This window comes from Eschrichtius robustus, chromosome 10, assembly GCF_028021215.1.
Source record: "Eschrichtius robustus isolate mEscRob2 chromosome 10, mEscRob2.pri, whole genome shotgun sequence".
Taxonomy (NCBI): Eukaryota; Metazoa; Chordata; class Mammalia; order Artiodactyla; family Eschrichtiidae; genus Eschrichtius; species Eschrichtius robustus.
The window spans coordinates 115,036,178-115,180,356 of record NC_090833.1 but is presented as its reverse complement, the minus strand read 5'-3'; the positions used below and the strand labels follow the sequence as shown (position 1 = coordinate 115,180,356).

Here is a 144,179-nt window from a genome sequence, read left to right as displayed (position 1 = left end):
ATTACATATCTTTCTAAGAGGAAACACCAGGCAGAATGTGAAGATAGGACAAACACCTGAATCTAGTTCAGGTTGTTTCAGAAAACCTTTACTTTTAAGATAGTAATTATAGAATATCTAGGATTTAAGAGATTTGGTGAGAGTGATGATAAGAGTTATAAGCCAGTCAGCGAGGTCTTCTATACGTGTGTTGGTATTATTAAAATGATAAAAGGCGTTGGAGTGCAAAGGAAGGTTGTAAGCCAGGAGCAAGGTGGTATAACCAGATGGCATAGCCTCACAGAATAGGGGGTTTGTAAGAGCGTGAAGGGCAATGGGGTGGACATGGCAATGAGAAACAGGGAAGACAACCCGCCCACTACAACATGAGAATTAAGACACAACAGCTTGTATCAGAAAGCCTACCCAGGGATGCTTTGTTCCCAAGAGGTAATCACATTTCAATTAAATGAGAAAGTGGAGGAGCTATTCCAAGAAGAAGTTGAGTATGTAGGATTGTTTGCTGGTCACCAACATGAGTATAGGTCTCTAGGAGAAAGGGGATCAAAGGCAGATTGGCTCAGATAGGATAGATAGAGCAGTGTGGGTGTAAAGGTTTCAGTAAAAGTAACCAGGGAATGTTGTACTACTATTTGAATCATGACAGGATTCATCCTGTTCGTTTTCTAAAGGGGCAGGAATTTGCTTCACTGTATTTGGGTACAAGAAATATAATATTTTATTTTTCTCTATTACATCGTACTTGGCTCTGAAAAAAAAAAAAAAAGTAAGCCAGGGGAATATCATGCATGAAGGTCTGGCGGTGAGAGAATGTAGAGTCAATGATGACTCCCTGTCCCAAGAGAACTCACATGACTGTCACTGCAGAAACTAAAATCAGTGAATGTGCCTCTCAGACATGGTCCAGAGGAGGAGGGTGAGAGTTGAGGTTCAAGAGGTGAGAAGGGCTCAGGTCATTAAAGGGATTTTAAGAACATTCGTTCATTCAGTAAATACTGTCTGCCTTTCATGTGCCCGATATTACACATGGTGGGGACACAGCAGCAAAAGCAATAGTTTAAAAGTAGTTGCCTTCATACAATGCACTCTGGTGTGTGAGGGAAAGAGACAGTAAAAAAAGTACAGTCAGTTCTACTGTGATACTTTTAAGAATGCATATTTGTTCTAAAGTCATATATATATAAGATGTATATACTATATATATATACACACACACATATGTGTATATACAAACACACACAGAGACACACAGGCACACGAGGCAATGATCTGAGCATGACACGTATTTCATGTTTGCTTGTGCACAAGTTCCTCCACAAGAGACACCAGGTGAAAGCGGAAAACTGTGCCTGGCTGAACCAAGTGACATAGACATAAATAGAAACATGCTTATGTGTATGCGCACACACACACACACACACACCCTCAGCATCTACCAGCTGCCCGTGCTTCACCGTCTGTGTTACCAGCCACACTCATCCTCGCCTGGTTTTACAGCTTGCAGTCAGATCGCAGGTAACCCTCTTTCCGCCACTTCACAAGGACTCATAGGCTGCACCTTGAAGTGTTGGCCCTCTGACAGCCCCTCCACAACCATATTCAGGTCTTTTTCAAGGTTCCATGCTGTATACATTGTAGAATTTATGTGTATCTTAAAGTTTTACAATACATAAAACTGTGCTACAGTTTTTATTAGGATCCAATCTTTTTTTTTAATATACTATTGACGAAGTTGTTTTTTTAATTATTAATTAATTAATTAATTAATTTTTGGCTGTGCTGGGTCTTCGTTTCTGTGCGAGGGCTTTCTCTAGTTGCGGCGAGCGGGGGCCACTCTTCATCGCGGTGCGCGGGCCTCTCATTATCGCGGCCTCTCTTGCTGCGGAGCACGGGCTCCAGACGCGCAGCCTCAGTAGTTGTGGCTCACGGCCCCAGTTGCTCCGCGCCATGTGGGATCCTCCCAGACCAGGGCTTGAACCCGTGTCCCCTGCATTGGCAGGCAAATTCTCAACCACTGCGCCACCAGGGAAGCCCTGACAAAGTTTTTGAATGTGTGTTCTAACCTAATTTTTTCACATGAGCCTTGTGATTATTACACAATTTTGAATAGCATGCAAAGATTTTTAGAAACATGTATGTCACGTTGTAGGATACATGGCTGTATTTGTCATGTTCAACTGTGTTAAATTCTTAGGAGAAAAAGTCAGTCAGGGAAGAGGGATAGGAGGTTTTGGGAAATGCTGAAATTTTGGGTATGTTGATCAGAGGTGGCCTCAGGGATAAAGGATACTTGAGCAATAAGACATACAGCTGTGTACCTGTGAGAAGGAAAGGCGTTCCAGGCTGAAGGAACAGGAGCTGCAGAGAGCAGCTTCTAACATATCCATTATTAAAATTTAGTTCTTCTGCAGTTTTTTGATAGTACAGTTGATGAGAAAGGACCTATAATGTGCTAAACTAGGAGAGTCTTTTAGTTGCCGTAAAGATTTTGAAAAGATCAAATATGATTACATGCAGGAGGACATGCCTTCAAACCCAGCCTATGCATTAAGTAACTGCCTTGGCCATGCGTGGAATGACTGAGTGTTTCAGTTTGCTGGGGATTGTTTCATTTCATGCCTTTTGTACCAGCATAATTATTAGTGCTTTGTTTTACCCTTAAAAATATCCTAACTTTGTACAAAAATTTTATGGCTGCACTAATCATTGCGGTTTCCTCGTATGAAATCATTCAAAACCTTTCAGAATATGGCTAATGATTTGTAAAGTTTGACCACTGAACAGTCTTTTATAACATAGAAGACAAACAGAACAAAAGAAGTAGAGAAGAAAAGTCCATAATTACTACAAGGATCATGTATACTATGTGTTGAATGACACCCCCCCCCCCATCTCCTACCCCCATCACTTCCCTAACTACCTTCTGCAGCCACTGGGAAAGCTGGACTTTACTTTGCAGCTTCAGGCAACAAGGGGAACATTTATGGTAGATATTTGAGGATGAATCACAGGTGGTTGAAATTATAATGAAGCTCTCCAGAGATTGAGCTTTGCTTTGATTTTTTTATCCAGTGTTCCTCCCATGAATTGATTATCACAAATAGCATAGATGAGGTGGTACGTTTGTGAACACTTGTTTACTTATGCTGGTTCACAAAAGTGGAAGGAAAAGGCACCAGTGTCCAAGTTAATCCATGTCCATGGTAATCACCAACACAAATTCACAAGACCCTGGGACATCCTTTGTAGGCACTGCTCATACATGTAAAAGCAATGTGAGCTCATTAATTGCCATCTTCTCAAAACACTCTGAAATTCTACTGCAATTTGTCTCTCAGAGCAGAGTCCACAACCACTTGTCTCTCTGGTCAAAATGGCATTTACTTTCTCACACTGGAATTGTATGGGGATGTGCTCCTCTAATTGGGAGAAGCAGATGTGATGCTAGGCAATGCTTTCTCGGCTGAGACATATTGCCCACCTGAATAGGGTTCTGTGTCCTTCGAAGGATTCACTGTGTAGCTGCAAGGGTTTAGTTTATTTACAACTTTCAACTTCATATCTGTCTTGTGTTCTGTATATCTTTGAGTGACTGCTTGGTTACATTTTGTCTCTACCAACGAAGACATTTGCAAGTATGTTTGATCATATGTGTTTATGTAACTTTACTGCAAATAATGAAATCTATTTCAGTGTAGTATAGTTCTCTTCTGATTAATTGCACTAGCAAAATAAAAATACAGGAAACTAGGTTTTAATAGTGTGTACGTTAGGAAATGCTCTTGTTCAATCTGAGTAAGCTCACTTTCTTTATGACTTTTGATAAGTGCATTGGAAAGATGGAAAAATAAAATGTGTCCTTCATACATTGTATGAGTCATTGCTAAATCCAGGTCTTCTAAAATGACATCTTCATCTGGTGAAGAAAGTGGGATTTTATTAAAATTATGAAAGTAGAACAATTTTAATATGTGTAAAATTCTTCATCCCAACACTACTTCTTGACATACATGCACTGAGATAATTTACATATATGCATAATTTATATGTCTGTGTATAAAAGCCTGTCCAGGTGGATTTGATTTTCTAAATTATAGAATACAATCATTAAGGTTTACCTTTAAGTCAGCTTCATCTAAGACCAAATGTTTGAAAGCTTATCAGTAACCTGGTGAGGCCAGTATTGCATGCATCAGAATATGAATCTTATTTTCCAGGTTCCTCTCTATTTTATTCAGCGGTATTCAAGTTTCAGGCATTTGCCTATTACTTTCAAAAACTTTTTTCATATACAATTTGAATGGGTACCACTAGTTTACTTAATGTTTTCATTTAAGGCATTCTTAAACCAAAACACTGTTTTTTTTTTCAATTTGTCCTAAACATTAGGATCAATTTATTGATAAGTCTTTTCAAGGACACATAAAATTATTATATAAGTATTCAAATAAATATACAGTTATTAAAATTAAATGGGTTCACCTATGTATTAGGTAAAATTACTTCATTGAACACAGAGAAAATATATGGGTTTTAGGAAATGTAATGGGTGATTATAAATTACTTTAGTTTTAGTACATGTTATATTAGAATAGACTCTTAGGAACACATCAAATGCTTACTTTTAACTGAAACACATTTAATATTTTAGTTAGTTCTGGGAAATACCCTAGGATATAAGACCACATCACTGTCTGACTCAGAAACCAAAGAAGCGTGTCCAATAAAGATGTTTTCCACATTAGAAAAGCAAACAGCATCAATGAGGTAGGAAGAGCACAAAAGAGCCAACCTCATAAAATCTACACACAATTTCAGATCCAACAAAGTTCACTCAGGCTCTGTATTTGAACATCCAAGGACATGGAGTGTCATTTGAAGGATTCTAAAGGTTTTTGTAAAGGGTTGTTTGCCAAGTTTAAAACAGCAATAATTAATTTCAAGAATTATAATGATAAAATTGATTTTATGTTTCATACTATATTTATAAATAAATTTATTCTAGCAGAAATAAAATTGAATTATAAAACCCTCTAAGGGAAAAAAATCATTTGAAATCACCAGTAATCAATATACAATATCTTCATGAAAGTCCAAAAGAATTTGGAATTTTTAAAAGATTACTGAAATAAAGCTTCAAGAGGTTTACAAATGTAAACTATTGACACATCATTCCAGTCTGTCCATTGCATTAATTTGTTTCAAATTAGAAATTGCCTTTTTATTTTAAGAAAGGTGAAGAAGGAATCAGAGATATTCACAAAAGCATTTAAAATTTTAAATTTGTGAAAAATTAGATTCATCTATGGAAGCAAAAATTTTAAATCTCTGAACCTATGCAATAAAAATTATTGTGGTAAACAGTGCATTAATTTCATTGAGGTCCACTCCATGCTGAACAATAGGGACCTGAGGGTGTTCAGACCAGGATTGTTTTGAGAATACAATTCCAAGTCTAATCATCTAGTCAGAGAGATAAATGTGATGCATGCACATTGCTCTTTTGAGTTGTCCAGATTTGAAATAAACGAAAACTCCTTAACAGAATGGTACAAGAAAGTATAAAGTTAAGAGTCTAGGGAATTCCCTGGCGGTCCAGTGGTCAGGACTTGGCGCTTTCACTGATGGGGTCCAGGTTCAATCCCTGGTCAGGGAACTAAGATCCTGCAAGCCATGTGGCATGGCCAAAAAAAAAAAAAAAAAAAAAGTCTAGATGCACACTGCCCCATGGTTTATAATTTTCAGCCACGTGGTCTCAAGACTCCAGAGTGACACAGTATTAAAAATTATCAATCATCTCAAGTCATCCCAGCTGCTCAAGTAAAGTCCAGTTATTTCTTCACTGTGTTTTGTATGCTAACGTCTAATATTAGAAAATACACTATAAAATTCCAGCCCATAATATCCTCTTCAAAGGGCATGGGAAGTGGGCAGGAAGAAGTAGGATATGGTGGTTTTTCTTAGCTCTTAATGGTAATAAAATTGTATTATGACAAACAAAGGCTAGTTATTATCCTCCTCAATAATTCACATAAATATATTTGCTTTTCTAGTAAATGTAGCAGAAATAGTCTTTATTTTAAAGAAATGCACTGGACATTCAATCTCACTATAAAATCTGCATACAAATTAAATTGAAATTTGGAGGAAACTATCATGAAGGGATTATTTACCTTATATATGAGATTGTCTACATCTTGTACATTACACAGATGAGACAAGTCAAAATTAATGATTAAAAGAGTAACAGGAAAAGTAAGAAACCTTCATTTTCGCATATATTTTAAAACTTTGACAAAATAACAATCTTACCTATATCTGCATGAATTTATATTGACTATGTTAATTGATAAAACTATTATAAACTCTCAAAGAATTTTGATATTAATTACAAAATAACAAGCAGTAAATCAGGAATTTATGTAAGAAAATACTTTTTAAAAACCAGTTATCAGGCAGAAGACTCAGAATTATAAACACGATATTAAAAAAGGACAAAGTCAGAGGAGTGACAGTACCCAATTTTAAGACTTACTATAAAGCTACAATAATCAAGACAGTATGGTATGGGTGAAAGAATAGACTAATGATTAATGGAACAGAATATGAGGTCTAGAAACAGACTCACATAAATATAGTCAATTTATTTTTGACAGAGGAGCAAGGGCAACACAATGGAACAAAAAGAGTCTTTCCAACAAATGGTGCTGGAATAGTTGGACATCCACATAGAAAAAAAAAAAGGAATCCACACACAGACCTTATATCCTTTACAAAAACTAACTCAAAATGGATCAAAGACCAAAATGTGAGACCCAAAACTCTCAAATTATAAAATACTTGGATGATAACATAGGAGAAATCCTAGAAGACCTTGGATAGAGTGATGAATTTTTCATACAGCACTAAAGGCATGATCCATGAAAGAAATAACTGATACACTGGACTTCATTAAAATTAAAAACTTCTGCTTTGTGAAAGACAGTGTCAAGAGAATTAGAAGACAAACCACAAAATGGGAGAAAATGTTTACAAAAGACACATCTGATAAAAACTGCTATCCAAAATATACAAGAAACTCTTAAAACTCAACATTGAAAAAAAAAACAAAACTGCCAGCATCACTCTAATATCAAAACTAGACAAAGATACTACAAACAAAGAAAATTTCAGGCCCATTTTCTTTTAGCCAAATGAACATATATGCAAACATCCTGAACAAAATATTAGCAAACCAAATCCAACAACACATTAAGAGGATCATACACCATGATCAAGTGGGACTTATCCTAGGGATGCAAGAATGCAAGATTCAATACCCACACATCAGTCAATGTGATACACTGCATCAAAAAAATGAAGATTAAAAATCATATGATCATCTCGATAGATGTTAAAAAAAGCTTTTGGAAAAATTCAACATCCATTTATTATAACATACCTCAACATGATAAAGGCCATATATGACAAAACTACAGCCAACATCATACTCAATGTTGAAAAGCTGAAAGGATTTCCCCTAAGCTCAGTAGCAACAAAAGGATACTCACGCTCTCCACTTTTATTTCACATAGTAGTGAAGTCCTAACCACAGCAATCAGACAAGAAAGAGAAATAAAAGGAACTCAAATTGGAAAGGAAGGAGTAAATATGTCACTGTTTGTGGATGACATTATTTTATATATATGTGTGTGTGTATATATATATCTATATAATCTTAAAGAAAACACCAAAAAATTATTAAAATTAATAAAGGTATTCAGTGAAGTTGCCAACACCAAATTAATATGCAGAAATTTGTTGTCTTCCTATACACCAATAACAAACTATCAGAAAGAGATATTAAGAAAACAATTCAATTTACAGTTGCATCAAAAATAATAAAATATATAAAAAACTAACTAAGGAGGTGAAAGACCTGTACTCAAAAAACTGTAAGATATTGATGAAATAAATTGAAGGATGAAACAAACAAACAGAAAGATATGCCATGCTCAGGTACTGGAAGAATTAACATTGTTAAAATGACCATACTAGCTGAGGCAATCTACAAAGTCAGTGTAATCCCTATCAAAATACTAATGTCATTTTTCACAGAACTAGAGGAAGTAATTTTAAAATAGTATGGAAACACACAAGACCAAGAATAGCCAAAACAACCTTGACAAAGAACAAAGTTGGAGGTACCACACTAGTCGATTTCAAAGTATATTACAAAGCCAAAGTAATCAAAAGAGTATGATAATGGCACAAAACCAGCAATTAAATGAATGGAACAGAATGAAGAACCCAGAAATAAGCTCACACTTATATGGTCAATTATTCTAGGACAATTAATACAAGAATATAAAATGAGGAAAAGACAGCCTCTTCAATTAATGGTGTTGTCATGGGGATGAATTATACAACATCAGAAGTATAGTCAATAAGTATGTAATATCTTTGTATGATGACAAATGGTAACTAGACTTAACGGGGTGATCATTTTGTAATATTGATATATTGAAGTACTGAAGCTATGTTATGCACCAAGAACTAGTATAGTGTTATAGGTCATTTATACTTAAACAAACAAACTTATAGAAAAAGCAGTGAGATTTGTGTTTACCAGAGGCAGGGGTGAGAGTAGGGGGAAATGGATGAAGATGGTCCAGAAGTACAAACTTTCAATTATAAAATAAGTACAAGGGATCTAATGCTCAACATGGTTAATATAATTATCACTGTTGTATGTTATAATTTGTATGATTCCTACTATATAACATTTTGGAAAAGGCAAAACTATGGAAACAGTAAAAAGATTAGTGGTTGTCAGCATTTGGAGGGTTGGGGAGATACGATTAGGGGGAGAACAGAGGATCTTTAGGACAGTAAATCTACTCTGTATGATACTATAAGGATGTATACCTGTCATTATACATTTAACCAAACCCATAGAATGTACCCACCAAGAATGAACTGTAATGTAAACTCTGGGCTTTGGTGATAATGATATTTCAATGTAGGTTCATTAATTGTAATAAAGGTACCACTCTGGCGGGGGATGTTGAGGATGTTATGCATGTATAGGGGAGACGTGTACAGAAAATTTGTTTCTGTAGCTTCCTCTTAATTTTGCTGTGAACCTAAAACTGCTCTAGGAAATAGATTATTTAATAACTAACTAAATAAATGAATTAAAATTTTTTTCCTTGCTTTCTCCATCTCGGCTTCAAGCGTTTATTTCCCACATACAATTGCTTAGCTAAAACATCAAGCGCTATTTGAATATAAAAGACAAACATAAAGTTAGATTCAAATGAGAAAGTTTCAATATTCCCTTTGAGTTTTCAATTAGTAATTTTCAAATCCAAAATAATCAAAGCAAATCTACACTTAATGCCTTTGCCCTATGATTTTAATCACCTCAGTATGATGGAAAATGGAATAATGTTTAACTTTATAATTAATTATGACAAGAGTATTTTCTTTTAAAATGCCTACTTTCAAATGTACTCATTCAAAATTATTCAAAATCTAATTTGAAATTAGCAGTGTAGATCAGTATCAAGACTTCTTAAAAGTTAATCTTTTATTTTTTCATCACCCAATCTATAATTTTTTTACAAAGGGAAAGAAAGATGATACTTTCTTTTTAATTATAGCCATCTTACTTGTAATAATGACATTGATTTTCTGCTTCAGAACTGAATTTACTGTCTTTATCACTAAGAAGTAATGAAAATTCCATTGTGTTTGTGATCACATAATTATAGGATTCCAAAGTGGGAAGAGAACTTCAGGATCATCCAGGACAATTCCTACCTTTTCTAGATGAAGAGTTCCAAACAAAATTTCTACGTGAGCTAATTTAGGTTATATTTAAACACCTTTCTGCTTTTGTTTTGGGCTTTTGCATATCTTCCACATGTTCTCCAATAGCTCAGTTATTCAGGAACTATTTAATCTTATTTCTGAAATGATTGTTATCTTGGGGAAATGAGCCTATAGGTTAATCTGCCTCTGTTCTAGGTCCTTTCTAAAGCCTTTTGCAATTATGAAGAAGTCTCTTCCTTCTTCTTAGCCTAAGGAAAACATCTTTTGAGATTATATATATATTATATATATATATAATTCTAAATATATATATATATATATATATTTAGAATTTCTGAGGGAGGAGCAAAAGGATTTTGAGAAGAAAGAGAAGAAGAAAGATAAGGAGAAGAAGAAGGAAAATAAGAAAAAAGTGGATGGAAGGGTAGAAGAGTCCATCACTGAAGTTTTTGTCTTTTCGCAAGAAAACATCATGGTTTGGATGCTTCTATACGAAACTGGAAGGCACCACTTATCCTAACAAGCAGAGCAATAAACAAACTGAGAAATCAAAAACCCTCCTTAGTTCTCCAAGGTGAGTGAGGTCACAAGGCAAGCTGCTGCCCCCCAAAATGGAAGAGATTGACAAGCAAATACAGAAAATCACAACTTAAGGGGGCAGAAATTCAGTAACTGAAACCTTGTAGGGAAACTTGGATTATAATTGACAGATTGCTGGAGGCTCCATGTGGGCAAGTCTGAGAGATCAAACTCCAGTGGGACCCAGTATTTGGAGGGCTGGGACCACACTTCTGTGAGTTTTACCTCCTGGAGTTTGCCAGGTTCCAACAGGAAATATCAGATAAAGATCCCCTCATGCTCCCATCACGGGCGGGAGAAAGAAACCATTATGAAATACTCTGGAGTACTCTGCTCTTAATAAGGTCTGCCCTCAGATGAAACTAGTTCAGCAGAGCCTAACCTGCTGGAGTTTTATCAGAGCCTAACTGACTTGGAAGATGGAAAATACCCAACTGCATCACCCTGTACCCTTCCACTTGAAGAGAAGGGGAATACCCAACTTCAACCCACACGAGCCACCCTCTCTCGCACAAGGGGGCTGTGATGATCAGTGCTATGGAAGTTCAAGTTGAGAGGCGCAAGGACACTGAGAAATCCAGATCTAATCATAAGAATATACAGCGCTCCCCTTCCCCTGAAACCCTACCAACAAATTACTAGAGGTTAATTTATACTAGTTCCCTTTCTAAATTACTTCATGCTCAGTTAATCACACAGTGTCTACCTTTTCAGGTTGGCTTTTTTCACTTAGTAACATGCATTTAAGGGTCCTCCATGTCTTTTCATAGATTGACAGCTCATTTTCTTTTAGTACTGAATAATGTTGCATTAGATGGATGAACCACAGTTTATTCATCTATTTTTAAGATCTTTTTGTTGTTGTTCTTAAGATATACATTGATCTATTAAAGGATATTTTAGTTGCTTCCAAATTTTGGAAATTATGAATAAATCTGCTGTAAACATCCATGTGCAGGTTTGTATGAACATACATTTCCAACTTCTTTGAGTGAATATCAAAAGCATGACTACTGGATTGTGTAGTAAGAGAATGTTTAGTTTTGTAAGAAACCACCAAACTGTTTTCCAAAGTGGCTGCACTATTTCACTTTCCTACGAGCACTGAGTGAGAGTTCCTGTTTCTCCACATCCTCTCCAGGATTTGATGTTGTCAGTGTTGTGGATTCTGGCCATTCTAATAGGAGTATAGTGGTGCCTCATTGCTGTTTTAATTTGCATTTCCCTAATGACATAGGATGTATGTCACCTTTTCATTGCTTATTTGCCATCTTCATATATATTTTTTGGCAAGGTGTCTGTTAATGTCTTTGGCCCACTTTTTAATCAGTTGTTTATTTTCTTATTTTTGAATTTTAAGAGTTTGTTGTATATTTTGGATAACGGTCCTTTATCAATTGTGACTTTTGCAAATATTTTCTCCCAGTCTGTGACTTGTCTTCTCGTTCTCTTGATATTATATTTCACAGAGCAGAAGATTTTTTTGTTTTAATTTTACTGAAGTCTAGTTTACCAGTTATTTCTCTCATGGATTGTCTTTTGTATTGTCTCTAATAAGGCATCACAATATCTAAGGTCATCTAGGGTTTCTTCTGTGTTATCTTTAGGAGCTTTATAATTTTCCATTTTACCAGATAAGTATTTGAAACTGTAAATGCCTGAGAATTTCTCAAATTAATGTCAGACACCAAACCACAGATCCAGGAGGCTTAGAGAACACAAAGCAGATAAATGTGAAAAGAACTGTACCGAAGCATATTATTTTTAAACTACAGAAAATCAAATATACAAATAAAATCCTGACAGTAGACCCAGCTTGCAAGAAATGTTAAAAGAAGTACTTTAGAGAGGATGAAAATAACATAGGTCAGAAATTCAGATGTCCATAAAGAAAGGAAGAGCATTAGAAAAGGGAAAAATGGTAACATAAAACTATTATTTTTTTATTCTTAATTGATGTAACAGATAACAGTTTGCTCAAAATAGTAATAGAAAAAATGTATTTGACTACGTAGGCTTATGTATATTTTTATGCTTAGGCATGTTTATGTATAAGTAAAATGAAAGACAGTAATGATACAAGGGACAGAAGGGAGGAATTAGAATAATTTTATTATAAGGTACTTGCACTCCTGTAAAGTAGTGTAGTGTTATTTGAAACTGGACAATAAGTTGTAAAAGAATATTGAAACCTCTAGGAAACTGCTGAAAAAAGGTTTAAAAGAAGTATAACTGATACATTAAGAAAGGGGAGAGAAAATAGAATCATATAAAATGTTCAATTAAAAACACAAAGGAGAGAAAAGTAGAAGACAAAAATAAAACTGAGGAACAGGTGCAACAGGTAGAAAACAGTAACAAAAGTGGTAGATACTAATCCACTACTTCAATAATTACTTTGAACATTAATGGTCTAAACACACCAATTAAAATACAGAGATCATCAGAGAAGATCAAAAAACAAAACAAAACAAAACAAAAACTCTAAGTTATCTACAAGAAAAATGCTTTCCTCATAAAGACAAGATAAACCTCAAACAACATGTTGAACCAGAAAGCAAAAATGTGCTCACAGCACCATGGGGAAATGTCAAAAGGAAATAGGAGTCAGTTTGAAAGAATTGGAGAAATCTGGGATAATTTGCATTTCAAAATAAAGGATAAGAATAATATATTTTAATTTCTGAATAGGATGGAAATCAATGAATCCATACTCATGGTTAATAAATAAATAAACTGAAAGTTTTGTGAGGAACAAATACTGGCACTGTTTCAAAAAGTAAATTCACAAATGAAAATTCTGGTGAACATCACCTTAATCAAGTGATCAAAGTTACCATTGCCAATAATAGGACAAATCAAAATCACGTATCACCTGGTAAGATGGAGAGAAAAGAATAGCACTTCTATGATATTTCTGATGATGATGAACAACTTGAATCTACTTATGAGGAAGTATAACACATCCAAATGATACATATTCTGCAAAATAACTGGCCTGTAATTTCTAAAACATCAAGGTCACAAAGGTCAAACAAAGAATAAGAAACTGTTCCAGAAGGAAAGTACCTAAAGCGACATGACTAACAAACTAACACATGATTGTGAACTGGACTTTTTTGTTATTAGAGGACATTATTGGGACATTTGATGAAATTTCAAAGGGGCTGAGAATTAGATGGTAGTAATTTATCAATGTTTAGTTTCCTGATTTTGATGGTTGCATTGTGGTTATTTAGAAGTCTTCATTTATAGGACATACACACTAAAGTATCTGAGGATAATGGAGCAGCAAGTCAGCGACAGACTCTGAAATGCTTTAAAAAAGTTATTTTTGGTACATGACTCTTTTTGAATTATGGTTTTCATTGCAGCTGTATTTACAATAGCCAGGACATGGAAGCAACCTAAGTGTCCATCAACAGATGAATGGATAAAGAAGATGTGGCACATATATACAATGGAACATTACTTACTCAGCCATAAAAAGAAATGAAATTGAGTTATTTGTAGTGAAGTGGAGGGACCTAGAGTCTGTCATACAGAGTGAAGTAAGTCAGAAAGAAAAACAAATACCGTATGCTAACACATATATATGGAATCTTAAAAAAAAAAATATGGTCACGAAGAACCTAGGGACAAGACGGGAATAAAGACACAGACCTACTAGAGAATGGACTTGAGGATACGGGGAGGGGGAAGGGTGAGCTGGGACAAAGTGAGAGAGTGGCATGGACATACATACACTACCAAACGTAAAACAGATAGCTAGTGGGAAGCAGCCGCATAGCACAGGGAGATCAGCTGGGTGCTTTGTGACCACCTAGAGGGGTGGGATAGGGAGGGTGGGAGGGAGGGAGACACAAGAGGGAAGAGATATGCGGACATATGTATATGTATAACTGATTCACTTTGTTATAAAGCAGAAACTGACACACCATTGTAAAGCAATTATACTCCAATAAAGATGTTTTTTAAAAAAAAGTTATTTTTAATTTACTTGCACTTTTTTCTGTAAATTTAAATTTATTTCTTAAATATAGATATACTTTAAGAGGAGGCAATTCAATAGAGAAAAGCTAGATAGAAAAAAGTGAAAAATATCTGCCCCCGCCAGCCTCTATTTTATTATTTTTTAAGTAATTTCTGCATCAGTCACACATTATCCAATACTTAGTGGAACACATACAATTATGGGTCATGACAACACAACATGTAACAAGGTATCTGCTGTCCCAGTAGATGATGTTATGTAAGTCACTGTAGCTCACTCCAGCACAGGTATTACATGTGGGCCACAAGTTTGGTGAACCCTCGTGTATATATTTATTAATCTTACTAACCTCAGTTTGTCATATGAGACACTAAAACCAAAATGTTAAAGGTAAAAAGGAAAATGGAAATGTAGTGTTCATATACATATGACAAAGATACATCCCGGCATGTGTGAAAGAAAACTGTCTACTAATGTTTCACTAGGAATGTTTAGTATTATATTGAATTTTAACCTAACTTTTAATATTTGGTCTCCTTGTTTGGGATTAACAGATACACACTACTGTATATAAAGTAGATAACCAAGACGGACCTACTGTGAAGCACAGGGAACTGTACTCAATATTTTGTAATAATCTATAAGGGAAGAGAATCTGAAAAAGAATATATGTGTGTATGTGTATGTGTATATATATATATATATATATATATATATATATATATATATATATATATATATATATATAAAATGAATATGATTTTATTTTTATTTGAAAATGGATGTCCAGTTTTTCCCAGTACAATTTATTACAAGTTCACTCTTTTTCTACTGACTTGCGATGTTGCTTTTATCATAACTGATAGTTTAATATACACTTGGATCTTCTTTATTTTCTATGTTGTTGTATTAGTCTAAGTATATATTCATGAACCAATGCCTCACTGTGTTTTAGTGATAAAGACTCTCAAATGATTTAATATTTTAGGACCTGGCCTCCCTAGTGTGTCCCTTTAGAGTCAAGTGGTCTATAGCGCTAGCAAACACTTGCTGGTGTTCTTACTGAAATACCGTTAGATTTGTAAGTTAACTTACAGAGTGTTGCCATCTTTATATTGTTGAGCCTTCATAGAGCCGAACATGGTCTTTCCATTTTTTTTTAAGTTCACTTTTGTGTCTTTTGAGAGTTTTAATTATTTCTTCATGTACATTTTAGAAATATCCCATTACCTGAAGGCTTGCGATCTTATAAATGAGGTTTCCCCTCCCATACATCTTATAACTAGTTACACTGTCCATGTCTGGAGGCCTTTAATGTTTGAGTATTACATTTGTATGTTTCTGTTAAATACCTTCTCTGTTTCAGCAGGGTCTTTTTTTTTTTTTTTTTTCTCTTTTTCTTGACCTTGTGTATTTTTACACAAATTATATCATTTATAAATAGATTGTGCTATTTTCACCTTTCAAACTCCTACACAATGACAAAGTCATTGCTTTCTCGTATCTAATTCTATGGACTAATGTTGGGAGATGCTGGTCCAAGGTTGTCTCTCGTGAGCTCCTACACATCTTCCTGGTTACATCACAAGCTCTGAGCCCTGACTGCTCCTTACTGGGCTTTGCCTCAGGGTTATTGCAGCAAGAAACTTTGACATTTGAGGTAATACTGTCTTTCTCCAGGACAGAGAGTAGGTTTCCTTCTCATTCACTAGAAAGCAGTAGGTGCCCTAAGTACACCCAGGATGTGTGCAGCATCCATATGGGCCACCTACACACCTGCCCCCCAGCCCGGGCAAGGGCATGGGTGCAAACATGATCTTATGCAGCTTGCGGTGCTACAGAAATGAAATCCTGTGTCTCTGATGCAGAAGTTGTGTCTTTTGCAGCGTATATGAAGTAACAAGCTGATTTATAAACTTGTACTTTACAGCCTTGTAAGCTTGTAAAATGAAATCTCAGACTCAATAGCTAATATTTTCCAAACAGTCTTAAATAATGAACGGTTGTAGCAGAGAACATTGTAGTTTACTATTTTTAGCAGGAATACCTTACTCAGTAAAATTTTAGGTCTTATATTGATACACACCCACAAGTTAATCACATGATGAAATTATCCATTATCCATTTTTTTGAGTGTTTTTGCTATGAGTGTGTACTGAATTATGCCAATTGCCTTTTCAGCATCTGTAGAATTAATAATAAATTTCATTAAAATGAAACAATTAATATAATAAATTACGTTGAAATATGTCCTAATATTGAAGCATTCTGGCACTTCTTAAATAAATTCCACTGGGTATGATGCATTATTTTTAAATGTGCTATTGTATTCTGTTTCCTAATTTATTTAATTTTATCTCAAAGATATTCATGAGTGAAATTGGTCTTTAGTTTTATTTTTGGCACAGTCTTATCAGGCTTCAGTATCATTGAACAGAGAAAAATCACTTCTTAAGATGCAAAAAAATATTTTATCTCCTTTACAGATTATAGTGACTAAAAGTACATACGACTTAGGGAGTAAATTATGGCTGAAAGAATAAAAAGAGTGTGAAATATGTTTATTATAACTGCATAATATTGGGTCACCTGCTCAGTAATTTTTATTAAAAAGGCAAGCCAGATCTCTCCTTGTGATGTTGGAGGAAAGTTCTTTTTAAAGTGACTTTTGGAGGTCACCTTAATATCTAGGATAATATAATTCGAAAGAATCGTCCCTGTGAGCTGAAAATATCAGTCTTGGAGGTAAGAATCCGTATCATTTAAAGTCAAGTTGTAAATGACCCCAGAGCATTTTGTCAGAGCAACAGTGAAATTTTGATAATCCTTCCTCAATCCTAGCCTTTGAGCTTCTTCCCGACCTCCTTTCCTTCACTCTCTTTTCCTTCTCCCTAACTTGCTAACTCTTTACCCCGCTTTCCCATTCACCTTAGCATCGTGTCATTCCCAAAACTACCCCCGACTCAAGTTTCAAGCAGCCTGCTCTGTCTTCCACTTGTATCTTCTGAGTACAACTCCAACTTGCTTCCATCTCTTAGATCCTACAGTAAAACCAATCCTACAGAATCCCTTTGTCTCTTTTTTTGTGCATGCCCTCATTTTCTTTTTTCCTGCAGTTTAGTTTCCACAGTCCATTTGCATCACCCCTTTGCTTATACACCCAACTCCCTTGCTTCCCTCACCCTTTTAAAGATTAGGTGACAAACACCCCACCTTGGGGAGATCCAGCTTTCTATCTACTCTGTAACTAACCTGAATTGCTGAATGTAGTGGAAGAAAAAAAACCATGAAACAGAGTGTCCTCATATCAACTTCATGATCACTTACCTTAATTGGGCTTTTAGTACTGCCCAGTGGCCCTACATCGTGCCCTTAGTTCCTTTCCTTCCCCACTTCCCTAGGTGGCTTTTCATGTCTTGTTCTTACTGGAGCACCCAACACCCCATCGCCCTCCCTCACTCTCATCTGATGATCTATTTTCTTGTTTTGTTGAGAAAAGAGAAGAGAACTTTGAAATACTCTGAGCAGTGCTTAGATAGACCCACCTGCTTCCATCTGAGCCTGTCTGCCTTGTATTTCTGTCTGTCATTGAATGCAGGACAGTCAGCAAGGAAACCAAGCTAGATCTAAGGCTTAGAGCTGCAAGGGTGAGAATTCTGCCAAAGGCAGCCTCCCTCTCCCCGTGAACTAGGTCCCATCCATTTCCATGGCCTCAGTTGCACTGCTTCCAGAGTTCTGAATTCTCTCCTGTCTTATCACTTTCTTCCTCTCTTCCTGATTGTTTTTACCGTAATTCACATATTTCATTTATTTTTTAAATCCCTTTACTCATTATTCCCCTCCAGCTCATCCTTAACAACCAATCCATTTAAAATAATTTTCTTATACTTGTCTCAAATTATTTTCTGTTTTATCTCATTAACATATTCAAAATGAGGCTGTGTCAGAGCCAACGCACCGGGACGAGCTCATCACCGGAATCCAATTTGCTAAATTCAATCTTCCTTGACCTCTCTGAAATATTTGACAGCCTCGATCAGTCCATTCTTCTGGAAACATCTTCTGGACTTGACGCTCCGTGCACCCCTGTGTCCTGGCTTTACTCTTCCCATACCGGCTCCTACTTCTCAGCTTTCTTTGCCATTTTCTTCTCACCTCAGTTAGTAACAAGTGGTAGAATGCCTGCCCTGGGCTCCGTACTTGGACTCTTCTGTACATACACTTCCACCCACGCTGATCTCATTCAACCTCTTTGCTTTAAATATCATCTATACCCTGATGACTGCTACCTGTCAGGGTTCCATCAGGGGTGGATCAAAGATACAGAACCTCAGGGAGTTTGAGGTAATGGATTTTTCCCACCTGCTGCTCCTGTGGTGTTCCCAGTCACACCTGACGACAGTTCAGTGTTTCCTTTGTTCAGATCATGTCGGAGCTTCACAGATTCTGCTCATTCTCCCATTCTCACCCTCCAGACAGGAACAGATGGTGTCAGCTCCACCCTGACTGTCTGTCTACTCAGAATGTAAGCATATCTCTTCACCTCCACTGCTACCAGCCTGGAACAAACCACTCTCATCCCTCGCCTGGATCACTGTGTAGTTTACTAACTACTCTCCCTTGTTGTCCTACCGTGAATTCTCAGCACTGATAGGATACTTTTAAAACATAAGTCAGATCATGCCATCCTGTGCTCAAAAAATTTTAACAAATTTCTGTTTCTCTTCTAAAATGTAAAGGCTTTGCCTTGGTGTGCAAGGCTAAGTTACATCATATTTCACTTACTACCTCTGAAATTTTCTTCTTTTTGTAAACTTATATTTTTAAGAATCATTAATATTGATTTGTAGAGTAACTCATATGTTTTTAACTGCTGTACTAAATATTTTGTGAATATTCTCCATTATATATATTCATGTTCACAGTGGGCATTTCTATGTTTCCAGTTTTTTCCCTGTCATAAACTGTCAATTTGTTAAAGACTCTCCATGTATTGAGGTATAATTATGGAGGTTTCTTTACAATTTCTGTAAATTTCAATTGCTCTCAATTGTCATAGATCAAACTCTCTGTTTTCCAGTCCTTCGTGAATTGTTCAGCAGATTCCATAATCTTCTGTTGACTTTAAACACATCTGGCCAATTTTTTAAAAATTAATTTTTATTGGTGTATAGTTGATTTACAATGTTAGTTTCAGATGTACAGCAAAGTGAGTCAGTTATACATATACAGATATCCACTCTTTTTTAGATTCTTTTCCCATATAGATCATTACAGAGTATTGAGTAGAGTTCCCTGTGCTATACATTAGGTCCTTATTAGTTATCTATTTTATATGTAGTAGTGTGTATATATCAATACCAATCTCCCAATTTATCCCCCCCTCTTCCCCCCTTGGCTATCTGGCCAATTTAAAGCTGTATTCCCTTTTCCAATTCAAAGCTGGAAGTGTATATGTTTAGTATTGGTGCCATATGAAATAAACATAAACTCGGTGGCTTTAAACAACACATATTTAGTATCTTACAGTTTTGTAGGTCAGAGTTTGGGTGAGATCTGCTGATTCTTCCATTCTGGGTCTTACAAGGCCAAAATCAAGGTGTTGGCTGGCATGGGTTCTTACACAGAGGTTCTGGGGGAGAATCCACTTCTAAGCCCATTCATTCCATTGGCAGAATTCGCACCCTTGCAGCTCTAGGCCTCAGATCTAGCTTGGTTTCCTTGCTGACTGTCCTGCATTCCTCACCACATTGCCCCCTCCATCTTCAAACCAGCAACGCCTCTTCACAACCTTCTCACACTTCACATCTCTCTGACCTCCACTCATGGTGCATATCTTCTTCTCTAACTGCAGAAAATGCTGTGCTTTTAAGGACTCACCTGATCAGCTTTGGTCTACTCATACAGTCCAGGATGATATCCCTATATAACCTCTGTGCCCTTAATTATATATGCAGAATCCTTTTGCCATATAAAGTAATGTACTCATAGATTCCAGAGTTTAAGGTGTGGACATCTTTGGGAGGCCCAGAGATTCATGAACCTTCTGAACACAAAGTACATTGACTCTATTCCAAGGTCCCCAGAGGTCTCATCCCATTATAAAATCAATTCAAAGTCCAAAATCTCATTTAAAATCACCGGTTCAAAAGGCTGAAATCTCACCACCTAAATCATCTAAATCAGTGGGGGATGAGGGTCTGGATGTCATCCATTCTGGAGCCCAATTCCTCTCCATCTGTGGGCCTGGGATACTAAAGAAACAAGATTTCTGTTCCCAAAATACAATCCCATGATCTGATTTATATTTTAAAAGTATAACTGGAACAGTATGGAGGTTCCTTAAAAAACTAAAAATAGAACTACCATACGACCCAGCAATCCCACTACTGGGCATATACCCTGAGAAAACCATAATTCAAAAAGAGTCATGTACCACAGTGTTCACTGCAGCTCTATTTACAATAGCCAGGACATGGAAGCAACCTAAGTGTCCATCGACAGATGAATGGATAAAGAAGATGTGGCACATATATACAATGGAATATTACTCAGCTATAAAAAGAAACGAAATTGAGTTATTTGTAGTGAGGTGGATGGACCTAGAGTCTGTCATACAGAGTGAAGTAAGTCAGAAAGAGAAAAACAAATACCATATGTAACACATATATATGGAATCTAAAAAAAAAAAAAAAAAAATGGTCATGAAGAACCTAGGGGCAGGACGGGAATAAAGACACAGACCTACTAGAGAATGGACTTAAGGACACGGGGAGGGGCAAGGGTAAGCTGGGACAAAGTGAGAGAGTGGCATGGACATATATATACTACCAAATGTAAAATAGATAGCTGGTGGGAAGCAGCCGCATAGCACAGGGAGATCAGCTGGGTGCTTTGTGACCACCTAGAGGGGTGGGATGGGGAGGGTGGGAGGCAGGGAGACACAAGAGGGAGAAGATATGGGGATAGATGTATATGTATAGCTGATTCACTTTGTTATAAAGCAGAAACTGACACACCATTGTAAAGCAATTATACTCCAGTAAAGATGTTGAAAAAAAAAAAAGTATAACTGACAGGTGCAACAAAGATCAGATCCTTAAGATCATAATGATGCAGGAGGTATTCTGGCAGTTTGACAGAATTTTTAAAAATTAAATTAAATTTTAAAAGTGTGTTGGGAAACTAATGTCTTTATTCCAGACTGCCTTTTCAAGGATGTGTGCATAGTAAACAGGCTTGGAAGGTAGGGATAGTGTCTTTTGCTGAGCGGAGGGCAGGTCTGTCATCCAGTGTAATAACTACAATGCCTCCAAGCAGTGGGCAGTTTTCTGTGCCGCCCCCTTACAGAAGAGCAGGGCGTCCTGAGCGTGGGGCTCCTCACTGTGATGCCCCCTCACTGCGTGCAGCAACCCCTGGAATGTCTTATGTCTCATCCTCCTGGGACTTGAGGACAAGGGGGACCAACGTGAACATGAAGCTCCTGCTGCATCTATGTCACGGGTAATAAAGTCCCTTCTCGCTGACCCAGGAACCTTGCATGTTCAGCCAGCAGCCTCATGGAACAGGTTGTGAACAAAGTACAGTCTCACACCCATATAGTTCTTGACAGACTTTGGAAACAAGGATGGGCTGCTGTTTGACACAAGCTTTTGGGAAGAGATGGACAAAGGCCACTTGTGGGCTGGGTTAGGGGATATGAGAAGGTTCCCCAGGATCCTCTAGCAAATCCTTACCCAAGTGATGGATAGGGGATAGGAGGAGAGGAACCTCACTGTGCTACGTGTCAAAGGGTGTGTAGAGGCCAAGAGGCAAGAGGTTGGATTAAAACAATCTGTGGGAATAATTTATTGTTCTGTGTGTGTGTGTGTCTGTGTATATACATATTTTTTTCATATATTTCATTCATTGGGTTTTCAATCTACTCTCTTCCCTCCATACTATTTTTCTAGGATGATCACATCCATATGAATATTTGCCTATCATCAATATGCTTATGCTTATAGTCTATCTATCTATCTGTCTATCTGTCTGTTAAGAGATAAATATATCTTTTATGAGAGAAACAAAACCCTTTTGTCTGTAATAATATAATCTAGATGGTAATGATGTTCTGGAGTTTTGAAGAGAGAGTTATTAATATAGTCATTCATTTGGGGCATTGATTTTTTTTTTTAATTAATTTATTTATGGCTGTGTTGGGTCTTCGTTTCTGCGCGAGGGCTTTCTCTAGTTGTGGCAAGCGGGGGCCACTCTTCATCGCGGTGCGCGGGCCTCTCACCATCGTGGCCTCTCTTGTTGCGGAGCACAGGCTCCAGACGCGCAGGCTCAGTAATTGTGGCTCACGGGCCCAACTGCTCTGCGGCATGTGGGATCTTCCCGGACCAGGGCTCGAACCTGTGTCCCCTGCATTGGCAGGCAGATTCTCAACCACTGCGCCACCAGGGAAGCCCCACATTGATATTTTTTGTCTTTTTTCTTCTTGCACACGTAGAATACCATTTATGTGTCAAAAGTATCTACAAAACAATATCATATATGGTCAGTTATGCTATCAAGCTTGTTTTATATACAATTTGTTACAGCACAACTGATACCTTAGGAAACAATTTGAGCATTAATATGAATTTCATGATCGCTTACATGCAGTTTTATCCATGAGAAACTAGGTGAAAACAGGAACCCAGCCACATGGAAATCCCACACATAGACACAAACCTCAAAATCCACCAGCTGCCCTTTTGTCTGTAGTAATGGAAACTAGAAGGTAATGAAATTCTGGCATCTTGCGGAGAGGGATGTTAATATAGGGAAGAAATAATCAATATTATTCCAGCTCAGGGTAACTTAGCCATATTGCTTTCCTCAGTATTATGCTGCATTAATTCACCTTGAAAAGAGATATTCTGGCCATTTTAGAGCTTCTAGGGTTTAATGTTTTTGCTTATGTCTAATGCCTCTCCCTATTCATGGAATGCATTGTTATTGAAATACACAAGATATGAAGTAGATTTTACTTCATCAAAATGCATTATCCTTACTTTCAAAGGAAAAAAAAAAATGTTAGAGCTCTATGTCTTTACCCCAGAAAGAAAAAGTGTTAAAAATGACCTTTGGGTATGCACAGTGGCATTTAGATTATTATATTACAATGAAAAGGAACTCTAATTTCAGTTCTTTTCAGTTTACTCTGGGACCCTGACCTTTTTTTAATATTGGTAGTATAATACTTTCAGAAAGGAAAAATATTAGCTGTCTTGAGCTTGTTAGTGACTATCAAATATAAGATGTCAGTTGCTGGCTCATTCTCTTTCCACCTGGGAGTACAGCTTGTAACAGAGTTTTTATTGATCTTATGGAAAGAATAGGTGTAAGTACATGAAATAGCTATGTTCAATTCCACATATCTTATGAAACTGGAATAAAGGCATATATATTGTACAGTGGTGCATCTAACACCTAGAACACTACCTGCTACATAGAATGCATCAGCTTTTATTAAATCAATTAGTTAAGACATATTTGTCCAAGCACAGTCGTAGAGAATCAATAGGTTCCTGCTTGAACAGTTTGCTGCAGCTAAACAGGATTCTGTGTATGGCATCCAGGAAACCAATAGCTGTTTGCTTTAAGAAAACAGTGGGAATGATGTCACCAAGATGGTGATATAAGTTGTTCCTGACTTCCTTCCCCCTGACTAAAAGAACAACTAACAACTATGCCTGACAAGACAGCGCTGAGAGAACCTAGAACACAGGTGTGAGGCTGAAGCACCCCCTGAACCACAGAAATCAAGACAGACTGTGTTATAAAGGTAAGATGAGTGGCTCCACGCTGACCGCATTGCCACTCCCCCCAGGCCAGGGCAGCACCAGGCGGACAGGTCTCCCCGAGCCTTGGGCTCCTCCAGTGGGAAAAGAGAGCCCAGGGGGAACAACCAGCCCCCCAGCACTGTGTTTCTCTTTGATGGAGCCCCTACTCTGGCCTCACTCCATGGGGACTGCAGGGGAATCTGTGGGGCTCAACCACTGGGAATCTGACTGATGGAGGAAGGGGAGGGGCTTGCAGCAACCAGCACAGGGGTCTTGGCAGATCAGCACCCCAGTGAGTTCCATCGTCAAAGTGTGCCACCAACGTTCTGCAGATGAGCAAAGCCACTGATTAGGGTCACTACTTGGGGACTACAATTATGAACTCATTCTGCCTTGAACATACATATACACTGAGAGTGAAGGGATGGAAAAAGACATTTCAAGCAAATGGTAATGAAAAAAAAAAAGCAGGGGTAACTATGCTCATAACAAACAAAATAAAAAACAAAATATACTTTAAACTAAAAATGGTAAAAAGAGATAAAGAGGGTCATTATATAATGGTAAAGGGGTCTATCCATCAAGAAGATATAACAATTGTAAATACTGATTTCACCAACATTAGAGCACATAAATATATAAAGCAAAAGCTAACAGAGCTAAAAAGGAGAAATAAACTGTATTACAGTAATAGTTGGAGACTTTAAGACCTCACTCTCAACAATGGGTAAACTATCCAGGTAGAGAATCTATAAGGAAGCAGCAGCTTTGAACGCTGTAAACCTCATGAACCTAACAGACATATACAGAATATTCTATCCAACAACAGCAGAACACACCTTCTCAAATGCCCATAAAACATTTTCTAGGATAGAGCATATGTCAGACCACAAAACAAGTCTTAGAAAACAGAAAGACTGAAATTATACCAAGTATCTTATCTGACAACAATGGTAGGAAACTAGAAGTCAATAACAAGAGGAACACTGGAAAACTCACAAATACATGAAAATTAAACAACATTCTCCTGAACAACCAATGTATCAAAGAAGAAATTAAAGGAGAAATTTAAGAATTTTATTGAGGCAAATGAAAGTGAAAACCAGAATTTATGGTATGCAACAAAAGCAGTTTTTAGAGGGACAACATAGCAATGGATACCTACAAAAAGATCCTAAATAAGCAACCTAACTCTATGCCTTAAGGAACTAGAGAAAGAAGAACAAGATGAGCTCAAAGTTAGTAGAAGGAAGGAAATAATAAAAATTAGAGCAGAAATAAATGAAATAGAGAACGGAAAAGCAATAGAAAGTGTTAACCAAACTAAGCATTGTTTCTGTGAAAAGATAAGAAAACATGGACAAATCGTTAGCTAGCCAAACCAAGGAATAAAGAGAAAGAACTCAGATCAACAAAGTTGTAAGTGAAAAAGGAGATATAACTGATATCACAGAAATACAAGGGATCATAAGAGGCTACCATGAACAACTTTATATCAACAAACTGGACAACCTAGAAGAAATGGAAAATTATTAGAAACATACAATTTACCAAGACTGAATCAGAATGAAATAAAAAATCTGAATAGACCAATGACTAGAAAGGAGATTGAATCTGTAATCAAAAATCTCCCAAAAAAGAAAAGCCTAGAACCAGATGACCTCACTGGTGAATTTTACCAAATATTTAAAGAAGAATTAACACCAATCTTTCTCAGATTCTTCCAGAAAATCAAAGAGAAGGAAACACTCCAAACTTTTACAAGGCCAGCATTACCCTAATACCAAAGCCAGATAAGGACACTACTAGAAAAGAGGGATTCAATATCCCTCACAAATATAGATGCAAAAATTCTCAACAAAATATTAACAGACTGAATTTGGTACAAGTATCTGTCAGGCAGGTGTTTTTAAATCTCCTCTGCCATATTCCTCACCAGAAGTCATTCATTCAGTAAATGCCCAGATCCCTCATAATGCGGAACTCAAATATCTTCTTAATAATAAGTAGAATCTCACTGCTCGGGGTTTACATCTGATTGATTTTGGTGTGCAGGAGGGAAGGCATTCTGAGAATCATTCTGTTGTATGAACAGTCCACAAATATTCCTAAATATTTTTAAAAAGTTATCAGACCCTTCAGGAAATTTCTCTTTCCAAATTATAACCCCCTCCTTCTAGCATTACTCTTAAGAAAGAAGTTTATATTTTTAGGAATACAATTTTTAGCAAAACAATTGGTTTCTGCAAGTCTTTCAGTTTATTTAGAGGTACCTTAGGACATGGCACAGAACTTCATAATGTATAAGTCAAGTCAGTCTACCCATCCATCCATCCAGCTTTCCATGTATCCACTCATCCACCCATCAACCTATTTTTTCTATTTCTTGCACTGTTCAACAAAGATCCTCAGGTCTGATCAATAAATCAAACAGAGAACAGAGCAGGAGTTTCAACTCCTTTGAGTTTTACATATTCTAAATTCCTAGGATGGCACCTCAATTATCTGTTCACCGAAAAATATATACAGAGGTTGGGTGTTAAGTGCATTGTTCACTGCCACATTTATTTAATAATCCAGATCTCACTGTTAAACTTGTTACAGATATAGAAGGAAAACAAATTACACACATATACACATACCTATCCACATATATCCCCTAAAATCCTAAGACTCATATTGTAGTATATCTCATTCAATGATTTTTGCTGGAGATGTGCTTTTATAAATTTTATCCTATGACTTGTGTAATATTACACTGACTTCATTATATTCACTATTATTTTTACATATACTCATTATTAAAGCTAATATTTACCGCAGACTTATAGTTTACAAGATTTATTCCTAAAAAGTTGTGACCTTTTGTCTCTCAGTCCCCATGTGGCCTCTGTGAGGCAGGTCACGACAACTGATGTCAGAGGCAGGGCAGCATTGAGGCCAAGAGCCTGAGATCTGGAGCCAGGCTCCACTGTGTACCAGCTGTGTGCGCTTGGGCAAGGTCTCCAAATCTCTGTGCCTCAGTTCCTTCATAGGTAAATAGAAAAATACTTCAAATGGTTGTTATGAAGGTTAAATTAATATTTCTAAATATAGCTAAAGCTGGACATATAGCTAGCTTCATTAAATGTCCATTAAATAAAATAAATGCTTTTAAGATCACACAGCTAAGAAGTAAGGGAGCTAGAATTCAATTAAGATTAACTTATTTATAAGGTGTCAAAAACATAAATAAATGCAGATAACTATGATGAAGGATTTTTAAATCAAATGAAATTATAGTAACCAGAATAATTAGATTTAGCAGTATGATGACGTTTATTGTGTTTTAATTTACAAATACATACACTTTTAAAAATCTACTTTCCTTTGAAATCTTAGTCTTTTGCCAAATTTATTTGTAAACGTGCATGGTTTTATTTTCCTATATTCATTCTCGGTTGAGGGTAGATGTATCATGTCAGTTCTTACCAACTCAGTTTTCCCACCTCTCAGCTTAGAGGCTGATATAATTACCTCTCAGGTTTTCATCTCAAATACCGGTAGAAATTCCCAGCTCCTAGCCAAGTCCAGTGAAACAAACAGTCTATCATCTAGTTTAATCCATAGTCCTGAAATAGGATCATCTTAACCATTGTTCTTTCTTTTACTCAGCATAGATGTACATGAAAATCTCTAATCCATATCCTGCACGGCAAGCAGGACTTGTATTATTTCAGTACTACCCTGGTCAGGTTATATGTAGTTGCTACATGCTCCCAAATGCATTGCAAAAAGGCTTTTCCTCCTGAACATAATTTATCCCCGTAGTGTCTAGCGCTTAGAAGGCAATCATTTGTCAAGTGATGAACAAGAGTTTAATTTTCAAAATGGTTAGAGAAACATTTTTTAAATCACCAATTGGGATAGGCCAGGGGCAGTGGGTGGAGGGTGGCATCCTGCCTTGCCCTGAGTCTCTTGCTGATTCACCTGGACCTTCCTTCTCACTTTCAGGAAGCCGGGCTTATCATGTTCCAGGAATGGCCAGGGCATGGCAGCTTCCAGATTGTCCTTCCTAATTCTAGTTCATCCACTTTAAATTAATGAAAGTTCCTCGCGATTTTGGTACTAGTGTTTTTTTCCTAAATCTTAGTTTTGTATATCATTGTGAAGTTTGAACACGTGACGTCTGTAGAGGTATGTTAGTGGGTGGGTCTGGAGAAGCTGCGAAGAACACGACATTTTTCAACGTGCACAACTCGAATTTAACATTGAACTCTTTTGATTTGGGCCAAAATAACATATTCTGTTAGATGAATACCCATGCCAGCTTATTTTGATGGATAAATGTATTATGCATGCAAAGGCAGTTTTGGTCTTTAATAGTAATATGTTAGATATTTTATTCATATGTTGGGGGAAATTTCCTTAAGATATAGAAAAAACCAGAGTCCACCAGTTTGAGGGATAATAATGATAGAGGTTCTGGTGGTAGAACATGGCAACCAGCATTTTTTGAATTACTCTAAAATGTTTAAAGTCGCACTTGAGAAAATAAAATCAAAACAAAACCAAAATACTTTAGCACGGAAATTATAAAACACATGGATTAAAATGAAAGCCCTCTCTCACAGGCTTGGTGGGAGGTTACAGTTCCCCCAGGGGAAATTCCTGCTTCTCAAAATAGCAAGCGTGCCTTGGGTGAGAGGCTGTCATGACAGCACAGAGGGCAGAGGCACTTAATTGTTCTCTTTGCAAAATTCCACAGGGCTGCTCACGTCTTACTTAAAAGCTACTGGCTAGGCCTCGGCCTTGCACAAGGGCTAATTCTTTGTTCAGTTGCATTAGCGCAGTACATCTGGAGAGTGGATGATCAGCCACCTGGATCCACAGACGCAGTCAGACTGAATCCCAGCACCCTCTGCAGAGCTCAGCCTTAAACTGCGGGGGAAGTAACCGAAATTGACACTTGGCAATCTCAATGAAAATGTCCTTGGAATGTTTTCCTCACAATATTCAGATATCCACAAACACAGGGAAGTTTCATTTGAAGCCTAGGAAAAAGTATGCAGTATTTTTATCTGAAAAAATCTACATAGACATTTCAAATGATTTGCCGTTTAAGCTTATGTTTATGTAGATTAATGTAAACATACTTGAAGCTGAACACGTACTTCCTCTTCCTACTCTTTACCATGGAGTATAATTTCTCTCGGCCCTTATTATTTTAATTTTTTATAAGAGAAAAGGCTAGTATTTAAGTTTTCAGTGTTCTTGAGGGATGATTGACAAGTAAAAATTGTATAATTTAAGTGTATGACATGATGAATTGATATACGTATACATCGTGAAATGATCACCACAATCAAGTTAATTAACATATCCATCCCATCACCTCACATAATAACCTGTGTATGTGTAAGAACACTTGAGACTTACTCTCTTAGCAAATTTCAGGTATATAATACTTTATTATTACCTATAGTCACCATGCTGGACATTTGGTCTCCAGAACTTATCATATAACTGAAAGTTTGTACACTCTGATCGATACCTCCCTTTTTCCCCACTTCAAAGCCCCTGCTAAGCACCATTCTTTTCTCTGTTCCTATGAATTCATCATTTTTAGATCCCACATATAGTTGAAATCATACAATATCTGTCTGTCTGTATCTGGCTTATTTCACTTAGCATAATGTCTTCCAAGTTCATCCATGTTACGGCTAATGCCAAGATTTCCTTCTTTTTAAAGGCTGAATAATATTCCATTGTTCTCAGCCCTTTTACTTTATTTTAAATTTTTTATTGAAGTATAGTTGATTCACAATGCTGTGTTAATTTCTGCTATACAGAAAAGTGATTCAGTTATACATATATATGTATACATTCTTCTTCATATTCTTTTCCATTCTGGTTTATAACAGGATATTGAATATAGTTCCCTGTGCCATACGGTAGGACCTCATTGTTTTTCCGTATAATAGTTTGCATCTGCTAATCCCAAATTCCCACTCCATTCTTCCCCCACTCCCCCTCCCCCTTGGCAACCATAAGTTTGTTCTCTGTGTCTGAGTCTGTTTCTGTTTTGTAGATATGTTCATTTGTGTCATATTTTAGATTCCACATATGAGTGATATCATATGATATTTTTCCTCCTCTTTCTGACTTACTTCACTTAGTAGGATACTCTCTAGGTCCATCCATGTAGCTGCAAATGGCATTATTTCATTCTTTTTTATGGCCGAGTAATATGCTATTGTATATATATACCAGATCTTCTTTATCCATTCATCTTTCCATGGACAGTTAGGTTATTTCCACGTCTTGGCTATTGTAAACAGTGCTACAGTGAACATTGGGGTGCATGTATCTTTTCGAATTGTGGTTTTCTCCAAATATATGCCCAGGAGTGGGATTGCAGGATCATATGGTAGCTCTATTTTTAGCTTTTTGAGGAACCTCCATACTGTTCTCTATAGTGGCTGCACCAATTTACATTCCCACGGACAGTATAGGAGGGTTCCCTTTTCTCCACACCCTCTCCAACATTTATTATTTGTAGACTTTTTGATGATGGCCATTCTGACTGGTGTGAGGTGATACCTCATTGTAGTTTTGATTTTTAGCCCTTTTTATATTCATTGTTTGAGTCCCTTTTACAGGCTAGAGATACAACCAATTATTTGACTACCCATTATTCATCAAAATGAAGCCCAGTGTTGGGTTAGTAGCAGTGTACCTTAATCAGGTGACATTAGGACAAAAACAGGGAATATTAGATAATGAATTTAGTAAAAATGAGAGATTTAGAAGGATGAATATATAGAGAGAGGAAAAAATGGATCCCTGCAAGGATTGTAGGGTCTCGGATTCTTCATCATGACAGCGTTTCTTCCCTGCTTGCAAGTTTTACAATTACTTCATCTTGCTTTTGTATGGTCATTATGCAAAGATTTTCAAATTGTTTCGGAAACAGACATGTCAATGTCCTAGAGGGGTTTCCCCAAGCTCTCATAGACGCTCTCATGGACTATGGGACCCTCACTCTAGATTCACCCACTTTTAAGTTACTGATCATTTAGAAGTCTACTTAAAAAAAAAAAAAAAATTGAAAGCAACAATCTTTTAGTGATGTCGGTGCACTCATAGCAAAATCAGATATAAACAAACTAATCTTTCTGGTGTCCACCACTCACTAAAATAACTAGACTAAGAACAGGAACTGTGTTACCACATTATTGATTTATGAGAATAAAATTGAAGTAGATAGAGGAAGAGTGTGTGTGTGTGTGTGTGTGTGTGTGTGTGTGTGTGTGTGTGTGCATCTCTATGTTTTACATGTAAAGCCAACAGTCTTCAACGAGGTTAAGCAAATTTGAAGTATATCCATAAAAGTGCTACAAATTATTTTGGATTTCATATAAAGAGTCAACTGGTGTATCGAATCTTCTTGGGGTGATGGATCCTTTCACTAATCTCGTAAAATTAACGTATTTTATTCCATTAAAAAAGGAACGTGAAGAAATTTTATATGTAATTTCAGGGGTTCACAGCCCATGAAGTTCATCCATAAATTACCTCTGAGTCCACTGATCCCAGGTTAAGGTGCACAATAATTGAGAAAATTTATAGAAAATAATCTGGAATATTTTCTGTTTTAGTAATCCAAGCCGGGGTAGATGTCTTTGAGCCAACATCCTGATATTCATCTTACAGCCATGTCCCCAGCTCCTCCTCAATAATGGGCAAAGCGATGGAGGACCATTTATTGTCCAACTGATTACAGAGTTTGGTCTACACATCTGCTCCTGATTCTCAGGGGTTTCCTCATCAGCCTGCAGTACCCTACTCCTGCCCCTGCCAGAAATCTTGTGGGTCAGCATACTATCCTCATTGCCAGAATTCTGTGGAATTTACCCTAGGTTAGTCAGTTTGACAATGCAAAGGAGAGCTAGAAGCAGATCTCCTACCAGAGTAACCATATTAACTAGTAAGTTAGCCTACACACTCCATGGATGTTGACAGAAGATGTTAGACTACTGGTTCAGCCACAACAGACTCTTTACTCACAGAAGGAAAGTAGTAGGAATGTCAGTATAATCCCACTTGTTCCTTGGGCTCCGAATCCCACAGGATGATGAAGCGGGAGCCCACATGTGCATTGAGTCCACCATAGGAGAGGATCCTGCGCTGAAGGAACCCACTGTGATAATCCCCCAAATAGCATGCGATGCTATGTAATACAGCCCTCACCTCCACAAACCGTCTTAAGAAGTGGCCACCTGAGCGAACTGGAGGTCACAGACTTGACATCTCTGCACACTCAGCACCATGTAGACACATGCAAGGTCTGTAGCAGACGTCTCCCAACAACATCATGTGATGAAACGTATCAGGATTTGGAAACTTTACATTTGCAGTGAACTGACATTTTTTTGGTAACCAATCCATGACGTTACACAATTATGCACGAGTAATAAAACTACTCAAAGTGCAAAATAGATCAACAAATTTTAATGTGACAGGGTATAAAAAGCTCTTTCCTATGTTTCCGATTGTCCCATAAATTACCTTACAATATTACTTGAGGTTCTACTTTTTCTACAATATGTTTTTTCTCAAGAATGAATGGATAACTTACATTTTCACATAGCACTAGCTGATCAGTCATTTGGGACAGTTGAATGCACAGACTGTTTTTAATAGAAGGCCTAACTCTCTCTCCTTAAAGTAGACATAAATCTTAGAATAGAGTGAAAACACTTATATCTTCTTTTAGTACAAATGGGACACTACAGAATATAAAAGTGAACTGGTTACAAGCTTGTAGGTCTGGACAAAAGATAGGGTGGTAAGAGATGGAGAAAATTTTCATCACGCGGAGTGTCTAGATAATATCTGGTGGATATACATCATGGACGATGATGCAAGAATTCCAAGCGTTAGACCAGAAGTACACACAGCAACATATGTCTTACAGACTTTGTGCCCAACAAACAAAAACTAAGCGGCAGAAAGAAATATATGATGCAATACCAATTATGAAACCCAAAGATGTATGCTCACATGGTGATTTCACTCCTAGGCATTCATCCAAAGAAATGAAAACATGTGTCTACATAAAGTGTTATAGAAAAATGTTCACAGCAGCATTATTCATAGTATTTCAGAACTGAAAACACTGAAATATTCATCAGTGTTCTATAGCAGAGAAAAAAATATTCAATTAAGTTGGTGAGCCAAAGAATATATATAATATATTATTTATAATTATAGAGTCAATAACCCATGGGAACATAAATGGAAATTTTCAGGTATAGATAGCTCTGAGAGTGTGGCTGGTAGTTGCAAGTGAGGTTTTCACAGAAAAATATATTTTATTTGTAAATTTGATACTTATAAAATTTTTGATGTTTTATTTAATTACAATAATAATATTTGAAATGTCTTTTAAAATGAGATTAGATATTTCACTAGACTATTGCACAATAATTCTTCCTTCTATCTGCCAGGAAAATAGACAAATATCTTTGAAGATAACTTTTAAAAAAAATTTATTTATTTTATTTATTTATTTTTGGCTGCATTGGGTCTTCGTTGCTGTGCACAGGCTTTCTCTAGCTGCGGCGAGCAGGGGCTACTCTTTGTTGAGGTGCATGGGCTTCTCATTGTGGTGGCTTCTCTTGTTGTGGAACACGGGCTCTAGGCGCACAGGCTTCCGTAGTTGTGGCACGCGGGCTTCAGTAGTTGTGGCATGCGGGCTTCAGTAGTTGTGGCTCGTGGGCTCTAGAGCGCAGGCTCAGTAGTTGTGGCACACGGGCTTAGTTGCTTCGCGGCATGTGGGATCTTCCCGGACCAGGGCTCGAACCCATGTCCCCTGCATTGGCAGGCAGATTCTTAACCACTGCACCACCAAGGAAGCCCCCAAGAAAACTTATTTAGGTATTTTTTCCAGTGCAAGTTGTTTAAGAGAGGGTACACTTAACCCTTATCATGCGTTATCTGTAGTTGCATCAACGTGATTATAAGTAGCTACAGTACTGGCTTTTGATCATCAAAAATCTTTATACCCTGCGCATCGTACTTTGTATATAAAATTACAGCATTTTGGAAAGAAGGTCCACAAAATAAGCCCTTATGTAGTTATCTTTTACGTATGTAGAAAAACTACTTTCTTTTCCTCCAGCTTCAAACACACACATTTTGAAAATATGTTTCCAAGGAATATTCATAATGATATAACTCTCATTGACTTTCAAGATTTCAATTTTTATGTAGGTTATAATTTTAACCTTGGTTTATCTATTTCTACAAACAAAAGCAAATATATTTTTATTTCTAATTTATGCTGTTTTGCTGAGTTTTTAATAAAAGTCACTGAAAATGTGTAGGTTTCATATAAATGTCTATACTTATTTTTATAAAGTGTATACTTTTATGTTTAACTGGTAGAGTGGAACAATTTTCAAGTACTTCTCCCCACTTAGTAACCTCTGAAGAAGTTCTCAAGTACATATCAAAACAAAATCAATTTCCACAGGTTTAATATTTGATTAGGTTCCTTAGGTAAGGCTGCATTATCATTAAAAGATCCTGTTAATATCCGTGTATTTTATTCAATCTAAATCAGTGTTCTGTGCAGCAATTCAAATAAGAAGCAATAGAAAAGGATCATTTAAATTTGCAATTAATTTTTAATTGATCTGATAAGGCTACATTTTGATTCTCTGTTACAACAAAAATATTAACATGTCTTTGAGAAACAAAAGTAAACATTCATTTGCATCAGGAAGTACTTATTTTACATAACAAATACTCATTGAACTTGAATAAGCAGTAATAAAAATGAGCCTGGTATCTGGAAATTACTACTTGGCTTATTACCCTTTTATGTGTGCGTGTGTTTTTTGTGACTGAGAACATAGCTTAATTGCTCTATAAACTTTAGAGGGTTTAAAAAATTGCCGTAAAATTAAATGAGATATAAATGTATGCTAAGTAAAGTGTCATTTCATTGCACCATTTTTTTTCTTTGTTTTGTTTTCCTTTATTCTTTGAGAGGAGAAATAAAAGGGTCAGAATGATTAAAGTTTTATAGCAACTCAAATTCAAGATGACACAGTGTTTTTCTAGAAGTTTATAAAATTCCCTGGACTTAGTAAAATGTGAATCAGAATTAAGAAAACAGAGCAATGAGAAAACTGAGAAGTTTCATGGAGGAGCTGAGTTCAGTGCCAGACCCTGACTGCAGTCACGGCTCTTCCTCTCGAGCTGTGCTCCTCTGTCTTCTACCTTGTACAGGACGGAGTCTGTCAGACTTTTAGAGCATGTTTTCATAGGAGCAACCATATGTTTTATAAAACTAAGTGATGGAATTATAGCAAATTATCTCATAAACAATTCACAAATTCTACAGCTATGTGTGTTTTCGGCAGTGATTGACGTAGCAGACGTTCGTCGTAAGTAAGATTGGATTGGACTATGGATACAGTCTACTAACCATGCTTCCACAGTTAAAAAAAAAACAGTGATGGTATAATTTAGGTTACTTTGAATCCATTCTTATTAATAAGTGAAACAAATCTGTCAATCCTATATACATTTCACCACTCATTCCCATCATGGCTGGAATCCTTGTTTGAGAGAATAAAAGCTCATCTCATTATCAGTGGTTTCACCACTGCACCACTACGAGGCTCTACAGGACAATAAAAGCAAAAAGAAACTGCTGTACTTTTACTCTACAAAGGACTAATTTGTAAAGTTGGCACATAGGATAAAGAAGGCAAATGTTGTCACCCAACACAGGCTCTTCCCTTTCTTCGTCATTTCACCAAACGCAAATCCTGTGTAGTCTCTCATCTCCCTTTGCATGTCCATATTCTGTAGAGGAAGCTGATCTCATACATCTCCAATTCTGGAGGCTAGAAGTCCCCAGATGAGCCGGGTGGATTGAATGAGACCCTCCCACAAATTTCTTTACTCAGTCTACTAATTTAAATGTTAATCTAATTCAAAAACACCCTCAAAGAAACACCCAGAATGATGTTGATCAAATATCTGGGCACAGTCTGGACTGGTCAAGTTCACAAATAAATTTTTCATCCCATCGATCATAGGCTTAAATATAAAATGTAAAACTGTAAAACTCCTAGAAGATAACATGGGAGAAAATCTCCGGTGACCTTGGGTTTGGTGATGTCTTAAGACACAATCAAGTGGGCCTTCCCTGGTGGTGCAGTGGTTGAGAATCTGCCTGCCAATGCAGGGGACAGGGGTTCGAGCCCTGGTCTGGGAAGGTCCCACATGCCGCGGAGCAACTAGGCCCGTGAGCCACAATTACTGAGCCTGCGCGTCTGGAGCCCGTGCTCCGCAGCAAGGGAGGCTGCGGTGGTGAGAGGCCCGCGCATCGCGATGAAGAGTGGCCTCCGTTTGCCGCAACTAGAGAAAGTCCTCTCACAGAAACGAAGACCCAACACAGCCAAAACTAAATAAATAAATAAAAATTTTAAAAAAGAATAAAATAGTAAAAGTTTACTGTACATCAAAATAAATAAATAAATAAATAAATAAATAATAAATAAATAAATAAAAATAAAAATAAAGGAATTCCTTTAAAAAAATTTTTAAAAAAGACACAATCAAAAAAGAATAATCCATGAAAGAAAAAGGCAAGTGTACTTCATTAAAATTGAAAACAGTTCTGTGAAAGACACTATGAACAATATCAAATTACAAGCTGCAGGTGGAAGGAAATATTTGCAAAACCGTATCTGATAATATTATATCCAAAATTCCAATTAAGAAACAAACTTTAAAAATGAACACAGGATCTGGACATCTAATCAACATGATATACAGATGGCAAATAAACATATAAAATATGCTCAACATCCTGTCATTAAAGAATTGCTAATTAAAACACAGTGAGATACTACTACCCACCTATTAGAATGGTGAAAATCCAAAACACTGAAAACATCAACCGCTAACAGGGGTGTGGAGCAAGAGGAACTGTCATTCGTTAGTGGTGGGAGTGCCAGTTGGTACAGTCACCTTGGAAGAGAGTTTTGCGCTTCTTATAAAGCTAAACATCACTTTACCATACAGTCCAGTGATCATGTTCCTTAAGATTTACCCAAATAGCTAAAAAAGTTGGAACCCGCACAAACATCTGCCTAGGAGTGTTTATACCAGCTTCATGATTGTATAAACCTGGAAGAAACCAAGGTGTCCTTCAATAGGTGAACAGATCAACAAACTGTGGTCCATTTATACAATGGAATATTAATCAGCAACAAAACATAATGAGGTAACAGGCCCCTAGAGGACATGCCGGAAGCTTAAAGGCACATTGCTAAGTGCAAGAAGCCAGTCTGAAACTGTATGATTCCAGTTACATGACATTCTGGAAAAGGCCAGATTATAGAGTCAGTAAAAAGATTATTGGTTGCTAAGGATTCAGGGGGAGGAAGAATTTTTAGGGCAGTAAAACTATTTTAAATGATACTGTAATGGTGAATATATGATATTATACGTTCATCAGAAGTCAAGAATGTATAACACAAAGACTTAAAGTATACAAACTATGGACTTTAGTTAATCATAATGTGTCATTATTCATTTATCAGTTGAAACAAATGAACCACACTAATGCAAGATGTTGATAATACACCATGTGTGTGGAGGGAATTGGGTATATGGGACTCTGTACTTTCTGCTCCATTTTTCTGTAAAACTAAAATTGCTTTTAAAAGTAGTCTATGCAGCCCCATAGCACAGGGAGATCAGCTCGGTGCTTTGTGACCACCTAGAGGGGTGGGATAGGGAGGGTGGGAGGGAGATGCAAGAGGGAGGAGATATGGGGATAGATGTATACGTATAGCTGATTCACTTTGTTATAAAGCATAAACTAACACACCATTGTAAAGCAATTATACTCCAATAAAGATGTTAAAAAAAAAAGTAGTCTATGAATTTAAAACGTGTGTTAGAGAAGATCTATATGTTTAAGTAAATATATTGCTGTGCTAGTCTGAGTGAGCTGTACCCTGATAAATTATTATCAAACAAAATTGATTAATATATGGAGTTACCAAAATTACTTATTATTTTCTAAATTGTGCACTAAAATACGTATCAATATGTTTGCATGCAGAGCACTTAACTAGGTTCTGAGGAAACATAAAGCATCTAAAATATGTTTACTAATATAAAGGAATTGATAATCTATTAGGGATAAACCCTGAAGTAAAATGATTTAAGTGATAAATGGTATTAAAAGATAGTTTGTGATAGCATAGAAGATCATGAGTTTAAATTTTAAGTGACTGTTCTACGTCACATTAACTGTGAGCGCAATAATATCCATAAAAGAAAATATATGGGCTTGTCCTGTTTGAGACGTCTTCGAGAAGAAATCTGAGGATTGTTGGGGGAAGTAAGGCTTTTAGAGTTGTTTGAAAATAGTCTTCTCTTAGGACTGGAGCAAGAGGTGGAGAGATAGCTGAGTATTACTGGATCCTTCTCTAGTTCTCTCTCAAATATTGATGTTCTTCAGCATTCACAGTCTCTCTTTCTTACTATAGAATATGGTAATACTTAGAATATACTTATATACAGAGTATAATATATATTTATTCTATAATACTTACTATAATGACAAAATTATAGTAATGAAGTAGAAATTAGTAGGTACCAGGGGTTAGGAAGGGTTGAAAGCATGATGGAAGTAGATGTGGCCAAGAAAAAGGGAAAAGAAGCATTCTTGTGGTGGTGGAAATGGTCTGTATCTTGCATGTATCAAAATCAATCCTGATGTTGATATTGTTTTATAGTTTTGCAAGGTGTTTCCATTGGTAGAAGCTAGATAATGTGGGCACAGGGTCTCTGCATTGTTTCTTACACCTGCCTGTGAATCTCTAATTATCTTAGAAGAAAAAAATAATAGTTTTAAAAAAGTTGAAGTAACTGAAGTATTTGTTGTTGAAAGGAAGAAAATGACTTAGCAGTCGCAAAATAAATCACCTTTTATTTATTCTAGAAAAATCTTCAAGAATTGTCCCGTTGATCAGCTTCTAGCTGAGTGGAGAATGAACAGCTAGATTTGGCCTTGTGTTCTGTGCATTCCTGGGGAACAGACACTGCACAAGGGGATGGGGGCAGGGGTGGTGGCAACAAAAATGTGATAAATAATTTAATGGGGCAGCTTTTCCTACCTGCCACCAATGGTTGGTGGGTCTTGGGAGAATGAGTGATGTGCATTAGGAAAGGGCTTAGTGGGTCTGGGGGAGCGGAGAATTCTGCACATTCAGTGGAGTTCTCAGGTAGCTGGGAGGCCAAGGGACCCCAAAGCTGGGCACAAACCATCAGTACATGGAGCCTCCTCCAGAGACAGCTGTGAGTGAAGTGAGTGGACATTTCAAGCACGTGACACCACTGAGAACTCTCAGTATTCGCATACAGCCTATAAATTACCGTTTAGTTTATTTAGTGCATTTTATAGTTCACTTTTTATAATAACAAAATATACTATGCTGAAAGAATATTTCTCCGTTTCACACAGTCCCAGGAATTCTGCTAAACACTTGAACATATTCCATGAATACAATTTTCTGAGAAATATTTATGAAAATAGAGTGATATAAAGTATTTTATATATTTTAGTAGAGGGTGAACATTGAAAAGCCTCTGATATTTTTTCCTCATTTTTATTTTCCAGATTCCTGGAATTATCCAAAATGCAGGGCCAGAATTTACTGCTATAAATCTTAAACGGCTTGATGACAAGCGACAACATAGTTCAAAAAATATTTGTATAGATTAGCCCATGGATTACCTGTGGATTTCAGTATGCCTAGTGAATCTCCCTGCAATTAAGTAAACGATATAGTAATTTTAAATTTTTATTTAATTAAACATTGTACTGAGGCAGTATTTATTGAATCCCCTTGGCACTAAGTTCTTAAACAAAATTACATTTTTACATTTTTAGTTATAACATATACTGTGATTGAAATTGTAATATAAAATGCATCTACTTGGTTTTCTCTTCTTGAAGCAACAAACTAGAATGTGCTATAAGAGCAAATTGAATTAAATTAAACAAGTGGAAAATATGGTTGAATTATCTCATGATTTTAATTTTTTAGTTTCCATTTTGGGCCAGCAGCTGTTTGTTCTTGGTGAGACGTTCTACACAGGAAGGTCATGCTGATGGCTAACGAAAATTTAAATTCAGATGATACCTCCATCAAGAATTATGAAGCTGGTCATCTAAATGTTTCAAATTGTGCCGAAAATACTATGTTAAAAATGCAGAATCAAGTTCTGAATTGGGTATCTAATGCTTTGAATCACAATGAAAGTTTTGTATGTGGTCTATATGGAACTTTTCAGTTTTATATGAAGTTTAAACTTTCTGAATTATCTTGCAAATTTATATTACATCTCCCTAAATAATTGTAAATACTCTAAAAATTGTTGTTTACATTTATATTAGTCAAATTCAAAAAAAGCATGTAAACTTATTTAGACAATAATAAAACTATATAATTAAAAAAATATATTTTGGAAAGATGAGGAAAAAGAAGTAAAAAAAAAAAAGAGGAATTCAGCCAAGGAGGCAGCAGGAATGAAGGTGACATAGACTTTGTTCTGATAAAGTTTACATGCCACAGACAATAAATAAGTGAAAAATGTAATTTTGGGTGGTAAATTGCATAAGAAAGATAAAAGTGTATCTTGGGTGGAGCAGACCCGTAAGCTGGGAGCTGAATGATAATAAACAAATGAGCAGATAATATTTGGGGAGTTTTCCAGGTAGGATAGTACGTGCACAGGTTCTGACACTGCAACAGGCAAATGCGGTTTGGACAGTACACCAGGAGGACGCAAGTCCCGGATAAATTCCAAAACGCATGCGGGGAGCAGATCGTTCACTCTAAAATAATAGGTTTGTTCTCCATAGTGGCTGTATCAATTTACATTCCCACCAACAGTGCAGGAGGGTTCCCTTTTCACCACACCCTTTCAAGCATTTATTGTTTCTAGATTTTTTGATAATGGCCATCCTGACCAGTGTGAGGTGATACCTCATTGTGGTTTTGATTTGCATTTCTCTAATAATTAGTGATGTTGAGCGGCTTTTCATGTGCCTCTTGGCCACTGTATGTCTTCTTTGGTGAAATGTCTATTTAGGTCTTCTGCCCATTTTTTAATTGGATTGGTTTTTTTTTTGATATTGAGCTCCATGAACTGTTTGTATATTTTGGAGATTAATCCTTCGTTGTTTCATTTGCAAGTATTTTCTCCCATTCTGAGGGTGTGTCTTTTTGTCTTGTTTATGGTTTCCTTTGCTGTGCAAAAGTTTTTAAGTTTAATTAGGTCCCATTTGTTTATTTTTGTTTTTATTTTCATTACTCTAGGATGTGGGTCAAAAAAGATCTTGCTGTGGTTTATGTCAAAGAGTGTTTTTCCTATGTTTTCCTCTAAGAGTTTTATAGTGTCTGGTCTTTCATTTAGGTCTTTAATCCATTTGGAGTTTGTTTTTGTGTATGGTGTTAGGGAGTGTTCTAATTTCATTCTTTTACATGTAGCTGTCCAGTTTTCCCAGCACCACTTATTAAAGAGGCTGTCTTTTCTCCACTGTATGTTCTTGCCTCTTTTGTCGTAAATTAGTTGACAGTATGTGCGTGGTATGGAGGTTCCTTAAAAAACTAAAAATAGAACTACCATATAACCCAGCAATCCCACTACTGGGCATATACCCTGAGAAAACCATAATTCAAAAAGATACATGTACCACAATGTTCGCTGCAGCACTATTTACAATAGCCAGGACATGGAAGCAATCTAAGTGTCCATTGACAGAGGAATGGATAAAGAAGATGTGGCACATATATACAATGGAATATTTCTCAGCCATAAAAAGAAATGCAATTGAGTTATTTGCAGTGAAGTGGATGGACCTAGAGTCTGTCATACAGAGTGAAGTAAGTCAGAAAGAGAAAAACAAATACCAAATGCTAACGCACATATATGGAACCAAAAAAAAAAAAAAAAAAAGTGGTTCTGAAGAACCTAGGGGCAAGACAGGAATAAAGGTGCAGATGTAGAGAATGGACATGAGGACAAGGGGAGGGGGAAGGGGAGGCTGGGGCAAAGTGAGAGTAGCATGGACATATATACACTACCAAATGTAAAATAGATAGCTAGTGGGAAGCAGCCGCATAGCACAGGGAGATCAGCTCGGTGCTTTGTGATCACCTAGAGGGGTGGGATAGGGAGCGTGGGAGGGAGACACAAGAGGGAGGGGATATGGGGATGTATGTATACGTATAGCTGATTCACTTTGTTGTGCAGCAGAAACTAACACAGTATTGTGAAGCAATTATACTCCAATAACGATCTATTAAGAAAACTTAAAAAGATAAAAATACAAAAAAATAAATCAAATAAAATAATAGGTTTGGATTATCGTCTAAGCATTCTGCCAAGCCATTAAAATCCATATTTTATCATGATCTGGTTTGCTTGATAAAATGATCTCTCTTGCTACTGCCTGGGAAGTGATGTGTAAGGAGGGACACAGGTGTGTGATGTGAAGTGAGGGAGGGATCATGACGGTCCAGATGGGAAGGGGAGGGACTGTATATGTGAGAGCAGCCAGGGAGGTGGTGGGGGGGAATGCACGAAACATGATTTCACGTGATTAATCGGAAGACGCAGTGACTACCTCTAAATGGAACTTCAGATATTAAAGTTTTAAAATGCCATACATTGAGTTGATTTAATCTGGGTATTTTCATAATATAGAAAATTTAGGAACTTGCTGCCTTTTCAGGGGAGAAGATTAAAACTATATGTCTAGTTTCTACCTTGTCTTCCAAATGCCAATGAATTATCCAAGGTTCTTGGCTTACTGTAACTTCCATGACAAGGAAATTGTGCATATTGAATTTACCCAATTGAAGTATGCAGAGCAATGCATTTAAGGGCATTGTATGTGTATGTTTTAGCTAAATCGTTTTATCTGCAGAAGGAACACTATCAAGAGGGCATCATAATTGGAAACATAGTTTAAAGGAAAAAAAGAAAAGCATGAGGAGGACAAAATCTCTCCTTTAAGCCCCTTGTGCTAATTTACACTTTCATTATACATACATTCTTGGTCCCTTAAATCCATATGGGGTAAAGCATTGTATTAAGTTTATTTCCCAGATATATTTGGGGTGCAGTGGCGAATAAGGTAACATTACAATGCACATTGTGACTTCAGTTGCTACAAAAGTATCAGTCTATTTTTAAGACCAAAGTGATTTTCTATTATTGAAAGGAAGAAATCAGAAACAGAGCAGTTAAGTGATTTTGCACAGGTCACAACCCAAGTTAATTGGATATTTGGTACTAGAACCACAACAACTGATCCTTGAAATACATCACCGTGAGATCATGTTCTCTTTTAAAATAAAGCAAATAATTCTTCAAATGACATATATTTTTAGCTCTCTATTTTTTGTCTCTGTTTTTAATCAGCTTTATGGCAGTGTAATTTACATACAATAAAATATATCCAGTTTAAGTTGTATGGACCAGTGAGTTTCTAGAAATGTTTCCATCACCACAGTCAACTATGAAACAATTCCATCACCCCCCCAACAAAAGCTCTCTGTTACCTCCCTCACCATCAGTCTTAGACAACCACTTATTTACTTTCCATAAATGTAGATTTATTTTGCCTTTTCTGGAATTTCATATAAAGGAACTATAGATTGTATACTCTTTTGGTTTTAATCTAGCTATTTTCACTCAGCATATTAATTTTGATATTAATTCTTGTTATTGTGTGCATCACACTTCTTATATTGCTGAGTGGTTTTCCAGTATACAGCTGTACGAAAATTTGTTTATTCATTCATCTGAGGTTGGACGTTTGAGCTATTGTCATTTTTACTAGTTTCATCAATAAAGTTGCAAAGGAGTATCATTTACAAGTCTCTGTATGCATGTATGTTATGACGTTTTCTTGGGTAAATACCTAGCAGTAGGATTGCTGGGTTATATGCTCAATTTATGTTTAACTTTATAAGAAACTGTCAAATTGTTTATACAATAATACACTCCTGATATAAGTACATGAAAGTTCCAGCTACCTTACAGTTTTGCCAATACTAGTTATTGCCAGTCTTTTTAATTTTAGCCATTGTAATAGATATATAGTAGTACCGCATTTTTGCTTGCATTTCCCTGATGATATAGAGTTTGCATATGCTTATTGGCCATTTGTACACCTTTTTTGTAAAGTGTCTTTTTAAATATTTTTCTTTTCCTTGTTAGTATTGAATTGTAAGGGTTCTTTGGTATTTTTTTGATACAAGTTCTTAGACATATGAATGGTGAATATTTTTTCTAATGTCTGGATTGCCTTCTAATTTTTCTAATAATGTCTTTTATTTTTTAATTTTTTAATTGAAATATAGTTGACTTAAAATGTGTTAATTTCCACTGTGCAGCAAGGTGATTTGGTTATACCTATATATACATTCTTTTAAATATTCTTTTTCATTATGGTTTATCACAGGATATTGTACATTGTTCCCTGTGCTCTACAGTAGGACCTATCTGTTTATCTGTTCTATACATAATAGTTTACATCTGCTAACCCCAAACTCCCAATACAACCCACTCCCTCCCCTCTCCCCCTTGGCAACCACAGGTGTGTTCTCTGTGTCTGTGAATCTGTTTCTGTTTTGTAGATAAGTTCATTTGTGTCATACTGTAGTTTCCACATGTAAGTGATATCGTACGATATTTGTCTTTCTCTTTCAGACTTCCTTCGATAATCTCTAGGGCCATCCGTGTAGCTGCAAATGATGCCACTATTTGTTCTTTTTTTTTTTTTGGCTGAGTAGTATTCCATCGTGTGTGTGTGTGTGTGTATGTGTGTGTGTGTGTGTGTGTGTGTGTGTATATATATATATATATATCACATCTTCTTTATCCATTCATCTGGCAGTGGACATTTACATTGTTTCCATGTCTTGGCTATCATAAATAGTGCTGCTATGAACATAGGGGTGCATGTATCTTTTTGAATTAGAGTTTTGTCTGGATATATGCTCAGGAGTGGGATTGCTGGATCATATGGTAACTCTATTTTTAGTTTTTTAAGGAACCTCCATACTTTTCTCCATAGTGGCTGCACCAATTAACATTCCCACCAACAGTGTAAAGAGGGCTCCCTTTTCTTCACACCCTCTCCAGCACTTATTATTTGTAGACTTTTTGATGATGGCCATTCTGACCCGTGTGAGGTGATACCTCACTGTAGTTTTGATTTGCATTTCTCTAATAATTAGCGATGTTGAGCATCCTTTCATGTGCCTATTGTCCATCTGTGTGTCTTCTTTGGAGAAATGTCTATTTAGGTCTTCTGCCCATTTTTTAATTGAGTAGTTTAACTTTTTGTTACTGAGTTGTATGAGCTGTTTGTATATTTTGGATATTAAGCCCTTGTCAGTCACATCATTTGCAAATATTTTCTCCCAGTCCATAGGTTGTCTTTTCATTTTGTTTATGGTTTCCTTTGCTGTGAAAAAAAAAAAAAAGCTTGTAAGTTTGATTTGGTTCCATTTGTTTGTTTTTGCTCTATTTCTATTGCCTTGGTAAACTGACCTAAGAAAACATTGGTAGGATTTATCTCAGAGAATGTTTTGCCTATGCTCTCTTCTAGGAGTTTTATGGTGTCGTGTCTTATATTTAAGTCTTTAAGCCATTTTGAGTTTATTTTTGTGTATGCTGTGAGGGTGTGTTCTAACTTCATTGATATACATGCAACTGTCCAACTTTCCCAACACCACATGCTGGAGAGACTGTCTTTTCTCCACTGTAATTCTTGCCTCTTTTTGTGGGTTTCTTTCTGGGCTCTCTATTCTGTTCCCTTGATCCATATGTCTGTTTTTGTGCCAGTACCATGTGTTTTGATTACTGTAGCTTTGTAGGATTGTCTGAAGTCTGGGAGGGTTATGCCTTCCACTTTGTTCTTTTTCCTCAGGATTGCTTTTGCAGTTCTGGGTCTTTTATGCTTCCATATAAATGTTCTAGCTCTGTGAAAAATGTCATGAGTACTTTGACAGGGATCGCATTAAATCTGTAGATTGCTTTGGGTACTATGGCCATTTTAACAATATTAATTCTTCCAATCCAAGAGCCTGGGACATTTTCCATTTCTTGAAATCATCTTCCATTTCCTTTAGCAATGTTTTATAGTTCTCAGCATATAAGTCTTTCACCTCCTTGGTCAGGTTTTCTAATAATGTTTTTTTAAAGAGAAGTTTATAACTGTGATAAATCCCCCCAAAATAATTTTAATTGTATAGTTCATTATATGATATAATTACCTAGCCTATCTGAGAAAATTTTGCTAGCTCATATTTCAAAGATTTTCTCCTATGATTTCTTCTAGAAATTTAAAAATTCTGTCTCTATGTTGAGTCCATGGTCCACTTCATGACAATCTTGTATCAATAAATGGTTTCAGAGAAGGGGAGAGGTTCATTTTTTATATGATATACAGATGTTCTAGTACTATTTGTTGAAATATTATCATGGACTATTAAATTATCTTGGCACACTTTTAAAAGTCAAATATCCATACATGTGTGGGTTTATTTCTGGACTCTCTTCTGTTATGTATGTCTCTATATGTCTGTCCTTTTATCAATTCCAAACTATATTTATTACTGTTCATTTATAGCATATCTTGAAATAATGCAATTCCTCCAACTTCTTTCTTTTTCAAAGTTGTTTATGCTCTTCCAGTTCCCTTGAGTAATTATAGATATTTTTAAATCAGCTTGTTTATTTCTCCAAAACCTTCTGTTGGGATTTTAATTCAGCTTGCATTGGATCTGTAGATCAAGTGGGGAGAACTGACATCTTAACTATATTGAGTCTTCTAATCCATGAACGCAGCTGATCTCTCTCCAGTTTTTAGGTCTTCTTTAATTTCTCTCAACAAAATCTTTTTTAAATACATAGATATGGTGGATATGTTTTTTTTTAATGTATCTTTAAGTATTTTATTTTTTGATGCCACTATACACATTTTTCTTTTTTAATTTCATCTTCCAATTTTTTTGAGGAATGACTTTGTATAATGAGATTGTATCATGTCCTTGTTGGATTTGCTTCCAACTTTTGGTGGCGTTTGTGTAAATTTATTAGAATTGTCTGTGCATATAATTATAGACACAATTACCTCTTTTTTTCCCCAATTTTTACATATTTTATTTCTTTCCATGCCTTACTGCCCTATTTAGGACCTCCAGGGCACCATTAATTATAAATGGAGAAAATGTACATCCTAGCTTTTTCTTGATCTTATGAGGAAACATACCAAAAGGGGGTTTAACTGTGTTGGCAACATGTTATTTTAAAATTTACTTGATGAATACATGGCATGCTTTCTCTTATTATTCATTATGTCTTTTATGTCTCAAATACTGTGTTACAGTTAAAATATCAGTAAAGTAGGACGCATCATTCAAGGTAAACACTTATATTTAGTTTGCAAACCTAAGTTGTCTAAATAAGGAAAGTCTAGGGCCTTCTTTGGGGCTTAATTTGCATAGGCATTACTCTACTTTTGGGAAATAAAAGCTTTCACGGATAAATGGATGGTTTTGCCTAATTTGAATACTGCTAAGGTTAAAGGGATGCTATCTTAAATGGATTTGGAAATTCACCATAAAGCAGATCACAGGAGCATGAGTGAGGAGATGAGAGGATTCTAATAGGTAACCTGGTGCAGTGTTAGAGATTTTTCTCCTTCCCTGATGCAGTCCTAGGACAAGGCCCTTCAAAGAGTGGCTCACCCAGCAGCTGGTCTTGGAGAGCTCAATGGGGGTCAATCTAGCGAGTTCCCATCTTAAGACAAAGAAGGGGCACTTACTGAATTAATGACCTAAGAATGCTTGTAGTATCAAGAGACATGAGGCTAATTATGGGAAGTTTAAAAGTAATTATTGAGGACATCACTGAAAGCTGCTGCAACCAAGTGCAGAAAATGCTGCCAGGAATCGATTTGGTGTCCACTGTGCAGCAAAGGACCATCCACGTGAAGCACACAGGGCACTTGGTCGTTTGTGATCAGCCTCTAGAACATCTGTATGAAACTGACTCTCACCCTTTTACAGAGGAGGGACTGAAGCAGGACACGGGTCGGATGTCTGTGCAAATAGGAAGCTGGGAGTGCAGGACCCTTGGCCTCTTATTCCCAACATCGCTGTCCTGAGTGACTCAGTTTCATTCCTCAGACCTTTGCTTGATAACTGTGTTACTTTTTAAGTACCTTCATCATGTACTATGGCTTTTACATCATTTATCTGCAGATCATTCTTAGATACTTGTCTTCTCTCCAGGAGTTTCTCCCCACAATTCCTGCACATTAATTGCCCCCACTGGATAATAATAGGCACCTAAATTGATTAATTCCCTACACTCTGACCCCACTTCTTTCCTAGAATTCTCCATGTAGTAAATGATACCACAAGTTACACATTAGTGCAGACTAAATGCTAAGACCATTCTTGATCTATCTCTCTCTGTCTCTATCTCTCTCTGTCTCTCTGTCTCCCTCTCTTTGTCTCTCACGCTCATGTACCATATCAGGAAAACCCTATTTGTATGTGTTTCTTTATTATTTCTCTCTATCCTTTCACTTGAGTTAAGAACTCCATAAAGGTATGGGCATAGACTACTATTTTTTCATCACGTTAGCTAAAACATGATATTGCTTCCACATTACAGGCTCTCAATAAACATGTTGAATGGAAAAATCACATTGTGGGTAAATGATCCCAAGCTCGATGCCCTTTCATGATCCTGTGTTTCATAGAGAAGCTGCTAATAGGAGCCGCTGTGCTCGGAACCAGGAACGAAAGCAAGAGCCATCAAGGAACGTGAAGGTCCCTGCAAGTAAGGATGGGCTGAGGTGGGGGCAGCTGTGAGGAACCACCATGAATCTTGTAGAAGAATCGGCAGAAAGAATAGAAAACATTACCCTGTTCCCGTGTTAACATGCGGATATTGAAGTGAAATGTAAAGTCTCTAGAGCTGGCTCAATATGCCATGAGTTTTTCCTTTTAAACAATCGTTCTTACACTTCAGCGAAGAAATATTATAGTAAAAGGTAAGACATCCTGTCCTCCACATGACAGCAGACTCACCACAGATGTGTATTTTTTCCTGGTGATGTTTCTTATAGGGTCGTCCCTATTCCTCCCTTTCACAATTAAATCCTGGATTAATTTAGTGTATGGAGAGCTCAGTGTTGCGTTATCTGTTCTGCTTCTAGAAGACAGATAATAGGAAAGGCCATTGGGTCTGGAGTGGTAAATAAGATGCTGTCAAAGGCTATAAATCAATTTGAATCATTTGATTTATTTTAGGGAAGTGGGTATTCTGTCACTGCACAGCACATTCTCAGCTTCACCTTCCCTCCAAGCAAGTGGCTAGCATTGTATTGTTCTCCCCAAGGTGAGCATAAATATTTAGGATGGATGGATAGATAGATACATACATACATTCATACAAACAAAGAATAGATTGGTTGATTTTTGGTATCCTTGTATAGAAGCAATTACTTCCTCCAGACTGTCCAAATATGCACATAGGGATATTTTTTTTAACATCTTTATTGGAGTTTAATTGCTTTACATTGTTGTGTTAGTTGCTGCTGTATAACAAAGTGAATCAGCTATACGTATACATATATTCCCATATCCCCTCCCTCTTGCATCTCCCTCCCTCCCACCCTATCCCACGCATCTGGGTGGTCACAAAGCACCGAGCTGATCTCCCTGTGCTATGCGGCTGCTTCCCACTAGCTATCTATTTTACATTTGGTAGTGTATATATGTCCATGCCACTCTCTCACTTCGTCCCAGCTTACCCTTAACCCTTCCTGTGTCCTCACGTCCATTCTCTATATCTGCGTCTATCCCTCTCCTGCCCCTAGGTTCTTCAGAACCATTTTTTTTTATTAGATTCCATGTGTATGTGTTAGCATACGGTATTTGTTTTTCTCTTTCTCACTTACTTAACTCTGTATGACAGACTCTAGGTCCATCCACCTCACTACAAATAACTCAATTTTCTTTCTTTTTATGGCTGAGTAATTCTCCATTGTTTATCTGTGCCACATCTTCTTTATCCATTCATCTGTCCATGGACACTTAGGTTGCTTCCATGTCCTGGCTATTGTAAATAGAGCTGCAATGAACATTGTGGTACATGAGTCTTTTTGAATTATGTTTTTCTCAGGGTATATGCCCAGTAGTGGGGTTCCTGGGTCGTATGTTAGTATTATTTTTAGTTTTTTAAGGAACCTACATACTGTTCTCCATAGTGGCTGTGTCACTTTACATTCCCACAAACAGTGCAAGAGGGTTCCCTTTTCTTCACACCCTCTCCAGCATTTATTGTTTGTAGATTTTTTTATGATGGCCATTCTGACCGGTGTGAGGTGACACCTCATTGTAGTTTTGATTTGCATTTCTCTAATGATTAGTGATGTTGAGCATCCTTTCATGTGTTTGTTGGCAATCTGTATATCTTTTTGGAGAAATGTCTATTTAGGTCTTCTGCCCATTTTTGGACTGGGTTGTTTGTTTTTTTCATATTGAGCTGCATGGGCTGCTTCTAAATCTTGGAGACTAATCCCTTGTCAGTTGCTTCATTTGCAAATATTTTCTCACATTCTGAGTGTTGCCTGTTGGTCTTGTTTATGGTTTCCTTTGCTGTGCAAAAGCTTTAAGTTTCATTAGGTCCCATTTGTTTATTTTTGTTTTTATTTCCATTTCTCTAGGAGGTGAGTCAAAAAGGATCTTGCTGTGATGTATGTCATAGAGTGTTCTGCCTATGTTTTCCGCTAAGAGTCTTATAGTGTCTGACCTTACATTTAGGTCTTCAATCCATTTTGAGTTTATTTTTGTGTATAGTGTTAAGGAGCATTCTAATTTCATTCTTTTACATGTAGCTGTCCAGTTTTCCCAGCACCACTTATTGAAGAGGCTGTCTTTTCTCCATTGTATATTCTTGCCTCCTTTATCAAAAATAACATGACCATATGTGCATGGTTTATCTCTGGGCTTTCTATCCTGTTCCATTGATCTATATTTCTGTTTTTGTGCCAGTTCCATACTGTCTTGATTATTGTAGCTTTGTAGTATAGTCTGAAGACCAGGAGCCTGATTCCTTCAGCTCTGTTTTTCTTTCTAAAGAAAGAATGTTTGCTGTGGGTTTCTCATATATGGCCTTTATTATGTTGAGGTAGGTTCCCTTTATGCCTACTTTCTGGAGGGTTTTCATCATAAATGGGTGCTGAATTTTGTTGAAAGCTTTCTCTGCATCTACTGAGATCATCATATGGTTTTTCTCCTTCAATTTGTTAATATGGTGTATCACATTGATTGATTTGCGTATACTGAAGACTCCTTGCATTCCAGGGATAAACCCCACTTGATCATGGTGTATGATCCTTTTAATGTGCTGTTGGATTCTGTTTGCTAGTATTTTGTTGAGGATTTTTGCATCTGTGTTCATTAGTGATATTGGCCTATAGTTTTCTTTCTTTGTGACATCTTTGTCTGGTTTTGGGATCAGGGTGAGGGTGGCCTCATAGAATGAGTTTGGGAGTGTTCCTCCTTCCGCTATATTTTGAAGGAGTTTGAGAAGGATAGGTGTTAGCTCTTCTCTAAACGTTTGATAGAATTCGCCTGTGAAGCCATCTGGTCCTGGGCTTTTGTTTGTTGGAAGATTTTTAATCACAGTTTCAATTTCAGTGCTTGTGATTGGTCTGTTCATATTTTCTATTTCTTCCTGGTTCAGTCCCGGAAGGTTGTGCATTTCTAAGAAGTTGTCCATTTCTTCCAGGTTGTCCATTTTATTGGCATATAGTTACTTGTAGTAATCTCTCATGTTCCTTTGTATTTCTGCAGTGTCAGTTTTTACTTCTCCTTTTTCGTTTCTAATTCTATTGATTTGAGTCTTCTCCCTTTTTTTTGTGAAGAGTCTGGCTAATGGTTTATCAATTTTGTTTATCTTCTCAAAGAACCAGCTTTTAGTTTTATTGATCTTTGCTATTCTTTCCTTCATTTCTTTTTCATTTATTTGTGATCTTATATTTATGATTTCTTTCCTTCTGCTAACTATAGGTTTTTTTTGTACTTTCTCTAATTGCTTTAGGTGTAAGGTTAGGTTGTTTATTTGAGTTGTTTCTGGAGGTAAGATTGTATGGCTATAATCTTGCCTCTTAGAACTGCTTTTGCTGCATCCCATAGGTTTTGGGTCATCGTGTTTACATTGTCATTTGTTTCTAGGTATTTTTTGATTTCCTCTTTGATTTCTTCAATGATCTCTTGGTTATTAAATAGTGTATTGTTTAGCCTCCATGCGTTTGTATTTATTTACAGATTTTTTCCTGTAATTGATATTTAGTCTCATAACATTGTGGTAGGAAAAGATACTTGATATGATTTCAATTTTCTTAAATTTACCAAGGCTTGATTTGTGACCCAAGATAGGATCTATTCTGGAGAATGTTCCATGCGCACTTGAGAAGAAAGTGTATTCTGTTTTTTTTGGATGAAATGTCCTATAAATATCAATTAAGTCCATCTTGTTTACTGTATCATTTAAAGTTTGTGTTTCCTTATTTATTTTCATTTTGGATGATCTGTCCATTGGTGAAAGTGGAGTGTTAAAGTCCCCTGCTATGATTGTGTTACTGTCGATTTCGCCTGTTATGGCTGTTAGCATTTGCTTTATGTATTGAGGTGCTCCTATGTTGGGTACATAAATATTTACAATTGTTATATCTTCCTGTTGGATTGATCCCTTGATCGTTGTGTAGTGTCCTTTTCTGTCTCTGGTAATAGCTTTATTTTAAAGTCTAATTTGCCTGATATGAGAATTTCTACTCCAGGTTTCTTTTGATTTCCATTTGCATGGAATAACTTTTTCCATCCCCTCACTTTCAGTCTGTATGTGTCCCTAGGTCTGAAGTGGGTCTCTTGTAGACAGCATATATACGGGTCTTGTTTTTGTATCCATTCAGCCAGTCTATGTCTTTTGGTTGGAGCATTTAATCCATTTACATTTAAGGCAATTATCAATATGTATGTTCCTATTACCATTTTCTTAATTGTTTGGGGTTTATTATTGTAGGTCTTTTCCTACTCTTGTGTTTCCTGCCTAGAGAAGTTCCTTTAACATTTGTTATAAAGCTGGTTTGGTGGTGCTGAATTGTCTTAACTTTTGCTTGTCTGTAAAGGTTTTAATTTCTCTGTCAAAACTGAATGAGATCCTTGCTGGGTAGAGTAATCTTGGTTGTAGGTTTTTCCCTTTCATCACTTTAAATATGTCCTGCCACTCCCTTCTGGCTTGCAGAGTTTCTGCTGAAAGATCAGCTGTTAACCTTATGGGGATTACCTTGTATGTTCTTTGTTGTTTTTCCCTTCCTATTTTTAATATTTTTTCTTTGTATTTAATTTTTGATAGTTTGATTAATATGCGTCTTGACGTTTTTCTCCTTGAATTTATCCTGTATGGGACTCTCTGTGCTTCCTGGACTTGGTTAACTATTTCCTTTCCCATATTAAGGAAATTTTCAACTATAATCTCTTCAAATATTTTCTTAGTCCCTTTCTTTTTCTCTTCTTCTTCTGGGACCCCTCTAATTCGAATGTTGGTGCGTTTAATGTTGTCCCACAGGTCTCTGAGACTGTCCTCAATTGTTTTCATTCTTTTTTCTTTATTCTGCTCTGCAGTAGTTATTTCCACTATTTTATCTTCCAGGTCACTTATCCGTTCTTCTGCCTCAGTTATTCTGCAATTGATCCCTTCTAGAGAATTTTAAATTTCATGTATTGTGTTGTTCATCACTGTTTGTTTGCTGTTTAGTTCTTCTAGGTCCTTGTTAAATGTTTCTTGTATTTTCTCCATTCTATTTCCAAGATTTTAGATCATCTTTACTATCATTATTCTGAATTCTTTTTCAGGTATACTGCCTATTTCCTCTTCATTTGTTAGGTCTGGTGAGTTTTTACCTTGCTCCTTCATCTGCTGTGAGCTTCGCTGTCTTCTCATTTTGCTTAACTTACTGTGTTTGGGGTCTCTTTTTTGCAGGCTGCAGGTTCGTAGTTCCCGTTGTTTTTGGTGTCTGCCCCCACTGGCTAAGGTTGGTTCAGTGGGTTGTGTAGGCTTCCTGGTGGAGGGGACTAGTGCCTGTGTTCTGGTGGATGAGGCTGGATCTTGTCTTTATGGTCGGCAGGACCACGTCTGATGGTGTGTTTTGGGGTTTCTGTGGCCTTATTATGATTTTAGGCAGCCTCTCTGCTAATGGGTGGGGTTGTGTTCCTGTTTTGCTACTTGTTTGGCATAGGGTGTTCAGCACTGTAGGTTGCTGGTCATTGAGTGGTGCTGGGTCTTAGCATTGATATGGAGATCTCTGGGAGAGCTTTCGCCATTTGATATTACATGGAGCCAGGAGGTCTCTGGTGGACCATGTCCTGAACTCGGCTCTCCCACCCCAGAGGCACAGGCCTTACACCCGCCCAGAGCACCAAGACCCTGTCAGCCACATGGCTCAGAAGAAAAGGGAGAAAAAAGAAAGAAAAAATAAAATAAAATAAATTTATTGAAATAAAAAATAATTACAAAAATAACAAAAATTTTAAAGTAATTAAAAAAGAAGAAAGAAAGAAAGAAGAGAGCAACCAAACCAAAAAAACAAATCCACCAATGATGACAAGCACTAAAAACTATACCAAGAAAAAGCAAAAAATGGACAGAGAGAACCCTAGGACGAATGGTAAAAGCAAAGCTATACAGACAGAATCACACAAAGAAGCATACACATACACACTCACAAACAGAGAAAAGGAAAAAAATATATATATCGTTGCTCCACCGCCTCAATTTTGGGATGATTCGTTGTCTATTCAGGTTTTTCACAGATGCAGGTACATCAAGATGACTGTGGAGATTTAATCCGCTGCTCCTGAGGCTGCTGGGTGAAATTTCCCTTTTTCTTATATGTTTGCACAGCTCCCGGGGTTCATCTTTGGATCTGGACCCATCTCTGCATGTAGGTCGTCTGAGGGCATCTGTACTTCGCTCAGACAGGATGGGGTTAAAGGAGCAGCTGCTTCGGGGGCTCTGGCTCACTCAGGCCGGGGGGAGGGAGGGGTACGGGTGTGGGGCGAGCCCGCGGCGGCAGAGGCCGGCATGACGTTGCACCAGCCCGAGGCGCGCCGTGCGTTCTCCCGGGGAAGTGGTCCCCGGATCACGGGACCCTGGCAGTGGCGGGCTGCACAGGCTCCCGGGAGGGGCGGTGTGGAGAGTGACCTGTGCTCGCACACAGGCTTCTTGGTGGCGGCAGCAGCAGCCCTAGCGTCTCATGCCCATCTCTGGGGCCTGTGCTGATCGCCGCGGCTCGCGCCCGTCTCTGGAGTTCATTTAGGCGGTGCTCTGAATCCCCTCTCCTCGCACACCCTGAAACAATGGTCTCTTGCCTCTTTGGCAGTTCCAGACTTTTTCCCAGACTCCCTCCTGGCTAGCTGTGGTGCACTAGCCCCTTCAGGCTGTGTTCACGCAGCCAACTCCAGTCCTCTCCCTGCGATCCGACCGAAGACCGAGCCTCAGCTCCCAGCCCCGCCCGCCCCGGCGGGTGAGCAGACAAGCCTCTCGGGCTGCTGAGTGCTGCTCGGCGCTGAGCCTCCGTGCGGGGATCTCTCTGCTTTGCCCTCCGCGCCCCTGTGGCTGCACTGTCCTCCGTGGCTCCGAAGCTTCCCCCTCCGCCACCCGCAGTCTCCGCCCGCGAAGGGGCTTCCTAGTGTGTGGAAACCTTTCCTCCTTCACAGCTCCCTCCCACTGGTCCAGGTCCCGTCCCTATTCTTTTGTCTCTGTTTTTTCTCTTTTCTTTTGCCCTACCCAGGTACGTGGGGAGTTTCTTGCCTTTTGGGAGGTCTGAGGTCTTCTGCCAGCGTTCAGTAGGTGTTCTGTAGGGGTTGTTCCACATGTAGATGTATTTCTGATGTATTTGTGGGGAGGAAGGTGATCTCCACATCTTACTCCTCTGCCATCTTGAAGGTCTCTCTCTCACGTAGGGATATTTTTAAGTACTCCAAAAGCCTCTGCATATGCCCCAATTTCAGCAAAATCCACAAGAACACATCTAAAAATCAGTTGTGAGCATTATCCCTAATAGCTCCTAAGCTAGCTATGTGAGCTAGACTCCCATGCAGTTTGGGCTTACATTTTTATTTTCAAATAACTGCGACCATTTTTGTATAAAGAAAAATAAATGTAAACATGGTGGAAGTTTGATAGCAAAGATCAATGTCTATATATGTTTTCCAAAATATCATAAATTCTGAAAATTACACTATAAAAATTTGTTTAGAAGATGTAGTGTCTCATTTAGAACACACATCACATTTTGACATAAAATCTATGTGTGTATATAAAAAATAATTTTCAAATATGCTTTCCATTTCTATTCTATATTTCCCACACTGAGCTTAAACAGTGGTTTATCATTAAAGATTTGAACCTAGTGTAGTATTATTACTGACAGGCTCAATAGTTCTGTTCTTACAGCAGTTTTCTTAACTTTTTTAACTTCTCAATATGCCAAGTTATCTAGTTTAGAACCTGCAGTATAAAATTATTGTCCATAGTTAAATATGTGAGGGGAATGAAGAAATTATATTGTCCTTGTTTGTTAAAATGCATTTCATATGTATACACACATACATACACACATATATTGTATAACATATACTGTTATAGCTCAGTTTTATAAATGGTACAAAATGCTGGTATGGACTAGAGAAAAGAAATAAAGTTTATTCCTTATATTAACATTAAGGTATTATTAGGAAAAGACTATGCTGATGTTTTTCCAAAGCTGCCCTAAGCACCAAATATCAACATTTTCAGAGAAAATAAAATTTCATGTTTCCATGGCTCCTGACCAATAATGTCTGTCATTCAAACCCACTACCTTTTGTGTGTAAAGCTGAGTCATTTTAAAATCTTATGTAAATATAAATGATAATATTATAATTTACAGTTGAAAATAATATTGATTTTGATATTTTAAAAAACATGTGAAATATATTGTTAAAGATGAAACTAATTATTTTCTTAATCTGTTACTGCATATCTTAGAACATATGTTTTCTCTAATTGTCCCAAAATAAGTAAGCGAAACCTAAAATGTATAAATTGGGTTGACTCACTTCAATTTTGCTTAATCACAAAAATTAGTGAAAACATTAAGTTGATATATACACTAGTAATAAACATTGAAAGGAAATTTAGAGATCATTTTATTTATTCAGGTCCTCCAATTTAGGAGTCTCTTACCAACAACCCCTGGCACAGTTGATTGAAAAATTGGCCTCTGCTGAGAAACCTCAGGAACTACGGATTTGATTTCTAGAACACAGCCCAGAAATCACGGCCTCTTTGACATTTTCTGTTTGATCTTATCAAGCACCACTTTCAATAGAATAAATTATTTCAGGCCAAGAGCATATGAGAAAGTTGCTGGAGTTCTTACTCATTTATTCAAGAAAAGTTTTTAATACTTAAGTATCCTGCTCTGTGTTGCACATCAGAAGTAGAGCTGTGAATACGACAGACATTATATATTCTTGTGAATCATGTAACCATCAGGTAATGATGTGCTCGTTAAGAGTGACATTGGATAAATATTAAGGAGTGGTCTATAAAAAGGAGAAGCTCAGGGAGGTACCATGTGAGCAAATCATAGGCAACGTGCTTGGTTTGGAAATTATATTTAAACTTTGCCCTGAAATTATATTTAAACTTAGTATAGAAGATGCTCAGGTCAAAAAGAGGAAAGACCACTTCACATATTGGGAGTAGCTTGTGCAAACCAGGATTCAGGGAAAAGCAGGGCAGCTCAAACAAAGCTCTTCCCTCCCTTTCATCTAGTAATTAATATCCATTTATTTTTGTCATCTATTATTACAAAAATTTTTACACAGTATTATCTCAAAGTATTTCTCATTTGCAAAACTTATCACAGCTACAGTTTTACTTTGTATGTTGATTATGATTAAAACTCTTTTCCTCACTGTATCCCAGTCTCCATAATGGTAAGAACAGGGTCTATTTTTATTCACCCCCATATTTCCAGTATTAAGTACAGCACGCAGCATATACCAGGTTCTATTTGATATTATTTAGATGAAGAAAGGAAAACAAGGGCAGCGACGGTAGGCAGTTATATGATGTGAAGCCAGAGAGGTGGCCAGGACCAGGTCACACAGGTCCTGGTTGACCTCGTTAAAAATGTTGGCTTTTTTCTTCAAGACAACTGAAACAATGAAAAGATTTTCAGCAGTGCCGTGAGGAGGTCAACTTTACTCTCTACAGTATAGACTATGGGCAAACAGTGTCAGAGGATGAACAGGTAGTTGGTTAATATTATAGTCTGGGATAAAGGTAATGGAAACTTAGGAGAGAGTGCCTGAATTTGAGAACTATTTAGAAAATAGACAATGGTGAATATATTGAAATGAGGTGGAGAGTGTGAGAAAGAGCGATACCAAGAATAATCCATGTACTTCTCACTTTAAAGCTAAGTGAAGGATGGCAAACCTCAGGAAAGTGAATTTTATGGGTACCCTGTTTATATAAACAATGTGATGTAAAAATTGAATACTAAATTCACAGGCCCGTGTGCACAATGGGTTGAGAGTGATGTGCAGAGAAGAGGTACCTCTGCCTTTGTTTCCCGTCCAGTCTGCACAGGAAGACTCTCTGCTGTCCACAATCATCTCCAGTGGTTCCTTGCCATGAGTCATTTCTTTTTCTTCTCTGATTGCTGTGGCTAGGACTTCCTTCCTTTGCCTTCTTTGTTGCCAAATGTGCCACGCCTGGCTCATTTTATTCCCCTATTATAGAGAAAAGGCAGCAACACCGTTATTACATGTTGTTACTTCTCATGGCTCCTGGAACCTGAAACACCACAGAACAGCTTCTCTGTGGTTCTCTCATACCATTTATTTAACGCTAATCACATTACTACTCACTACACTGCGTCATTCTTCCTGCTGCCTATGAATAATGACTTCCAGGCACTCTCTCAAAGGTTCTTACTGTTCTTCTTTGGTAAGGGCCACACACAGAAGTTTTACCCAGAATAAGACAGTGTAAACAATAAGTAGCTATCTGACCTTTTAAACTTACCATAAAGAATTTGGTAGCATAAACAAGAAACAACATGTGTTCCAAACGTATCTTCTCTTGAACTCTGTGTTCTGGCGTCACTGCATTCTTAGAACATGATCTCGTTGGTCTGGTCAAGTGTGGGAGGTGGAAAGATTGGAGAGCATCTCAAAAAGGAGAAATGGGAACCAGAACTTGGCACCAACGGAGCACTTTGAAGAATTTGACGTAGGAACTTTAAAACACCAGGATCCATGTGTGATGAGGTCCACCGGGACAAGGTTCAGGCTTGGGGCATCCTGCCCAAATGACACCGCTGACCAGAGACAGTCCCAGGCACTGGTGAGAGACTTCGAAAAATTTAAAGAAAGGGATCCAAAATATGGGGGTCTCTCTGGAAGCAGGCTTAGAGAGATATAGCCCTGCTTCTCTGACTATAGGGTTATACTAAATGTTGATGCCATTTGCTGAGGTAAAGGACATTGGGGGAATCTGAGTAGATAAATTTATAAGTTGAGTTTCAGAATGTGCAGCTTCTAAGGGGGACTGTTAGAGAAAAACTTAGATATATGGGTTTGAAACTCAGAGGAGAGGACACATGAATTAAGGAGGAATATATATGTGTACGTCTATCTGCCTAGCTATCTATCTACCTCGTGGATGAGAGCCTTGTATGAAAATGAGGCGGGAAAAGAAATGACAGGACTGAGAAAAAGTCCTTGAAAGGCCATGAATAGTAATCTGGAATTGGTTATCTAGAATTGTACTGCAAATAATACAGTGGTGGGATGACCAAATAAGAAGGAGAAAAAGGGGATAAAAGAGAATACACTCAGTATGACAATCTCTAGGTCCATCCATGTTGCTGCAAATGGCATTATCTCATTCTTTTTTTATGGCTGAGTAATATCCCATTGTATATATTTACCACATCTTCTTTATCCATTCCTCTGTCGATGGACATTTAAGTTGCTTTAATGTCTTGGCTATTGGAAATAGTGCTGCAATGAATATTGGGGTGCATGTATCCTTTAAGACTACGTTTTTCTCCAGATATATGCCCAGGAGTGGGATTGCAGGGTCATATGGTAGCTCTATGTTTATTTTTATTTTTTTCTTTCTATGTTTAGTTTTTAAAGTAACCTCCATACTGTTCTCCATAGTGGCTGCACCAGTTTACATTCCCACCAACAGTGGAGGAGGGTTCCCTTCTCTGCACACCCTCTCCAGCATCTACTGTACAGCACAGGGAACTCTGCTCAATGTTATGTGGCAGCCTGGATGGGAGGGGAGTTTGGGGGAGAATGAATATATGTTTATGTATGGCTGAGTCGCTTTGCTGTGCACCTGGAACTATCACAACGTTGTTAATCGGCTTGACTTCAATACAAAATAAAAAGTTTAAATGGTAAAAAAAAAAAAAAAAAGAGAGAGAGAGAATACAGACATGCCTTGCTATGCTTCACAGATACTGTGTGTTTTACAAACAGAAGGTTTGTGGCGACCCTGTGTCTAACAGGTCTATTGGCACCATTTTTTCCAACAGCATTTGCTCACTTCCTGTCTCTGTGTCATACTTGGTAACTGTCATAATATTTCAAACTATAATTATTGTTATATTTGCTATAGTGATCTGTGATCAGTGATGTTAGAATTGTAATTGTTCGGGAGCGCCATGAACAGTGCCCTTGTCAGACGAGGAACTTAACTGAAGAGTGGTGTGTGTGTTGTGACCGCTCTGCAGACCAGGTGTTCCTCTCTCTCTCTCTCTCTCTTCTTGGGCCTCCTGATTCCCTGAGATGCACCAGTATGGAAATTAAGCCAAGTAATAAACCTACAGTGGCCTCTAAGCATTCAAGTGAAAGGAAGAGTCACACATCTCTCTCTTAAATCAAAAACTAGAAATGATTAAGCTTAGTGAGGAGGGCATGTCAAAAGCCAAGACAGGCTGAAAGCTCAGCCTCTTGTGCCAGTTAGCCAATATGTGAACACAAAGGAAAACTTCTTGAAAGAAATGAAAAGTGCTAGTCCAGTGAATACTTGAATGATAAGAAAGCAAGATAGCCTTATTGCTGATATGGAGAAAGCTTTAATTGTCTAGATAGAAGATCAAACCAGCCACAACATTTCCTTAAGCCAAAGCCTGATCCAAAGCAAGGCCCTAACTCTATTCAATTCTATGAGGGCTGAGATAGGTGAGGAAGCTGCAGAAAAAAGGTTTGAAGCTAGCAGAGGTTGGTTCATGAGGTGTAAGGAAAGAAGCTGTCTCCATTACATAAAAGTGCAAGAACGGACTTCCCTGGTGGTGCAGTGGTTAAGAATCTGCCTGCCAATGCGGGGGACAAGGGTTCGATCCCTTGTCTGGGAAGAACCACATGCCGCGAAGCAAATAAGCCCATGTGCGCCACAGTTACTGAACCTGAGCTCTACAGCCCGTGAGCCACAACTACTGAGCCTGTGCACCTAGAGCCCGTGCTCTGCAACAAGAGAAGCCCCCGCAATGAGAAGCCCACACACCACAACAAAGAGTAGCCCCCGCTCGCCGCAACTAGAGAAAGTCCACGTGCAGCAACAAAGACCCAGTGCAGCCAAAAAAAAAAGTGCAAGGAAAGCATCAAATGCTGATTTACAGCCGCAGCAGGTTACCCAGAAGGTCTAGCTAAGATAATTAATGAAGGTAGCTACACTGAGCAACAGTGTTTCAATATAGATGAAACAGCCTTCTGTTGGAAGAAGGTGCCATCCAGGACTTTCATAGTTAGAGAGGAGAAGTCAATGCCTGGCTTCAAAGCTTCAAAGGACAGGCTGACTCTCTTGTTACGAGCTAATGCAGCTGGAGACTTTAGGTTGAAACCAATGCTCATTTACCATTCCGAAAATTCTAGGGCCCTTCAGAATTATGCTAAATTGACAGCCTGTGCTCTTTTTCATTTTATAAATGAAAAAACAGAAGTGGAAAATTACTACATGACGCCACTTCTGTTTACAACATGGTTTATTGAATATTTTAAGCCCACTGTTGACACCTACTGCTCAGAGAAAAAAATATTTATTTCACTATATTACTATTTATTGACAATGCACCTGGTCACCCAAGAGCTCTGATGGAGATGGACAACGAGATTATTGTTTTCATGCTCACCCAGCATTCACTCTGAAGCCCACAGATAATTACCACTGTCAAGTCTTATTATTTAGAAATACAGTTTGTAAGGCTGCAGCTATCGTAGATAGACAGTGATTCCTTTAATGGTTCTGGGCAAAATCAGTTGAAAATTTTCTGGAAAGGATTCACCATTTTAGGTGCCATTAAGAACATTTGTGGTTCATGGGAAGAGGTCAAAATACCAACATTGGGCTTCCCTGGTGGCGCAGTGGTTGAGAGTCTGCCTGCCAATGCAGGGGACACGGGTTCGAGCCCTGGTCTGGGAGGATCCCACATGCCACGAAGCAACTGGGCCCGTGAGCCACAACTGCTGAGCCTGAGCGTCTGGAGCCTCTGCTCCACAACAAGAGAGGCCGCGATAGTGAGAGGCCCGCGCACCGCGATGAAGAGTGGCCCCCACTCGCCGCAACTGGAGAAAGCCCTCACACAGAAACGAAGACCCAACACAGCCAAAAATAAACATAATAAATAAATAATAAATAAAAATTAAAAAAAAAAACAAAACCAACATTAACAGGAGTTTAGAAATAGCCATCCCTAATCCTCAGGGATGACTTTTGGAGGGGTTGGGTTCAAGACTTCAGCTGAGGAAGTCATTGCGGATGTGGTGGAAATAGCAAGAGAACTAGAATTAGAAGTGGAGCCTGAAGGTGTGACCAAATTGCTTCAAGCTCATAGTAAAAAGTTCATGGCAGAGGAGTTGCTTCTTATGGATGAACCAAGAGAGTGGTTCCTTGAGATGGAATCTACTCTTGGTGAAGATGCCGTAAAGATTGTTGAAATGGCAACAGAGGATTTAGACTATTATTATAAGCTTAGTTGATAAAGCAGCCACAAGGTTTGAGAGAATTGACTTCAATTTTGCAAGAAGCTCTACTCTGGGTAAAATGTTTCAAACAACATTGCATGTTACAGAGAAGTCATTAGTGAAAGGAAGAGTCCATGGATGTGGCAAAATTTATTGTGGTCTTATTTTGAGAAATTTCCACAGCCATCCCAACCTTCAGCAACCACCACCCTGATCAGTCAGCAGCCACCAACACTGAGGCAAGGCCCTCCACCAGCCAAAAGATTACAGCTCTCTGAAGGCTCAGATGGTGCTTAGCATTTTTTAGCAATAAAGTGTCTTCAATTAAGGTATGTTTGCTGATTTTTTTAGACACAATGCTATTGCACACTAAATAGACTAAAGTATAGAGTAAATATAACCTTTATATGCACTGGGAAAACAAAATTCATATGCCTTGCTTTATTGAGATATTTACTTTATTGTGGTGGTCTGGAACCAAACCTTCAATATCTCCGAGGTTTGCCTGTATTAATGAAACCCAGAGAAGAATAATTTATAGAAAAAGGGAGTAAAAAGCTGTGTCAAATCCTGCTGGGTGATCAGGTAGGATAAGGGCAACATATCCAGTAGTGGCATAGAGTTCTTGATGACCTTAAAAGATGAAGAATCTCCAATTAGACTGTTGGGAGCAGAGTTCCTTTCGAAGTAGATTTAGATGAATGACTAGGTTTAGAGGTGACTAAATCAAGACAAGGGCAGCTAACTCTTTTTTTAAAAAATATGTTTGGTGCTAAGGAGTAGAGAGAGAAAGGAAGGTACCAGGAGGGAGACTGATCGCTCAGAGCAACAGTGGGACTTCTGGAAGGGGGAACATAATTCTGTGAGAAAAGAAAATCTAGAATATTTGAATGTTGAGAGTGAAGATCCAGAAGACAAGACGAGAGTCAAGGTTTGGAGTAAGTTTCTTGAGAAGGTGAGAGAGAGTTGTTTCCAGAGCATAACGGGCACAAGTACCAGGGATGCTCATTAAGAAAGAGGGCTCTTGTATGTAAAATGGAGGGATAGAGAAAGGAATGAATGCAAGTGTAGGGACTCTAACTTGTGTTTTTTAAAAATTGAAGTAGTTTGGTTTGATGGTTTCTATCATCTCTGTAACATACAAGACAGAGGTAGAAGCGTGGAATGTGAGCTACTCAAAGTTGCGAGATAAGTCAAGAATGTTTGAAATAGTTGCTTCAGGATGTGGCTATTGGGTTGATTTAAGAAACAGTAAATTTCAAGGCTGAGCATTGAGACCAGTGAACACTAGTAACTGAGATTTAAGGGTTAATCATTCTGCCCTTTTGAGTCATTTTCTCCCCTTGACTCAGCAACCAAAATGCGAGCACCGATAAGATGATGAGTCAGACTTGTCCAGAGCTGGTTCAAGCTGCGTTTCCAAAGTTTTGGCAAAAGATAAATTGAGGCTATGACCCAATGATTCTAAAATGATTAGGAACTAAAATGTATCCAGCAGAAGATGAAGGGATGAAGACAAATAGAGAAGTCAAGGGGATGCCCTCAAGACAGCAATCATGATTCAAGATAGAAGGACAGGAGTTTGGGATATAACATGAGATAAATGGATTGGAGATTAAAAGATGGAGTGATTTCAGCTTAAAACATGACTGAATTTCTGTAGGCAGTGATTCAGGTGGATTAGAGGAGATGGATGGACAGGAACGTGAAGCCAGGTGTCAGCTCAACGCTTTCATGCATGTGACATTGACTTCAGTAGTTCTGAAATTTGACAAAGAATCAATTCATCAAATATGCCAGTATATTCATCAAAAGTTATTTTAAGTCCATGACTTTTTTTCCTGGAAAACATCTAATCTTTTTGAATTATCTATCTATGTCCTTGCTTTTCTCTATTAAGAGTAGTTTGAGACGCATAAAGATTATACACTTTGTATTCATGGTTTGTCTTTTGAATCGTTCCAAACATAAGAGTAATATAATCATCTCTTTCTATCTCTGGCTTTACTCCAGACCTCAGAGAATTAATTCATTTAATTAATAGAATATTCAGTATTCAAAGGAAGTCTTCTTTGAAAGTAGAAATAAATTATCCTTCATGGATAGATTGATTATATTTAACCTAGTCTCAGGATATTAAGATGTACCAAATGCATCACATACATGAAAAAAAATACATATATAAAATATATATTTGAATCCAGCAAGTGAAGGAGAGATTTACATTATCTTTAGAAAATCAGTAAGACATGTTCTTATTTTTAAAACTAAGTCCCCAAGCAATACATAAATAGATTCTTATTATAAATAGATCAGTAAAGAGAGGGACAGCAGCAAGATGCTGGGATAAGAAGTCCTAGCCCTCACTCCCCCATGAAAACACAGACTTGATAATGATTTTAGTAGCAAAATCCCTTTATGAGAGGACCAGAACCCAGTTAGGAATTTTCAGTACCTCAGGCAGGCACAAAATTGAGATCAGCCACACTGAAATGGGTGAGGAGAGCAATTTCACTTTCACTGCGTCAGCCCCTCCCCCAAGCCGACACAGCGCAGCACTGAGAGATCATGTCCCCTCCCTGGTGCTGGAGGAAGAGTGTGAGCCAGTATCCTCTGTCCCTGGCCTTTCAGTGGGATCTCTGAAGGGGTGGCTTTCTGCCTCGACTTACACTGAGTGCTGAAAGAATTGGAATAGTGTGGATGCCTGGGGCTGCTGAGGGATGAGCACATTCCTGTGGCCTACACTGCTCTGTGAGGCTTGGAAGAGGTGCAGAACTGAGGCCTTTCCTGCAGGAGAGAGGGAGGAGTGGAGTGTGAGTGCAACGCCCCCGGCAGTGCAGTGGACTCCCTGCGGTGCTGGTGTTTGCTCTGTCTCACATAGAGGGCTGAAGAATCCAGCATCCTCCAGGTGATCGGGACAGTGGTCGCCAGCATGGCTTTGGGATATGGAAGAAGGTGCATAACTGAGGTTGCTTCCTAATGGGGGGAAAGGAAGAGTAAAGCATACCCCCAGTGTCTGTGGTCTTCCTGTGCACCACAGAGGGGCTGATTTCTATCTCATCTCATGTTGGGTGATGACAGAACTGACATAGTCACCACAGGGAGCAAGAGGTTATGAGCTACTGGAGAAAAACAGTAACAGCAAACTAAAAACAAAAACAGCAACAAAAAAGCCTGGGTGTGTTGAGTTGGTAAGAACAAAGGCCCAGATTCCCTAACCAGGCTCACTGCTGAAGGTCTTTCCTAATCAAAGGCAGCCTGTAAAGAGTGGGAGAAGATGCTTTTTCTTCAAATGCACACATGTCATTGCAAAGCTACAAGGAAAATAAAGGATCATGAAAATCATGAAATCATGAAAATACAATCCAAAGAATAAAGTAGATCTCCAATAACTGACCCTGAGGAAATGACTGTCTATAAATTGTTTGATAAATAATTCATGATAATTGCCTTAAAGGTGCTCAGTGAGTTACAGGAGAACACAGACAACTAAATGAAATCAGGAACACGATACATGAAAAAAAGCTGAGAATATCAACAAAGAGATAGAAAGAACCAAACAAATCCTGGAACTGAAGAACACAATAAGTGAACTAAAAAATTAGAGGGATTCAGCAGCAGATTTGAGCAAGCAGAAGAAAGAATCTGTGAACTTAAAAACAAGCCATTTGAAAGTATTCTGTCAGAGGAACAAAACAAAAAAAGAATGAGAAAGAATAAAGAAAGCCTAAGGGACTTATGGGACAAACCAAGAGAATAAATATAAACATTGTGAGAGTGTCAGAAAGAAAAGACAGAAACAAAGGGGCCGAAAACTTATTTAAAGATATAATGGCTGAAAACTTCCCAAATCTGGGGAAGGTCTGACCATAAAGACCACAATTCTGAATATGATGAATCTACGTATAAAGTCTGTAGCAAGAAACACTAGAACCAGACTGTCAAAATTTAAGGAAAAAGAGAGAATTTTGAAAGCAGCAAGAGAAAAGTGACTCATCAAATGCAAGGGAACCTCCATTAGACTATCAGCAGATTTCTTAGCAGATACTTTGCAGGTGAGAAGGGAGGGGGATGATACATTTAAAGTGCTGGAAAAAAACCAAAACAAAACAAAACAAAGAAACATGCCAACCAAGAACACTATAACTGTCAAAGCTGTTTTTCAAAAGTAAAGGAGACGTAAAGACTTTCTAAGACAAACAAAACCCGAGTAAGTGCATTACTACCAGACCTGCCTTACAAAAAATGCTAAAGGGAGTTCTTCAGGTTGAAAGTAAAGAATGCTAAACAGCTACATGAAAGCACATGAAAGTATAATACTTGTTGGTAAAAGTAAGTATATAAACAAATACAGAATACTGTGGTACCGTAAGGGTAGTGGGTAAATCACTTTTCATTCTAGTGTCAAAAAGTATGAAAAGTAACTAAAACGTGCTAAAAATACTCAATTTGAACAGATGTAAATTGTGAAAACAATAACATAAAGTGGGGGAAGGAAAGTAAACTGTAAAGGTTTTGCATGCAGTTGAAGTTAAGTTGTTGTCAGCTTAAAATAGACTTACATTATATGATGTTTTATGTAAGCCCACGGTAACCACAGAGAAATATTTAACCTAACTGACATTTACAGAACGTTTCATGCAATAGCAGCAAAATATGCATTCTTTTCAAGCACACGTGAAACATTCATCAGCATAGATCACATGGTAAATCACAAAGCAAGTTTCAGAAAATTTAAGAAGACTGAAATCATATCAAGGCAAGGATGCCCACTCTTGCCATGGCAATTCTACATAATACTGAAAGTCCTAGCTAGAGCGATTAGGCAGGAAAAAGAAACCCATAAATCTGGAAAGGAAGAAGTAAAATTATCTCTTTTGCAGATGACAGTCTTATATGTGAAAAGTACTAGACTCCACAAAAAGACTGTTAGAACTAAAAAATGAATTTAGTAATTGCAGGGTACAAAATCAACATTTAAATCTCAGTTGCATTTCCTTATTCTACAAAGAAACTTTCTGAAAAAAACAGTTAAGAAAATTAAGAAAACAATTTCATGTAAAATACCATCAACACTAATAAAATATTTAGGTGTTACCTAAGGAAGTAAAAGACTTGTATACTGAAAACTACAAAACATTGATGGAAAAAAATTAAAAAGACACAAATAAATGGAAACACATTTCATGTTCATGGATTGGTAGATTTAATATTGTTAAAATGTCCTTACTATCCAGAACAATCTACAGATTCGGTGCAATCCCTATCAAAACCCCAATGACATTAATTTTTTTACAGAAATGGAGAAACAATCCTAAAATTTGTGTGGAAACACAAAAGAACCTGGATAGCCAAAGGCGTCTTAAGAAAGATGAGCCAAACTTAAGGCTTCACACTTTCTGATTTGATTTCCAAATACATTACTAAGCCATAGTAATCAGAACACTTTGGTACTGGCATAAAAACAGACATACAAGCAAATGGAACAGAAATCAAGAGCCCAGAAATAAACCTATGCAAATATGGTCTACTGATTGTACACAAGGGTACCAAAACTACACAATGGGGAAAGGACAGTCTCTTCAGCAAATGGTGTTGGGAGATTGGCTATCCATATTCAAAAGGAAATAATTATCTTATACCATACACATTAATCAAGTCAAAATGAATTAAAGATTTAAACATGTAATTTGGAACTGTAAACCTCCCTGAAGAAAACTTAGGGGAAAGCTTCATGACACTGTGCTTGGCAATGGTTTCTTGGACATGACACCAAAAGCACAAACAACGAAGGCCATATTAGACACATTCAACTACATCAAAGTAAAAAGCTTCTCCACTGCAAAGGAAACAATCAACAGAGTGAAAAGGCAACATTCAGAATGGAAGAAAATATTTGCAAATCTCATATTCGATATGAGGTTAGTATCCAAAATATATTAGGAACTCCTACAACTCAGCAGCAGATAAACAAATAACCCAGTTTTAAAAATGGACGAAGGACTTGAACAGACATTTCTTCTAAGAAACATACCAATGGTCAAGAGGTGTATGAAAAAATGCCCAATATGACTTATCATCAGGGAAATGCAAATTAAAATCAAAATGAGATATCACCTCACAGCTGTTAGGATGGCCATTATAAACAACAACTACAACAACAGATGTTGAGAAGGATGTGGAGAAATTGGTACCCTTGTATACTGTTGATAGGGATGTAGGAATGTTACAGCCACTATGGCAAGAAAGATGGCTATTCCACAAAAAAATTAAGATAGAATTACCATGTGATCCAACACTCCCGTGTCTAGATGTACATCCAAAGTAATTGAAACCAGTTTCTCAGAAAAAAATATGCACCTCCATGCTCATTGCAGCATTATGCACATTAGCCAAGATCTGGAAACACCGTAAAGGTCCATCAGCAGATGAATGGATAAAGTAAATGTGGTCTATACATACAAAGAATATTATAAGCCTTAAATAGAAGAATATCCTGCCATATGTGACAACATGGATGATCCCGGAGGGCATTATGCTAAGTGGAATAAGCCACTTACAGAAGGACAAATATTGCATGATTCCATGTATATGAAGTATCTAAAGTAGTCAAGCTCACAGAAGCAGAGTGTAGAATGGTGGTTGCAGGGAGTGGGGAGAAGGGAACAGGTATAAAGTTTCAGTTACTTAAGATGAATAGGTTCTAGGGATCTGCCTACAGCATGGCACCTAAGGGCAACAGTACTATATGGTGCATTTAAAATTCAAGAGGGTAGATGTCATGCTGTGTTCTTACCAAAATAATAAAGTAAATTAATAGACAAGTACATAAATTAGTAAAGATACAGTATACAAAAATGAAATGTTGTTCTTTAATAACTCAACCCACCCCCCAGAGATAGTAGTTTTATTTTCATCCTACTGGTCCTTTCTCCCTTTTTAAAAGGTGTTTTTATTGTGAAACATGTTGAGATTCATTGAAGAAATATGTAAAGTACAGGTAGTTTAAAAAAGAAAATGAAAATCATGCTCTTGTTAATGAGCTTGCTAGAAGTTGTACATCTAGATGTGCACTGCTTATTTTCACTTACTGACTTTCATAAACATAATTAATTGCTTTATAATATTTTATAGATTTACCACATTTAATCTTACCCTATCACTACATGTTTAGGTTGCTCTAATTATAAGTATTGCCTCAAAGAATATCTAATAATCTTTTTTATTTGTCATTTCTGATCATTACTTTAGAAAAGAATCCTAGAAGAGAGAGAGTTATAGGTATTAGTGTATGACTATTTTAAAGAGTTTTGAATTAAATCACCCGTTTTCCTAAAATCTCATACAAATAAAGATTAGTTTTGTTAGGACTATTTATTAACAGTGCACCACTTACTATAATAGTTTCATTATTAATACTTACATTTTTTTAAAAAATTGTGTTCATTTTATGAACACAATAGCTATGTTAAATATTCTTTACTTGTATATTAATATCTTTAAAGAACTTATTGTTTTGATATGTACAGACATTTTCGCCCATGTTAATTCTTTGTTCCTTTTCCTGAGGAAAATTATCTAATGTTAACAAAAGGGACCTGTTTATTAGATTAATCCACCTCTTACTAGTTTGCAAAGAACAACATACCTAATGCATTATGAAAGAGGATAAATTTTTTGTCTTCTTTTTGTCATCTGTTTTGTTTTATTTGACTTTTACGCTTGGGGACTGTGGACATAAGAAATAGGAAGCCAGAATCCTGGGGCTTGAAAGGCTGCTTCCCCATATGAGGTTATTATGTATGGTCTTCCTCCCCCTCCAACCTAGAAATAACTAAGAGCACGTGATAAATAAGGATGCTTCTGAAAGTGAGGGAAATGTTTGATAGTAGTGAAGCATTAGAGATAAATTGGCTTGCTATGCAGTTTTATCCAACTTCTGATGATATGCCTGCTCCAGACCCTGGTGAGTGACATTCTAGGACTTGGCTGACGTGGCCAGTTCCTCATTTCTCTTTTGGAATCAGTCTAAGTAAACAAAAACTGTCAAACAGTTCTAGCTGCTATCATACCCACAAGGGGCACTTCCAAGCCTGGCACTGGAGGGATCTTTAGTCTGGAAATTAGTCTGCTGTATTCTTTAAAAGGTATAAATTCAAAGAAGGAATATTAGCTTATTGAGCAGAGTAGAAGAAATAGAAACGTACATGTACACACTGCTATATTTAAAATGGATAACCAACAAGGGCCTACTGTATAGCACAGGGAACCCTGCTCAATATTATGTAACAACCTCAATGGGAAAAGAATTTGAAAAGGAATAGATACATGTATATGTATAACTGAATCACTTTGCTGTTCACCTGAAACTAACACCATGTTGTTAATCAACTGGACTCCAGTATAAAATAAAAAAGCTATTTCCTGAAAAAAGAATAAAAACATTGTATCGGTTTCATTCTTCATTTTATCTGTAACATCTAGCAAAGTGATTCTACCTTAAAAAAAAAAAAAAGGAACTTACAGGACCTGGAAGGGGAATGGTCATGAGGAGTTAACCAAATTTCCGCACCATTTCCCTGGTGCACTCACAAGTTGGTGCACACGTGCCGTGGAAAGTGGGGGTAGAACATGAAGCTGAGACTAGGCAGAGGGCCTTAACGTGTGTGTGCAATGCTTGGAGCACTGAATCCTCCCCCTGGCACCCCAGACTCTCCCCCCTCCCAATCCCAGGTGAGAGGCTTGAGGTTTATCATCTGACGGTATTGAACGGAACACCCGTGGACTTGGACATACAGGTGCCACACCGGAATGTAGGATGAGGTGTCTGGATTACAATAGGGTTGAAGTAAAACTTTGCGTATTGAGGTTTTGGAAGCTGACCAGCCTACCTTCTCCTCTTCCCCTAGCCTCACTCTGCCCATAGTACACATACGACGGGATACTGGTGGAAGTGTCTCTAAAGAAACTGAAGGGACCTCCAGCATTTGGGAGAACAGCACTGATGAGACAGCTTGTGCACCAGCTGACCAGCCAAAAAGAAGCTTATCAGGCAGCAAGCTGCCTCTGAAATCACAGAGCAATCGTTGGCCTTTAGTGCCTCAGTCTTTTTTATTCTTTTTAATAGATCTTTTTAAAATTTATTTATTTATTTATTTATTTTTGGCTGCATTGGGTCTTTGTTGCTGCGCGCGGGCTTTCTCTAGTTGTGGCGAGCGGGGGCTACTCTTTGTTGCGGTGCGGGGGCTTCTCATTGCGGTGGCTTCTCTTGTTGCGGAGCACAGGCTCTAGGCACGTGGGCTTCAGTAGTTGTGGCATGCAGGCTCAGTAGTTGTGGCTCACGGGCTCTAGAGCACAGTCTCAGTAGTTGTGGTGCACGGGCTTAGTTGCTCCGCAGCATGTGGGATCTTCCCAGACCAGGGCTCAAACCCATGTCCCTGCATTGGCAGGTGGATTCCTAACCACTGTGCCACCAGGGAAGCCCTTTAATAGATCTTTATTGGAGTATAATTGCTTCACAATACTGTGTGAGTTTCTGTCGTACAACAAATTGAAGTAAGTCAGTGTCTCATTCTTAATTGTGAATGATGAGCAGATAAATATGAGTCCATTGAAGAAATACTCCAAGATAACAGATATAGACCACATCAGGAAAACCAGGAAATAAGAAAGAGGGGTTGGAGATCATTCAGAAATCCAAGGAAAACTAACAAAGTCATTATTAATATCCTCAGACCAGAAAGAAAAACTGGACTTCCACAAAACAAGAGTATGACACCATGAAAAAGTTGGAGAATTACAAAGGTTACTTGGAAATTTTAAATATAGATAAAATTAAAAGAAGAAGAAGGAATGGAAGATAAGGTCAAGAAAATCTTCACAAATTTTTTAAACATTAAAAATAGAAGATAGAAGATAAAATAGAAAATGTTAGTGAAAATGGGAGAAACAAAGTAAACAACTGGTGAATTCTGATTCGCTTGTCTGAAGGGTGCTGCAAATTATCCAACACCATCAATGAGAGTGACCCATTCCAAGAAGGTCAAACACCATTAACTGTCAGACAGTGTGGATCTAAAGTACATAAAATGATCTTAAAAGTCTGTAGAAGAGATAGAAGGATAATAAAACAGGTCACATGCGCAGAAATGAGATTAAATGATACCACATTTTCAAGAGCAAAAATAAAGCAATGTTTTCAAAATTTTGAAGAAGTAGTATTGGGTATAAATCTGCATCCAAGTAATTAATCCAAGTACAGGCGGAATACAAATCTTTTCTAAAATTTCATGGACTAAATACTTTTACCTCCTTTTAATCCATTCTGACAAAGCTGCTGGTGGAGATGCTCCCACAAAACAAGAGTGTAGTTTAGAACGGGGAAGAAATGGAACCCGGAATATAGGTTCCCAAATAGGAAAGAGTGGGTGAGAACTTCTAAGATGCCAGGTATTCAGCTGTCCTCTAAGGTAAATAGTACAGGTTGAAATAAAAGAGGACTCCAGGAAACAAAAATAAAGCAATTATAGATTATCAGATTATGTTATCTGTTATAGTATTTTATTGTATGTGTGTTAAAATATTATGTTATATAATTATGTTAGCCTCTAGAAAAAACTACAGTTATTCTTATGAAATATTAGCTACTACCATTTGAAAAATAGGGATAGATCCGTCGGAAAAGGTGAGAGGAAACTACTAAGAAAAATTAAACGTTTTTTTTCTAGATAATAGAATTGGAGTGGAAAAAATACAGAGAAGAAAGCTCCTTTTCATTGTTAAATGTTCAATAATGTAAGCACAAATATATGCATATTTTGATAAAATGAGAGTACAAATGCCTATCATAATAAAACCAAAAATATTAAAATTAAAATAACTAAGAATTGAAAATAGGCAGCTGAATAAAAATAAAATTAAAAATTAGAAGTTCATAAAATAAGAATGAATAATATGAGAAAGAAAATAGCAAAACAAAGTTCATATTTTATCATTAGGACCAGAAAGGTTTTTTTTAAAAAATCAATAAACTAGACCCTTTTCTGACACATTTTAAAAAAGAAAAAGGTAAATACAAATAGAAAAGTATTGGAAAGAGAATGGGGATTAAACAGTGGTAATGAAGCAAAAGAACAAAGTAATAACAGCATGAAATACAACTCTTTGCCAAAACATTTGAAAATATAGATGAAGAGGATGATTTTAATAAGTTATACTACATCAAAATAGCCTCCAGTGTATACCTGGACATTACAGTGATTACAAATAAATTGAAAAATTTATAAGTGATCTAAGGTAAAAGAGCACATCAAGGGAGTTTAACTCTCAAATCCTATCAGCCCTTCAAAATTTGCTATGTAACAAGAATGCAGGTTTTCAGGGCTTTTCTTTCGTGTGCACTTTCCCTTTTTTTTTTCCTCTCTTTTTTCTTCTCCTTTCTCCTTTTTTGTCCTTCGACTGCTCATAACTACCTATTTGTCAAAAAACACTGAATTGTTACCTTGACAGTAGATAATGGCAATATGACAGATAGCTAATGATAGATAGATAATGAGGAAAGAAAGTCTTGTTCATTCATTCATTCAATAAGTATGTGTCTGTGTGTGTGTGTGTGTGTGTCTGTGTGTGTGTGTGTGTGGTGTGTGTGCCTGCATGGAGTGGAAGAAGAGAAGAAACAGATCTGACACAGCCAGCCACATTCTCCTCCAGTGGGGTGTAGACATTTGCTACCCGGGAGCAATTTCGTAGGGGCCAGAGATCCATAGGCATTTGCTCCTGGTAATCCAGTCACAAAATGAGACTATCCATTTGAGAGAAGAAAATTATTTTAAAGTGAGTACGAGATTCATTCATCCTTTCTGACTATACTATGTTCAAAGCCGAGAGCTAAGGCTCTAGCTTCTTTCATCCAGGTCTTGTTAAATAAAAACACTTCCTTGCAATTTGACGTTACTATTGTCTCCCGAACTTGAAAGAACGTTTCTTTCGTAAGAAGTGGAGTTTATTTCCAACAAGTGTAAAAGCATCGTGTGATATCCTTGTTGTTTTTAACTTAATTTTTAAAAAATTACATTTTGCAGTGTGGGAAAACACATTCCAGATTCTCTGCAACTTGTATGTGAGAAATGGAAAAGTTTACACCCACCGTTTGTTTTTTTTTTTTTAAACACTTTAACACTTTATTTTTGGTCATTACACTTGCAGATACGAGTCAGAAGTCTACATGATCTGGAAGTGAGAAAAATAGGGACAACTCTTTTGTGTGTGGGTCTGACTTTCCAAATTGTGTAAAAATGACCCAAACAAGAGAAAAAGTGCTAAAAATAAGAACCAATAACAGCATTTTTTTTTAAAGGTTTGCTTTTTTTTAAAATTTATTTATTTATGGTTGTGTTGGGTCTTCGTTTCTGTGCGAGGGCTTTCTCTAGTTGTGGCAAGCGGGGGCCACTCTTCATCGCGGTGCGCGGGCCTCTCACCGTCGCGGCCTCTCCTGTTGCGGAGCACAGGCTCCAGACGCGCAGGCTCAGTAGTTGTGGCTCACGGGCCCAGTTGCTCCGCGGCATGTGGGATCTTCCCAGACCAGGGCTCGAACCCGTGTCCCCTGCATTGGCAGGCAGACTCTCAACCACTGCGCCACCAGGGAAGCCCCAATAACAGCATTTATAAAATTAATTTTTATTGGAGTATAGTTGCTTTACAATGTTTTGTTAGTTTCTGCTGTATAGCAAAGTGAATCAGTTATACGTACACATATATCCACTCTTTTTTGGATTTCCTTCCCATTTAGGTCACCATAGAACCAAAAACAGTACTGAAAAGCAGTAACCTTAAACTGATGTGATCTGCATTTTCACACTACAAAAAGCTAAATAAGTAACATGTTGTAAATATGATGACCAAATGGGCTACTGTCCTCTCCCTCCAGTACAACACCTACAGACTCTTCTCCACAGTATTTTGTAGCAATACTAAAGTAAGCAATACTTGTCACAGAGTTGTAGCATATGTGGTTGCTGTCTGCTCTTTGTGTTTCAAATACCTCATAGGAAGAATTTTGAATAGTCTACCGTGTTTTCCACTCCAGTTTTGTATCTGCTGTGATTGACAACCTAACCCATGCTTAATTCATTGCTTACCTGCATTTTTCTCACTGTAGCATACATCTAAAGAATATGCATGGAGAGAATGGGAATCAAAATTAGAGCATTACTTTCAGATGATTTAGATTTCTCAAATTCATCTAATGGAATCTCACTTTGACTATGGCAAAATTTAAAGGATTTTTGTAATAGTAAATTAAATGCTAGCTTTATTTAGGAAAATAGGGACTTCTCTCCCACTTTCATTCTGATATGTTGTTTTGAGGAACATACGAAAGCCCAAGCATTTTACATAACCCAGAGATTCCTAGGAATATACACCCCATATGAATATATGGGTGCCATCCAGCTTACGGGCATAGGAAGGAAAAATGTTCAGAATTACCTTGTTAAAGGGTGAGACTGGCACCCAAAATAAAAGTTGCCCAGATAATATGTAAGTGAATACCACGGTCTGTGTCTCTCTCTCCCTCTCCCTTTCCCCCGTATGTGTTTGTGATAGATAACATTATTTTGATATTCGGCACATCCTTAGATATTTTTAGTAAATGTTTCTATATTCCTGTAAATAATATTTGAGAATGTGTATCAGGATTTTTTATTTTTCTTTTCCATCTCTGGCTTCTTTCTGACTTTGGGCAAAGTAAATTATTTTAGTTACCGTCATATTTGCCGCTGGCTTATTAACCAGGATTAATCTGAACATTTCAAGATTTGATGGGAAAGATTTAAAACTGCATTTAATATTATTAAAATATGACTTGAGCTTGTAAATGGCACCTTTTGGCACAGACACCATGATTGATAGGCACCGTTGATTCATCCTAAATCTCGGTAAAATGAAATGGCTCCCATGTGTTTGATTTGTTCCTTGGGACCATCTTCGTGATTGATGCAGATAATCACATGATCACCGGCACCTGAAATAAGTATTGATCTTCAAGATGTCTGAAAGGAACAGATGAGTTATCACAGTCTCTTGACAGTTTAGACTTCTAAAAAAATGTCTTTAATAAATTTGAAGGCTTTGATATTTTTCTCTGGATCAAGTCTTCCTCTAAATATTACAAAAGGACAATTGTTTTTCTCCCATTTATATAGCCTGGATTTATGACAGACTATGATAGACTAAATAAAACAAATCGGAAATAAATACTATTCTAATACAGAAAATAATAACCTTTATGAAATTTTAAAATGATTGCGTTACCAAGTACTGCTCACCTCATGGCGTGCCAGTAAATAGAGAGACAGGTGTCAGGGCAAGAAATAGCGACTTTATTCAGAAAACCAGCAGACGGAGAAGATGGTGGTCTAGTGTCCCAAAGAACCATTTTCCCCAAGTTAGAATTCAGGCTTCTTTATACTGAAAGGGGAAGGGATTGTGGCCATTTGTTGCAGACTTCTTGGTGTGGGTCAGACCTTGGAGGGGATGTGATAATCCTTTGTTCTTGCAGCAGTCCACTTAGGTCTGATCACAATGTTCCTGTTCCTGTAAACCTCCAACAAGACAATTATTTTCTGTTCTGCAACTATATCTCTATATGAATGAAAAGTGTTATGCCTTTAAAGGTCAAGCCTGGGAGTCAGAGCCTTGAGAGAAGGCCAACTTGGATACTTCAGGCTATAGGCAACATTCTTTTACAGTTTGGGACCAGGTGCAGCATGACCAAGTGCGGGCAACAGAGCACAAGTGTTAGAGCTGAAGGAATAGATCTGCTGTGGAAGGCTTGGGCACAAACCTTTCTTTGCTGCAATCTCCAATGTTTCATTTTGTTTGGCCTCACTATGTGTCAGCTCTTCTGTCTCATTTTCAAGTGGACATTCTGGTAATGAAACATTTACTCTCTGAATAATTAAAATTATTTTGCTGTTATTGAGCTTTTCAGTTTTTTGTTAAAGAATGAAACCCTATATCTTCCACACCTACAGATATTATTTCCATTAAATTGTGAGAAAAATAAGGATAATCTTTTACTTGTTTTTTTTAATATTTATATGGTAGTCACAGTCATTCTTTAAAATCTGTTTTTTATTTATGTATGTTGATTCATGAATATCATTAATATAATAATTTATTTTTAAATATGTTTAAATGTTTTAGCAGGTTATGATTGTGATTTCATTATATGATCCCACTTTAAAAAAAATCACAAAACAAACAAAAAAAAAACCAATAAAAGAACACCTAAAAAAGAATTCATTGAGATGAATATGTACCAAAATTGGGTTCTTAAACATTCAAAGTAATAATAGAATTTCAATAGTGGAAAAGTAATTATAAGGAATAAAGCAATAAAAATCTCTGCATTTTCAGTGTAAAGTACAGTATTTATTTATGTAAGTATATTCACGTGAGCTCTACAGTAATTTGTTTTTCAATCTGGCTAAAGAAAAGATTCTTTAGAAGTAATAAATTGGAAATTTCACCCACAAATTTAAAGGTAGTTGGAAAGACAAATAGGAAATGAACAGGGATGTAAACTTCAATGTTGCTTTATATGTAGGGACTCTGTAATTGGAAATTTTACATGTTTTCTTCTCTTATTTTCAATGCATAAGGGGAACTCTGTCCTCCAAAGAATACAGAGGAACTGTGAAAAGAATTGGGGTTGGGGACCCTCCATCAGTATAAATGACATTGCTGGTTAAGAATGGCAAGAAATACTTCATTACTCTGGAGACATCATTGAATGAGCTGGTCAAAGCAAATTAATTTTCCACATAACTCAGCCTTGTTTTTTTCTTTTCTTTTTTTTTTTTTAGGAGCCACTACTTTCTTAGTTTGACCTGTCTTGGGTGGTAACTTTTAAAAATATAGTACATCTTTCCTCCCTTCTCAGAAACCAATTTACATAAGTAACTGCCTTGAAGATTCTATCATCATTATGATAATAATTACCATGAATATCATAATCAGCATCTTTATAAATGGTATTTTAATTTCTGCTATTATAGTAATAACCCATCCTATGACTGACACATACAAAATGCAGTAATTAATTAATTAATACATTTTTTGAGTTGACTGAATGCTAATGAAAATACAGATAAAAGCAATACGGTGTTGTATTTTTAAGAAAGAGGAATTTTAAAAATGAATAAACTGGTTAATTCTCATTAAGAAGACTGCATTTATCTTTAAATTATTTTCAGAATAAGAATTAAAAGGCAATTCCAAAAATTATTTATAGATATGAAATTATATATTTTAAGATATGAGAATAAGTTTGTTTCTTTTTTTTATATATATACAAATAGAAATGAAAAGGCCCTTTGATCATCTAATTCTGCTTTCTCATCCTGCAAGTAAAACAAAGCCTTAGATAAGTTTCATGTAGCAATGTAGGTTATGTACATTATATGTGGTCTTATGTAGCTGGCTTGTTATCTTGCACAGCTCTTTTATTAGTGGAAGTAGAATTCAAATCCATGTTTTTGAAATCATCTGAATCGTCTTATAGCATTACATGTTACTCTTATTTTTTGATGCTAAAGCATTTGTGTTGATTGATGGAGTTTTTCATTTATTTCTCTTTATGATCAAAATAATTTGAAGCAGCTAATCGAAGTTACAATACAGTTGTTGTGATGATTAAAAATACAGCCGTATGTGTCACAACTGAGAATTGAATTTGGGGTTTCTTGTTGTTGTTAATTTTCTGAAGTGTTTCTTCACAGTCTAGGAAAGTACTTTTTCAAAAATGAACACTGAAAACAGTGAGTTAAAATTAAGTTATAATGACATAATGGGAAAGAATAAATTTTATCTTACTCTACTGTAATAGAAGTTGCATATTTTTTAGCTGTGTTATGTGTGTTTTTCTGTTTCTATCTAAAAAACATGCCTAAAACATTGAAGAATATGACTTGTATTTGTGATTATTCTTCAACCCCAGTAGGTATATGAAAACATATATATCATTTATGCATATGCGGTTGACCCTTGAACAATGCAGGGCTTTCCCCAGTCGAAAATCTTTGGATAACATGCAGTTTACACTCCACATCCGTGGTTCATCAGTATCCACGGTTTTGCATCTGTGGATTCAACCAACCACAGATGGTGTAGTACTGTGGTATTTACTTTTGAAAAAGTCTGCATATAAGTGGACCCAGGCAGTTCCAACCGATGTTGTTCAAAGGTCAATTGTACAATGTGTTTTACTGATAATTCATATCTGTATTTTTGTCATGAAAACTGTCCACATCTTATCCAAGTGAAAAAAGAAAAGTGATAGAATGCATGTGCATATGTATGTGAATGTATGTGCATGAATGTGTGTACGTGTGTATGTACACGTGTGTATATGCATGAATGTGTGCATGTGAGTGGGTGTGTGTTCAAGTGTGTGTGTGCGTGCAGGTATGCAGAGAGAGGTGTAAAGGTGGTCAGGGGACAGAAAGAGACTCAGGAAGTCAGAGAAATTTCTCCACATGTCAAATGTAGTTTTCTCTAAATATGGGTGATGTGTTTCTTCTTAACAAGTTATTTAGAATTACCATGTCTTTTCTCCTACATACAAATTATAATAAAAAGGTCATTTTCAAAAGTTAAGAAGTATATCACCTAATTTAACTTGGAGGCTAAGCCCTTTTAAAACACATGATAAAACTTCTTTAATTCATATATTATTGCAAAATCTAGTGATCATAGCAATAAATAAAATGTCATAAGACCATGCATAATTTTAATAATCTTGAAAAGAGAACTTTGGATAACATAAGTATTTATACCTAAGGTGCTTTTCCCCCCACTTCATTTTTTAGCCAGGGAAGACATAAATAAATAACCATCCGTTAAGAACACTAACTTAGAAAGTTGTGTGTGGGTATTGATTAAATTCAAAAGACTCAATTTTCAGTCTAGAGTTTTGTTTTGATTACAGTATAAGATTGATTTTAAATGTTTTATCCGTAGTATAATATTAAGTGATAGGACTATTGAATGGATATGCATTTTATGAAAAAAAAATATATATTTAATCTTATTTATTTTGCATGCCTATACATGAGTAGATAAGGAGAAAATTGAACAATGAGTAGAGGCCTGACCTTGAAGAATGATCTAGTTTTTTAAATGGATTCCAGAGATTTTGGAGGGTAAATCTGAATGTGATTTGCAAAATGAGTGTACTACTAGATGCGGTAGAAAATATAATAGAAAACTGTTTGTTGGGAAAGAAGGTCGAAACACCTTGGCTAAGTTATTACTTTGTAGTTTAGAAGGATTATCTCTGGATGCCTTGACGTGTATGGAACATGGAAAGGAAATTTTTAAATGGTTCTCATTCTTTTATGCATTCTGAAAAAAGGAAAACATATTCACAAATTTACTTGTAAATTTTAAAATGCATTTCTGACATTTGGGGATATGTTAAAGAGACGGCTCTATATGTGTGAGTATTTTCTAGTTTAGATGCTCCTATTCTGTACCTTCTAATAGACATGGTGCCCTTATTTCTCTGCGTGGAGGGTAGGTGTGCATCGTGGTCCCTGATGAACAAGGTCATTAGATGTTCATGGATGCTTGATGTGATCAGAAACAGCCCTGACTTCTTTCTCACGGGCTTCCTAAGGATGACAAGCGCTGCTGAGTGTCGCAGTGTATTGGCACACTCTTCATTTACTGATGGAAGTTGTTATGCTGTTTAAGAAGAAGGCTTGGGCTGGATGAGTATGTGAGTTCTTATTGTTACTCATATGATATCGATGTTGATCACAGCCCAGGAATTCTTGTCAAATCTTAATGTGGAACGAGACCAAAGGTAAACAAAAACTTATTTGCAAAACTTGGCGATTTGGTTATTGTCTGAAAATAAACTCCACACTCTAAATTCTATGATTGTATGCATTAGTTAATTCATGCATTCAATGTATATTTATTGAGCAACTGTTACCGAATTAGGTTGAATGGACCCCTGCTCCAGTCCTAGCCTGGAGGAGGCCCTCTGCTTCAAGGGGAGGGTTCTTTTTCTGTTAGGGTTCCTGCAGCCTAAAAGGAAGCCGAAGCTGAGATTGAGGTAGTGCAAGCTTTATTCAATGGCCAAAGAATGGAGAAGCAGGCACTTAGTTCACAGATCAACTTCTTAACCACGTGGAGAGAGGGATTTGGCTTTAAAGAGTAAGGACAGTGCGGGGAGGAGGGAGGCTAAAGATGGGGAGGCTTATGCATTAGTCTTCCAGGGAAAGGGGCAAGGTTTCTCCAGGAGTGGGGTGCTGCCCTTTTTCTGTCCTTTTTTTGGTCCATAGCTTCCACTCATGGCCTCTGGTAGGTGTGTCATTTAGTAGCTAATGTAGTCAAATCAGCGTAGATGGAGACTCTGGGTCTGTTGAATGTCAGATTCGTCACCATCTTGGTTCCAGCTGGTTCTATCTGGTTTTTGCTTTTCTCGTAGTATCACTTCCTCCCTTTTACTACAGACCCTGTGACTAAAAGAGATATGTTAGTTCCTGTTCCAGAAGGGGTTGGCGGTTTTGAGCAAGGATCTGGCAACACAACTACAAGACACCAACACTGCTTTATGCACTCTGAGTACAGCAGTGAACAAACTCTCCTAAAGCCCAGAATCCCTAATGATCAATCCCCTCCAACACCACCCATCCTATTTTGAGTAAAATCCAAAGTCCACAGCATAGCTTACAAACATCCACATCTTCTGATCCTCCGCTATCCCTCTGCCTGATCTCCTTCTCCCTTCTTCTGCCTGCTTGCACCTCCCCAGCACATTAACTTCTTCCAATATACCACGACCTCAAGAACTTCCATTTTCTGTTGTTGGAACACTCTGGAACACTCTTCCCCCAGAATTTTTACTTGGCTCATGCCCTCACTTCATCCAGTTCTCTGTATAATGCCAATTCCTAAGAAGAGACTTGCCTGTCCTCTCTGTCACAATACTTGGTTTATTTTCTTCAGGGCACTAATTACACCTAAGATTTTATATGTGTGTAGATAGATAGATAGATAGATATAGAGAGATGATAGATAGATGATAGAAGATAGATGATAGATAGAAGATAGATGATAGAAGATAGATAATAGAAGATAGATGATAATAGGTAGAAGATAGATGATAATAGGTAGAAGATAGACAGATAATAGGTAGAAGATAGACAGATAAAAGATAGAAGATAGATGATAATAGGTAGAAGATAGATAATAGGTAGAAGATAGACAGATAATAGGTAGAAGATAGATCATAATAGAGATGCCTCCCTACCTCCTCCACTAACATGAAATCCCCAGGACCATAGTGATGGTATCAGTTTTGTTCACTGCTTTGTTCCCAGCACCAAAGACTGTTCCTGGCACATAAAATGTTCTCAATAAAAATTTATCAAATGCTTTTAAAATGAATGTACACATAATTATTTAATTTCAGTTATAATTTGTACTAAATATCCAGGGCTGTGAGTTCTTCTAACAGGTGAACTTAACCTGCCCTGCGTGTCAGAGTTGGCGTGCCTGAAAAGTGATGTCATCAGAGCACCTTGTAGATAATGAAAGATTTGAGCTTAATGAAGAGAGTGTATGCTGGCCACAGAGGTGGCTCTGAGGGCCTGCAGCTGTGAGAAACGGGAAGATGCTCAGGGAGTACTGAGGGGAGATTTTGATGAGGCTGGATTAGTGGTATGCTGGTGAAAGTCAATAACTGGCTCTCTGTGAGAAAAGCCCTAATTCATAGTACTTGTTAATTTCTGAGGTATTAGTGCTTCCACCATGATTTCGAGCTGCCAGTATGGCATCACTAACTGCAGAGTAGGGTGAGTATGTGCAGTAGGACTTCATTATATGATAGTTCCAGCATACAGATACAGTAGAGAAGGAAGGCAGTCCTTTTATACTTAATTTTTAATCATTCTTTGACTTAATTAAATGGCAAGAGCCACCTGAAATATCTGTAACCACTTTATCTTCACATGTGTGTGAGATCTGCATGGTATAACCAAGACCTACAACTATCGAAACAAAGTGACAAGTAGTATTTCTCAAAGGTGGGAGATCGAAATTACTCAAGTGCAGTTAAACCTTCCTTTGCCATATCCTCCAAATATAATTCCATGAAAATCACTGTTCTAGAGGAAACCCCTTTAAGAAATCAAAGAATCTGTTCATATATCTAAGAGTTGGCTAATTGAAATAGAAAAGACAAGGAAAAAAATCAACGGAATACACCGTAACTAGTAATAAACACCTTATTTCTAGACAAACCTCTGACTAAATACCACATCCATTTTTTAGATCATCAAAATCATTTATTTTTTTTAAGGATGTCCTTTTAATATGAACACGTTCACACAGTGAAACATCAAACAGTGCAAGACATATAAGTTAAGGCTAAAAGCTTCCTGTCATCGTCTCAATGGCTTTGTTGTCCACATCTCTTTTTCAGGATAAATAATTGCTTTCACTTTTGTGAGTCTTCTTGGCCTAATTTGATGTCTTTATGTCTTCGTGTGCCTGTATGAAGCACTTTTTCCACTTCGCATACGTCTTCAGGAATCAGCTGATTCTGTGTGTTGCATTGCATTCCGTCCTACAAATGTGGTTTCTCAAACAATACCCAGATGGTTGTCACTGGGGCTCGCCACAGCTTTTGTATTTATTGCCCCGGAATTTGGCATCCTCCAGGATATTCATCCATTTGTTATGACAGTCTCATCAAAGTACGCTTTGGTTTCCTCCAACAATTTGAAACGATTTGTTTCGTTTTTCATGATTTCTTTTCTTTGCAAAATATTTGATCTCCTAGTGACCTTGCATTACTTAGGGCTCTTTGATTACCAGCAGAGGCTGATTCTAATTAAGAAAGATAAATGTATTGAAAGATAGTGAGTCTTCACAGAATAGATGTGAGCCTGGGAAAAGAGTCTTGGAAGCAAAGTGTTAAGGTAACATAGTGCACACAAAGCGACAACTGCCTTCAGCGTGGACGGACCTGACACACTTCTGCTGTCCGCAAGATGTATCAAGAGAAGGCAGAGAGCAAGAGAGAGCCATGAGCAAATATTGGCTTTCAAAAGCTTATCATAAAAAGATGATCAAAATAAGTTATTCACATACAAATAAAGTAATAAAAGATTGTGTAGCTGAAAATGCACATCACACGCCTGAAATCTGCACTGTCTTTCTATACAGCTCTGGATGCCACTTCTCTTTGTGATATTTCTGGTTAACAGGATGTGTAATCTCAATAGCATCTAAAAACGTGGGACATTGTTACCTAACTGCCCACAAATTGCATTTCTTTTGGAATTCTGATTAATAAGATACATGGTTATAAATTATTTTCTAAAGAGTGATACCAGATCATAAAAGCCAAAATGAAGCTCAAAAATACACTCGTCTTTGTTGGCCGCTTTCTACATCATTTTATCAGATTATTATATGCACTGAATTGTGTGTTTCTTGTAAAGAAAATATCCAGTTCTTTGAATGGCACACATTTTTAAGGGTGCCTAATGCATAAAAGGACCTCAATTCAAGTGTGTTAAATAAAGCTTTAATATGGAGAAAAGCTTGTATTTTTTCATTTCAAAATACTCCCTAGGCATCAACAAAACAGGACAGGCTTGCATTTATTTTTTTTGAAAATGAGACATCCAGTATATCTGTTACATGAAGTCTTCCAGGAGGTTTTCAGCTTTCAAGTTAAAGTGAAATTTTATTTCTCAATAATTGATGGATATTTGCAACACTGTAGGCATCTAACATGTTTTTTTTTTTTAATGAGGACTCAAGAGCAGTTCTTACTTGGAGTGAGCCATGAAATGGTTCATCATATTTACTGAAAATAGACAATATTGTTAGCTGAGTACTCATAATTAAAATATGCCAAATTTGTTCTCATTTCAGAAAAGTGATCATAAAACTACAAAAGAAAAACCCACAAAAAAACATAGATTGTTTTTTTCTCTACTTCTAGCAGCTTAATAGGCCCATTCTCCTGCTCAGTTTTCTGTGTCGTAAAAAGTAGTAATGAATGACTGTTTCTATCTTTCCTACTCCCTTCATGAGCTAAAGGAAATTCTAGTTTGTTTTCTCTATTTTCCTCTTTACTTTTTCCCTAGAGATTGAACAATACCAGTGATAATCTCTGGATATAAAAGGAAGACTGGGGGCTCTGAGAAAGAGTTAAAAGACAGGGAAGGGGTGGCAGGGGCTAGCGCTAGGGCTAAAGAAATGGAAACTAATGAAACGTGTTTTTGAACTTTCTCCATCACTGTGCCCCCAAGCAAACTAAAAACACTTAACTTCATTTCAGGTATTTAAAAAACATACTTGTATTTGTTTACAATGTTTACATTTTGGCCCATTTCGTGCTCTGAGAAGAAACCAAACGGACCTCGATTTTAGAAATGTTGCAAAACCAAGGCTTTGAATCACTGTCATACTTTTTGCTTCAGGGCAAAGGGCTGTCTCGTCACTTGAGACATGGATGAAGAATGTATGCTGAACTCTAAAAGCAGCGGCATCAGAAGTCAAGACAAACAATCCTGAGGTTGGTGTTGTTTGTATCATGTTGCAGATTTGTGCTAGCAAAAGAGAATCAATTTTACTAAGCCTGTTGTGCCATTTCTTTGTACTTTTACTCAGAAATACACACACACACGCACATACACACCTGGGAAATTAAAATGACACCCTTACTTTTGTCTAAAGATATATTTCTAGATCTAGATCTTAATAACGAATGTGCATCAGAAATCTTTATCATGCCACGGATACTATCTCAGAGCCCCTGCAGTAATGATTTGTAAGACATTCTGAAGATCGCACCCTCCCTTTTCACATATGTAATTTCACTGATGATTAATACAAACATCACATTTTAGATCTTAAATGGAATGGCTATCAATTAACTTTTGAACAACTGACTTTTATGCAGTAATATCTATGAGCTTGTCCAAATGCACACACTCCCCTTCATCAGCTTCAAGTACATTATTGAGTGATAAGTAGATTTCTAAACCGAATGAATATTATAATTGAATTATTTTTAAAAGGTATGTAGCTTTCCAGTTTCCAGTAAGGCGTGTAAGGAGCTTGGAAGTTGCCCCTCCATCCTAACAACGAGTAAGAAGCTGAACAAACCTAAAAAAAAAAACAACTCTTCTTAGATCCTTAAAATAAGTGAGTTAAAAGGGCGAACTGCTTCCCCCAAAGTTGGAAAGAGCGATCGGCAAACACAGATAATTACAACCCACCAGAGCAGAAATGGCCATGGGCACGAGTGTCAAAGTCAGATCTGAACTGTGGCTGGCGAATCACTGGATGATCAGTGTAGACAAGTCTGTGGAGACAAACCCCAGGGGGCCCTCCACACTTCTGTGAGTTGCACCGGGTTCTCACAATGAATATAGGAGAACGATCCCCTTGTGCTCCTGGCAGGAGGATAAAAGGACCATTTTGAAATACACCAGAGCACTCGGTTCTTCTGAACATGTTCTGCCCCCAGGAAAACTATTAACCAGAGTCTACCCCGTGGGCTTTATCAGAGCATAACAGACCTAGGAGCAGGGAAGTAACCCACCAGCTGGCTCTAGCCATCTAGCAGGAGGAAGGGAAGTATCCAGCTACAGCCCCTTCTAGTCATCTGGTCCCCCCCTGAGAGGGGAGGGGAATAGAAACACATGTGAAGTTCACAGTCCAGAGGCATGGGCTCCCCAACCACAGGACGTGGAAGGATCCCCTCCAGCCACACTCACTGCCATGTTACCAAAGGAGTATTTATGTCAGCTCCTTTTACCCAGCACATCATGCCAGCCAGTCGAGACAAGTTGACCAGACATGCTTAAAAGGTAAAAAATACCGTTTGAAGAGACAGAGCAAACATCAGAACCACTCAGATATGGTAGGGATGTTGAAATTATTAGACAAGCCATTTAAAACAACTCTAATTAATAGGCTTCATGAGCTCTAATGAAAAAGAGACAGCATGTAAGAGCAGATGGGCAATATAATAAGACAGATGGAAATTGTAAGAAATAACCAAAAAGAAATACTGGATATCAAAAACCCTGTAATAGTAATGAGGAATGCCTTTGATGGATTTTTTAGGAGACTGGAAATGGCTGAGGAAAGAATCTCCAAGCTAGAGAATCTCATAATAAAAACCTCCAAAACGGAAAAACAAAGAGAACAAAGACAAAACAAACAAAAACAAAACAAACAAACAAAAACCTGAACAGGAGATCCAAGGACTGCAGGACAGCTACAAAAAATCGTAACGTGCACATTTCAGGGAATACCCAGAGAAGAGAGAGAGAGAAGCAGAAGAAATATTTGAAACAATAATGACTAGAATTTCCCCACAATTAATGTCAGATACCAAACCATAGGTCTAGGAAGCTCAGAGAACACAAAACAGAATAAATACCAAACAAACAAACAAACAAACAAAAACCTTGCATTTAGGCATATCATGTTCAAAGTACAGAAAATCAAAGAAACAGGTAAAATCCTGAACGGAGCCTGAGGAAAAAAACCACCTTCCCTCTAAAGGAGCAAAGATAAGAATTACGTCTGAATTCACTCAGAAACCGTGCAAGCAAGCGGAGAGCGGAGTTAAATTTTAAAAGTGTTGAGAAGAAAAAAAACAACAACAACAAACAACAACCTAGAATCTGTACCCTGTGAAATTACTGTTCAAAAGTGAAGGAGACATAAGGACTTTTTCAGACAAAAAAATTGAGAGAACTTGTTGAAAGTACACTGTCTTCTAAGAAATGTTAAAAGAAGTTCTTTAAAGAGAAGAAAAATGACATCGAAACTCGGATCAACATGAAGAAAGGAAGAACATCAGAGAAAGAATAAGGGAAGGTAAAAGTAAAATGCTTATTTTTCTTATTCCTAATAGATCTAACAGATGGTTTTTCAAAATAATAAAAGAATGTTTTTGATTATGTATTCATATATATCCTTGTGTATAAGTGAAATGGATTGCGGCAATGATACAGGGAACAGGAAAGAGGAATTAGGATTATTTTGTTATCATAAAGTATGATAACAATACTTGCACTACCCCTGAAGTGGTATAGGGTTATTTGGAAACAGACTTAAATTAATTGTGAATATACATTGCAAACTTTAGGGCCACCACTCAAAAGAATTATAAAAGAAGTACACTGAAATGCTAAGAAAGGAGAGAAAATGGAATCACATAAAATTTACAGTCAAAATTACAAAAGGTAGCAAAGACGTGGAAGAAAAAAAGAAGGAAAAGAACAAGGGCAACAAATAGAAAATAGTTACAAATATGGTAGATATTAATACAACTGTATCAATAACCACTTTGAATGTCAGCGACCTAAGTGCACCAATTAAAATACAGACATTGTCAAAGTGTATCAAAATACAAGGTGCAACCATATGGTGTCTACAAGAAACTCACTTTAACTATAAAGACACATATAGACTAGAAAAAAATGGATAAAGATATACCATGCTAAAACTAATCAACAGAAAGCAGGAGTAGCTGTATTAATTTTGGACGCAGCAGAGCACAGAGCCAGAAAAGTCATCAAGGATAAAGAAGGGCATTACATAAAAATAAAGGAGTCAGTTCTTCAAGAAGACAACAATTCTTAATGCGTATGCAACCAACAACGGAGCATGAATATACAGCAGGCAAAACTTGATAGAACTGCAAGGAGAAATAGATGAATCCAGTATTATAGTTGGAGACTTCCACACCCCTCCATCAGAGTTGGACAGTTCTAGCAGGCAAAAAGTCAGTAAAGACATAGTTGAACTCAATATCATCATCAATCAACTGGATATAATTGACAGCCCTAGACTACTTCATCCAACTGCAGAACACATTCTCTTCAAGCTCACATTTAACCATTTACTGTTACCACTGTGAGCCATAAAAATTTTTAACAAATTTAAAAGAATAGAAATCTTGCAGTGTTTCCTCTATAACCACAGTGGAATTAGACAAGAAATCAATAATATAAAAAATAGCTAGAAAATCCCCAAATACTTGGAAATTAAACAGGTACTTCTAAATAGCACATGGGTTAAAGAAGAAATCTCTTGAGAAATTAAATATTTTGAACTAAATGAAAACAAAAATAACAACTGATCAAAATTTTGTAGGATGCAGTGAAAGCAGTTCTTATGAGGAAATTTACATCACTGAATGCATATATTAGAAAAGAAGAAAAGTATAAAATCAGTCATTTAAGCTTCCACCTTAGGAAACTAGAAAGAGAAGAGAAAGAAAACACCCAAGCAAGGAGAAGAAAAGAAATAAAAATTAGAGCAGAAATCAGTGAAATTAAAAACAGGAAATCAATAGAAACAACCAACAAAACCAAAAGCTGGTTCATTGAAAAGATCAATAAAATTTATAAGCCTCTAAGCAGGCTTAGATGACTAACATCAGAAATGAACGAAGAGACATCACTGCAGATTCCATGGATATTGGACAAAGGAAATAAAAAGTATATGGATTGAGGAGGGAGAAATAAAACTGCCTTTGCAGACAACATGATGGTCTATGGATGAATCCTAAAGAGTGAACTCAAATCGCTCCCAGTCTCCATGGGGCGATGGGAGCCTACCTGAGATAAGTACCGGTCAGCAACCCACATGATCAAACACCTTAACCAACACCCCGCCCACTTTTTGTGAATTCCCACCTCCCTGAGGCTGCCCCGGCCCCATCACTCCCCTTCCTATTCCCTCATTCTCCTTTAAAAGGCCCTGTCGCCTCGGCACAAATTGAAGTTGAGTTCACACTGGGCTCTCTTGCCTGTTACAGTAGCTATTACTGAATGAAATCTGTCTGTACCGCTGTAACTAGTATCCAGCTTTGTGTGTCTTTCACATGTATCACCTGTATTGGTGGGTTCATTCTTTGCCTAATGCCTATGAAGTAGGGAATATTATCCACATGCTGCAGGTGAGTAAACAAAGACGTGAAGCAGTCATGTAATGTGTCCAAGAACAGGTGCAGACCACATGAGGCCATTGTGGGCATTTGACACCTGAATCGTGGCTTGAGAGTCTTGGCCGTATTACTACATGTGGCTTTGTTCCCCATGGAAGAAGCCAGTGACTGCTTCCCCGTCATGGTCCTCAGCTACAGTGTACACTCAGTCCTATTTTTCGTGTTCTGGGGAATGAGGATGCAGGTTGAGCCTGGGTCTTGTCAACCTAAGGATCACAGATATTGTACCTAGCCCTCTTCAGAAGCCCTGCTATAATCCTGTTTTATAATGTGTTTCTAATTATAATGACATCCATTTAAATGTTATATCAGTATGTAATTTAGATGAATTTGGTGCTGTTTCCTTTCCTTTTTTTGAAAAAATGTTTTGGCTTTTTAAAATCACTTATATCTTTAGTTATATTGAATATATATATATATATATATATATATATATATACACACACACACACATATATCATCATTAAAATAAATATATTCTAATATATATATGTATATATACGGCAACAGTAGAAATGAATGTATCTTTGGAAATCACAGCAGATATTTGGAGGCAGATGTAATAGTATGTGAAGGCTAAATCAATTACTACCCATTAAACAGTAAAACATCAGCGCTGTCCTGCTTTGCTCGGCCCCTGGTGAAGAAGCGCCTACGTGACCCGTAAACATGCTCATTCATTACAAGCAGGCGTCTCTATTAGCTACAGGCGCTACATTATTAAAATTATAACCTCCCTGAGCAGTCAACTAACTTTTAATCTCTGTTTTCATACGGTGGTAAAACTCTACTGCCTGGAAATAACAATAGTATAAAGAACTTTTCTGTAAATTTACAAACTGGGCAAGAATTCCTAATAACTTTCTGAAGTAATCTGATTTCATCTGAGCCTAAAGTGAATTGAAATAGTAGTATAAGTGAGCTACAGTTTTCCCTGTACAGTGTATGTCATTGCCCCAGTGAGAATTGATTTATTAAAAAATACTCTAGTATTTAGCCGATATTGTTCTCCATACACATGAATTCAGGTTATCCCAATGTCAGCCAAAACCATCTCTTCTAAAAGGATACATTATCCTTCACAGAACTATGCATAATAAAGGGAAACTTAGGAACCTATGGGCTTACAGTGTGTTGATTGATTTCTAAGGAAGGGTCCACTTTTTTTTTGTGCCCTGGAGATTTTCACACCTCAGGGCAATGCACCAGAGTAGCATTTGTGATCTGTAAGGGATGTGGCTTTCTTTTGTAAACTGGTAAAGTCACTGACGAATTTAAGAAAGTCTGTTTTAGGATATAATACAGATAGCAGGTGAGAATCTGTAAATTGATTCTCTTAAAATTATTCCTGTCCTTCCCCTGAAAATCTTTCTGTGCCATCAAGAAAATTTGAGGACCACTAGTACAGATCTTTTAGAGATGCTATGTGTTATCTTACTAGCCCTATATTAGTAAGGATTAATGTAAGAAGGGAACAGAAATATTGAGGTCTTTACAATCCTTACAGAATTATTTCTTTCATCCTAATAGTATATCTACATATCTGTTTTAATTTTATTATTTATTTGTTTATTGTATCAGTGAGTATTTATCCTTATTTTTATGACATTTTCCTGAAAAACTTGCTATTTCCAATGTGTTCTAATATCACTCGCATATACTACCAATATCAAATCAGACACTTATCTGCTAATTTAATTTTAAAATAAATCAATACATTATTTGTGACTGAGGTAAAATTTTAACAAATAAAAGGTAATTTTAATTTAATCCAAAACAACAGTAAGAAACAAAACACTCTGGAATTTTATACCAGTTCCAGAATCCAGAAGAGAGTAGACCAGTTGTGGACATAAAAGCAGAGAGAGTGACGATCAGAGAAGCACACGGAATCAACAAAACCAAGGGCAACACACACAGGCTGGTGAGGAATGTTTTGAGCAGGTATAGTGCTATATTGTTGCGGTTGTTTGAATACCTTAACTAAGGATCACTAAATGCTTTTCAAACACTAATTCATTAATATCTACATCATCTCTACAGGGAACAAAAGGTTGATATGTACCACTCAGAACTGCCCACCGTACGGTCGGGTATTGTTTGTAATGTTGACAGGCTTCTCCCTTGTTCCTGTCTGTTCACCATTACACTCATGGCCAGTTCTTGACATAAAATATTTGAGTATTTTTAATGCTCTCATTATTAGTAAGGAAACATAAAAATATTTGGAATGGCCATTTTACTTTTTTGTATTTGTTTCTGTTTTCCTGATTTTGTTAGTCTCTTTTGTTTGTTTTGCTTTTGAGAATAATTTAATGTAATGATTCAGGTTCGATATACTTTTATGAAATAACGTAAGCAATCTTTGGAAAGAGGTTAAAAATTCTTGGATGACTTTCTATCTACGTATTAGATGCTTATGGTTTTCTCTTATCATTTGCCCTATTAATGACCCCAGATACATACTTAATACCAACTCATTTGTACTTTCTCTCATCTTATCCTTAATATTAATATATCTGGTGACTCAGTGAGATCATTAATAGATTGCCCTCCTATTCCAAGATTGTTACTATTGCACGATATCTTTCCTTTGGCTACTGTATGATCTGCGTCCTAAAAAAGCAGAGGCACCTTGGTCATCTTACAGAAAGCTGCCAGCAGAATGAGAATGAAGAGAGGGTCTTTAGCAAATCTTTTAAAGAGATTTAGGGAGTCTGGTGGTTCTTTAAATGGCCAGCAACTGTGCTCTGAATTAAGAGGCTGGGCTGGCTTAAAAGTATACAACCAAGGCCAACACATATGATTGCCTGTACCATATACTTAATCAAGTTCTTACAAAATTAACAACTAAATTGCTTGCCTCACACCCATCCCCAAATAATATGCATATATTTTATATCTGTCTATACTCAATTTTACCTATTTAGATATTCTGATGAAAATACCAAACAACCACAGTTATTACTGATATCTGAACCACTTCTCCCCCATCAATAGGTCCAGTAAAAGATAAAATATAACAAGTGGTTAGAACAATAACATAATAAATACCCACCAAGAAGCCCATCCATACATTCTTGTGATTTCTGTACTTATGTTAAATGCACCATTGCCATCATCTATGAGTATGCCAAATAAGCTACCCAAATTAATAATGGCAGCTTAGTAGACAATTTATAATGCACCTATTATTAAGCTAAAGTGTTAATAATAAATTCATTAAATAATAACACTCATTTGTATATAATCCTTAGATACTTAACATTAGAAAGTGGCTTTGTTAAATTTGAAAGGTAGATAAATTGTATATAATTTATTCTTATTGGAGCAAATATTTATTGCCATTGTTATTGTTGATTTCCTTTTTAAATAAACACAGAGCTAATAACTCTTAATTGTTTAAATGAACCAGAATTTATTTTCAAATCTGATAAGGTGTAGCTACGAATGAACTGTGAATAGACTTACAGCATTTGAGTTCTGGTCTATCTTACAATAAAAATGTTTCATTTATACTGATGCCACTAATAAGTCAGCCATACTTCATAAATCCAAAAGTCTTGGATTTATTATTGTGGAATCAGTCAACATTTATTCAATGACAGGTTGGATACCTAGGTTATCTTGTGAAGAAATAGACATTTGATAAGCATGTGGTGTAGATAGATACAGTTAGGTACCTCATTCATTGACATTCGGATTTATTTACAATATGCACTGTACCTTTAGAAAATAAACTTTTAAGTTATTTTGGAAGAATTCATTTGCTGTCAAGCACATACTTCCAGTATAACCAAGGCCAGATTTACTCACATTGGATTTTTAATGTTTTAAAGACAAACTATTCTGACTTGTTCAATAAAGCAGAAAGCCCACTAGATAACACTTTGACCAATTATAGGCACTAAAAAGTAATGAAACAATATTTTTTGAAGGAACTCAGACTTTTCAATAATTCAAACATAGATTTTCCTTCATCCACTTGAAATCAGTTATTTTTAGTAAATTGAAGAACAAATTATTATAAAACTGTGTGGTTTTCGGGGAAAAAAGTAAATACATAAGTAATTTGGGTTAAAACTGGTGCTTTCACCAGAACACCATTTTAAATTTATTTATTTATTTATTTTTTATGGCTCTGTTGGGTCTTTGTTTCTGTGCGAGGGCTTTCTCTAGTCGCGGCAAGCGGGGCCCACTCTTCATCGCGGTGCGCGGGCCTCTCACTATCGCGGCCTCTCTCGTTGCGGAGCACAGGCTCCAGACGCGCAGGCTCAGTAGTTGTGGCGCACGGGCTTAGTTGCTCCGCGGCACGTGGAATCTTCCCAGACCAGGGCTCGAACTCGTGTCCCCTGCATTAGCAGGCAGATTCTCAAGCACCGCGCCACGAGGGAAGCCCTCCCAGAGCACCATTTTAGAGTAGAATATTCAGTCATCACTTTGCGTGGTACCACGTTAACAGAAGTTTGTGTGCATCACATTGGTACAGAGAGAGACCACAGTTCCCAGATGCAGGAGCTTCAGTTAGCCCATATCTTTACCTAAGCTCAGGCAGTGATTATTTTAACTAATTACATTATCCTCTTAGCCTGGAAATTTTACGATAGCTGTATATTATCTACACAGGAAAAAGTTATGGAGGCTTTCTGTCTTGATATAGTCTGTCTTTATTATGTGCAGTTTGCAATATCACCTCACATAAAATCTACCTCCATACAAACACTTTCAGAGTAATCAAATATTTCAGTAAGCTCATGCATATTGCACAGTTTAGGAAACTCTTGTGATTTACTTTTGTCAATGTTTCTTAGGCTAAAAATATTTTTGACAAGAATTTATTTTCAAAATTATGAGTTATATCTCAGATATGGCATTCTTAATGGAGTTATTATTAATCACTTTAAAAAAAGTCAGTACATTACCTCAAATCTTTAATTTTTAGCATACGAATATTTTTTATTTCATCTTACTTATTTTTACTAACAGTGATATCTTCTTTTTTAATATTAACTACCTCAGGGCTTGTATTTTTGAAAACTTCATCCTTTATTTTATAGTGAAAAATCTTTATTTCTAATTAAAGAAATTTTAAACAAAAAGAAATAGGTAAGAGAAACCGGTGGAGGCAGGTGGTCAAGGTAGTCTCAATTTGGGGAATATGAGGTTATTTTAACCCACTAAATATCACTATGTGTTTGCTGATGATTATTGAAAGAGGTGGTTGTTGAAATTAAAACTGATGATATCTCAGGGAAGAGTGATACTGATTTGAACTATTAAAGTGAGAAAAGAAACTAAAAGTTAGTTGTGTTTATGCAATTTCAGTGATACCTGTTTTTAAGAATTTAGTCTCCTGTATACATTTTTTCTTTGCTTTTTCCATTTCTAAGACACGTATGTCTTTTTTATTTCTTGCTGTTCAAGAAGAAATGGATCGATCAGGGGATATATTTTGTCCATCCTTTTTAACAGAGAGCAGGAAAGGTATTACAAACATTTGCACATATATGCTTGTTTTCATTAATAAATTTGTACCAGAAGAAACATGTGTAACTGAGTAGAAGGAAATGGAAATTAAGGGAGATATGGGAGAGTGAATAACAGAGCCATAGAATAAGGAGAGAGAACAGAGATGAAACTGAAGTGATAAATAGGTAACAAACTAGAAGAAGAATTGTAATAATATTGATGGTAAACAAAACTGTAGGGGACAAAATGAACCAGGGAAATGAGTGAAGAATAGTAAAAAGCCAATAAAAGGAGAGAGAAAGAAGAAAAGAAAGGATAGTTAATATAAAAATATTAGCATTTGTTGATGGAAACTTAGGTTGCTTCCATTGCTTGGCAATTGTAAATAATGCTGCTATGAATATTGGGGTGCACGTATCTTTTCAAATTAGTGTTTTTGTTTTTTTCAGATATATACCCAGGAGTGGAGTTGCTGGGTCGTATGGTAGTTCTAATTTTAGTCTTTTGAGAAATCTCCGTACTGTTTTCCACAATAGCTGCACCAATTTATATTCCCACCAACAGTGTAGGAGGGTTCCCTTTTCTCCACGTCCTCACCAACATTTGTTTTTCTGTGTTCTTTTTGATGATGGCCATTCTGACAGGTGTGAGGTGATATCTCACTGTGGTTTTGATTCGCATTTCCCTAATGATTAACAATGTTTAACATCTTTTTATGTGCCTGTTGGTCATCTTCATTTCTTCTTTGGAAAAATGTCTATTCAGTTCTTCTGCCCATTTTTCAATCAAGTTGTTTGTGTTTTTGATATTGAGTTGTTTGAGCTGTTTACGTATACTGAATATTAACCCCTTATCTCTCATATCATTTGCAAATATTCTCTCTCATTCAATAGGTTGTCCTTTTGTTTCGTCAGTGGTTTCCTCTGCCGTGCAAAGGTTTTAAATTTAATTAGGTCACAAATGTTTATTTTTGCTTTTGTTTCCTTTGCTTTGGGAGACAGATCCAAAAAAAATCACTATTATTTATGTCAGAGAGTATTCTGCCTAGGTTTTCTTCTAGGAGCTTTATGGTATCTGTTCTTACATTTAGGTCTTGTTGACTTAATAAAAAATGCACAACATGAGAGTTGTGAGTTAAGTTTTATTCGGGGCAAAATGAGGACTGCAGCCCGGGAGACATCATTTCAGGGAGCTCTGAGAAACTGCTCCGAGGAGGCGAGGCGGGAGCCAGGTTATATAGAAGTTTTGTAACAAAGGGCAGGTAGTCTGAGCATCACAATAGTATTGTTAATTAAAGAAAACCAGATATCTCAAGTAAAGGAATTTAGCACTTTTCTTTGTATGGGAAGATGCAAGAGTCTGGGCTCACTGAAATCATTCCTTTGATATGCACCTCAGCTATCTGGGGCCAGTATCCTGCGTTTTCACATCCTGAGTTTCCTCAAGGCTCACCTTAAAGAGTGGATGCAGTCTGTTGGCTGCTAGATGGCAGGTATTCCTTTCAGCAGCCCTGAGTTTCCTCAGGACTCACCGGCTCACTTGGAGGGCTGCAATCATTGATAACTGTGCCATCCTTTGCTTACTGATATGACAGGAAATATTCCATTTATAAATATTCCATTTCATTTATAAATATTCCACTTATCAGTCTTTAATCCATTTTGAGTTTACTTTTGTATATGGTGTTAAAGAACGTTCTAATTTCATTCTTTTACATGTAGCTGTCCAGTTTTGCTAGCACCACTTATTAAATTGTTCATCAACAGATGAATGGATAAAAAATAGAATACTACTCAGCCATAAAAAGAATGAAATTTTGCCATCTGCAGCAACATGGATGGACTTGGAGGGTATTATGCTAAGTGAAATAAGTCAGACGGAGAAAGACAAATACTGTATGTTATCACTTATATGTGGAATCTAAAAAATACTACAAACTAGTGAATATAACAAAAAAGAAGCAGACTCACAGATATAGAGAACAAACTTAGTGGTCACCAGTGGGGAGAGGAAAGGAGGGAAGGACAATATAGGGGTAGGGGTGTAAGAGGTACAAACTATTAGGTATAAAATAAGTTGCAAGGATATCTTGTACAACATGAGGAATATAGCCAATATTTTATAATAACTATATATAGAGTATAACCTTTAAAAATTGTGAATCACTATATTGTACAGTGGTAACTTATATAATATTGTACAGAAACTATACTCCAATAAAAATATATTAGCATTAAGGAGAAATTCTGAACATTAAAGGAATTTTGTGCGGCTGGAGCCTAAAAACTTATTATCACCAACAGCTGTTCTCAGAACCTAGAGGGAGAAAGTTGTTCTAGTAGATTAGGTTTGATATTCACCCAACAGGCCCCGTCTTCTGAGAACACGCACCACTTCTCTTAGAAAAGCCTATCTTGCCTCATGGACCTAGAGGAGCCATGAGGACCAGAGCCCTCTGGCTAACCTGCCCAGGTTGTGAGCCAATCACGGCCGAGACAGCAGGTGCATTAGAAGTCCTGTCTTCATTTGGTGGAGTCTCGCATTATTTCCTGTCCAAGATGAGCTAGAAAGTATGAACTGACTGCTTTGGGTAACTGCATACTTCCTAAGGAACCAGGGTTCCGGTGCCATGCCAAATCCTGCTGGTGCCAGAGGCAAAAGAAAACCCGGTAATGCTGATACTGCCTTTATTTTTAAATTTTGATATCATGTTTATCATAGATTTCTTTGCATTAATTTTGATTTTAAAATATCACATTAAAAGTAATTTATTTTGATTCCTGAGGTTTTTTTGGCACCCTCTGAAATTTTACTACTGAGGCTAAGGCATCACTCACTTCACTCCCTTCCCAGCTCTGTGGTGTCCCCTAATCATCCCATGCAAGCAAATCGTTAGAACTAATTCCTACTGCTGCTGTTATATTAGCCACCCTGCTGATCAGCAGATCTGGAGACTTGCTCCAAACAGCAAAAGAAATAAACCAACAAAAATCTGTCTTTAACTGAATTGTGAAGCCTGACCTAGTTTGAAAAACTAGTTTAAAGGAAACAGAAAAAAGTATTGAGAATAAGTGTATTAAAAAAAATGACTGGCTTTTGTCAAAAAAAAAAAAAAATGTTACTGGGAGGTAACCTTCCAAACCCTGGGATTTTATGAGTGATAGGCTTGTCTTTGCTATTCTTGGTGCCCCCTATCCCGTACTTTATAGTTTACACTAATAGATACCTCATTGTCATAGGAGGCCCGTAGATAGTTTATGCTAATGAGATGACTCAGGAAGAGAGCTGGTCAAGCTAGAAAGATCAGTTAGGTGGGGATTTGAGCCACGTGAAAGTAATATTAGCCTGAACTCCAGGGATGGGAGGGGGCTGGAGGTTGAGTCACCAGGCCAATGGTTCCATCAATCATGCCTACATAAATAAGCCCCAATCAAAAGTATGGTCACCAAAGTTCAAGTGAGCTTCCCCGGTTCCTAGTAGTCCAAATACTGTCACACATCAATGTACCAGGAGGGTAATTCATCCACTGGGCTAGGACAATAGAAATTTGACCTTTGGAGCCCTCCCAGATGTCACCCTGTTGTCTCTCCCGTTGGCTGGTTCTGATTTGTTTCTTTTGGCTTTCATAAAACCGTGATGTTAAGTACAGGGCTCTCCTGAGTTCTGTGAGTTGTTCCTCAAATTATTGAACATCGGGAAGCCCCGAATATGCAGCCAGCTGGTCATCATTGAGGGTGGTCCGGGGACCTCTGAACTTGCAGCTGGTGTCAGAAGTGGGACAGTTTGTGAAGGACTGTGCTTTTCATCTGTGGAGTCTGGACTAACTCCAGGTAGTTGTTGTCAGAAGTCACTGCAGAAAGAAATTACTGCTTCCTTTTTGATGGACTTGTGTCAGTGATCTGTAAGCCCCTGTGTGAATTCTGGCCTATTTTCAAAACTTGTGTCACATTTAATCATCTTTATGAAGCAGCTAAAATATCCGGACTCTCATCGCTTAGTTTCTCCTTTGAACACCTGCAACACTTGTCAATACCTCTTATTTAACATTGTACTTCAATCAGTGAGGCTGGAGCCTTTGAGCACAGTGCCTGGCCTGGAGTATGTATGGATAAGTTGTTCCACGAATCAGCAATCATTATGCCAGGAAATTTCTGATATTTTTAGCAATCAACTCATTTGGGAGTGGCCCTTTCCCATGATTATTATTTTTGTAGCCTCTTAGATATCATTATAATATCGAAATATCTGATATACTGGTACCTTGGGTATCAGTATAATGTTAAGTGTGTGTGTATAATTCTATATTTATTACATAATAGTAATCCTCCTCAAATTATAAATTATTGAGGTTCTGGACCCTGCTGAATACTTTAGGGTTGCCCAAAACAATAATAAAGTTACAATCACGTTTCAGTGAGGTAATAGAATTTGCAAGGCAAAAGGTGGAGACCAAATCTGAAGAGGAAAATACCTCCTAAAGTTGACCTCTGTCCCTAAGTTTGACTGTATGACTTTGCGGTCAGATTCCTTCTTCCAATACCACTCAGCTAAGAATCATATCCATCATGTACTCTATATGGTTGTATTAAATGCTCCAAAGGCAGTGCTCAGAGAAGCCACCCAGATTTGATCCAGCTGGTTCTCAATCATACAACACAGTAAGGAACTGATTCTTTGTGTGTCTGTGTCCTACTTCTGTATGTAGTTGAAAGCTAACCGAGTTGATTTCGGGAACAGATTAAAAAAACAGTCGTTAATGTTGACAAAGAATGGTTATGATGTTTTTATGTGCTTGCTTTGCTTTTGTCTCGAGTTTCTATTTCTTTGTTTCTTTGTTTCAGTACATATGCAGCACATTAAATATTGTCTTTGCTTAAACCATTGCTATAAGCATTATCTTGCTTTTCATTTATTTAGTTATTTATTTCTAACATAATTAAGTTCATCATTGGGAGACAGTGGAGGCCCTTTTGATGTTCATAGTGAGTACTGAAATTTAAGAACAATCAAATTAATAAGTATTTAAAAAATAAATTATCAGATTTATAGCAAGTAACATGATAATTAAAAGATTTATTCAACTGAAACCCTCTTTCTCTTCCATTTTTTTTTCATTTCTATGAGCAGAAACAACTTTTCATATCTTTTCCTATTTTCAGAAACAATAGAGTTAACTTGTTAGTGATGATTGCAAACAGTAGAAAACAAGATAGAAAAAGGGATAATCAATGTCTCTATGCTGTTTACATTGTTTTGCTTCCACTGACCTTCTTGCACTCTAAATGAGAGAAGCTTGTGTTTTCCGAACTCTGATGTAAATCCACATACAGCAAATGTAATAAGGATTATGAGTCACTTTATTCATTCTGGATCACTAAACATGAACTTTATATATGGCTGCATATAATCATTTAGTCTTTGATTTGAAAGTTAGACTGTAACATAAGCAATTTTGACAGAAGTACATGTCTTTAAACCTGGGAAATCGTTCAGCTGCACACACCGGTGCTTCTTAAGTTAATATTCATGACCAATACATTGTACGGTACAGTGGATATTAGAAAGCTTATCTCTGTGCACAGGAATGGTTCTTTCATTACAAAAATGTTATTGGCCGATAAAGGAACCTTTATTGTTATTTATCTCCCCCTAACTTCCACACCACAACTCCTGGCCTGAATGGAGAAGGTTTATTTTTTTCTTCAGAACTAATGTAAGGTACTCTTGTAAAACCTTCCTGAATTAGGCAAGCACAGTATCTTCCTTTGTTGGTGACTGTTGTAATCTAATGCATTTCTGTGTTGCTTCAAGAACTAAAATATACTGACCGTGTACTTGCAATGAAGTTACCAATCATGGCAACCCTCATGCTGTCATAAAACCATGTGACAAGCCAGGCACTTGCCACAGCTGCACACCTAGAGCTTAGGCAGCCCCAGTAGATAAAGTTGGACCTATGCCACTCCACGGTTACAGGGTCACAGTTTTGCATGAAACACCAACGCCCTCAGGGTAAAGTTGAGAGAAGAGTGCAATGGCTTGGGGGAGGGGGTTCTGTCGTTAGGTGAGGGAGGGCATCATGGGAGTAAAAACCTGCACGAGCTCAAGAATCATGACAAAGGTCCCTGACATTCTGTGCAGCTTATCTGACATTCAGCTGAGTATCTATTTTGAATCACATCTGGGATGCGTGAGCTCCTCCTCTTCTGGAGGCTATAGCTCTATCTACAGGAACCTAGGCTTTGGGAGTTAACACTCCCATTGTCTAATTTCTTGGAGATTTGATCAGTCTAGGTCCAGCTTCTTCGTTCAAGAGCTGACTGTATCTTTCCAGAGACAAGACGAAGATCTTAGCACTCATGTTGTCCCCTGTGTACCTAGACTAGAGTTCCTTCTGACCAAGCCTCTGCTCATGCTTGAATTCTGTGCTTGTATGGACACAAAAACACATTTACATCAAGTGTCCATGCAAAACCCTAATGCAGCTAGTCGCAGCCCACCGCAGGTTGCTGTCTGGGCTCATCATTGCACTTATAAAGTAAGCTCTTCAGACCATTCCGCCTCTCAGACTGCTCTGCCAGAGGAATCTACGGTGGCCATGATAAAAGCCAACTGTTGTTACCTAAGATTAATAATGCGTAATTATGGAGAATCTCCATGTGGAAAAAGGAGGCTCCTTTGGACCCTCGTAAGTTTCCGTTGTAGCCACTACAATGGCCAAGAGGAAGGATGCTTTTCTTCTAATACTCAAAAGTGAAGATCTGAGTCTTTCCTTAATTCTCCATGACACAGATGGATAGTGCTGGATTACTTATACAGTAACTAAAAGAAAGGGGATAACAAAAGGATAAATTTAAAAAACTACAGAAGGTAAACTAAAACTAGGAAATCTGATTCAAGGAATGTGGTTTTTCCCTCTGGATGTCAGAGCCCCAGCCCATCCTACCTCCTGCCCTCCCTCTGTCCACATTCTGTGCACTGTTGCTATCGAAGTCCAGACTCAGTCAGCTACTGTCTCTGCATTCCGTGTTTAAGAAATGGATGTAAGTAAGAAAGAGAAAAACAAATATCGTATATCAGCACATACATGTGGAATCTGAACAAATTGGTATAGATGATCTTATTTACAAAGCAGGAATAGAGACACGGACATAGAGAACAAACGTATGGATACCAAGGCGGGGGTGGGGGTGGAGGTGAATTGGGAGATTGGGATTGACACATATACACTATTGATACTTTGTATAAAATAGATAACTAATGAGAACCTGATGTACGGCACAGGGAACTTTACTCAGTGCTCTGTGATGACCTAAATGAGAAGGAAATCCAAAAAAGAGGGGATAGATGTATATACATAGAGCTGATTCACTTTGCTGTGCAGTAGAAACTAACACAATATTGTAAAGCAACTATACTCCAATAAAAATTTTAAAAAAAAGAAAGAAAGAAATGGATGCCCATAAAGAAACAAAATCTTTCTTTCCTTTCCAAATTCTCATTTTCTCTCTGAAAATTTACCTTCTCTTGGGATGATTGATGCTCAGTATAATATATGCCCAAACTCAAAACTCTGCCGTCTTCAGGGAAAAACTCATACCTACTTAAAAAGTTCTAGCCTTATTATATGGTCAAGAAACCAATTATACTAGAATACTACAAAACGTATACCATGTACACCACCGTGGTGCTTTTCCTACTCTAAACATTTTTCCACCCAATTTGTATTGTGTCAGTTGCATGCTTTCTTGTATTTTGGTGAAACATTGTTTCTCTGATAATAAAGTTGTCATTCCTGCTATGCCAACTATCGCATGAATATTTTATACAAAAAAATTGTCCGGCAAATTTGTATTTGTATCCCTAGAACTAAGGTACAAATCCATACAGGTAGGCTTTTGGACAAATGATGGCAACAGACATTGAAATGCACTCAGAATCATCCCTCCTGATTGAGGTTTACATGTGGAATAGGGAGTAATTATTAAGATAAAATGTTAATGGAAACGACCTCCATCAATGTAATGTTATCAATTTTTTGTCAGAAATCCAACTTGCTCTTACCAGCTTCACAGTATGAATGCTCAAAGGAACCTATTAGTGCTCTGGAAGTTTAAAATGTGGGATAAGTCAAATCAGTGGGGCAGAGCTATTAACTTGAAAGTTCCAGATATTAAATGAAGACTTTTTAACAAATGTAGAAAGAGAAGTTTTCTTTCTTAAACAGAACTAAGTAAATTTAGAATAATGATGTATATTTTAGTTAATATAGTCATTCCCATTTCCTTTTGAACATGGCAACACATAATAATGGCTACTGAACTTGATCCCATCTACTGAATTACATCATATTGTACGAAACCACAAATGATACTGTCACTAAATGATTGCAGTGCAAGAGTAAATTAACGACTGGTTACAGAACACATTATCACTGCATAACTTTATTGCCACATTATTTGATGGTCCAGAGACCCCATAAATAAAGAAAACACCCTTGTCGAATCTCCATGACCTTCTCCACTGGAATGACCTGCTGAGTTCCTTGCGTCTCCCACCTCCTGCATCCAGGCTGGACCTCATCAGCCCTCCTCTAACTCAGGTCAATCAGTTCTAGTTCTGGAACCAATCCCACTTCTAGATTCAGAGGAATAGATACAAAATTTCTGAGTCAATGTTTATGGTTCTTTAAATCAGACTTGCAGCCAATCCTTCCTAAACTTTGCTGTCTCATTTCCCAGCTGGGAAAGGTTACTGTTGTATTCTCAGTACCCAGTCTTTTTCTGATATTCTAGATTCTTAAATTCTAGATTGTCTAATCAAATAACTCATGCCACTTTGAATTGCATTGCTAAACTCCTCTTCACACAAGCAAAATCTCATTTTGCTAACAAATTTTGTATTTCCCTTCTTTTGGAGGCCTGTGGGAAAGAGATATGCAGATTCTATTTAATATAAATCTTCTATATCACTTCTTGTGTACCTTTTAAAAATATATTTTTTTGTGCAAAGTGCACGTATATATGAGTAAAGTAAATGAGTTTTGGAAAGTACATAAATTGCTACCTCTGTGTAAAATTTTTAAAAATTGCTAGATGTGGGACTTGAAGCAGAAGTGATGTAACTATGCCATTGAATACACTTATTACATAGGCAAGATCTAATCTGAAGAGTATTTTTTATTAATGCACAAATGTGGAAAATAAGCCAGTAACTCAACTAAAGACTCATAATTGATTAAGGAGAATATACTGCAGATAGAAAAGGTAAAAAATAAAGGAGAAAAGGTAGCAATACTTTTGTTTCCTGAGATTGACTGTATTTCCAGTAATAGAAAAGTATTTTTCCAGCTTTATTGAGATATAACTGACATAACATTTTGTAAGTTTAAGGTGTACAATGTGATGATTTGATATACACACATATGTGTGTGTGTATATATATATATATACACACACATATATATGTATATATTCATACACACACACACACACACACACATATATATATATAGCGAAAGGTTTACCACAATAAGTTTAGTTAACACATCCTTCATGTAATCATCTAATCATTTAACTGAAAGTTTGTAACCATTGACCAACATCTCCCCATTTCTCCCACCCCTCGGCCCCTGGCATCCACCATTCTACTCTCTGTTTCTGTGAGTTTGATGTTTTTAGATCACATATAAGTCAGATCATGCACTATTTGTCTTTCCCTCTCTGACTTATTTAACTTAGCATAATGCCCATGTTGTGATTCATGTTGTTGCAAATGGCGAAAGATTTCATTTTTTAATGTTTGAGTAATATTCCATTATATATTATATGTATATATAATATAATTTCATTATATACATATATGTGTGTGTGTGTGTGTGTGTGTATGTGTGTATCACATTTTCCTTACCATTCATCCATCAATGGACACTTAGGTTGTTTTCATGTCTTAGCTATTGTGAATAATGCTGCAGTAAACATAGGAGTGCAGATATATCTTTAAGATAGTATTTTCATTTCCTTTAGGTATATACTCAGAAGTAGGATTGCCGGATCATACAGTAGTTTTGTTTTTAAGTTTTGAGGAAACTTTGCAGTGTTTTCCACAGTGGCTGCACCAGTGTACATTCCCACAAATAGAGCCCCAGTGTTCCCATTTCTCCATATCCATGCCAGCATTTGTTATCTTTTGGTTTTCATTTTTATTTATTTTTTGGTAGCAATCATTCTAACAGGTGTGAGGTGATACCTCATTGCGGTTTTGATTTGTATTTCCCTGATGATTAGTGATGTTGAGCACCTTTCCTTAAATTTGTTAGCCATATGTATGTTTTCTTTGGAAAAATGTCTGTTCAAGCCCTCTGCCCATTTTTTAAATTGGATTGGTTATTTTGATATCGAGTTGTATGAATTATTTATATATTTTGGATATGAATCCCTAATCAGACATATGGTTTGCAAATATTTTCTCCCATTCCATAGGCTGCCTTTCATTTTGTTGATTGCTTCTTTAGCTGTGGAGAAGTTTTAAGTCTGATGTAGCCCCACTTGTATATATTTTTGCTTTTGTTGCTTGTGCTTTTGATGTCATATTAAAAAAAACTGTTGCCAAGACTGATGTCAAAGAGCTTTTACTGATGTTTTCTTCTAGGAGTTTTACAGTTTCAGGACATATATGTGAGTCTTTAATCCATTTCTAGTTAATTGTTGTGAGTAGTGTAAAATATGGGTCCAATTTTATTCTTTTCTTGTAGTTATTCAGTTTTACCAACACCATTTATTGAAGAGACTGTTCTTTCCATTGAGTATTCATGGATTCCTTGTCAAATATTAGTCAATCAGATATGTGTGAGTTTATTTCTACACTGTCAATTCTATCCCAATGATCTATGTGTCTGTTTTCATATCAGTACTGTACTGTTTTGATTACTAAAGCTTTATAATATAGTTTGAAATCAGAAGGGTTAGGCCTCCAGCTTTCTTTTTTTTCAAGAATGGTTTGGTTATTCAGGGTCTTATATGGCTCTATACAAATTTTAGTTTTAGTTTTAGTTTTATCTATTTCTCTGAAAATTGTCATTCAACTTTGATAGGGACTGTACTGAATCTAAAGATTTCTTTGGGTAGTGTAGATGGTTTAACAATATTAATTCTTCTAATCTGTAAACATGGAGAATTTTTCCATTTATTTGTGTCTCCATCAATTTCTTTCATCAACATCTTAGAGTATTCAGTGTATAGCTCTTTCACGCTTTGGTTAAATTTGTTCCTGAGTATTTTATTGTTTTGATGCTACTGTAAATATGATTCTTTTCTTTATTTCTTTTTCCAATAGAGCACTGTTAGTGTCTAGAAGTAGAACCGATTTATGTATGTTGATTTTACATTATGAAACTTTACTAAAGTAGTTTATTAAGTCTAACAATTTTTGGAGAATTCTTTAGGATTTGCCATATACAAGAACATGTATCCAGCAAACAGAGACAATTTTGCTTCTTTCTTTTCTATTTGAATGCCTTTTATTTCCTTTTCTTGCCTAACTGCTTTGTCTGGGACTTCTAGTAGTAGGTTGAAGAGGAGTGGTGAAAGTCAGCATCTTTGTCTTGTCCCTCATCTTTAGAGAGAAAGCTTTACAATCTTTCACTATTGAAAGTTTTCACTATATGAGAATTTTTCATATATAGTATTTATTATGTTGAATGATAATTGAATAACTTATTCAATAAATGTAGTATTTATTATGTTGAATAACTGAAGAACCTCTATACCTAATCTGTTAACAGTTTTATCATGAAAAATATGTATTTTGTCCACTGCTTTTTCTGTATCCATTAAGATGATCTTAAGATTTGTGTCTTTCATTCAACTAATGTAGTGTATCACATTTATTGATTTGCGTATGTTGAACCATCCTTTCATCCTGGGGTTAAATCCAATTTGATCACAGTGTATAATTCTTTCAATGTGCTGTTGACTTTGGTTTGCTAGTATTTTGTTGAGAATTTTTGCTTTTATATTTACCAAATACATTGGATTGTAGTTTTCTTTTTTGTTGTGTTCTTCTCTGGCTTTGGTATCAAGATAATGCTGGTCCCATAAAATGAGTTTAGGACTTTTCCTTTCTCTTCAATTTTTGGAAGAACTTGAGAAAAATTGGCATTAATTCTTCTTTAAGTATTTGGTAGAGTTCAGTCAAGAAGCCATCTGATCCTGGACTTTTCTTTGCTGGGAGGTTTTGCTTAGTCATTAAATCTCCTTACTCATTATTAGTCTGCTCAGATTTTCTATTTCTTCTATTTCTATTTCAGATTTTCTATTTCTTCATGATTCAGTCTTGGTGGGCTGCATGTTTGTAGAAATTTATCTATTTCTTCTTAGTTATTCAATTTGTTGATGTGTATTTGTTCATAGTAGTCTTATGATCCTTTGTATGTTTGTGCTATCATTTGTAATCTCTCCTCTTTCATTTACAATTTTGTTTAAGTCTAGAATCTTTTTTTGTTGGTAAGTCTAGATAAATGTTTGTAAATATGTTTATCTTTTCAATAAACTAAATCTTAGTTTCATTTATTTCACCTTTTCTATTATTTTTCTATTATCTATTTCATTTATTTCTGCTCTGACCTTTGTTATATCCTTCCTTCTGCTAAATTTGGACTCAGCTTGTTATTTTCAATTTTCTTGAGCTGTAATTTAGGCTATTTCAGGACTTTCTTTTTTTCTTAATTTAAGCATTTATTGCTATAAACTTTCCTCTTAGAACTTCTTTTGCTAATACCATAAGTTTTCGTATGTTGTGTTTGCATTTTGTTTCTTTCAAGGTAAATTTTATTTTCCTATTGATTTCCTCTTTGACCAAAAAGTTATTCAGCACTATGTTGTTTAATTTTCATGTATTTGTCAGATTTCCAGTTTCCTCATTTTATTGATTTCTAGTTTCATACCTTTGTGGTCAGAAAAGATACTTGGTATGATTTCCATCTTTTTAATTTTGCTGTGAGTTGTGTTTTGACCTAAAATATGATCTATCCTGAAGCATCTTCCGAGTGTGCTAGAGAAGAATGGGTATACTGCTGCTGTTGAAAGGGAAGTTCCATACATTTCTCTTAGGTCCATGTTTCTGTGTGTGTGTGTGTGTGTCCCTAATCTTTTTTTTTTTAACATCTTTATTGGAGTATAAGTGCTTTACAATGGTGTGTTAGTTTCTGCTTTTAACAAAATGAATCAGTTATACATATACATATATCCCCCTATCTCTTCCATCTTGCGTCTCCATCCCTCCTGCCCTCCATATCCCACCCCTCTAGGTGGTCACAAAGCACCGAGCTGATCTCCCTGTGCTACGTGGCTGCTTCCCACTAGCTATCTATTTTACGTTTGGTAGTGTATATATGTCCATGCCACTCTCTCACTTTGTCCCAGCTTACCCTTCCCCCTCCCCCTATCCACAATTCCATTCTCTAGTAGGTCTGTGTCTTTATTCCTGTCTTGCCCCTAGGTTCTTCATGACCAATTTTTTTTTTAGATTCTATATACATGTGATAGCATACGGTATTTATTTTTCTCTTTCTGACTTACTTCACTATGTATGACAGTCTCTAGGTCCATCCACCTCACTACAAATAACTCAGTTTCGTTTCTTTTTAAGGCTAAGTAACATTCCATTGTATATTTGTGCCACATCTTCTTTATCCATTCCTCTGTTGATGGACACTTAGGTTGCTTCCATGTCCTGGCTATTGTAAATAGAGCTGCAATGAACATTTTGGTACATGACTCTTTTTGAATTATGGTTTTCTCAGGGTATATGCCCAGTAGTGGGATTGCTGGGTCAGATGGTAGTTCTATTTTTAGCTTTTTAAGGAACTTCCATACTGTTCTCCATAGTGGCTGTATCACTTTACATTCCCACAAACAGTGCAAGAGGGTTCCCTTTTCTCCACACCCTCTCCAGCATTTGTTTGTGGATTTTTTGAGGATGGCCATTCTGACAGGTATGAGATGATATCTCAATGTAGTTTTGATTTGCATTTCTCTAATGATTAATGATGTTGAGCATTCTTTCATGTGTTTGTTGCCAATCTGTATATCTTCTTTGGAGAAATGTCTATTTAGGTCTTCTGCCCATTTTTGGATTGGGTTGTTTGTTTTTTGGTTATTGAGCTGCATGAGCTGCTTGTAAATCTTGGAGATTAATCCTTTGTCAGTTGCTTCATTTGCAAATATTTTCTCCCATTCTGAGGGTTGTCTTTTCATCTTGTTTATGGTTTCCTTTGCTGTACAAAAGCTTCTATGTTTCATTAGGTCCCATTTGTTTATTTTTGTTTTTATTTCCATCTCTCTAGGAGCTGGGTCAAAAAGGATCTTGCTGTGATTTATGTCATAGAGTGTTCTGCCTATGTTTTCCTCTAAGGGTTTGATAGTGTCTGCCCTTACATTTAGGACTTTAATCCATTTTGAGTTTATTTTTGTGTATTGGGTAAGGGAGTGTTCTAATTTCATTCTTTTACATGTAGCTGTCCAGTTTTCCCAGCACCACTTATTGAAGAGGCTGTCTTATCTCCACTGTATTTTCTTGCCTCCTTTATCAAAGATAAGGTGACCATATGTGTGTGGGTTTATCTCTGGGCTTTCTATCCTGTTCCACTGATCTATATTTCTGTTTTTGTGCCAGTACCATACTACCTTGATTACTGTCACTTTGTAGTATAGTCTGAAGTCTGGGAGCCTGATTCCTCCAGCTCCGTTTTTCTTTCCCAAGACTGCTTTGGCTATTCAAGGTCTTTTCTGTTTCCATACAAATTGTGAAATTTTTTGTTCTAATTCTGTGAAGAATGCCTGTGGTAGTTTGATAGGGATTGCGTTCAATCTGTAGATTGCTTTGGGTAGTAGAGTCATTTTCACAATGTTGATTCTTCCAGTCCAAGAACATGGTATATCTCTCCATCTATTTGTATCATCTTTAATTTCTTTCATCAGTGTCTTATAGTTTTTTGCATACAGGTCTTTTGTCTCCTTAGGTAGGTTTATTCCTAGGTATTTTATTCTTTTTGTTGCAGTGGTAAATGGGAGTGTTTCCTTAATTTCTCTTTCAGATTTTTTCATCATTAGTGTATAAGAATGCAAGAGATTTCTGTGCATTAATTTTGTATCCTGCTACTTTACCAAATTCATTGATGAGCTCTAGTAGTTTTCTGGTAGCATCTTTAGGATTCTCTATGTATAGTATCACGTCATCTGCAAACAGTGACAGCTTTACTTCTTCTTTTCCGATTTGGAGTCCTTTTATTTCTTTTTCTTCTCTGATTGCTGTGGCTAACACTTCCAAAACTATGTTGAATAATAGTGGTGAGAGTGGGCAACCTTGTCTTGTTCCTGATCTTAGTGGACATGGTTTCAGTTTTTCACCATTAAGGACGATGTTGGCTGTGGGTTTGTCATATATGGCCTTTACTATGTTGAGGAAAGTTCCATCTATGCCTACTTTCTGGAGGGTTTTTATCATAAATGGGTGTTGAATTTTGTCAAAAGCTTTCTCTGCATCTATTGAGATGATCATATGTTTTTTCTCCTTCAATTTTTTAATATGGTGTATCACGTTGATTGATTTGCATATATTGAGGAATCCTTGCATTCCTAGGATAAACCCCACTTGATCATGGTGTATGATCCTTTTAATGTGCTGTTGGATTCTGTTTGCTAGTATTTTGTTGAGGAGTTTTGCATCTATGTTCATCAGTGATATTGACCTGTAGTTTTCTTTCTTTGTGACATCTTTGTCTGGTTTTGGTATCAGGGAGATGGTGGCCTCGTAGAATGAGTTTGGGAGTGTTCCTCCCTCTGCTATATTTTGGAAGAGTTTGAGAAGGATAGGTGTTAGTTCTTCTCTAAATGTTTGATAGAATTTGCCTGTGAAGCCATCTGGTCCTGGGCTTTTGTTTGTTGGAAGATTTTTACACAGTCTCAACGTCAGTGCTTGTGATTGGTCTGTTTATATTTTCTATTTCCTCCTGGTTCAGTCTCGGAAGGTTGTACATTTCTAAGAATTTGTCCATTTCTTCCAGGTTGTCCATTTTATTGGCATAGAGTTGTTTGTAGTAATCTCTCATGACCCTTTGTATTTCTGCAGTGTTAGTTGTTACTTCTCCTTTTTCATTTCTAATTCTATTGATTTGAGTAGTCTCCCTTTTTCTTTTGATGAGTCTGGCTAATGGTTTATCAATTTTGTTTATCTTCTCAAAGAACCAGCTTTTAGTTTTATTGATCTTTGCTATCGTTTCCTTCATTTCTTTTTCATTTATTTCTGCTCTGATCTTTATGATTTCTTTCCTTCTGCTAACTTTGGAGGGTTTTTGTTCTTCTTTCTCTAATTGCTTTAGGAGTAAGGTTAGGTTGTTTATTTGAGATGTTTCTTGTTTCTTAAGGTAGGCTTGTATAGCTATAAACTTCCCTCTTAGAACTGCTTTTTCTGCATCCCATAGGTTTTGGGTCATCGTGTTTTCATTGTCACTTGTCTCTAGGTATTTTTTGATTTCCTCTTTGATTTCTTCAGTGATCTCTTGGTTATTAAGTAGTGTATTGTTTAGCCTCCATGTGTTTGTATTTTTTACAGATTTTTTCCTGTAATTGATATCTAGACTGATAGCATTGTGGTCAGAAAAGATACTTGATACGATTTCAGTTTTCTTAAATTTACCAAGGCTTGTTTTGTGACCCAAGATATTATCTATCCTGGAGAATGTTCCGTGAGCACTTGAGAAGAATGTGTATTCTGTTGTGTTTGGATGAAATGTCCTATAAATATCAATTAAGTCCATCTTGTTTAATGTATCATTTAAAGCTTGTGTTTCCTTATTTATTTTCATTTTGGATGATCTGTCCATTGGTGAAAGTGGGGTGTTAAAGTCCCCTACTATGATTGTGTTTCTGTCGATTTCCCCTTTCATGACTTAGCATTTGCCTTATGTACTGAGGTGCTTCTATGTTGGGTGCATAAATATTTACAATTGTTGTATCTTCTTCTTGGGTTGATCCCTTGATCATTCTGTAGTGTCCTTCTTTGTCTCTTGTAATAGTCTTTGTTTTAAAGTCTATTTTGTCTGATATGAGAATTGCTACTCCAGCTTTCTTTTGATTTCCATTTGCATGGAATATCTTTTTCCATCCCCTCACTTTCAGTCTGTATGTGTCTCTAGGTCTGAAGTGGGTCTCTTGTAGACAACATATATATGGGTCTTGTTTTTGTATCCATTCAGCCAGTCTGTGTCTTTTGGTGGGAGCATTTAATCCATTTACATTTAAGGTAATTATTGATATGTATGTTCCTATTACCATTTTCTGAATTGTTTTGTGTTTGTTATTATAGGTCTTTTCCTTCTCTGGTGTTTCCTGCCTAGAGAGGTTCCTTTAGCATTTGTTGTAAAGCTGGTTTGGTGGTGCTGAATTCTCTTAGCTTTTGCTTGTCTGTAAAGATTTTCATTTCTCTGTCAAATCTGAAAGAGATCCTAGCTGGGTACCATAATCTTGGTTGTAGGTTTTTCTCCTTCATCACTTTAAATATGTCCTGCCACTCCCTTCTGGCTTTCAGAGTTTCTGCTGAAAGATCAGCTGTTAACCTTATAGGGATTCCCTTGTGTGTTATTTGTTGTTTTTCCCATACGGCTTTTAATATTTTTTCTTTGTATTTAATTTCTGATAGTTTCATTAATATGTGGCTTGGCATGTTTCTCCTTAGATATATCCTTTATGGGACTCTCTGTGCTTCCTAGACTTGATTAACTATTTCCTTTTCCATATTAGGGAAGTTTTCAACTATAATCTCTTCAAATATTTTCTCAGTCCCTTTCTTTTTCTCTTCTTCTTCTGGGACCCCTACAATTTGAATATTGGTGCATTTAATGTTGTCCCAGAGTTCTCTGCGACTGTCCTCAATTCTTTTCATTCTTTTTACTTTATTCTGCTCTGCAGTAATTTCCGTTAGGTCCTTTTTTTTAATTAATTAATTTATTTATTTATGGCTGTGTTGGGTCTTCGTTTCTGCGCGAGGGCTTTCTCCAGTTGCGGTGAGCGGGGGCCACTCCCCATCGCGGTGCGCGGGCCTCTCCCGTTGCGGAGCACAGGCTCCAGACGCGCAGGCTCAGCAGCCGTGACTCACGGGGCCAGCCGCTCCGCGGCATGTGGGATCCTCCCGGACCGGGGCACGAACCCGTGTCCCCTGCATTGGCAGGCGGACTCCCAACCACTGCGCCACCAGGGAAGCCCCGTTAGGTCCTTTTGATCTAAGGTATAGTACAAGTCCACAGTTTCATTGTGGATTTTCTGTTTGTATCATTTGTTGAAAGTGTGGTATTGAATTTCCCTATATTGATCTTTGTGGGAGCGGGAGGATTGGAGGCTGGGATCTCCTACTCTGTCAACTTGGTGATGTCACCTCAAGAAAATCAAAATATTTTTATAAAGCAAATAAAACTCCTACTAGCATGAGAACATATAAAATCCCACTATTCTTTTTGTTGAAATTTCTATGCTAGTTAAAGATTAAGTTCTAAGAATTAGCTAAAAGGAATTTTTAAGCACACCATTAGTAGTTTTTTAATTTATGTTTAAACATATAGAAACTTATTTAGATGACTTTATAGTGGCTCTCTGTATTTAGAATTTATCATAGAAAATATCTGAATGATTATATTAAAAAGAACTAGACAGCTGTCAATTGACAGCATAGATTGGAAAATACAGCAACATTTTTAAAAATTCTGAAAATTTTGCCTGTTGGATTTTTGTTTTTGTTGTTTTATATTTGTTTAATTTTGTTGATGAAATTAAGAATTTGGGGGGATGAAAATGATTCTAACCCACAGAATAAGTTAGAATTTGTATTTTGATAAATATTAATAACTACTTAAATAATTAAAGCAAAATTCAACCAGTTGTTTGTTAACCACGTAGACAAACTTGTCAACATGCAGTTTGTAAGTTCCAACCAGATCCTGGGGACTTGAGATTTATGTTAACTAGATTTTCAATCTGTTAAATAGAAAATACTTAAAATACTTAACTACTGAAGCCCTCTGAAAATAATCACACTAGTAGCAGTGGGGAGAACATGGGCTTTAGAATAAATAGAATAGGGGTCAAATATAGACTCTAGTACTTATTTTGTGATCTTAGTGCAGTTATTAGTGTAACTGTCCCTCAGTGTTCTCATTCAAATTTTGAAGAAATTAAATAAATTAATCCATAGGAAGTCCCCAGCACAGTTCCTGACATATGTGTTCATTTCCTCCTCTCCTTTTCTTATGTCTTACTAAATAATTCCCTAAATGTGGTCTGAATCAGGGGAACTTGAATAAAGTCCAAAGATGGGCATTAGAGCATTGAATGAATTCTTTAAATGAGCCTATTGCAGGTGTGTGCATTTGCCTGTGCCTTTTATGCATGTTTAAAAAATATTTTACATTAAAGACTTTTTTATATTGCCATCAGATGAAAACCACCACTGTTCTATACTAAGTCACTCTATTTTATTGTGAACAACTGATACTCATAAAACAGTGTACTGGAGTCATGCTAGGATGTCTCACCCCTTGAAGTAAAAGGGACTCTATGAAATTTTGCTGCTAACTTAATTTTCTTTCTTAGAGTTAAATTTGAGGGGGGAGGTTAATACAGTTTATAATATCACTTATTAGTACTGTAGAATTGCATATGCGAGAAAAAATAGTCACCAGATTTTATCCATCGTTCATCTCCACACCCTCGTGTCTTTGACTCTGGCGTGCTCTTCCCTCTGGCTTTAAGGCATTACCTGGCAACTATATTCCCTGCTTGTTAAAATGTTTTTCACTCTTTACTCTAAAGCTGGTATTATTTCTCCCATGAATTCTTCCTGAAAGAGCTGGTTTCTTCGTGTTTATTCCTGTAGGCCTTTTTGCAAATGTACCATCATTGTGTTGCAATTAGTATCCCATCAGTTGCAAAAATATGTTTCCCTGGATAATGTCCTTGAGTGTGGACAATGTCCCTCTCCACTTCTACACAGGGTCTGGTGTGCAGAGGTACGCAGTGTGGTTTTGTTGAATGAATGAATACGTGAGCGAACAGTTTGGTGTATAATTGGACATCATTTCGTTTCCCGTTTAACAAAGTCAACAACCTGTCAGTCTGTGAGGGATTACACAGAATAAATTTTGGCCTAATTTGCAAGCATTTTATTTAAATTCTGATCCTATTATTGATTCACTTAGTCCTCAATCTATAAACATAGGTCACTTTGATAACTCAGTTTTGAAAAACACCTTTGAGAGTATAAAGCTGTATAAAAAAAAAAATCATCCTGTTCTTCCTAGAATACTGTTATTTTTAAGGAAAGTTGAACAGACTTGACTTTAGATAAAACCTTTTTTTCTCATGTTTGTTTTGGCTCCTGTGCTTTCTTCTCTGTTTTGCACAGTAGCAATAACTACTTATTGAATAAATATCCTGTAATAATGTTCTTGAGCTGCTGTGTTTATTTCTTCCCATGATCTATGAGCTCCAGAGGTTATGTGATCACGGAACGATCTCAGAACCACTCTTGACCAGAAAGGAGAGCTGACCATCACATCACCTGTTTTGCTATATTCAAATAGTTAAGTCACTTGACAGGCTCCATATATGGGAGCATGGAGGAAAAAGACAAGAGAGTATGAGAAAAAAGACAAAAAACATTGATGATTTTTTTTTTTAGGGTTTGAAGTTATGATTCTTAAACATAGATGAAGAAAAATATTCATGGGAAGAGAGGACGATTTGTGGATTGTTTTCAATTTTTCCAAATCCCATGTGAACTCTTTCATTTTCCTTTCCCTTTCTTAGCTTATATACCCATATTTCCGCATTTACTCTCTATGAGAAGTGAGATATAACTCTGAAATCTGAGATGTGATGTGATATGCCGTCAATCATATATCCATCAGATAATTCCTACTGTGTTTCTTTCACCTTGGGTTCTTAGAAGCCTGGATTGCATTTTATTCAGTCGTGTACTTCCACTCCTTAAGCCTGGCCTTATGCTTAACACACAGACGATCTTCAACATCAAAATAACCAAGTAATCAACATATGCATACCTACATGTATGTATATGTGCGTTTGGGGGTGTGTTTGCACGCACACAGTATATATATATAAGTAAACTGATTTTACATAATGGCTTTTAGTAACTAAAATGTGCACAATGACTTTTAGAAACTATAGACACCCACAGATACACACAAGTATGTGTATGTGTATGCACACACACGAAAGCATGCTGACAATATATAAGAAACTAATTGTATATGATGTTGTCAGTGTTCAGGACACACTACCCCAATATGACGTGTTGGCACATTGACTATTTTAAGCTGAAGGACTTTGGGAAAGGGCAGGTCTGGGAAGGACTTTCTGACCTTCCCCTGAAGCAGGTTACAAGGCCCTCATGTGAGAGGTGCCCTCCCTCTACCCACAGGAAAGGAGCATCCTTTTCTCCAGGGACAGGGTGCAGACTCTGAATGGACAGACCTTGCTAAGTGTCCCCCAGTTGACTACCCTCAGCTCACGTTCCTTTTGGTCCTATCACTGTTTCCAGGACTCTCCACCCTTCAAACCTGGTATGAAAACACTGGGTCTAACTGTGTCTCTGAGTCTTCATGTCCTTATGAAGATTCCTATGTCATATAAAACTTATATTAAATAAAACTGTGTGCTTTTCTCTTGTCAGTCTGTCTTTTGTTACAGAGACTCAGCTGAGAACCTAACATGGGTAGAGGAAAGATACTTTTCCTCTCCTACAATGTCCGTTAGTAATGAGAACAAACTTCATAATGGTTTTTAGAGACTGGGAGCTCTTTACCACCCTTCTTAGCTCTCCCTTAACACCTCAGAGGAAGGGGTTTGGCCTCTTTTCTTTATGTGAGAATAGCTCTTATTCATGAAGGAAACGTGGTTCTCAAAACTAGCCTTCTTGCATGATCACACACTATCTTATCTTGCAAAACAAAAACCAGGAGCACTTAAACGTTACGGAAATTATGTAGCTGCTGATGAAAGTCACTGAACCTATATCTTCCATTTCCTTCTTCTGGTTTGTTCTCTAATTTACAACCAAAACGCCCCTATAAATTGAGCAAACTCTTGCTAATGGAAAAATCAGGGAATGAGAAGTTTTTTAAAAATATTTTAATGTTTTTGTTAAAGTATCCAATATAATAGGGAGAAATGATTCCCAGGATATAAAAACTCAAGGCAAGATGATTTCTTCCTTTTTCCCTGATTTTGAACAAAGTACTATGCAAAGGCTTGATTTAAAAACAAACCATCGAGTAGTTCTCAATTATCTTTTTCTATGTTGATGTAAAATTCCCCGAGTGTTGCCAAAAAAAAAAAAAAAAAAAAAGTGCTGTTCAACCAGCCAGCCTCAGTTTCTCTGTTCCTGAAAAGAGAGTTGATTGGCCTTCCTGAAGTGTTTTGAGATGTAATTAGTTTATACTTGAAAAGCACTTTCAATGTGAAAGGTCCCATTCAAGTGTCAAATATTATTAATCAGTGAATGCCAGATTCAGCAGTTTTCTTTTACTTTATAAACTCTTAGTTACTCTTTAAACAAAATGCTAAATTACATGGCCTTATTTTCTTTCTTTAGAAATCTCTTTTGTACACGTTTTCCAACCTGCTTTTAAAATATGTGCGACGTACCATTCTTTTCTCTCTTTTTTGCAAAGAATGCCACCTAAAAGTTCTTGAAAATATTTCCCTAAGTATGTTTTTCTCTTATTTACACCACTTCCCAGGCTGAGTTCTTTGCAGCATAAACTGATGGCATCAAAAATATAGCCAAATGGTGAATCAAATTGTGACCCTTTGAATTGTTGCTCTGTTTGCAGGAGGAATACATTATTTGTAAACATATTTTATGATATAATAACTATTGTAATTCAGTGTAAAGTGTCAAGATTTATACAGACGCCTCTTTCAATTCAGGGGAAAATGTGAAGATCATGCTTTTGGCTCCACCATGGAGCTGAGATAAGTAACTGCAGGCTTTAGAATTGATGTCTCAAATGGTATGAATCCAATCAGAAAGAATGGCTGAATTTATAATTCTTCTCTCCCCACTATATATGGAGTGAACTCTTTATAACAATATAAAAATCACATCAATATAAGCATGTGTCTCTTCAAAAGGTGTACTATTGGGAAGTTAATTAGTCTTTAGATTTTTATTTCAAAACCAAACATATGAGAAGAGATTATTATTTTTTGTATACGTTCTAGTATACAGTATATAGTATAGTATATAGTTAAATAAGCTATAGTATAGTATAGTATATAGTTAAATAAGCTATAGTATAGTATAGTATATAGTTAAATAAGCTATAGTATAGTATAGTATATAGTTAAATAAGCTATAGTATAGTATAGTATAGTATATAGTTAAATAAGCTATAGTATAGTATAGTACAGTATAGTATAGTATATAGTTAAATAAGCTATAGTATAGTGTAGTATAGTATAGTATATAATTAAATAAGCTAGCTATCTGACTAGCTATCTGACTGGTGTTTGAGTTCTGGTTCTTGTCCTTACTAGCTCTGAGACTTTTAGCAAGATATGTGACGCCTGCCTCAGCCATCAAAGGGGTTTTGTGTAAAGTTAAATAAGTGGATGTATGTAAAATCTAAGTATAGTGGCTGGCCCAGTGACGTGCAGAGGTCAAGTGAATGCAAATTGGTGTTTGATGCTATTCTTTCTATGATTTGTATTTTTCTGCATCTATCAGTATGTGACTCATAAAAGACACTCAGTAAATATTGTTGAATTTAAGTGAGAGAACCAAGGAGGGTTAATTATTCATCAGAGCAAGCAATGATCACCAGCACGATCATCGTCATTATCACCTTCAAACATTCAACATGGACAAAATATGTTAGCTAAATAAATAACAAGATGCATTGTTTACATCCATAGTACTTGCAATCAATATGCGTGTTGTTTCCATATAGCTCCAGTTAATACGTAAGTCAGCCCTGTAAATTTGCATACTAGCAATGTGTTATGTGGCAAGGGCAGAATTGTAAATATTTTTATAATTATAGTTACAACAAATCCTGCATCTTAGTGTTTCACGGGCTCTGCCAATTTCAAAAATATATGTTGGTCCATTATGCTGAGCAACTTCAGAAATAGCATGTGAGATAGAGGGTTTTGACAGTATTGATAACGCAGTTACTAATACACATGATGGTGAGACAGGTGTTTCTAAGATTAATGAATTAATTTATATTTTGTAAGTCTGAAATAATTCATGTTTAAAAAAAGAAAGATAAAAATTCCATATCTTATTTCCAAATCACCACTTCCAGACTGTCCTTTCAGTTCTGAAGCAGCACAAAATTCTGATGTGGTGATCAGAAAACATGGTGCCAGTGATTTTTACCACTTAGCATATTCAGTTCAACTGAGATCAACTAATTCTATTGCATTTGAGCTCAACATGTGTCTCCATGAATTGTTCCTGGAACTATAAAAATACGGATAAATAATATTTAGGTTTTTTCCCCCTTTTTCTTCATATACACCTAACAGCTTATGTAGCATGTGCTGGACAAATGAGAGCTGAAGTGTACTAATGGTTGAATAAAAAGACTGACAAATAATTCTGTTTTGCAAAATTATTAGTGAGAGTATTGATTTACTGTTATTGAGAGACACAAAGAAATGTTTTTCTTTTTAATTTCAGAATGTGTGTATTTATTTAGCCAGAGAAAAGGGCGCTATCTACAGACTGACTTGCCTGTTTACTTTGCGCTCTTTTTAATGCGTGCTTTATGAAACCCTGGTACTAGCACTGCATCTGTCCTTCTGACAACTGCTTGACCATCATGCCAAACTCTAAAAATAAAATGCAAAGAGCTTCTTACCCAGACAGTAGGAATTTACTTTACCCATTATAAGTAGTGCTTTTAGTACAGGATTGATTTTTTTAAAAATTAATTAATTAATTAATTTATCTCTGGCTGCATTGGGTATTCGTTGCTGCACGCGGGCTTTCTCTAGTTGCGGCGAGCGGGGGCTACTCTTTTGTTGCGGTGGCTTCTCTTGTTGCGGAGCACGGGCTCCAGGTGTGCAGGCTTCAGTAGTTGTGGCTCACGGGCTCTAGAGCACAGGCTCAGTAGTTGTGGCTCACGGGCTTAGTTGCTCTGCAGCATGTGGGATCTTCTCGGACCAGGGCTCAAACCCATGTCCCCTGCATTGGCAGGCGGATTCTTAACTACTGCGCCACCAGGGAAGTCCAGGAATGATTTTTGTTTGTTGGATCCCTTCTCCCTAAAGATGAAACTGAGTGAGCTGCGGTGTGGGACTGTTATACCGTGGGTACAAAGCTGAGGATCAGCTGAAAGGATAAGGCAAGGACGTTTTTCACTCAACACCTCTCCCTCCGTACACCCAGTTGTTACCAAATCTCAACCTCTCCTTTACAGTCTGTCCTTCCTCCGACCCCTCTTTCCCATTCCCCGTGCTAACATCTTACCCTAGGGAATCCTTATATTATAACTGAATTATTCAGTAGCCTCTGGATTGGTATCCTTATTTTCAGTTTTCACAAGGCAAGCTGTGCTCCATATGCTGACAAAGAAATTCTCCAAAATACACCATCGTATGTGTCAATTCCTTCTTAGATGCTTTTAGGTGGCTCACTATGGCCTACTTGCACGATGGCAAATAGGTTCCATATAAACGGCAACTTCAGTCTGCAGTCAGGCTTACCTGGAGCGCTGTGTGGAAGTCAATTGTTTCCAGAATGACCTGGCAAGAGTGCAGTGATTGATTAGTGATGTCTGCCCCAGGGGTAGCAATGGGGACCTGCAGCCTGTCCGCAGTGGATCTTAGACCAGTCCCAACAGAGGAGAACCTATCCTCTCAATATTCTCAAATAGTACACGAACACGTGTGGATGTGTCTACTCAGAGAAAATAGTTTATGATTTGAAAGAATGATATGCATGACTCAGGCAAATGGACAAAAACACTGTTTTCTCCGCTGTGTCAATTACTAGATTTGTGTGTGACTTCCTGCATTATTTAGTATAAGCTTAACATTCCTGTGACTGAGTTTCCTATCATCAAAATGAGGACAACAGGGTTGTCAAAAAACTGTGTAGATATGGGTAAATCAGTTAGAGAAACGGCTGACACATAGCAAGCTCCTTAAAAATGTATGCTACTACTGTCGTCATTGTCTATCTTTACAACACCTTCAGAGGTCTTGGCTCTCCACCACTTGGAGAAGAAAGTCAAGAAAAATGTGCTTCACACAATATTTCCCACCACCATGTAGATAAGAGCAGGTGTTTACATACACTGATATGCATATATGTGTGTACATAAATATATAAAGTAAATGATATATGTGTATAAATGTATTATAAATGTGTATATGTGTATACATATCCATAGCGAGAAATTGCTCTTCACCAGCGAAAACAATTGTCAATTATTCTACTTCCTGCCAGTTACTAATTAACTGAAAACAATTAAGTAATTAAAAATAAAGCATCAATATTTGTTTGTGGGAGAAGGAAGGAATAGCTTGTCTAATGGAAGAGTAATTACAATATTATTTCTAGGTAACATATCAGGCACCATCCCACCTCAAGGCATTTGCATTTGCTGTGCCCTTTGCTTGAGGTGCTCTTCCCTACGTATGTTCCTGTTGACCGTTCCTCCTTCCAGGCTGCCTAGTTACCTTCTTCTCAGTGAGGCCCTGCCTGCCACTCAGCTTCTGAACACACTGCCCTGGCCTTCCCTTCCCTGTTCCCTCCTGTTTTTGGTCCTCTACTGTACTAGTCACCTTCTATTATACCATGTAGTTTACTATATATTGTGTTTTTTTATTGAAGTATGGTTCATATACAGTAATACGATATAAGTTGCAGGTATACACTATAGTGATTCACAATTTTTAAACTAGTTTGTTGTATTTTTTAGATTTCACATATAAATTGTTTCATACAGTATTTGTCTTTCTCTGACTCATTTCACTTAGCATAGTGCCCTCCAAGTCCATCCATGTTGCTGAAAATGGCAAAATTTCATTTTTTATGGCTGAGTAGCACTCCATTGTATATGGGTGTACATATACACACACACGCCATGGATATATCTTCTTTATCCATTCATCTGTTGATGGACACAGGTTGCTTCCATGTCTTGGCAATTGTAAATAATGCTGCTATGAACCTAGGGGTGCATGTATTGTTTCAAATTAGTGTTTGTATCAAAATTGTTTCAGATTGTTTTGGATATATACCCAGGAATGGATGGGTCATATGGTAGTTCTAGTTTCAGTTTTTGGAGAAGCCTCCATACTGTTTTCCACAGTGGCTGCACCAATTTACATTCCCACCAACAGTGCACAAGGGATCCCTTTTCTCCGCATCCTCGCCAACATTTATTTGTGTTCTTTTTGATGATAACCATTCTGACAGGTGTGAGGTGGCATCTCATTGTGGTTTTGATTTGCATTTCCCTCATGATTAGTGATGTTGAGCATCTTTTCATGTGCCTGTTGGCCATCTGCATTTCCTCTTTGGAAAAATGTCTATTCACTTTTTCTGCCCACTTTTTAAAATTTATTTTTCATTGAAGTATAGTTGAATCACAATGTTGTGTTAATTTCTGCTGTACAGCACAGGGACTCAGTTATACATATATATACATTCTTTTTCATATTATTTTCCATTGTGGTTTATCGCAGGATATTGAATATAGTTCCCTGTGCTCTACAGTAGGACCTTGTTGTGTATCCATCCTATATATAATAGTTTGCATCTGCTAGTCCTAAACTCCCACTCCTACCCTCTCCCACCCTCCTCCCCCATGGCAACCACCAGTCTGTTCTCTATGTCCCTGATTTTGTTTCTGTTTCATAGATAGGTTCATTTGAGTCATATTTTAGATTCCACATATAAGTCATGTCATATGGTATTTGTCTTTGTCTTTCTGACTTACTTCACTTATTATGATAATCTCTAGTTACATCCATTTTTTTTTAATCTGGTTGTTCTATTTATTTTCTCTCCCCACACTAGAATGTAAAATCCATGACAACGGAGAATATTCTTTTGTTTACTGCTGTATGAACCTTGACTTACACAGTAAAAGACTGGCTTACACATAGTAGAAGCTGAAGAATTATATGAAAAATGAATGAAAGAATGATTCTTTTAGTTGAAATAGATAGACATCTGTAGTTATTCAAAAAAAGGGATCACTTATGACAATCCTACCTTATCTATAGGGCTCCTGATAGACTTGAGAAATGGAGGAGGATTTTACAAATAGGCCTTTTCCTTTATGCAGGGTATTTTGAAATGAATGTACAGCTATTTTAGGAAAACTGAAGATGAACTGAAAATGCTGTCAATTAATAATAATTATAACAATAAATTATAGCTATACACAAGTACATCTTTTTGTATTTAGTGAATGTTTGGAATTTTTTTGAGGAAATAGTAAAATCTAAATTCTATCCCAGAAATTCACACGAGGGCTCCTGAAACTCATTCTGAGGCAGTGAGGAAGGAATTTGAGGTAGACACAGCCTCTACACTGCACCTGGTATGAGGGCCACAGGGGGAAAAGGTAAAACACTCTTGTCCCTTTTACATCAGTAAAAAGCCCTTTTCTCCAGACATCTTTGGATGCATGATTATTATTCATGGAAACCATCAGTTTCCTTAAGTCCACCTTGTAACATGATAGATGAGTGGCAGACAGTGGGCCATTATCTTGACAAGGTAGATCTTAGCAAGTAAAAGTCAAGTTAAATGGAAATCTAAAGTCAGAAGTCAGAATATTATTATTTTCTGTTTGATGTTACTTCCACCTATTGTGAATCTGAATTCGCACTTTTATTTTAACCATTAAGACTGTCCTTTCCTGGCTCACCTTTTGCCAGATTATCCAAATGAATATCGGGGAAAAGGCCAATCATTTAACTGCTGATTTAATGGTAATATATGAGGTTTTAATACTATAGACTTAACATTAAGGGGATTTTATTTCAATGTTTTGACATTAAAAGCCGTCATTACAGCTGTTGAATATATTGTTTTTGTTCCTCCCCAAGTAATCCTTTCTATAATGTATGTTACCAATATTAATTAAACAGGGACCATAAAAAGTCCTTAACTCATTTTTAGAAAATGTCTTCAAAGTGGTTTTATAAAACTACTTAATATATATGCTTGTAATCTGAAGAAAATACCTCAGCTGCTGTAGAATAGAACGGAAGAATACAGAATAAATGATGGTACGCATCGTGAGTTATCATGGTTAGAAGCAGATTTGGACACTGCATCTTGCACACGGGAGGTTTAATAGGAAATGTTATAGGAAACTGCATTAATAAGGGATGAGGGAAGGAGGCTGGGCAGAAAATGAAGTTGAAATCTGATGAAGCTGAAGCAGAGATTTCAACTGATTCTGAAATCAGAGAGCAGCTCTGAAGTGTGGCTGTTCTTCAGAGCTGTCCCATGGAGGAAGGGGAGCCGAGCCTTTGTACTCTTTCAACGCTAGTTTGCAGGCTGCCCCCCAGGGCAGTGGTGGTGTGGATGGGGGTGTGTAGCCTTACACACGACGGCCTCCTTCAGCCAAGGGCGCTGCCTAGAGAGGGAATTAGCTAAGAAGCGAGTTTCAGTCCAAGGCTGGATGTGGGAGGCCTCCCCTGGAATCCACTGCTGCCCACCTACTGCTCCCCCAGAGAGTTCACCCACCTGCAAACACCGTGCCCACATGTAGGCTGGTCCATCCTCCAGGAGAAGCTTAGAACAGGAAGGTTAGTGGGACGAACCAAGCCCCACTGTGCTTCTGGCCTAGAGACCATAACTTAGCCCTTGACGCCACCTCCTTAACTACCTGTTCTGGACTCCCCTCACCCTTGGTTAGCACCTCTGCTGGACCCTGTGAGGGGTCTGAGGTCTGGTCAAGGTGCCCTTCTTAGTCTATGACTGGTGTGCTTTTCCATTCATTGTCATGACTGGACAGAGGAGCATGAAGAAGAGCTCCTGTGAGTCATCAGGGTGTCCGACGCGTTTTTCCTGCCTCTGATGATCAGAGGCAATTATCTGAAGGCTAGTTACTCCTTTCCTTGGCTGCTGGTTTCTTATCCCAAGAAGTACAAAGTGACTGGATAGCAGCAACAGCTTCGGGTGTCAGTAGATGTTCATGTATGCTCCGGCGGGAACTTCTTCTTCTGAGAACCAGGACTTCTAGACGTGCAAAGACTAGAGGTGCAGGAATAAAGAATCACACATTCCTCAGTGGTTCACTCCTAGTTTCACCTTGTTTTCCAGATTCATGCGCTCTAATTATTTTAATAATCTGTACAGAACCCACTGTGTATCATCTCCAGGGTGGTGCCCCTCAAATTTGTCTCTAAGAGGTTGTTCCATTGCTCTCCTAGGTTAGTTGCTTCTAGATGGTGCAGTAGGTAACAGGCTAGGTGGGCCACGTGGTCATGCATTCATTGCCACTCTCTCCTGTTCAAGGCGGATCTCTAGCACCAACGGGGTGCTATGTGGGATAATGTGTCGACAGACTCAATACTTAGTGTGGCTGCTCTGTAAACCCTTGGATAGAAGTGCTGGTTGAGCTGTGAAAGGCAAGAAAGGCAAACTCACATTTGGATTGATTCCAGTCAAAATGAACTGCGCGCCTTTCAGGGTGGATGGATTCCAATGTAATAAACTTACTCCTCAGTCCTTGCTGCTGGTAGGTTGGACATTTGGCAGTGACAGGAGCTAGTTCAACATGAGCGAAAGGAAGTTCAGGCAGTTAAGCTCATGCATAGACTCCATTCCTGCACCATAGCTACTCCGTTAATCATTATGCCAATGCTGGCATCACCAAACTTGGTGACTGACATCAACGGGTCAGGTCTTTTGATCTACTTGTATGGTAGCTGTGCCATAGTGGGTGCTTTCCGACGGGCATTGATGTGCTATACAAATATATTCACATTTTCTTCCACTCATTGGTCCATCCAGATGTCTCCTATCTAGAGCTGTCTGTCCCAATGCATCCACCTGATTAAAGATCACATATTATGATCTTTAATATGAGGACACATTTATCTACTCTACAAAAATTATTTTGATATATTTATAAAAACAAGCTAATTAATTTACTCTCAGTCAAAATTAAAAGATACTGAAAATGTTATCAAATACGTTATGTAGACTCTATGGATGATCTTTACTAAACAGAACATCATCAAATATGGAAAATGCTGTCATGTGGAAAAGGAATTGGATGGACACTGGGTGGGCACTAGGCATAGAACCAGGACCAATGTCCAGGGAGACAGATTTTATTTCAATACAGGGAACAATTTTGCAGCTGAGTTGTATGGGATGGGGTTGGTATAGGGGAGGTAAGTCATCCTGATATTATAAGTCTTTTAGCAAAACTCTGACAAGCTGTTTGAGTACACAGTTGTTGTGCAAGCTGCAGGATCCTATTTTGGGTAAGAGATATTTGAGGATACTTCCAACACTGAGATTACAGAAATCTAATAATTCTCCACAGGCAACGATAATATTCAGATACACGTTCATTTATATGTTCATTCGTTCAAAAACTATGTATTGAGCATTTACAGCGTGTTAGGGATGACATATTTTCTTGGCTTTGTTTCCTTGGATGATCAGGATAGAAAAGTAGTCACTATTTTGGAAATACATCCTATTTTCAAGTACCAAAGAGAATTTGGACCTGCAGTGTTAAAATTGTACAGATGTTTGCATTCAAGCATACATACAAATGTAATGTTTTTAAATAAGTATTTCCATTTCTTTACATGAGATAAAAGGGTGGATATTTGATAACAAAATAAATTTGTTTAAAGTTTAGGTATTAGAGAAAACTGATGAATGAAAAATGTTCTTATTTTAACTTGATGAGTTCTGCTCATGTCAAGGTATAAAGGGGGCATGTCTCGGTGTACAGAGAGTACAGTTTTTAGCATTTACTTGCAGCCTCACCCTTAGCAGTTTTATGACATAATGCTGCTATTTTGGTATTCTTCATGGAATTGCAACAGACAAATCCAGTTTTGAATTCTTTTTTTTTTTTTTTTAATATTTATTTATTTATTTATTTATTTATGGCTGTGTTGGGTCTTCGTTTCTGTGCGAGGGCTTTCTCTAGTTGTGGCAAGTGGGGACCACTCTTCATCGCGGTGCGCGGGCCTCTCACTACCGCGGCCCCTCTTGTTGCAGAGCACAGGCTCCAAACGCGCAGGCTCAGTAATTGTGGCTCACGGGCCTAGTCGCTCCGCGGCATGTGGGATCCTCCCAGACCAGGGCTCGAACCCGTGTCCCCTGCATTGGCAGGCAGAGTCTCAACCACTGCGCCACCAGGGAAGCCCAGTTTTGAATTCTTGCAAGCAATTCCCAATGAAGCCCTTGACAAAAAACCAGTTCTTAAAACCTCCATTATCAAAAAGTCTGTCTATCTATCTATCTATCTATCTGATTGACAGATATAAACATTTATGATCCCTGTTTAATACAATGTCCAAGTTTCTTTCCTGAAACTAGTTTTGAAGTTTTCACTAAGGAATGGGAAACATTAATTTGAAAGCTTACCTCATAATATTGTATAAAGGAAATATTATTTAGAAAAAGAATATAGCCTAGATTTTTAATTTAATCAGAATTGTCTATTTTACAAAAGGTTAAAAATCAATTAATTTCAGTAAAATACTCATGCTTTTGTTTTAATATAGTGAGCTCAGATGTTAGAACCAGAGACACTTATTGAGTTCCTAGATCTGTCACATATTAGCTGAGTGACTTTTTGTAATTTCCCTTACCTTTCTGAGCTTTGGTTACCTTATCTTTAAAATGAGAATAATTCTTACTAAAAGTGTCGATAAAACAAAGGTTTTGTTAGGATTAAATTAGATAATAAATGTAAAATATGCTGTACAGTGTGCCTGACACATAAAGAGCAGTTAACAAACAGGATTATTGATAGTATAATACAGCATTATTACTAAAACTTTAATCATTAACTGCTTAGTAATGCTCTAAAAGAGTTCTTTGTTTTGATCATAATACTGTGAAGTTTAGCCTGAATCAAATATCACCAACAGATTTGATTTGGGAGAATTCCTCTTCTCTATCTTGGGAAGTAGACTGTTGAATTAAATGCAATTCTTTCTGTGGTTTACTAAGAAAATAGAAACATCATGATAAGAGATTAACTAATGAATGAGATTCCCATTCTGTGTATGCTTATGTTGATTCTGTTTTGCCTATGTAAATGAAACTTTATATTAGGAAAATTCTTAACATTTCAGAAAACATTTTCATCTGTTTTGATCATCACAATAACCCTTGAAATACTATAAATTTCTGATTCCACAGTTTTGTAAGATGACACTCAGGATACTTAAAAGTCTTTCCTGGTTATTCAGATGGTGAATAATGCAAGTGGGGTTTGAATACAGATTGCTTTGTCCTCTTCGTTCTTTTTGCTACCGCCAAAATATCTCTTAGACCTTCTCTAAAGGGGATCTCAAAGATATATTAACTAGAGGTGAAATCACAGATCTCAACTGGTGTGGTTACAAATAATTTAGGGTACCAGAATTTTTGATGTAATTCATAAACTTATCAGATGTAATTAACATGAGCTCTCCTTTACTTTGATTTTTTTTTTTTGATACATGATAGATATAATCAGACCTGAGATGTTCAGACAGAATCATATAATAAATAGGGAAAAATGAAGAGTGGCTACTGAATAGAATTAGACAGTGATATGCAGTGGTGATTTTATAAAAGATATAAAGGAGTTAAAGATACGGGCATGTGGATTTGCATTGTCCCTGGTTACTGTCTCTTTCTCTCTGATCAGTCCTCACCAATACTTCAGTATATCTGTTCATTTGCAATAATAGCTCTCTCTTTTATAAGAAACAGGGTTATTATATGGTTGTGAGTGTGTGTGTGTGTGTGTGTATCCAGTTAAATTAGATCCTCAAAGACTTATAGAGGATAAGGGGGCAGAAATGCACGAGACCTGAAATCTTGCAAGACTTAGATTTGTTTGGATGTTATAAAGATGGCCCAGCACGAGTTTTGGGAAGAGTAAGTTCTCAATAAAATGTGTTGAGTAGAGTAATGAGTGGCTACTATCAACCCTCAAGGTGGTCAGACAGGTTCAGAGGCAAGGATGGCTGACCCACTGACTTTTTTTAATGTTCCCATTAAAAGTTTGAGAGGCTTATATGCAGTGACTTTAAGATCCATTGTGTCTTACAAAAAGGAAGAAAATAATTTAAATTCTCGTAAACTAGTGGTGTTTGGAATCTTTTCATTTTTCTTTTGATAATTACTTTAAGATAAATATACTTTCAGAGCACAAAATTAAATACCTTCCTTCCTCTGATCATTAAATGATTAATGTAATTACATTAATTAAAGCTTTACTATCAGACGTTCTGCAGACTCATCTTTTCTTGTGTCTAAACTGCTGCTTTGGGCAGCACTTGATTCCGCTACCTTTGCTATCTCCTCGTGGGATCAGGAAATTTGACAACTGCTAAATCCAGTGATGGTTTTTGCAACTTCATCTTTTTTGGCTCACCAGTTTCATTTGATGGGGAGGACCACTGCCTCCTCTTTGAAACAGTTTCTTCATTTGGCTTTCTTGGTTTCTCCCAAACCAAACTGAACACCATCTCTCAAGGTCTTTTGCTGGTTTCTCTTAATCTCCCCAAGCTTTTATTGTTGGAACACCTTTGTTCTCTTATCTACCTGCACTCACTCTCTTGATAATCTCATAACATTGTATGGCCTTAAATACTCTCAGGACTTCTAGATTTATGTCTACAACTTAAGATTCCACACCCCTCTGCCCCAGTCAAGTTCCAAGTCTTATATCCAAACATTTGTTCACCATTTCCGCCATTAGCCATGTCAGTTCATTAAGTCCAACCAAACACCTGGTCTTCTCCCTAGAGCCTGTTTCTCTCAGGGTCTTCCTATCTCAGTAAAAGATAGACCCAGTTCTGCAAAAGCTTAGACCAATAACTTGGAGTTTCTTGGGCTCTCTTTTCCCCCCACACTCCATGTTACTTCCCATACCTATTCGGCGCAGTTTTTGTTTTTTTTTTTTTAACAGACTTTTTTTTTTTTTTTTTTTTAAGGAACTCCTTTATTTATTTATTTTTGGCTGTGTTGGGTCTTCGTTTCTGTGCGAGGGCTTTCTCTAGTTGCGGCGAGCGGGGGCCACTCTTCATCGCGGTGCGCGGGCCTCTCACTATCGCGGCCTCTCTTGTTGCGGAGCACGGGCTCCAGACGCGCAGGCTCAGTAGTTGTGGCTCACGGGCCCAGTTGCTCCGCGGCATGTGGGATCTTCCCAGACCAGGGCTCGAACCCATGTCTCCCGCATTGGCAGGCAGACTCCCAACCACTGCGCCACCAGGGAAGCCCCTTCAGCGCAGTTTTATAGTGAGAATATTCCAAGTCTAAGTACTTTTCATCATCTCTGCTGCTCTTGTCCTGATACCAGACACCCCCATTGGATTACAGCAACTAGTCTCTTCCTTCCTATCTACTGTATCCTCTATTTCAGCAGGTAGGATGGTCTTGTTACAAAGTGAGTCAGGTCATGTTAATCTCTACTCTAGTCCCTTCCGTGACTTCCCACCTCAGACTAAAAGCCAACATTCTACTATAGATTTAATTCTCTACACTAGATCATAATATCCGCTCTGGCCCCCAATTCACTCCTCAAGCTCCATCCCCTCCCTTACTGCAGGCTGTTCCAGGTGCACTGCCTTCCTTGCTGTTTTCAAACATCCCAGACAAACTCCCACCAATGGACTTGCTGTTCCCCTACCTGGAATTCCATCTCCTGTGATACCCAAAGTTCACATCCTTGCTTCCTTCAATATTTGTCCAAATGTTACTCACTCAGCAGGGACTTTCCCATATGCTTTATTTGACATTGTATCTCACCCCACCTCGTGGCATTCCCAACTCCTCTCCCCTGCCTTACTTTTCTCCATGTCTTAATTTTTAATCATCAGCCTCTACACTTGACTTGCTTCTGCTGTCGATTGTCTGAAGGCAGAGAAGTTTGTCATTTCAAGTATTCAGTATATATCTGTTAATTGATATTAGTATACCTCGAAAGGTAATAATGTTTAAAAATATTAAATTCATTTATTTCATATCCACAAATTTTGTGTCAGAAAAAATTAACTTATATTCAATATATAATATGTGTATGACCTTCTTTATTTTCTCTTTCTCAGAAAAGAAAAAAAAGTGGAACATGGCAAATATCATTCAATGGCTCCTTAAGCATGTTTCACTTACATTAATTGTATCTTTTTAAAATTTTCATTGATGATATTTTGTCTTGAGCTATTATGAGAAATCTTTCCTTCAAATTTAATATTAACTTTATTACCACTTGACTTCATCATTCCAGACATAATTTAGACTTTTCACTGAAATAAATATTGTTCATTTATTCAGCACAAATATTTTAAAGACACAATATGGGTTAAATACTCTTTTTAAAAAGGTGCAAGGCACAAATATTGTGTACGAGAAGATAAAGGTCAAATCTAAGGTAGAAATCTGATATGTGACCTATATAAAATTATAATCACACAAACTAAAAATATAATTACATTTATATAACATGTAAAGTATAAAGGAATAGTTGATTATGTAATTTTACCTTCCGCACAACCTTCGTTTTTACAGTCCCCCAAAAAACATGAACAAAGCAGCTTCAAGGTTATAAAACTAGACGATCATTCCTTCCAAACTCAGTGTTTTTGTTTAGCTCCTTTAATCTTCCACAGAAGTAAAAGTAGAATAAACAAGAGAGAGAGAGAGCAAGAGAGAAAGGAAGGAAGGAAGGAAGGAAGGAAGAAAGAAAGAGGGAAAGAAAGAAATAACATTTTTTTTGGTCAGAAAAACAAGGTAAATATTGTATACTGGTTAAGATCTTGGAATCTGGAGCAAAATACCTGGGTTTATATCCCTGCCCTCCCACTTACTAGCACTTACTGAGCAAGATCCTTACCATCCTTTTGCCTTAGTTTTCTAAGCTATTAAGCAGAGACAGTAATAAAACCTACAGAATAGAATAATTAATAAGATTAAATGACAGTGCTTCAGAAACGCTGGTATAAATGTCTGCATTATAGTAAATGCTAAATAAATATTTGGTAATTAAATGTGTAGGGAAAGAAAATATATTTGAGTAAAGGTATATTCTGTCGGCAGAGGAAAAAGTATATTTAGAGGTAAATTTGATGACTAAGACTTTAAATACTGTAAAGAACTTGTGTAGTTTGAAAATATTTAGGCCAAGAAGAAATAACCTCCTTTTTCTTTTTATTTTAGCATTTGTCACTTTTTAATTTATACCACACTTAATTGCAAACACTTTATAACTCCTTTGTGGTGCTGAAAACTCTGTGAGAATGTTCACCTCTATATCCTCTGTCCAACTGCACTTGAATATATATAGAAATTGACTAGGGTTTTTTGGTGAAGAATTTCAGCGATGATAGAGACTGGGAAATATCGCATTTTAATATTTATCTTAACCCTTATTTCTCTTTATTGTGTAGTGGCAAATGCTAAAATTCCAGAAAAATAAATTGAAGAAGATTCCTGTACTATGTGTCTTAATATAATCACACAAAATGAATAGTATACTTTAAATTTACTTTTATTATAATTACTATTAAGATAGTCACTTTCCAATTTTCACTGGATGATCTTTTTTTTTTCCCCCCCAAAACTGAGGTAACTTAGCCAAAGGTAGACTAATAACAAAGTATCCTAATTGTTTATTCAGAGGGAAAAATTTCAATATTTTTATATTTCAGATATCATTATTGGATCAAATAACAGAATATTTCTCAATTTCTAGACACATTACCTTTATGCTCTAGAGTCTGTGCCTTCTGATAAAAGCTTGGAAAAACTCAGATCTAAATAAACTCAAACCATATTAAGATCCTAGGTAAAACTAGGTATTAATTGTTTCACTGATAAATTTCAATATAACCTCTTAAAAAATGTAGATAACGAACTATCGTAGGACCTTAAAATCATTTATTTTTAATCTTCTCTTACAACGTTATTATAACATGTTGTTATATTTATTAACAAATACTTATTTGTGAATCTATAGTGTTCAGGTAAAAACACAAACAGAGATTGTTGATGACCTTTCTTTGGTTTATGAAACAACAGACATTCACCAGGCTTATTTTCTGATGTAAAGCATTAAACTAATAAATGTGAAAAAAATTGTTAATATGGCAAAATCATGAGCAAATGTGTTTCTTTCAAGTTCACTTACTACTGACCGCCCCAAATGATCTTCAGCTGACAGTCAGTGTCAAGTGCCAGGCACATGGGGGCACCATCTCGGCCCAATGTTTTGACCTCATCAGCCCCCAGCCCCAGGCCACATCTCATAAAGCAGAACCACCTAGCTGAGCCTATTCAAATGCATGGAATCTTGAGAGGTAGTCAAATATTTCTTTTAAGTCACCAAATTTTAGAGCAGGGCTTAACTAAAGCAATAGCCTCCTGCCTTTTTCAAGGTAGGGCTTAAACCTGGCTCAAGTGAAAGTTAATGCAAACAGCTGAGCTTAGGCACTTCATTACAGTTGCCTTCATGTTACATTTTCAACTAGACTGTAAGTTATTCAAGGTCCCAGTTACTGCTTTATTATTTTTTTCTCCATGTGCCCCCGTAGGTTTTAACACAGTGCTAGGCACATGGTACTCTGATAACCTGAGGTTGCCAGTTGAGTCATAACAGAATGGAGGAGCAAACGGGGTAAAAAGGGGGTCTCTGGATATAAGACAAATTTTAAAGATAGAAGGATTTTGATTAAATCAATATTAATAACCAATTTTAAAAGAATATGTCTGTGTTTTATATATATGTTTATATTTATATTGGTATTTAATCTGGATTAGCTGAACAAAGGAATTAGTGGTCACTTAGAGGGTTTTTTTTTGTTTGTGAAACCTAAAATATCAATTTTAGTTAGAAGCCTTGTCATGTTAGAAATTTACATGTGGAATTGTGAAAGCGGTAATAACTAACTAACTAAACAAATAAAATGGGGGGGGTGGGGGAATGATTGTCTAGAGCTACACTGTAAAAGCAGGGGTGAACATAATAATTTTCTGCTTCCAGTCTCTGCCATGTGTTCTGCCTGTACTTCATGTGCGAAGTAACAGTTACACCCATTCACTGTAACTAACCATGTTCTGGGAGTGGGTACTGTTTGCAGGACTGTTCACTAGTGTAATAATAATGAAGCACAATTCAAGTCAGAATCCTGGATTTAGCAACCAGAATGATATGTCTGTTTGTCTGTTTGTGATCAGGACTTGTTTTTTTGTTTGTATGCTTGTTTTGTTTTGGTATAAAGAAACTGATATTATTTAAAATGTGAGGGATTTTGATTTTCTAAGTCCAAGGGCATTTTTGAGTTCTTTTACTTTTTAACTGTTAATAACTCTATCTACAAGACAGAAAGTATCCAGTATACTTAAATAGTCCTCCAAAGTCTTTTCCTTCAGGACCCATCATCCCAGCAAACCTCTCCCTGCTATGTTGCTTCCCAGAATTCATAGTTCCATGCTTCAGAATTGCACTTGCTAAAAGAGAAAAAAGGAGGTTAGATAATGCAGGGTATAAAAGGGAGTGTGTGTGTGTGTGTGTGTGTGGTGGTGGTGGTGGTGGTGAAGAATTAAATCCCTTGCTCTCCAGATTCCAAAGTGGCACCTGTGTAAAATGAAAATGTAACTGGTCTTTAAGTAAATGACATATTCAGACATATTTATTAAATGTGTTTATATACTCTTTTGAAATGCAAGTAATTCACGGAAACAAATTTGCAGCACAAAGCTTTATTCATGCAGTCAGTCAATAGGTACTGTTCAGATACACTTTAAAATTATAATGTGAGGAGCTGAAAGCATAACTTTACACTCACATACATCTACGTCTTTATCAAGTGAGACAGGAGAGAGAAGTGGGAGGGCGAGGGAGGGGAGGAGATGCAGGAAAGGAGAGAGGGATGGAGAGGAGACGCAGGAAAGGAGAGAGGGAGAAAATACCGTTCTGGACCCACCTTCTCATCCCCCCCAAGCATGTGGGCATCACATCTAGTTGTAACAAAGAGATGAGCGTGGCGTTTCCTTTCGGTTCCGCACAGGCTGACAGAGCGCGCGCTGCGTGCGTGTCTGTCGTCTCCTCCAGGTCCCCCTTCCTCCCGGGGTAGGAGCCCGGGAGTCCCCCTGCTCCGTGCCAGGCCCGCAGGTCCCTTGGAGACGCGGCCACAGGTTCGTGCGTGTGCGGTCCGGGGTGGTGGTCCATCCCGATGCTGGGGAGAGGGAGGAGGCCCTCCTGCCCGAGACGGAGCTCGACCCCGACTCGGCCCGCGGACGGTGGCAGGGGTGTGCGAGCCCCGCGGCGACCAGGAGCGCGGCGTGCGGTGGCGCGGGCGGGGTGGCACCGCCGAGCTCTCCCGGCCCGGGCGCTTGCAGACCCAGGTAAGCCGCCCGGGCTCCACGGTGTCGCTCCGTAAGCCGCTGCCCGAGAGAGCCCGAGCCCCCGCCCGGCCTCGCGTCGCGGTCGCAGTCCTCCTCCTGGTCCAACGCGCACCTGGCCGGGCGGCCGGGGAGTCCCCGGGCGGGACCGCCGGGCTCGGTTCGCCTCCGGGCCCGCCGGCACCCCACAGGAGCCGGCGGAAACGCCGCGAGCAGCCGGCACCCTGTCCCCCTGCGTCTCGGGCCTGGCGCCTTCGGGGTGAGGCGAGCGGGGACGCCGGCCTCCCCGCGGGTCCGAGGTCGCGCGAACGGCCCCGGCGGAGGCAGGAGGTCGCGTAGGCGAGAGGCTGGAGTCCCGGTCCCGCGGCGGCGTCGCCGTCCTCCGCTGCCCGGCGTCACGGCGGACTTATATAGGAGCTGGCAGCAGGGGAGCGCCCTCCCCACCCGGCCCGGGCTCCCGCACGTGGCCGGCACAGCCTCGTCCCCGCGCAGGCAGGCGACCAGGCTACGGCGGCGGGAGCAGCGCGCGCCCCTGGCTCCTCGCCCTCGGCGCGCGCGCCCCGCGAGCCCGCTCAGCTCGGGCGCCACCCTCCCTGCCCGGCGCGGGGAGCGTGCGAGCATCGCCCTCCAGGTGCGGCGATGCTCCTCGGGGCACGTTCCGGCGCCGGGAGAGGATGGTAACGGGAGCGCCGGGGCGTGAGAGCGTCGCCGAGGAGAGGGAGCGATTGATGGGCAGGGCGCGCACTTGGCGGAGGACAGAAGCCCGGGCGCCGGGCGAGCACAGACGGCGCGGCGCCGCCGCCTCCCGGCCGGACTCCACGGACCTCCGGAGCCTCCTGCCCGCGGGCCCCCGGGGCGCCGAGCCGCTGCCCGGGGACGAGGGTGGTCGGCACCGTGCGTGACCGCCCGGGAGTTCGTGGACCTCGCTCCAAACAGCACTTCTGCCCCGGACCCCACTTCCTCGCCCGGACCCCCGGGAGCCCGCCAGCGCGCTGGCCGCGGAGGGACTTGAACTTGAGTTCAGGTGGGTTATCCCAGGGGGAGCGCAGGAGGAGACGTCCAGGGAAGACGGAAAAGGTGATGTTCAGTGTCCAGAGCGGACCCTTTTCTTCCTGCCACTTGCTGGGGCTGAGCCGCCTCCCACGCAGATCTCCTGCTCACCCGCCCCTCCCCAGCCCAGCCCTCCAAACTCCCGTTTTCTTCAGTATCCGGCATGCTACTGACCTTTTCATAACTTATGATTAGTCTCTGAAACGATCATATTTACTCCGTTGCTCTTTTAATGGGAGGTCGATAGGCTGAATGATTTCCCCAGTCAAGTCATTTACTTCTGAGCCAATAGATGATGCCTTCGTCATAGTTTTCTGGGGGGAAAGTAACTCTGCGTTGCTTCTGCAGACGCCCAACTCCCTCTGAACCGTGCACCTTGGTGCTGAGCACACAGCAAAAGTTTTTAGCTTCTCCTCAGTTTCTGGTGCTTCTCAGGGGAGAGGAAAGGACTTTGGCTTTAAACACAAGAGGCGGTCAGGGAACCATCTCCTTTAACTTTTCTTCTCTGTGATCATTTGCGATGAAGAGGAAACAGAAGAGGTTTCTGCAGATGACTTTGTTATTCATGGTGGCTGTAATTTTCCTGCCCAGTATCGGTCTCTGGTCTCTGTACAAGGATAAGCACCTGGTGAAATCGACGGAACCCGGAGAGCAGCAGGTAAGTGCCGCGCTTACCTGGGAAAGATCCCAGGAGGCTGGTGAGGTTGCAGCCGCGGCCACAGCTAGCAGGTGTGCTGCAGCCTTGGGTTCGCTCCCAGGTCTTTGCAGAGCTGATGTTACAGGACTCTAGGCACTTTGGGGTTTAAGCAAGTAGCCGTTTTAAGGTCGCGATCAGTGACATGGGAGAAATGCCAAATAAACTAGAAAAGAAGGATGAGAGACCAAGAGGAAGACAGAACCTCTCACCGTTGATCTTTAGGTTGATTTTTGGCTTGAGGTGCATGAAAGGTAACTACCTGTGCTTATTTGTGGGATGTGGGAGAGGGCTTGGTACAAGTTCAGTCTAAGGGAATTGTGTTTGCTTCTCACGGAGTTTGCGTGTCTATATTAAAGTGAATTAATTGGGCCAGTTAAATCGTGAAACTTGTGAAGGGGTTCTCAAAAACCAAGTTACAGTTTTCTATATTTTTGGTTGTAATTTTTGCTTAGCAACAGCTTTTTGCCCTGTGGAAACGTAAAGTCTCTTTCTCCTCCGCTGTTGCTAAGGTGCGGTGGGGAGGTCTTCAGGCAGTTACTAAGGAGGTCGTTCAGTTTCACAGTCTGGCGATAAGTTTGTTGCTAAACGTTTACCTTCATGTCCAAAACACCATGTAGTGGATACACACACACACACACACACACACACACACACACACATTACTTAATATGCAGTCCCTTAGTGCGTGCATCGCTCATCATATCTTAACATGGATCAAAATAACTATCATTCTTAACAGTAAAGCAAAATATCCTTCACAAAATGTTGATGAGATGCAATATTGTTGAATTCTTTATTTACTAATAAACTAGCTTCTGCGATTAAACTTTTAACAACAGAGTGAAGCCTTCCTCATGATATGGATGTAGCACTTCTTCAGCTGGTCCTGTGCATCACCTCGGAATATTAATGTTCTTAATTTCAAGGGTCATCACCCATGTACACTATGTACCTTCCGCACACAGAAGGCGTTTAGGTAGCCCAGTTGTGGACAACAGGAATATTTATTTATGGCAATTAAATATTCGTTCTTATACTTAATAAAGTGGAATTTCTTTTTGCACAGTGAGTGGTTAGTTGTAAAATACATGGAAATAGTCTGCTTTTTCATTATGACAAGTAGTCCTTACCAGTCTCTAAACTTTAAAGATAACTAGTTGCTTATGGGCTTTGGTGGATTGGAATTCTGAGGGAAAGCACTGACATGCTTTCATTTCGTTGTTGACTTCTGTCATCCTTTCTGATAGGGGTATAACTTTGATTTGAAGTATATTCTGTCATTCCAATAAAAAAAAGAAGGTGGATACTTTGGATGTGAAACTTTTTTTCCCTGTATGGATCATTTATTTCTCCAACCCTTAAGAGAAAGTGAGATTTTGTTAACATTAGTAGTTAATTATCAAAATTGCTATTATTAAGATTTCCATTCCAATATTGATAAAATGACAAAAACAAAATGATTTTTCCTTGAATTTTGCTAATTCAATTAACAGTTGCCATCTGAATTATTTGCTGGGATAGCTAACATAAAACACTAATTAATCTTATTAATGAGATATTTACAACTTCCCCACCAGCTCTATTGATTTTGACCCTTAGTGAGAAATCTGTTTGTTCAATGGCATAAAAAAAATAAAGTATGGCAAACCAACTCTCTGGCTTGTTATTATAATCTCTAAAACAGTTTTCTTGTTTCTGGTTCTTTTGTGGTGCAAATGATATTTAATATCAGGTGAAAAATTAGTGGGTGTGAAAGGAATGGAGCAGCAAGAGAAGGGGCTGTTTCTCAAAGTTTCATACCTTGTAGAGTAAATAACTGAGATTGACGGGGATCTTGTGGCATTCCAGCTTGAGAGTCCTAGGCAGCAGTTTTAAAACCAAGAATAAACAAAAGGCAGTATGTGCCGTAAAATGAATGTTAGTTGCATACTTCAGTATTTTTTAGCCTAAATAATGATTTTAAAACTAATACTTTCTTACAGATACAAAATAAAGTTGAAAAGGTAGAAATCACTTACTGAAAGATAGAATTCATTGTAAAACAGGAAAAGATAAGATTTCATTGGTTTTATTCTATTATTAAATCTAATTGGAAAGAAAATTAGGATATGTTGACATCATTATACAGGTATTGGATAGTAAGAGTTAAGTCATATATATATATCTGCATATATATGTGGGGGTGTGTGTGTGTGTATATATATATATATATATATATATATATATATATATATGCACTTGACCAAGTAAAAAGTGACTTGCAATGAGGAATTAAGCATGCTTAATATTGTGATGTAATATTTTGCTAATGTATCTACATTTCAAAGTTAGTAAGTCAGCTAAATACATAAGTTTTCAGTTGAAGCATATAACTTGACTATTGGGTAATGTGTTATTTAAATTTAGTACTTTCTTTTAAAAAGACATTTTCGTGGTTAATTGCTAACTGTCCTTCAAAAACCATCTTTTACTATATATTATCACCAAGTTGTAAAATGCTATGGGAAGGGATAACGTGCTTATCGTTGGCAGTGGTCAGCCCTGAAGGAGTCAAAACCAATCACGTGCCAGAAGAAGAGTCTGGTTTTGCAGCCATTCTGTGGGACAGGGCAGTCCTGGTTCTAAGTGTGGTCCCAGGAGTGGGAAACCTTCACTGTTTTAAACAGTTTAATGTACAGTGGCTTGCAGGAAAATACTTCATGGAAATTCAACATAATGGAATGGCTAATACTTTAAAAATCCTCTTCACTTGTATCTTATCAGAGCACATCACTAATAGTTTGTGTGTCTACTACTCAGTATAAACGGTTTTAGTATATTCTGAGATAAATTAAAGGGAGGTAAAAGAGAAAACATGGATAGACACTGTGTGTATTAATTGTCATGATGTTTAGTATTTCAGACATATTTTCTCAGGTCTTCTATACTATTACAAGTTAATCATTTGTATTTATAGTACTTTCCCACTAAAAGTAATATGTGTAATAATTCCCATGATATTAAAGTATTTTCCCCATCTATGATGCAGGAAAAATATGAAATAAAAACCCCTAAATTGTTCACCTAAAAGGCCTGTTTTTCCCCCCTCACACAACCAATGAGGAGCAAAAAAATAGTTATAATAATGGAATAATTAAGAGGCTAATTTTATGGTTTGGACTCTGCACAATTGGAATCAAGTTGCAGAAATAAATATTAAGCTCTTAAGAATTTTAATATTTCTATGAAAAATTTATAAAAATTATGATTTTATAAAATATTTTAGAGTTCCTGTTTAGATGTTATTAAATTATCAATCATAATTGTCATGTTATTTTCAGTTGAGTTATATTTGTTGCTTTTTTGTTGTTATTGGGATGATTTAGGTATCTCCTTTATGTGTTTTAGAAATATATACATGTATTAAAAATAATCTATTGATAATGAATTTGACATTTAGCTGAAATGATTACTGTATAGTTATTGTATAGTAATTCCTAATTTCATTCTTTCGGATTTTGAATTGCTGTTCTTCTCTGGTTTCAGCTGCAATTGAATTGAAGTTACATATTTAGATCTTAATTAAGCTGTGCCTCAGGATGATAGAGCAAAGCAATATTTTAGAGCAAAACTACTGCATCCAGCATTATTATACCTCTCTTTGTAATCATTTATGCAAGTACAGGTAAATAAAAAGGACCCCAAAACACAATCTTTTATTAAATACATTAAAGAGATTATTTTTTTAAAGCAGCTGTAAAGTAGTTCAGCAACTAAGTTGAGATGCAACTCAGTTCTCAATACGAGTGCAAGAATAATTCAAGAATATTCAGAATATGAAGAGGGTTTTGCAATTTTTGAAATAAAAACAAGGATCGAAATCCCAGAACTTTAAATCACATGTTTTCAGAATTGTTCAGAATGGTTTTAGAAGCTTATGTTTGGCTTGGATTTTTTACCGCATGAAATAAACCAAAAAACAACACTAGACACTCAAGGCACTTTTAAATTGTAGAACCTTCTTATTTCGTTGTACTTCAGAATTTCTATTTATAAAACAGGGCTAATCAAGCTTGCCTGGTAAGTCCTGAGATCACATCTTGGCTGTGGGAAATATTGTGATGTAATATTTTGGTTTTAATCAGATCCACAAGTAAACTGTACTTGACAGATGTGGGGCTTAACCTCCATTATTTAAAACAAAACAAAACAAAACTTTCCTGAGACTTCTCAGCATCTTTGTCCAACTTTTCCAACATTAATCAACACCACACTTGTGAGGGGGGGGGGATTCATCTTTTTGGCAAGAACTGTTTTCTGTGCATTTTAAACTTATCTCGTGATGTGAAGATGTCAGATACTTGGAGCTGAGTGTATGCAAACCTTGTCATGCTCTTCTTTGTCACCCTGACCATAAAGCTGCAAGAGTGTCTGTGTTTCTTCTCCAGCAAACATCGTAGATATTGGAAGAGCTAAAAACAAGAAGAAGAAAAAAAAAAAGTAAGGTTTTCACTCCTCCTGCACTTAGGGTGGTGGTACATTGTCAACACACTAGGTGTGAAGTGATGCGTTGGTTTGAACCATACTGTTCTTAATTAGCTAAGATATAGATTATAAATTAGGGTGCTGGAGGACCTTTTCTTGAATTTATGGAAAATCCATGCTGATGCACTCCAGGATTGCAACACACAGACCCCCATACCAAGTGCCTTAATTATTGGCTGTGACCTAGTGGGTCTGGACATGATTAGTTCACCACCTTGCCCCATGGGAGACGGCATGGAACAGAATCTTATGTTCACAGTCTGTTAAAAAATGATATAGTTTTTTTTTTTTTTTCTCTCTGCTCATTTCT

At 37.4% G+C, this 144,179-nt stretch overlaps 1 protein-coding gene across 1 annotated transcript in view; it reads left to right on the top strand.

Moving 5' to 3' along the window:
• Nucleotides 1–139,168: 139,168 nt before the first annotated feature.
• The window catches only part of GALNTL6 (polypeptide N-acetylgalactosaminyltransferase like 6), a 1,183,510-nt gene continuing 1,178,499 nt past the window's right edge, over nucleotides 139,169–144,179 (top strand). Inside the window, exon 1 of the mRNA XM_068552792.1 lies at nucleotides 139,169–139,306. Coding sequence (XP_068408893.1) covers nucleotides 139,169–139,306 — 138 coding nt within the window. The remainder of the gene's footprint in view (nucleotides 139,307–144,179) is intronic.